At 33.8% G+C, this 142,364-nt stretch overlaps 14 protein-coding genes and 2 long non-coding RNA genes across 23 annotated transcripts; 7 read left to right on the top strand and 9 right to left on the bottom strand.

Annotated features, from left to right (window-relative positions):
- The first annotated feature begins 17,621 nt into the window (after positions 1-17,621).
- Positions 17,622-20,482, top strand: LOC109191729 (protein ABHD17B). Of its 2 annotated transcripts, XR_002055972.1 has the most exons (6): positions 17,622-18,220; positions 18,814-18,850; positions 19,093-19,329; positions 19,412-19,459; positions 19,764-20,079; positions 20,145-20,482. XR_002055972.1 is itself a non-coding variant. In XM_019342382.1 (5 exons), the coding sequence occupies exons 1-5, from the start codon at positions 17,922-17,924 to the stop codon at positions 20,022-20,024; spliced, it is 882 nt and encodes a 293-aa protein (XP_019197927.1). In that variant the 5' UTR covers positions 17,622-17,921; the 3' UTR covers positions 20,025-20,482. The 2 variants fall into 2 exon arrangements, 1 of the variants encoding a protein (XP_019197927.1); XM_019342382.1 differs by having other exon boundaries at positions 19,764-20,482.
- Positions 20,483-30,294: 9,812 nt separating this feature from the next.
- On the top strand, positions 30,295-34,251 carry LOC109191767 (two-component response regulator ARR12-like). The gene is made up of 6 exons (XM_019342420.1): positions 30,295-30,675; positions 31,453-31,605; positions 31,740-32,102; positions 32,191-32,267; positions 32,572-33,708; positions 33,927-34,251. Exons 1-6 carry the CDS (start codon positions 30,531-30,533, stop codon positions 33,972-33,974), a joined length of 1,923 nt encoding a protein of 640 aa, XP_019197965.1. The 5' UTR covers positions 30,295-30,530; the 3' UTR covers positions 33,975-34,251.
- A 3,118-nt stretch (positions 34,252-37,369) lies between these two features.
- Positions 37,370-39,994, bottom strand: LOC109191766 (pentatricopeptide repeat-containing protein At4g02750-like). The gene has a single exon (XM_019342419.1). The coding sequence runs from the start codon at positions 39,971-39,973 to the stop codon at positions 37,946-37,948; it is 2,028 nt and encodes a 675-aa protein (XP_019197964.1). The 5' UTR covers positions 39,974-39,994; the 3' UTR covers positions 37,370-37,945.
- Positions 39,995-40,679: 685 nt separating this feature from the next.
- Positions 40,680-43,020, bottom strand: LOC109191775. Its single transcript, XM_019342431.1, has 3 exons — positions 42,585-43,020; positions 41,290-41,313; positions 40,680-41,200 (listed from the first exon to the last, which is right to left on the bottom strand). Exons 1-3 carry the CDS (start codon positions 42,766-42,768, stop codon positions 40,893-40,895), a joined length of 516 nt encoding a protein of 171 aa, XP_019197976.1. The 5' UTR covers positions 42,769-43,020; the 3' UTR covers positions 40,680-40,892.
- Positions 43,021-44,764: 1,744 nt separating this feature from the next.
- Positions 44,765-45,283, top strand: LOC109191743. Its single transcript, XM_019342394.1, has one exon. The coding sequence runs from the start codon at positions 44,765-44,767 to the stop codon at positions 45,281-45,283; it is 519 nt and encodes a 172-aa protein (XP_019197939.1).
- Positions 45,284-55,047: 9,764 nt separating this feature from the next.
- LOC109191769 (lysosomal Pro-X carboxypeptidase) lies at positions 55,048-59,956 on the bottom strand. 2 transcript variants are annotated; one of them, XM_019342422.1, is made up of 10 exons: positions 59,501-59,955; positions 58,531-58,711; positions 57,407-57,540; positions 57,091-57,188; positions 56,848-56,971; positions 56,545-56,700; positions 56,311-56,463; positions 56,157-56,236; positions 55,677-55,726; positions 55,048-55,587 (listed from the first exon to the last, which is right to left on the bottom strand). In XM_019342422.1, the coding sequence occupies exons 1-10, from the start codon at positions 59,903-59,905 to the stop codon at positions 55,451-55,453; spliced, it is 1,518 nt and encodes a 505-aa protein (XP_019197967.1). In that variant the 5' UTR covers positions 59,906-59,955; the 3' UTR covers positions 55,048-55,450. The 2 variants fall into 2 exon arrangements, with proteins under 2 accessions (XP_019197967.1, XP_019197968.1); XM_019342423.1 differs by having other exon boundaries at positions 55,519-55,598; positions 59,501-59,956.
- Positions 59,957-63,255: 3,299 nt separating this feature from the next.
- On the top strand, positions 63,256-67,382 carry LOC109191773 (VAMP-like protein YKT61). Its single transcript, XM_019342429.1, has 6 exons — positions 63,256-63,662; positions 64,500-64,597; positions 64,695-64,799; positions 64,896-64,961; positions 65,904-65,990; positions 67,060-67,382. The coding sequence occupies exons 1-6, from the start codon at positions 63,470-63,472 to the stop codon at positions 67,108-67,110; spliced, it is 600 nt and encodes a 199-aa protein (XP_019197974.1). The 5' UTR covers positions 63,256-63,469; the 3' UTR covers positions 67,111-67,382.
- Positions 67,383-68,559: 1,177 nt separating this feature from the next.
- LOC109191774 (temperature-induced lipocalin-1) lies at positions 68,560-70,639 on the top strand. Its single transcript, XM_019342430.1, has 2 exons — positions 68,560-69,006; positions 70,238-70,639. Exons 1-2 carry the CDS (start codon positions 68,632-68,634, stop codon positions 70,415-70,417), a joined length of 555 nt encoding a protein of 184 aa, XP_019197975.1. The 5' UTR covers positions 68,560-68,631; the 3' UTR covers positions 70,418-70,639.
- On the bottom strand, positions 69,522-76,419 carry LOC109191776. Its single transcript, XR_002055974.1, has 4 exons — positions 76,409-76,419; positions 75,212-75,216; positions 72,129-72,131; positions 69,522-69,764 (listed from the first exon to the last, which is right to left on the bottom strand). It is a non-coding gene; the product is annotated as an uncharacterized LOC109191776 (long non-coding RNA).
- On the top strand, positions 72,757-76,655 carry LOC109191765 (glycerophosphodiester phosphodiesterase GDPDL7-like). The gene is made up of 10 exons (XM_019342418.1): positions 72,757-73,044; positions 73,256-73,364; positions 73,462-73,758; positions 73,861-73,982; positions 74,074-74,584; positions 74,701-74,751; positions 74,857-75,135; positions 75,254-75,390; positions 75,552-76,038; positions 76,148-76,655. Exons 2-10 carry the CDS (start codon positions 73,271-73,273, stop codon positions 76,504-76,506), a joined length of 2,337 nt encoding a protein of 778 aa, XP_019197963.1. The 5' UTR covers positions 72,757-73,044; positions 73,256-73,270; the 3' UTR covers positions 76,507-76,655.
- Positions 76,656-80,471: 3,816 nt separating this feature from the next.
- Positions 80,472-81,811, bottom strand: LOC109191777. The gene is made up of 2 exons (XR_002055975.1): positions 81,703-81,811; positions 80,472-80,628 (listed from the first exon to the last, which is right to left on the bottom strand). It is a non-coding gene; the product is annotated as an uncharacterized LOC109191777 (long non-coding RNA).
- A 1,974-nt stretch (positions 81,812-83,785) lies between these two features.
- LOC109191768 (pectinesterase-like) lies at positions 83,786-86,737 on the bottom strand. The gene is made up of 4 exons (XM_019342421.1): positions 86,258-86,737; positions 85,948-86,141; positions 85,108-85,459; positions 83,786-84,566 (listed from the first exon to the last, which is right to left on the bottom strand). The coding sequence occupies exons 1-4, from the start codon at positions 86,688-86,690 to the stop codon at positions 83,875-83,877; spliced, it is 1,671 nt and encodes a 556-aa protein (XP_019197966.1). The 5' UTR covers positions 86,691-86,737; the 3' UTR covers positions 83,786-83,874.
- A 12,977-nt stretch (positions 86,738-99,714) lies between these two features.
- LOC109191770 (probable enoyl-CoA hydratase 2, mitochondrial) lies at positions 99,715-103,393 on the bottom strand. The gene is made up of 8 exons (XM_019342424.1): positions 103,118-103,393; positions 102,772-102,941; positions 101,458-101,532; positions 101,172-101,262; positions 101,037-101,088; positions 100,467-100,570; positions 100,310-100,386; positions 99,715-100,087 (listed from the first exon to the last, which is right to left on the bottom strand). The coding sequence occupies exons 1-8, from the start codon at positions 103,332-103,334 to the stop codon at positions 99,911-99,913; spliced, it is 963 nt and encodes a 320-aa protein (XP_019197969.1). The 5' UTR covers positions 103,335-103,393; the 3' UTR covers positions 99,715-99,910.
- A 599-nt stretch (positions 103,394-103,992) lies between these two features.
- Positions 103,993-107,936, bottom strand: LOC109191771. 4 transcript variants are annotated; one of them, XM_019342426.1, is made up of 10 exons: positions 107,664-107,935; positions 106,745-106,828; positions 106,594-106,628; positions 106,315-106,426; positions 105,181-105,254; positions 104,970-105,081; positions 104,669-104,796; positions 104,522-104,570; positions 104,317-104,404; positions 103,993-104,098 (listed from the first exon to the last, which is right to left on the bottom strand). In XM_019342426.1, the coding sequence occupies exons 1-9, from the start codon at positions 107,856-107,858 to the stop codon at positions 104,324-104,326; spliced, it is 870 nt and encodes a 289-aa protein (XP_019197971.1). In that variant the 5' UTR covers positions 107,859-107,935; the 3' UTR covers positions 103,993-104,098; positions 104,317-104,323. The 4 variants fall into 4 exon arrangements, with proteins under 4 accessions (XP_019197971.1, XP_019197972.1, XP_019197970.1 ...); XM_019342427.1 differs by having other exon boundaries at positions 103,993-104,107; positions 104,323-104,404; XM_019342425.1 differs by having other exon boundaries at positions 103,993-104,404.
- A 13,665-nt stretch (positions 107,937-121,601) lies between these two features.
- On the top strand, positions 121,602-125,729 carry LOC109191806 (transcription factor bHLH66-like). 2 transcript variants are annotated; one of them, XM_019342482.1, is made up of 8 exons: positions 121,602-122,316; positions 122,410-122,502; positions 122,595-122,774; positions 122,887-122,952; positions 123,905-123,970; positions 124,176-124,244; positions 124,878-124,907; positions 124,947-125,729. In XM_019342482.1, the coding sequence occupies exons 1-8, from the start codon at positions 121,750-121,752 to the stop codon at positions 125,289-125,291; spliced, it is 1,416 nt and encodes a 471-aa protein (XP_019198027.1). In that variant the 5' UTR covers positions 121,602-121,749; the 3' UTR covers positions 125,292-125,729. The 2 variants fall into 2 exon arrangements, with proteins under 2 accessions (XP_019198027.1, XP_019198026.1); XM_019342481.1 differs by having other exon boundaries at positions 124,878-125,729.
- A 7,518-nt stretch (positions 125,730-133,247) lies between these two features.
- Positions 133,248-134,733, bottom strand: LOC109191807. 2 transcript variants are annotated; one of them, XM_019342484.1, is made up of 4 exons: positions 134,492-134,733; positions 134,213-134,350; positions 134,036-134,111; positions 133,248-133,628 (listed from the first exon to the last, which is right to left on the bottom strand). In XM_019342484.1, exons 1-4 carry the CDS (start codon positions 134,573-134,575, stop codon positions 133,621-133,623), a joined length of 306 nt encoding a protein of 101 aa, XP_019198029.1. In that variant the 5' UTR covers positions 134,576-134,733; the 3' UTR covers positions 133,248-133,620. The 2 variants fall into 2 exon arrangements, with proteins under 2 accessions (XP_019198029.1, XP_019198028.1); XM_019342483.1 differs by lacking the exon at positions 133,248-133,628 and having other exon boundaries at positions 133,819-134,111.
- Between the last annotated feature and the right edge of the window lie 7,631 nt (positions 134,734-142,364).

The raw sequence follows: 142,364 nt of genomic DNA, 5'->3' as shown, positions 1-142,364 counted from the left end.
TCTTTTTTGAAAGGATAATACACGTAATCTAACATAATACATAATAAAGATAAACTCTTAACATAATGCACATAAACTCTTAACTCTTAAAAAAAAAATCTCATGTTTCGAATGTACATAATTGTATAATAGAATATAAATAAACTTCTAACATAATACACATAATCTTTTTTGACAATTTAATAAAATGATGTCATTTTGGGTAGGGCAAAACGCACAATGGTGCACGATATAACGAAACTAGCTCCTTGTCTACTTCCTCGTGGCATGTGAGCCCAAATTTGATCTCCATCATGGGCCTATCGATCAGTAGTCTACATCGGAGTTATTAGCAAATTATGATGTGCAACCTTGTCATGAATGGTGCACACGAAATTGATTTCATAATTTTTATACTATAGATTCATAATTATTGAACTTTATATTCATAATTATAAAACTTTATGTTTATAATTTTCAATGTTTATATTTTCAATTGTTGAACTATGTATTCACAAATCATAGAACTATATATTCATACTTTGATAACTATACAGTTTAAAAATTATGAATCTATAGTATAGAAATTATGAATCTACAGTTTAGAAATTATGAATTTACAGTGTAGAAATTATGAATCTATAGTATAGAAATTATGAATCCAATTCCGTGTGCACCTTGCATAGTGCACACAGTTGCACAACATAATGCTCCGGGGTTATTGAAGAACTGAATTGATGTACTGTATTGTATAGTATCATGATTTTTTTAAATATATTTTTTTGGAGAGGGAGTGTATGGGAGGCCATCGATATACCGTGGATTAGGGTTCACAGTGGACTATAGACCCTAGTCCTAAACGACTACTGTGGATTCCGATCTTAAATGACGTAGTTTTGAATTTTAATTTTGATTGCAATCGTTTGTTGTTCAATTCACGTTGCAGGTTTGTTTTTTTTTTTTTTTTTTTTTTTTTTTTTTTTTTTTTTTTGTAAAGCATGTGTATGTATCTTGTGTTATGCGTTTCTACGTCTCATGTTATGCAATTCTGTACAAGTGTATGGATTTTTTACCTGAAATAAAGTAAATATAACATGCGCTTTTGTGTCTTGTGATATGCATTTTTGCGTATTGTGTTATATATGCATTTTTGTGTCTTATGTTATGCAATTATGTACCTGAACTAAAGTAAATATAAAACATGTGTATGTGTCTTGTGTTATGCTTTTATGTGTCTGATCTCATGTTATGCAATTCTGTACCTGAAATAGATTAATAGTTGTGTATGTAACACACAACATATTGTGTCTTATTTTACGATTTTATGTCTTGTATTATGAAATTATGTACCTATAAAACATATATTATCGACATAAATCATATTGAAGAATAAGTAAATATATAACATGTGTATGTGTCTTGTGTTGTGAGTTTTTGTCTTGTGTTATGAAATTTTGTACCTTTAGAGTATTGATTTCGTACATACAATAAATTAAATTTTGTGTTGAAACATGAAAAACGAAAAACTACAAAATTTGTTAAAGCTTAAATATCAAAACAATATCGTTTTGATTCAGGGTCTACAATGCTATGTGGACATGGTGCACGATATAAATTGCCTGGCCTATGGGTGGAGGTGAGACATGAGAGTTAATTGAGAATAAACATGGACCCATGGGCTGTGCAGCCTGCATGCATGTAAGACATTGTTGGTTCATCATATTGTACAATGCAAGATCAGAGATTCCAATAATAATAATAATAATTAATAAGCAAGTGAGGTACACAAAATTGATGATGAGCCATTGCCTAGATTACTTCGAAAGCCATACAATGATGTTCTCATTCTAAAGTAAAGCCTGCAACTAATCTAACAAATTAACAATTGTGTGTTTCTGTTGACTCATTTCTTTTGATAACATTATCTTATTATATCTATCTGCCCAAAGAGCCCTCCTTTTTAAAGCTCTAACTTCTCCCTTTTTCTTTCTTTAGACCCAACTTTAGTTAGTGCACCAAATTCCAAGCATTCCATCCCATTCCCTTTTTTGACCAATTCCCCCTTCCCTTTCAACCAAACCTTTCTCTCATAGTGGACTACAAATTAAAATCAAGTCATGGATACAATCATGAAAATTAAAATTATATCTATCATTAGTCTAATCAAAATATAATGTTCATCATGTTTAATTTGAATTATATATATATATATATATATATATATATATATATATATATATATATATATATATATATATATATATATATATATATATATATATATATATATATATATATTAGCGCGGAAAAACACACCACAAAAAAAAAATACCAAAAAATACACAATACACCAAAAAAAAAATACATCATATAACTCACCACCCCTAATGGTGTATTTCCGAACACTGTATGGTGCTTTTACTCACATCTAATGGTGTGTTTTTGGCGATACGTACCTAATTTGTGTGTATTTTTATGGTGTATTTCCTAACGTTGATGTTGTATAATCGCTATACTATTGGTGACGCCGCACCGTAAGCCCCCACCATACCTGAACTTAACTATATATATATATATATATATATATATATATATATATATATATATATATATATATATATATATATATATATATATATATATATATATATATAATCAAGTGAGAACCAACCTTAACATGCCAACTTGTGAAGGCTTGTACCACAACCACTGCATTATTGCACAACTATGACTCAGACATACCTAGAGGACATTGCAGTGCAATCGTATTTGAGTATGGTGTAATATTTCAGAAGTCCACACAAATTCGCATGTTGAGGTCAATTCGCATTTGATATTGTACTAAAAAAAATCATAATATGTCACATTGTAATTAAATATGAATGTGTGAATATTTACTATTATAATAAATCACATTTTACTCAAAAAAGAAAAAAAGAAAAAATCACATTATGTGAACTAAATATTTAAATATTTATAGAAACTTGTATAATTGCATTAGTTTAACTCATGATAATAATTATATATGGGGGCCATGCATGTTGTTGATTAGGTAGGCCAGGCATGCAGCACAAACCGTCAAAGTTAATCTGACCGTTTGAAACTAAGTTTGTCCAAAGGATAGCTGTTTTTGATGTGATAAGTCCCATGTAGTGTCGCACTGTCGCATGCATTTCCTTTCATCTTTAATTTCATGCCCATTGCCCATCCAACATCTACCACCTACTCTCCTAGATTACGTTTTGTTTTTCAATTCTACGTCAAGCCGCGTGCCCACTCTAAAAACAATCACAATAGTCATTTTTGCGATTTTAAGAACAAAAAATTCAATTTTGTACATATCACTATTGGGGCTTTGTTAATTTCATCATATGACTTTCAAAAGTGTCAATTTAGTACCTTGACTATACAATTTTTATCAATTTTGATCACTCTGGTAAAATTGTTGGCCAAATTTTTTCGAAAAATTTTAACAGTTAAAATAATAAGGGTATTTTAGTCATTTTACATCTCTTCCTTCTCCGACGAATTCATTTTTTTTTTTGACGAATCCGTCGTAGCAGCACGCCTTCGAAAACATACTTAAGCTCATTCTTCCAAGCCGTCGCCGACGATTTATTAGGGTTCAGATGGCCAAAATTTCGGTTGAAAACATCTAGTCGTTTGTGTAAGGGGAGCTTGAGATATCGTCGGACCTAGAAATCTCCGAACTGCACTTCTCTTTGTGAGCGTCCAGCGCACCTCCTGTCAAAATTCCGGTTGAAAGCTTTTTCGGCCAAAAAAAAAAGCTTGCTCGAAGAAGAAAGTGAAATGCTAAAACTGATGATGGTGCCTATTTATTCTAAAACTTCTCTATATCAACATTATGCTAAAATTGATGTTGAATAAATACTTCTCTTTTTGGATAATGTTGAAAGCATGGCAGTACACCTCATCCTCGGATTCGCCGGAAAAGATGAATTCGCCGGAGAAGAAGGAAAGATATGTGAAATGACTAAAATACCCTCATTATTTTAACTGTTAAAATTTTTCGACGAAATTTGACCGGTAATTTAACCGGAGTGACCAAAATTAATAAAAATTGCATAGTCAAGGTACTAAATTGACACTTTTGAAAGTCAGGTGCTGCAATTAAAGTCCCTATAGTCATAGGACCAAAATTGAAATTTTATCCAAACAAATTGGGTATTGATTTTTATCTAATGGAAATGTAGGTTTTGGATAGATTTTCTCCTGCAAATATGGTTTTTGGATGGGGTCCATTTTTTTAAGAAAAAGAAAAAACTTGTGCAGATTGATGCGCACGGCGCACCCCATGCATTGCGTAATGCCTTTAGTTCTTTTTTTTTTTTTTTTTTTTGTTAGAATTTATTGTTTCCCCCCTTTTTTTCTCGGTGTTGCTATTTGAACTACCATTTAACCAAAATAGGGTATAAAGTACATTGAAAATGTAAAAAGTAAAAAAAATTCAATAATTATATAGGTGGTGTAAATAGCCAAAGTTATCTTCAAATTGCTATTTGCACCATGGTCAAACCTCATTAAAACATTAATTAACTAAAATATTAAAAAAGAAAAAACATTAAAAAAAACGACGAAGAACCTGTCTTCTCCGGTGAGAAAACACTGCCTTCTCATTGGAGAAGGCAAATGGGTTGCCTTCTCCGGTGATGAGGCAGCCCATCTAGTGGGTTGCCTTCTCACCGGAGAAGGCAACCTGGGTCGCCTTCTCCAGTGAGAAGGCAATCCACTGGGTTGCCTTCTCCGGTGAGAAGGCAGCCCATCGCCTTCTCACCAGAGAAGTTTTTTTTTTTTTTTTTTGTAATTTGATTATTAAATAAAAATAAATAATAAAATTAATGATTGACTATATTTAATGAGGTGGTGCAAATAGCACTTTTGTATTTGCACCACTTATAAAGCTACTACACCTATTAAATAGGTGGTGTAAATAGTAAATAGGGTGGTGCAAATAGAATTTTTCTTTTTCTCTTATCACTTGCTTATCTCTCCTACATAGCCGACAAAAATCCACAAAAATCTACAACTCTTGAAGTTGCTCTAACCAACATCGATCTCTGCATTAAGATTTCAGATCGTTAAATACTATGATTAATTATTTTATTAATTAGGAATAAGGGTCAAATAGGTCATCCAACTATACACCAAAATGTAATTAGGGCACTGAACTCAAAAAACTTACAATTAGGTCCCTGAACTACACAAATTCATTCAATTTAACTTAAAATGACTTGTTTACTTGTTACTGTGGTGACATGTCTTTTTTTATTTAAAATTAATTTTAAAATTTTATTTTAATAATTATAAATAAAATAATTATTTTAAATTAAAAAAAAAAAAAAAAAAAAAAAAAAACAGCCCGCCGAAGACGAAGGGAACCCTTCGTCTGTCTCCGGCCGCCATGGAGACGAAGGGGATCGTCTCCATGGCCGGTTGGAGATGAAGGAGACTTCGTCTCCGGCTAGCCATGGAGACGGAACCCTTCGTCTCCGGGCAGCCAGGCCATGGAGACGAAAGGGACCGTCTCCATGGCTAGCTCTCCGGCGGGCTGTTTCTCTTTTTTTTTTTTTTAATTTTAAAATAATTATTTTATTTATTTTAGATTAAATATTTTAGATTAAATTGAATGAATTTGTGTAGTTCAAGGACTTAATTGTAGGTTTTTTGAGTTCAGTGGCTTAATTGCATTTTTGGTGTGTAGTTGGATGGCCTATTTGACCCTTATTCCTATTAATTATATGGTGATTATAAATAATTTGTTTATGATTTTTTATGGAGATATATATATGATAATTCTCGACTATTTTTATTTTGATGGTGCATGCACTTCCCAACCTACGAGACTGGGAAGTCAATTTTACCTGATGCGAGAAGCGTCTTTTTATGTGGCGTAACCGATTTGACTAACATGTAGGTAAGCGCTACGTACCCCTCATTAGAAAAAATTTTGACAAGTGTTTCTTAGTCCAATGCTATAAAAGCCAAGTTGCTCCTCAAAAAAGGGACGGGGGACCAAAAACTCTATTAGTATTACCGGACGTTAGAGCTTTTCGACCACAAAGGCTCTGTTTGGCAAACCTAGCTGAAAAGCTATAAGCTAGGAGCTAAAAGTTGAAAAGGAGTTGAAAGCTGAAAAGCTATAAGCTCGGAGCTGAAAACTGAAGAGCTGTTAAGCTAGCTGTTATGATTGAAAGTGTTTGGTAAAATTAGCTTTTTGATAAGCTGATAAATGTAAAAAGACTAAAAAGGACATCTTCATAAAATTTATATTAGTTGGTTTACATATTAAAATTTAACATTTTGTCTTTAAAAAAAATTAACATTGAAATAAAACTATTAGCATAATCATGATCTAGCATCTCATAATGAAGTAGCAATATTGTTGCAAATCTAATAATAATAATAATAATAATAATAATAATAATAATAATAATAATAATAATAATAATATTTGCGGTGAAAGTTGCGAATAAAGGAGGAGAAAAGGGTTTTAATTGGGAATGATAAATTATGTCATTTCTTTAAAATAATAAGGATAAAGATGGAAAAAAAGTTAGGAAGCTATGAGCTTATTTTGGAAACATTACCAAACAGAGCTTATAGCTTATTAATAGCTTAAAATAAGCTATAAACTCCTAAATAAGCTCTGCCAAACAGAGCCAAACTCTAATTACTTGCTATGTACTAATTAAGGCTCACATATATAAAATATTATTTTCCTATTTAAGAATACATCTCATTTATACCTCAACATAATATACTATAACTAGGTGATCGATAAACATTATCATTGGTATCATCCGGAAAACACAACACGAATTGGAGCCATCTATCCGTAGAGCACTTCATAGTGTTAAAGGAAAGACCGTATAGTAGGAATGGGGTGAATGGGAGAGCGAATGGAGCTTGCAGTCGAGATTAATGGCTATTTATATTGTAGGCTAAAAACGGATAATGACCTCTCTTGAGTGTATGGAGACTTTTTGAACTTTAAAATCTTGATTTTCTTATCTCTCTCTCGAAAATCCTTTTCTCTTTCTTGAAAAAATTCTGCCAAACACTTTGGTCTAAATTTATGAAGTGTTTATCATGTTTAAGTTTGGGTATTATATTGGAGCATATAATATTGTAATCCATTTTATCATGTGGAATAGACGCTACAATGCTCTTATATAGCACATCGAGAGGTAGCAAATCGGTTTTAAGGAGAGTGTCCGGTACACACGAGTTAAATCTGTGTTTGGGATTATTTTCTCATAAATTAAAATCCTTTTGTTTTTATTTAATTTTTGATTTTATCGACTTATTCTTCCGTCAATTCGAGTCACCTCAGCGCAAGCACGTGGCGTGACCGACCTACTCAATTGACCAATATGCAAGTCTCCCTCGTCATAAAAAATTTCGACATGTACCTTGATCCAATACTATAATGGCCAGGTCGTAATTGGGTAATAAACAAAGCTAACTGTCAACTGGGTAGCTAGCCAAATAATATGACACTTAGGTAAGATTTTACCCTAACTCCAAAATAAAAATTAACTCAAGAGTAAACATTTGATCCTAACTTAAATATCACTGTAGCTACAATTTCTTATAAAATCGATGTGGAAACATAGCATTTAATTTATTCATACCATCAATATACATATAAATTATATATGTTCATGATATAATAATTATTGTGAATGGCGCCAATTCCAGCAAAAGAACATGTAACAAAACAAAACAAAAGACCAAAATTAAAAAACGTGGTAGAAACTATAAAGCAAAAGAGAAAAAGCAGTGTAGTAGGGCTAACAATGTCTGAGATGATGAGTTGGTTGATGAAGATGTAATTGTGATGGAGTTTAGGTTGTTCTGATAGATCTAGATTATATTGAAGAGGACTTGACCAGCCAGCCGCATCCATACTGGCATGCATGCATGCTTGTTTTTTTGTTATTATGCTCCTACATACTGCCCATCATTCTTGATAGATTTAACACAAATTGTTTTTCTACTTCTCTTTTTCCTTACATATATTCATATATCCAAGAACTAAAAATGAAACTTTCTCGGTAAAATATTATAACTTTTGATCACTATCTTACAAAATCATAATGACTAGTTAATCTAATATGCTTCATGCATCTCATTTTATGTGTTTGATTCGATTAACAATGTTTAATTCAAGTTATTTACAATTCAATTTTTCATAACATTTAGTGTATAGTAGTATTAGTATATAAAATTTATATATTTAGAGGCTACATTAGAAATACTATTAAACTCAAAAAATCATATGAAAACAATCAAACATTAAAGAAAATAAACAAAAAAGATTAGTTGTTTTGATATGTGAATAGTAAGTAGTACTGGTAAAATGAAATATAGGGAGTAATAAAATTAACATATGTATGTACACATTAGAAAAGAGACAACGACCTTGTTTGACAATCAACGATTTGCGGTTAGTGGATTGGTATCAACGGGTTTGACCAGTATATTATATTAATTAGCGATTTATAAATAGATGTTTGGTAAAATTAGTTGTTTGTTTATAGCGATGGAGGTGTAAAAAGACCTATAAAAACATTACTAACAACAACAACAACAACAACAATAATAATAATAATAATAAAATAATACAAAGGCGAGCCATTTGTATTTCTGTTTAGTTCCCACATCGATGTGATATTACTGAGGAGCCTCAACGTCCCTCAGTATTCTAATTTCTAATTCCCATTCGATGGTTGTCCCACATTGAATGGGAAGTAGAATGGAGCCAAGTACATAAATTAGTTTGAAGGTTTGATGTTTGATGTTTGATGTTTGATATTTTTTATAATTATAAGGGAAAATTGCATTTTCCGTCCCTAAGTTATAGGGTAATTGTAGAATTTGTCCCTGAGTGTTGATCATGCTCAATTTTCGTCCCTAAGTTATCATTGGTGTTGCATTTTTCGTCCCTGGGTTATAGAGTAATTGTAGAATTTGTCCCCGAGTGTTGTTTATGCTCACTTTGCGTCCCTAAGTTATCATTTGACTTGCACTTTTCGTCCCTGAGTTATACTAAAATTGTAATTTTCGTCCCTAATCACTACTACATAATGGTATACTACGTCACTTAATAGACGGATGTTTTTTAAATAACCACCGCCTTATATATTTTGTTATACTACGTCATTTAATAGACAACGGGTTTTTAAATAACCGCCGTATATAACTTAATTAATTTTTTTTACGTCATACACTTTAAATAACCACCGACGGTTTTTTTACACATACACGACAGTTTTCGAAGTGTCGCGCGTGTAAGTGACTGCCGTTGTAAATATACACTTTCTACGACGGTTTTGGAAATCGTCGTGTATGTTAACTATATACGGTGGTTAAAAAACTGCCGTATATGTCGTCAACTATATAGGTAGTTATTTAAACAACCGTCGTCTATTAAGTGACGTAGTATAAGTGTATAACACAATATATTAGACAACAGTTATTTAAAAAGTGACGTAGTATACCATTTATGTAGTAGTGATTATGGGCAAAATTTGCAATTTTAGTATAACTCAGGGACGAAAAGTGCAACGTCAATGATAACTTAGGGACGGAAAGTGAACATGACCAACACTTAGGGATGAATCCTACAATTACCTTATAACTCAGGGCCGAAAAGTGCAACGCCAATGATAACTTAAGGACAAAAAGTGAGCATGACCAACACTTAGGGACGAATTCTACAATTACCATATAACTTAGGGATGAAAAGTGCAATTTTCCCTAATTATAATTATATTAGGGCGTTTTGAGGAAAGACATTTTTTTCTCAAAATGTCAAATTCTAAGCGCGGCTAATAGTAGTATTTGAGAAAAATGTTGTTACAAATTGCTGAATTACTAATGAGATTTTTATTGTTTTGACTAAGTCAAAATGTTAAAAATGACTGATTCATCAAAATTTTGATGAATTTGTCATTTTTTAAAGAACGTTAAAAGTGTAAATTCCGTATAAAAATCAAGCTGACAGATATACTTCATGCTAATTAATAATGAGACGTTCAGAATATAAATGTTTATAATTAAATAAGAAAACACTATTGAGTAATGAAAAATAATTTCTATATTTTGTTTTCACTATTTTATTTAATTGTCATTCTCCAAATAGAAGCCAAAGTTGGTGAATGGGAAGGATTAAGAAGGTCAAGCTCTGTGTTGTTTACCAAAACATTTTTACTTTCCACGCAACAATTAATCCAAATTGAAAACACAATTGTTTTTGAACTTTTTTTTTTTTTAATAGTACCTATTAACTCTATTACAATATAGTATTTGTTCAAACATACTTTCTCAACCTACTGAAGTACAAAGAGTCAATGTCCTGAAGTTCAAACCTGAGACCTCCCATATGAAGGTCCACAGTACAGTTATGCTACTCAACCACAAGGCCTCTGGCTTCAACTTTCTTAAAAAAGTTAAAAAAAATTAAAAATTTTGGTTTCATTCGAGTTGGGAGACTAAATCAATTTAAACACAAGCTTCATCTTCTTCTTTTTTGAGCAAATATCAATTTTGTCCCACGAGTATTAACAAAATGACAGTTTTGATGCACGTGGATGAAAATTGGTACTAAAACAGTAGTCATGGATTAAAACTGGTAGGAATTAAACATGTGAACCAAAACCACCATTTTACTAATACTCGTGGGACCAAAATTTGTATTTATTCCTTCTTTTCATTATTGTTTTCTACTTTTCTATAATTTTTTTTAAATCATTCATTGAACAATTTTTAAAAAAAAAATTGTTATGATTTTAAATTTATTTTTGGTACTCAATAAAAGATCCTGTGCGACATAAATATTTTAAATATTAATAAAAGGGAAAATGACACTTTTTCCCCCTGTGTTGTTTACATATAGCATATTTCCCCCCTGTGTTGTTTATGTAATCACTTTATTCCCCTTAATTGTTTTTGAAGTGGCTATTTCCCCCCCCCCCCCCCCCCCCTCCCCCCTCTCCGTTAAATAAGTGTTAGAGCTGTTAAATATGGGGGTAAAAATGACATTTCACTTATTATTATTATTATTATTATTATTATTATTATTATTATTATTATTATTATTATTATTATGTGCTTAAATCATATTTTATTTTTTTATGATAGTGCTTATTTTCTCTGTCTCATCTTACTTATCTTATTTATAATTTATTAATTAATTTAACTCTTTTTTAGTTACTTCGTTAATTTTTTAAATTCTTAAATTTTTTTTTTTGTGTTTAATAATATTTTAATAAATTAAAAATAAAAAAAGTTAAATTATACGGAGTATTAATTTAAAGAAATGTTAACATAGTTTATTATATTTTAATAATAATAATAATAATAATAATAATAATAATAATAATAATAATAAGAAGAAGAAGAAGAAGAAGAAGAAGAAGAAGAAGAAGAAGAAGAAGAAGAAGAAGAAGAAGAAGAAGAAGTGAAATATCATTTTTATCCTCATATTTAATGTTAACACTTATTTAACTGAGAGGGGAGAGAATAGCCACTTCAAAAATAATTGAGAGGGATAAAGTGGTTACATAAACAACACAGGAGAAAAATATGCTATATGTAAACAACACAGTGAGAAAAAGTGTCATTTTCCCTTAATAAAACTAAGAAATAATCAAAGTCCCCTTAGGCCCTGGGTTTAAAAGGGTACATCAGTACATGCACAACACAACTTATATTGAGGAATTCCAAGAAAATAAAAGAGTTATAATTTGTGAGATTGAGCCTAAAAATATGTGTAAATTTTGTTTGTTCCCATAATTCTAGTACGGATTAATAATATTAATAAAAAAAAATTGTGAATAAAAGTTGGTGCATTAACGGAACCACCAGCCCTTTTATGACAGATTAATAATTCAGAATTGGCAGATTAAGGAAATTGGAATGTCTGACCACTGACAATTCTTTCTGACAGACCAATCTCATAATTCTATACCTTATACCTAGTCCACTAGATCTCCTAGCAGCCTTTGACCGAATCTTAGCCGTCAATTATTATTCTTTTTTTTTTATCTAATATCTTTATAATTTCATTGTTTAATTCAATTCTATTTTTAAATTTATTTTTCCTCTTATATTTGATACTAATATTCGAGTGAAATTATTTATAAGATTTTTTTTTTAAAAAAAGTTGACTACTAGTAGTTTAATTGACTACATTATAAATTAATCAAATAAAATATTATAAAAAAATATATGTAATACATAAATACAAAAAAGTTAAAGTTCAATAAAATGATAACATGTTAGGAAAAAAATTAAAAATTAAGTAGTGACTCATTTAAATTAGAGTTTATTAAGGTGGTATATGCTGTATAATTTATTAAGTTCAATTTCAATTGTCAATATTTATTCTATAGGCTATCTATGTAATTCAATACAATGTATATTTTGAAAGTTGTGATACATCATATTCTTAGATTTTGATAATTTTTATTCACTTAAGTTTTTTTTTTTATTATTATTACAACAACTGCAATAAATATGCAATCCCCTACCGAGTAATATTAAAAAAAAATATCTTTTATATATTTAAATAATCCAAATCATGTATTTTCTTAGTAATTGTTGCTTTACTAGATTTTCCCATGAAATTGTGTTTTTTTTTTTTAAATACCAAAAAGAAAAAGCATAGAAAACATAGAAAGCTAGGGCAATAGAAAATTATACACATTTGTTTGTTTGTGCTTGTTTTTTTTTTTTTTTTTTTGTTTTTTTTTGTTTTTTGTTTTTTCTCTCTCTTTAAACAAAGATTTAGAAAGAGCCAACAACTTTTCAATTTTATATTCTTAAAATTTGTTGAAGTGAAATTATTTTATTGAGGAAGCTCCCTTAGCTTGGTTGTAGAATCATTTAAAAAACCTCAACAAGCAAGTAAGCATAGCGATAATAATTGAAGGCATATATATATATATATATATATATATATATATATATATATATATATATATATATATATATATATATATATATATATATAGAGAGAGAGAGAGAGAGAGTAAGGTTCAATTAAGTGCAGTGATGTCCTTAGGTGTGGCGGTGCGGCGTCACCAATAACTCAACAAATATACACCATCAACGTTAGGAAAATGCACCACAAAAACACGCACAAATTAGGTACGCATCACCAAAAACACACTATGAGGTGTGAGTAAAAACATCATATAGTGTTTAGAAATACACCATTGGGGTGTGGTGAGTTATATGGTGTATTTTTTTGGGTCTGTTGTGTATTTTTGCATTTCATTATGGTGTGTTTTCCTTACACTGTTGCTGTATGTTGTTAACACTGTTGGTGTATTCTGAAATTCCGCCGCACCTAAGGACATCGCCGCGTTTGAACTATATATATATATATATATATATATATATATATATATATATATATATATATATATATATATATATATATATATATATATATATATATATATATATATATATATATATATAGTCCGGTTCAGGTGAGAGCCATTGCTTGAGTGTGAACCTATGAACTCCTATGCACCGTTGAGATGTGAGATTGGACAGTCGAAATTTGAGGAATGGTGTAATGATGTATCCGGTGCAATTGTGTAGTGATATATATTTTCCAGTTAAAAGCATTATAAATTACAAAAATGAACAAAATCAACGGTGCATAATGATACATAGGTTCACATGTTAACATGGGTTTTCATTTGAACCTAATTCTATATATATATATATATATATATATATATATATATATATATATATATATATATATAAACAAAACATAAATTTATCTAGTCATCTTGCATTGCTAGCTACGTGGGATGCTTGTAAGTTATCACAATAGGAGAAATTGATAATAACATGCTTTGTTGACCCAAAAAATATCATAATGATGAGGATGCTTTCATGATTATTACACCTTGTTTTTACATTGCTTTTCTAGTTTTCTCATGATGGAGAATTTTACCCAAACTGCAGTTTTAACTATTTTCTAAAATAAAATCAATGATTTTATCATTTCTCTATCTAAAGTCATACACTGCACTATCAAAAATATACATATTATTGTTATGAAATTATAGAGATGATAAGAGTTATGTTGAAATATTTTATGATAAAATTGGGAGATTCATTAATTTTGAAGCTAACAAACAATATTGTCAAAGTATATTGTATTGTCGACGATAGTGAGTGTCATATTGATATGCTCTACTTCATATATCCCTATTGAAAAATATATATATTTTTTTTTTATAGTATCGGTTTCATATTGCAAAAATATAGTAAAAATTATTTATTTTCTTTTATCAATCTTTTGCCTATTTTAATTATGATAAAATTAGAAGTACAAATTAAATATACCCAAATAAGAAATTTCATTTTAGAATCTGAATTTGTAAATGTTGAAAGGAATATATATAATGTAGCTGTCATGTATTTAATTTTAATAACAGAAATGAAAGTTTTGTTACTAACAACCCTCATTAATGTAATGCTAAAACTTAACTAACTTTATCTAACACTCAAAACAAACTTCTTCTCTACCAAACTAATTCACCAAACCTTCCTCCAATGTTTCACTCAAAGCCACTTAATTTTGAGCAAAAGAACTCTAAAATCTGTTAGGTAAAGAGCGCACAACTAGCAAATCATAAAATCAAACAAAAGCATAGAGAAATTTGAGACCTGGAGATGTCATTGATGAATCGCCCTTCACCACAATTATCCAACTTGTGAGTCGCAATGAAAACATCGACAAGGACAACAACCCATCGCCACAACTAAGAGTGATTATCGGAGATGTCATCGCTTATCATAGTGTCTCAAGTCTCGTGGTTTCACCATCGCCACTCGCCAATCACTGAGCCCTTGCCTCCACGATTCGCTCCGTCAACCATAAAAAACTTTGGTGCCTAGGCGCTAGGTGATTGATGTGCGCCTAACGACTCTTAAAGCATTCCCAATAGGGGTTTTTTCGATCATGATTTTTGAAACAGTAAAAAAACTCAAGGGTTTGTTTTTAACAAATGTGGAGAGTGATTTTTTATTGATTTTTTGTCCTGCAAATTTTGGTTTTTTTGTGGGGCCTGCCAGGTGAGAGAGACAAGGGAAAATAAAGTCATTTAATCTGCGTGTGGAGCGCAAGAATCGCGCCCAGTAAGCACAAGAATAGCACGCGTTTACTGGCCGCGTATTTAGCTTGTTTTTCAATTTTTTTTAAATATGTTGTCAGCCCTTTTTTTCCTTTTTTCTTTTTCTCCATTTTTTCTTGCATTCCTCTCTCTTTCCCAATGACACTTCAAAAACTGTGAAAAATCAAGAGCTGATGAGGATGCTCTTACAACATTGGTCTTAGGTTATCCTTATCCCAGCAAATTCCTCTCACTTTCTAAAATAGGTCTCACTTCCACATCATCAAATTTACAAATTCTCCATTATTTGTTCTACATCCCTGTAATATTCTCAACACTTTCTAAAGTGGTCTCACTTTCATATTATATTATATAAATATAATAATAAAATAATATAATAAATAACTAATAAGAATTTTTTTTTTTTAAGTACACAAAGGCTACAATGCGACAACTTGGTCAGTTTTAGAAAGCTTGCTGCAGTAGCAAGCTTTCTATCCAACATGACAAAAAAAAAATGCTTTTGAAAATTCACATCATTTAGAAAGGGTGGGTATTGGTTGGGATGGGGTTAGCCTTATATGAGTTGTACTTACATTGTAGACGATGAGATTCAAACTTAGCTTATCTCTTTGATTTGAAATAAGTTAAATATAACTTTATGTTTATAAAAAGTGTCAAAACACTATGGATGCTATTTTGACCTTGTTTGGTAAAATAGTTAGTCTATAGGTTAATTTTGGCTTATTTGACCATTATTAGTTGTTTGACTTGGTTTAAAAATCAATATACGTGTTTAGTTAATTAGCTTTTTGTACTCTAAAATGCTAAAATTCAAAAAACTACTCAAAACAACTTTTTCAATTAGTTTTTTGAGAAAAGAAATTATACCAAACAGCTATCAGCTAACAGCTAATTTACCAAACACATTTCTACAATAAGCTAATATTATCAACTAATTATACGCTCTAATTAATCCAATCAGCTAACATCTAACAGCTATCAACTACCAACCATTTACCAAACAGTCATTTATCTTATAAGATATTAGAAGTGATGAGATTCAAATCAGATTTATCACTCTAAAAAAAATTAATAATTTAAATGCTAACTTATCATCGAAATACCTATTATATGCATGCTATTATACAAATCTAAAAACTTCACATAAAGTAAGTAATGATTTTTTTTTGGGTTTTGCAAGAGCTAAATAGGATTTTATGCCAGTCAAATTGGTAAAAGATGTTCAAATCTATTATTCAATATAGTACTACTGCAACCAGCAGCACAGTGCATTATTTTAAAGCAGAAGTCAACATATAGGGGCATGCAAGGTGTACGTTAGGTGTCGTATTTAAATAGTACTGTAATTTTTGGTATGTACAAACATGATAATTACGTACGTGTTAACGTGTTTACAGACATTATTCTAAATATTCATTATATTGATACTATATTAAACATGATTGTGTTACTGATAATCCTACAATATTAGTTGCATAGCTCTGTAATTCTAAATAAAAATATCGCCAATTTATCCATACCCCATACCCTCTCAGACGTACAAAAAGAAAAAAAAAATTACTAAATATAATCAACTATGAGTTGTTGAAATATATACCCAACAAAACTACAAGTTATTATTATTATTATTATTTTTGGTCCGAAGAAAGGTACACTAAGACTTATACACCCCAAGCTAGGATGTGTCTAGTGTCTAGTAAGACCTCAAGGATGCCTTACTCGAACACGAGAGATCTAATCAAGTTAAAAGATACCTGTAAGAGCATCTCCATCAGTGGAGTCTGCTCAGTTTTTGAAGAGATCTAAGCTTATGTGGAGGAGAGAAAGTTTTGAGGTCTTCCGATCCTGCTAAGAGCTGATTTTTATCTGCACAATGGGCCCCACCAAAGTTAAAAAGCTGCTCTATTTGTCGCGTGAAGCGAATTGAAGGCACCCAGCCGAGCGCATGCACTCCACGTGCTCGCTGGGCCCATAATTTCTTTAGTTTTTTTTCTTCTATCCATTTTTATCTCTCTCATGTTCTCTTTCCTAATTACACCTGCAAAAACTCCTTAAAATCTACAACGACTATTAGAGATCTCATTCACATCTCCATATGTACTCTAACTACAAGTTATTGAATATTCACTAGTAGTCATATTAAATATAAACTATTTTAAAGTAAAATTATTGCGAAACTTTATTTTTTAAAAAATTGAAATTAAATATATTTAATAGAGATCATTCAATTTACGGTTTCATTCATAAAATTTGACCCCAAAATCTTTAATTTGCACGAGTTGAGTCCAATAGATGCAACAATTGCAAATTGATTGATGATTACTGGTACGAGAAGGCAACATAGACGGATGCTAACTTAACTTCATCGAGCTGTCTGTAATAAATTAAATTAAATTAAATTAAATTAATAAAAGTAAAACAGTTGTTTGCTTCTTTTAATTCAATCTGGTGTCTTGGGCATTGAATTGCATTGTTTCCCAAAGCTCCTCATCTCCCCCGCCCGCCCGCCCACTTAGATCGGATCTTTCACTTCCCTATTCATTCTTATCAACCCCTCTAAAAGAGACCAAAAACCCAGAACAAAGAAGACGATCGGAGAAAGGGAAGGAAGCGCCACCCAGAAGATTCCTCTTCATCTCTTCCAGAAGAACAGTCGAGGTGGGGTGGGGGTGGGGGTGGGGGGGAGAGAATCTCTATGTTCCATTGCAGAGGAGAGGCGAGGTTTCATTTCAGGTGGGGGGTTTAAATTAAATGGGGAATGTGACGTCGAACGTGGCCGCAAAGTTCGCATTTTTTCCACCTGACCCGCCGACGTACGATGTTTTCAGAGACGAGGACGGGCGGCTGTGCTTCACCGGCGTGACGGCGGACAAGAACGTGGACGTGCATTTGCTGGACACCAAGGGCGGGAACAAGATTGTGGCCACCTTCTGGAAGCACCCTTTTGCCCGGTTTACGCTCTTGTATTCCCACGGTAATGCTGCGGATTTGGGGCAGATGCAGGGCCTCTTCCTTGAGCTCAGAGCTCATCTCCGTGTCAATATCATGAGGTTTCTTTCATTCATTTCTTTCCCCAAATGTCTAAATGTTTTGTGTTAACTTGAAAGTTATGAACTTCAAATTGTCCCTCTGTAATTCTGTGTTCTATGCAATTCTTGTTTTTCCGGGATGGGTGTGAATATGTATTTGCGTTTTTGTTTGCTGATCTAACTTGATCTTTGAGTTTAATGAAATGTGTGCTTGAAAGTTTTAATCTTTGCCTTGTATAGGTTCTACTGCTCCTCCTGGGATTTTCTGCTGATAATTTCAAAACCAAATTTGCATATTTTTCATTTCATTTCCCTTTATTGTTCCTGCAATTGGCTGTATAGCTGTTTCTGTTGATACTTTCACTTGCCAATTGCCTAATTGGTCAAATTTTTGTTTATTGAATTCCTATTTTCAAAATCTGTGTGTGCTTTCCCATTAGTTTGTTATTTCATCTGCTTAGTTGCATGTATTTGGCAGAAGCCTTTGGTAAAACTTTTAGTGTGATGTGAAATTTTGAAAAGATTCTTAAATTTTCTTTCTTTTTTACAGTGCTGTATGGTATGGTATGTTTCTTTTCTATCTGATACCATGAAATTTTCTTCTTTGTTTGCAGCTATGATTATTCAGGATATGGTGGATCTTCTGGTAAGGTAATGAATATATAAAGTGCTACTGGATAGATACTTTATCATAGTTCACCTTAGTTTCCATAAAGAAAAGCTCAGATCGAGAAATTGAATTTGACATTAAATTGTTAATTTCAAATATTTGAGATGGAAGAGGAAGAAAAACCGACTAGACCATTTTCCTTCTCTTCTTTGGAGCATTATTTCAATGTGTTTTTTTCATTCTCTTCGTTCTTGAGAAGTGTTTTTTTGCGTTTATTTAACAGCCATCTGAGTTCAACACATACTATGACATAGAAGCTGTCTACAATTGTTTGAAGAGCGAATATGGAATTAAGCAAGAGGAAGTGATTCTATATGGCCAATCTGTCGGTAGTGGGCCTACATTACACTTGGCAGCTCGTTTACAGCGGCTGAAAGCTGTTGTTCTTCATAGCGCTATACTTTCTGGAATACGAGTTTTATATCCCGTCAAGATGACATTCTGGTTCGACATATTTAAAGTAAGTAAATTTCCTAATATTCATCTCTTCTTGAAATTTGAAGCGTTATTTTGTTTTTGAAATGCTCGATTTTTCTTTTCAGAATATAGACAAAATACGGCAAGTCAGCTGCCCGGTTTTAGTTATCCATGTAAGAACATCTCTGATCTTACTCCTCCATATTGTGATGAATGTTTTTAATGCATCGAACTTCAAACACAAACATTCTTAATGAACCACCCATGTTGGCATATGTTTCGAGCATAGCTTTGAGACCTATATTTAGTAAACAATTATGGCATCGATGACTTATGATCGAAGTTCCATGTTATTTTTTTGGTTTGTCTTGATATTTCCTTAGAAAATCTTCAATGTCCTTATCATGAAAGCCATTTTTACGTTTCGGGTTATCTAGATCGATCATCCTTGTTGATTCTGAAAAGAGCGACTTGCAGGGTACAGCCGATGACATCGTTGACTTCTCCCATGGGAAGCGCTTGTGGGAGCTTTCGAAAGAGAAGTATGATCCGCTGTGGGTGCAGGGGGGCGGGCATTGTAACTTGGAGACATATCCGGAGTACATTAGGCACTTGCGCAAATTTGTAAATGCGATGGAAAAACACTCCTTCTCGAACCAAAGTAAACCACACCTTACTCATGCCCCGAGCATAACCGAATCCAAAAACAACAGATGCTTGAGATTTGGGAAAAGATGAATATATATATAAAGAAAGTCGCAATTCTTGTTGGATCGGACCATCACTTCAAAAGGTATCAAATCTCGAGTTGCCAATGAAGCTTGCTAAATGAGCTAACACGAGTTAGCTAGATATCAGCTTCACTCTGGATCTTGCTTGTGCAAATAGTTTGTGGTGAAGGGTGGCGTTTTACGACAGAAAACCTTCCGATTAGGCTTGAATCTAACTCGGTGTGGAACTAGGAATGCCAAGAGTTATGTCGAGATCTTTCGTCACTGACAGTAGGTATGCGAATGCGATGGTTTCTGTCAATAACTTCATTGATTTTTCTTTTTTCTTGGTCATGTATGTATTTTTCATTTCTCAACTCCCCTCAACCCCCCCTCTCTCTATCTGATTTGGAAGCACAATTTATTATATATATAAATTCATTGCATGCAAGTAGCCAGCAATCTGCTTGTTTCTTGATTCTGAAAGTTCTGAATTTTTGGTACTCAGATTGGGTTGATACTAATTACAATTGCTATTAAGCAGATGCTGCAGAACCCACTAGTTGCAGTTATAATCTGTTCAGGAAAAATAAATTAATTATCCATAACAAATATAATTATATAGTGAGTGAAGCATAAATTTCGTACCTAAAAGTCACGAGTTTGATTCTTACTAACACATTTTTGGTCAAGTTTGCTGCATAGAGTCTTTTTAGTATGATTTCCTTCTTGGTCGTTGCATAGAGGTTTTTTTAGTGCGATTTACCTTTTCTATATAGTTTACGAGTTATTACACAAAATGAGGTTAATGAGTACACATTTTTAAATAGTGATGGTGAGATTCTCTTGGCATAGAAAAAAAAAATTGGTGAAATTAGCTCTATAAGTATTTAGAGAAACATAATTAGTTCAAAATTTCGAAAAATGTAATTAGATTTGAACTGAAAAAGGTGTTATTACATTTGTAATGTTTTATTAGCTCTTCCTTCCGATCTTGCTCGTGCAAACAAGTAATTTATCTCTGTTATGGCTTTACAGAATTAAAATAGTACCTCACATCCTTATTTCGTGATCGATTTTGCAATTTATCTGGTCGAATTAATTTTATTTTATATGTTTCGTTTTTAAAGTTGAAATACAATCAAATAATCAATTAATATTTCAAAAAAAAAAATAATCAATTAATATTGAGTCTCAAAGCTAGATTAACTTGATTTATATTTTTATAGACGTGCAGGCATATTCATGGGATCTAAAATATAGTATGGCGAAACGAAAAAATCCCGAGTTATCAAAATAATAATAATGATAATAATAATAATAATAATAAAATTAATGATCAATTTTTACATTATCACCCTTAAAGTTAACAATCGTTATACCCTACACCACGGCGCACATAGCATTGTGCGCCGCGCGCCTCCCAAAACGACGTCGTTTTGAGGTCGTTTTGGGAGGCACGGTAGGAAGTTGCTGAGATTATGTGTATTTGTTCACACAGTTATGTGTATTTGTTCATACAATTATGTGTATTGGTTCATACAGTTATGTACATTTTGTATACAATTATGTACATTCTTTTTATACAATTATGTACATCCGAATCAGAAAATTTGTGTGTATTATGTTAATAGTTGATGTGTATTATGTTAAAAGTTTATGTTTATTATGTATTATGTTAGATTATGTGTATTATCTTTTAAAAAGAGTACGTATATTTTGTTATATAATTATGTACATTCATGTATACAATTATGTGTATTCTAGTATAACATTATGTACATTCTTGAACAGCAGGTTTTTTTTAAGAAAAAACTACTGCCATTCACTGGGGCGGGAAATTTCAAAAAAAAAAAAAAAAAAAAAAAATTAAAACGACGTCGTTTTGCATCTGGTCGCATATTGCAACGCGCGCCGTGGTGTAGGATATAAATTGCCTAAAGTTAATATTTACTTGATGGAGACATTGTAAACATCCCAAGAATAAGGACCCAAGGTATGGGAACGCATAGCCCGAGGCCCAAAAAGGGTCTAGGACTCGGAACCCACCATTCTGGGCACATAGGCGGGTTTCGGGTCCTAAATCCCAGTTGTTAATTTGTTATACCATGGACCGGGTACACCTTGCAAGGTGGATCCTGGTTCTAAATTGTGTATTTTTAATATTTTTAGGTGGACTTCATTTGTTAATTTGTTATTTTTTTGTAGTTTATAAAGTTATTTTGACTAATTATAATTTTAAATTATTACATGCCAATCTAACTACATCCCATTATTTTGTAATGTGATAAATTAATATTGTTGTTTTCATATATATATATATATATATAATTAACATGATTATATAACATTTTATTTAATAATAATTGTGAATTGAATGTCGCTCAGATACTAGCTAGTTTAACTATTAAAAAAAAAAAAAAAAAGTAATTAACCAAGCAGAATTAGTGGATTACATATCACACTAAACTAATGAACTCCAAGTTGGTTCTTCTACCCTTATTTTATTTTTTTTTGAAAGCCAATCAAGTCAGTATATTAGATCATTAAATGGTTCAAAAAAAAGATGGAGGAATATCCCTCCAAACAGAGCGAGCCGTAGAAGCACCCTCAGCTTTAGCTAAAGTATGGGCAGCCAAATTGGCCCCCCTTCTAACAAAACTAACAGAACAACCCGAAATAGAGCTAACTAACTAAATACAAGACTGAATAAAGTGACCAACATATGAACGAACTAAAACTCATTGGTGTAAATAGATGCAAGTCTGAGTAAATCGGGACATCTGAAAAACTATGATCCTTGAGCCAAGAGAGGACTTCACGAACCGCCATAGCTTCAGCAAGGAGATGATCTTGAGTGCATGTAAGAGGACCATTCACAACAGAAACAAAATTGCCATCACCACTACAAACCAAAAAACCATAAGTTGCTGCATTGCCCATATTGTGGAAGCCAGCATTCACGAAACAGAAATAGCTTGAACAGCTCTAAACATGACCTGCATATACACAAGAACACAGCACATGCATGACATCTTCATCATATAAACCACAAGCCGGGCACAAGGTAGATAAGTCCACCCTCCTCCGAATCAGATTTGGAGCCGTAGGAAGAATATAATAGACAAGGCTCTCCAAAGAAAAGATTTCCACTTCGGTGGGACTCGGAGGCTCCACATGGCATTCCAAACACCGTTAGCCGGGGCATGCAGTAATATCGAATAGCCTTCTATAACCGTTGTTAACCGAATAACATCCCCTTATATCCCCATGCTAGAACCAGATATCATCACAATCATAACATACTAGCATCCCTATGTTCAAACAGTTGGAGAACCAAATTCGTATCCCTTTCTTGCGCCCCTGGATCAATCAGATCACTCACCAAGAGGTGAGGGTTTTCCATATTTGGAACAGTTAATACAAAGGGCTCTTGGGGATCAGACAGCCACAGATGTAGCCAAATGTTAGTCTCACGTCCATTATCAATTCTGCGTCTAACACCACCTTTTAATAGGCTCTGACTAGCCATAATGCTCCTCCAAACATAGTTGGGGCAACCACCCAGGGTGGCCTCAAGAAAAGAGGTCTAAGATCAGGGACGGAGCCAAAGGGGGGCAGCTGCTCTCCCCTCACCCCACCCCTCACTCCCACCCCATATATAATAGTTGTATGTATATATGTATATATAGTATAGCTTTTAGTATTAGTATAAAAAAATTAGTAAATATCAACAAGTGAGGTGTTAGATTAGTTGGTAGAGCATATGCTTGGTAATAAAAAAGGTTTTGGGTTCAAATCTTTGCATTAACATAGTTTTACATAATTTTGAGTCCTTCCCCTATGGCTTCAACATAATCACTTTTTTAATATTTAATACACACACGCACACATATATATAACATTTGTGTTTTCTATTCGAATTATTTTATCAAATTAATTATGTTTCATATTTTGTTATGAATATTTTTATAAAGTTTTGATGTGTTTTATTTTTCGCACATATCCAACAATATTTACAACTATATTTCTTAGGTAATGGTTATAAAAAAAAAAAAAAATTCTTAGGTAATTTCCGGACGATATTCGTGCCCGCAGGTGCCGGCGCACAGGAGCTCAGGCTTGAATCAAGCCTTTTCGATCTCGTTTCTAGTTGGAATTAGATTTACTCCCAAATTTTAATACTATGTTGTTACTCCATGGGTTCGTGGGACAAAGTGCCAGCCAGATTGATTTTTTTATAGGAGAGAAAATTCAAACTCCCGACGTCTTTTAAAAGACAAGAGTGTATGACCACTCACGCCAACCAAATTGATTTCACCGGCACGATGTTGATTAGAAATATATGCAACTCCGATAGTTAGATCCTGACATTCGATGAATGTCTAGCTAGGAGTTGTCTCCTCTCAGCACACCGTTGATCGACGAAGATGACTGAACTTCTAACGAAAGAGAGGAACAAAAACAATAAAAGATTTTAAAAAATGTGATGAGATCAATTTATCCTTCTCTAAAATGGAGCCCTTCGCCAGAAAAGTTACTAGAAGGACCAAAAGTGTTCACAATTTAATAATATGAGTGTTTAAAGGCAAAAATGATAGTTGATGACTAAAAATAAAATTACAACAAAAGACAAGAGACTTTCGTTGAAATTAACTTTTATACTGATTCTTACAAAAGTATTTCCGGTGTCGATGTCTCGGTCGCTAAAAAATCTAAGGTTATAACTTATAACTCACGTGGAAACATCGGCTACCCACGATGAGTACAAACAAGCAGATTCCAAATGCCGCAGCAACGATCCACACCGACCGCGCCGACTGTCTTCTTTAGCTGTTGCTTATTCTCCACTGTCGGCGGTGACACGTCGGTTTGGCATGGCTTCTGAATCGCGTTGCCGCAGAGGCCTTCGTTTCCGATAAAGGACGAGGGATGAAGACTGGAAAACATTGGTCAGATATACGAATGTTACGTTGCCAATTTTACTGGTATAAACTATGGGGGAAGCAAAAAGAGACCATCGGGAAGCGGCTAGGGGTGATAGCCGAGGTCGATGTTTTAGGCAACGTAAGACATAGGAACATTAAGAGGTGAAGTGTCATTTTTACCTTCATTTTTAACAGCTCAAACATTTATTTAACGAAGAGCGGAAGAAATATATAATCACTTTAAAAACAATTGAGGAGATAAAGTCGTTACATAAATAATACAGTGGAAAAATGTGCTATAAGCAAACAACTTAGGAGGGAAAAGTGTCATTTTTCCTTTATTCTTTAGAACTAATAATTAATCAAAAATTAAAAATAAAATAAAAAATAAAAGATACATGCATATAATAAAATTCTTACTTCATAACTTTATATATTGTTTGCAATTACATATGTATTGTACTTTTTGCTTCATTTGAAAAAGCTACAATACTTACCAAATATGATGTACAAAACGCTCATGAGTGAGTATTTTTATGTTTTAAATATTTTTCACGAGTTAATTTTTAAAATGTCCTCCGACTATGACCTTTTCTCAAATTAGTTCATTGACTTTTAATTGCAAGTAGTTCTCCGACTATTGAATTTTAAGTTAAAATGTTCATCCGTTAGTTTTGGTGTTAAGTGGTGTTAAAATGAAGGGTAAAATTGTTAATTTAGATTTTGCACTCTAATTTAAAGCACATTGTCACCCCCTTTTCATGTGTTTGAGACATGTATGTTATTGGTATAAAATGTGGAGTAATCAAATTAGGATATATGAAGATGCAAAAAGCCTCAACAAAAGTATGCTTTCAACTTTAGATGGTAACTTGTTTTTGCCGTTTTAAGACTATTGTTTTATTTTATTTTATTTTATTTATTTATTTATTTATTTATTATTATTATTATTATTATTATTATTATTATTATTATTTGGTGGCCGGTTTAATGTATTCAAATACAATAATAACACATTAGAATATTATGTTTATATTTATTAAACCGATCAGATTATGAAATATTATCTTTTATGTAATCAATCATATATTAATTAATATTACTAGTACAATATCACGCATTACACACTTGGGTAAACACCCAATAAGAGAAAAAATTAATAAAATTATAAATAAAAGGGAAATAAAAAAATAATTAATACATCATATCATCAACAACAAAATCTGAATTACTAGTTTTACCCTTCATTTTAACACCCACTTAACACAAAAAATAACGGATGACCATTTTAACTTAAAATTCAATAGTCGTAAGACCACTTTGGGTGCAATTAAAAGTCAAGGAACTAATTTAAGAAAAGGTCATAGTCGGAGGACATTTTGGGAATTAACTCTGTTTTTCATCTATAAAATTTATTGAAATTTCCAAAAGTGCTTCAAGTTTTTTTAATAATTAAAAGCATTTGGAAACCTATTTTCGATAATATTTTAGAGGTTTAGTTGAAATGTTTTTCGATTTTCCTCAAAAAAAAAATGTTTTTCGATGGTTTAAATGAAAAAAAAAAATATTTGTAAAAAAGAAAACTTGTTTGTAAATTTTAAAACTATTATTATTGTTGTTGTTGGTGGTGGTGGTGGTGTTATTTTCCTTGTTGTTAATCTTATAATTATAAAGAATACATTTTAGAAATTTCTAGAGGTATATTAGATTATTGAAAATAAAATGCAATAGTTGTAGTTGGATATATAGGTGGGTGGTGTTGGCGATTATGAATCAAAATCGATTTAATATCGCAAAATAATATTTATATATACACACACAAGTATATAAAATATTATTTGATATATATCCGATATATATATATATATATATATATATATATATATATATATATATATATATATATATATATATCATATCACCATGGTTATATGCATGAATATTTACGGAAAAGATATATACATATCAACCAAATAGAACTTATAATTCACAGATTATAATTCCAACCAAACTATATCAAAAAGAGAGGATTTTTGCTTAGAAGCATAATCAAAACCGAAAGAAGGAAAGATGGCTCGTGTATGGGTATAGGGTTTTTAGCGCGAGTCAAGAGACCACTCTTTCCTTAAAACCTTATTTGCCACCTCCCAAAAGTGCTAGGAGCGCTATGGCCTAGGTTTCCCAGGATAAAACGTGCTACGGTTTGACATTTGAGCACCCAAACGAGCGAACCCGGCGAACTAGAGCAAAGCCTTGAACACAGTTAGGCTTAAGAAAGGAGTAGAAACAGAAGTGTTTTGAGGCTTGAAAACAAAATTTCGTGTGTGAGCTCTATACTTGTTGTTGTTATATATCTAAAACTTCTACTTTGTGGCATTCATCATTAATTACATGTTGTGTAACATCCGAAACAGCAACCCCATTAACAGAATTAAATTCAAAATTGGAGTTAATGGATTGTTGGTCTTCAGCTTTGCCAAGTTTCGGCCCAAGGCCGAAACAATAGTTCAGTTCAGCCTGGACCGAGCTCAGCCAATTTCCGACGACATTCGTGCCCGCAGGTGCCGGCGCACACGAGCTCGGACTTGAATCAAGCCTCTAGAAATTTCTAAAATGTATTCTTTATAATTATAAGATTAACAACAAGGAAAATAACAACAACACCACCAACAACAAACAATCGAACAAACAAGTTTTCTTTTTACAAATATTTTTTTTTCATTTAAACCATCGAAAAATATATATTTTTTTTTTGAGGAAAATCGAAAAACATTTCAACTAAACCTCTAAAATATTATCGAAAATAGGTTTCCAAATGCTTTTAATTATCAAAAAAACTTGAAGCACTTTTGGAAATTTAAATAAACTTTATAGATGAAAAACAGAGTTAATTCCCAAAATGGTCCTCCGACTATAACCTTTTCTTAAATTAGTTCCTTGACTTTTAATTGCACCCAAAGTGGTCTTACGACTATTGAATTTTAAGTTAAAATGGTCATCCGTTATTTTTTGTGTTAAGTGGGTGTTAAAATGAAGGGTAAAACTAGTAATTCATATTTTGTTGTTGATGATATGATGTATTAATTATTTTTTTTATTTCCTTTTTATTTATAATTTTATTAATTTTTTCTCTTATTGGGTGTTTACCCAAGTGTGTAATGCGTGATATTGTACTAGTAATATTAATTAATATATGATTGATTACATAAAAGATAATATTTCATAATCTGATCGGTTTAATAAATATAAACATAATATTCTAATGTGTTATTATTGTATTTGAATACATTAAACCGGCCACCAAATAATAATAATAATAATAATAATAATAATTAATAAATAAATAAATAAATAAATAAATAAATAAAATAAAAGAATCGTCTTAAAACGGCAAAAACAAGTTACCATCTAAAGTTGAAAGCATACTTTTGTTGAGGCTTTTTGCATCTCAATATATCATAATTTGATTACTCCACATTTTATACCAACAACATACATGTCTCAAACACATGAAAAGGGGGTGACAACTGACAATGTGCTTTAAATTAGAATGCAAAATCTAAATTACCAATTTTACCCTTCATTTTAATACCCACTTAATACCAAAACTAACGGATGACCATTTTGACTTAAATTTAATAATCGAAAAATTACTTTAGGTGCAATTAAAAGTCAATGAACTAATTTGAGAAAAAAGTCATAGTCGGAGGACATTTTAAAAATTAACTCATGAAAAATATTTAAAACATAAAAATACTCACTCATGAGCGTTTTGTACATCATATCTGGTAAGTATTCTAGCTTTTTCAAATGAAGCAAAAAGTACAATACATATGTAATTGCAAACAATATATAAAGTTTTGAAGTAAGAATTTTATTATATGCATGTATCTTTTATTTTTTATTTTATTTTTAACTTTTGATTAATTATTAGGTCTAAAGAATAAAGAGAAAATGACACTTTTTCCCCCTAAGTTGTTTGCTTATAGCACACTTTTCCCCTATATTATTTATGTAATGACTTTATCCCCTCAATTGTTTTTAAAGTGACTATATATTTCTTCCGCTCTCCGTTAAGTAAATGTTTGAGCTGTTAAAAATGAGGGTAAAAATGACATTTCACCTCTTAATGTTCCTATGTCTTAAGTTGCCTAAAACATCGACCTCGGCCATCACCCCTACCCGCTTCCCGATGGTCTCTTTTTGCTTTCCCCCATAATTTATACCAGTAAAATTGGCAACATTCGTATATCTGACCAATATTTTCCAGTCTTCATCCCTTGTCCTTTATTGGAAACGAAGGCCTCTGCGGCAACGCGATTCAGAAGCCATGCCGAACCGACGGGCCACCGCCGACGGTGGAGAATAAGCAGCAGCTAAAGAAGACAGTCGGCGCGGTCGGTGTGGATCGTTGCTGCAGCATCTGGAATTTGCTTGTTTGTACTCATCGTGGGTAGCCGGTGTGGATCGTTGCTGCGGCATTTGGAATCTGCTTGTTTGTACTCATCATGGGTAGCCGGTGTTTCCACGTCAGTTATAACCTTAGATTTTACGGCGACCGGGACATCGACCCCGGAAATACTTTTGTAAGAATAAGTATAAAAGTTAATTTCAGCGAAAGTCTCTTATCTTTTGTGGTAATTTTATTTTTAGTCATCAACTATCATTTTTGTCTTTAAACACTCATATTATTAAATTGTGAACACTTTTGGTCCTTCTAGTAACTTTTCTGGCGAAGGGCTCCATTTTAGAGAAGGATAAATTGATCTCATCACATTTTTTAAGATATTTTATTGTTTTTGTTCCTCTCTTTTGTTGGAAGTTCAGTCATCTTCGCCGATCAACAGTGTGCTGAGAGGAGACAACTCCTAGCTAGACATTCATCGACTGCCAGGACCTAACTATCGGAGTTACATATGTTTTTAATCAATATCGTGCTGGTGAAACCAATTTGGTTGGCGTGAGTGGCCATACACTCTTGTCTTTTAAAAGAGGTCGGATGTTCGAACTTTCTCTAGTATAAAAAAATCAATCTGGCTGACACTTTGCCCCAGGGACTCATGGAGTAACAGCATAGTATTAAAATTTTGGAGTATATATGGTAGAACTCTAAATTTATTTCCAACAATATTTCAATCCAAGTTTTGAAGTAAAATATAATTTCAAATGTAACGAGACCAATGTCTAAAATCAAGCTTTGTCGAAAAAAAGTGCCAGAAAAAGCAAAAGTTTTTTTTTTCCATTTTAATAGTTTGAATGTTTAAAGACAAAAACCATAATTTTGAAACTAAATTTGGAATTACCGTAAAAGATAAGGTAACACTATTGGAATAAACTCATAATTTTATCCGTACTCTCGTCTCTCTAAAGCAATATTTTCGTTCAGAGTTTTGGGAGGCCGAGGAGAGAGGGACCACGTTTAAATCTCTAGTTCGTCTTGCTTTGTTTCAATTCTTGAATTCATTCACAACATGATTGATTTATTGGCTTTCTTGATACCTGAAAAGTAAAGTTCCGGAGAAAGAAACCTTTTTTTTACGGTAAAGATTGAAACTTGGGCGCTGTGATTCTGTGTTTTTGGGAATCTGGGTTAGTGGTTTCCAGAAATGACTGTTGACGAAAGTAGAGAAATGGTTGAAAAGGAAAATTATTCTGACAATTTCCCAGTGGGTATGCGTGTTCTTGCTGTTGATGATGACCCAATTAGCTTGAAGTTGTTGGAATGTCTGCTTCGGAAATGCCAGTACCATGGTATATGTTTATTGCTCTCCCTTGTTAAATCTTCCCGGTTTCGTTTGTTTGGTTTCTCCTCAAGTGTTCTTGTTCAGTGAATTTTATGAATTAGTCTGTAACTTTCTTGATCGCCCAGGTTTTTGTTAAGAATTTTGTTTGTATCTATCGTGATGAATTCTCTTTTCCTTGTTGAGTTGTGGTGTCCAAATTCAAGGGAAATTAAGTATTATTAACAGATTGAGATTTTTACTTTCATATATCATAGTTCCAGAACTTCATTTATTTGCATGTTGCATGCATGTTTTTGGAGGAAGAAGAAGAAAAGAGATTAGCAGCTTCTCTTGTCTTATTAGTATTGGCCTTTTGGCTTTGTTTTTTGTCTGTTTATTTTTAGGGGGTGCTGGGGGTGATACTTTTTTACTTTTGTGACTAATTGTGTTTTTTTCCTTATTTACACTGCTTGCAGGATTAATCCAAATCCCAAAAATAGTGTTTTTTCTGTATAATTGGTCCCCCATTAGTCCAAATCAACCAAAAATTATGTTTGCTTCCTCTCATTTAATGTAGATAATTGGAGTTGTGTTTTCAAATTATATTGTTTTCTGCCAATGTTTATGTTCTGCTGGTTGGTGTTTGAATGTTGCCAAACACAACAAATGTTTTTGAAGGTTTTATCCTAGATTTTGTTCCTCATTCCTCGATTGAATGAATGCCCGTTGCAACTGTTTATTGTGATAATGGAAGATTCGATGAAGTTAATTTTTATCTTGAATATGATTTGGGATTCTTTTGCAGTAACCGTAACAAATCAAGCGAGAATGGCACTGGAGATGTTGAGAGAAAACAAAGACAGGTTTGATCTGGTGATCAGTGATGTCCATATGCCTGACATGGATGGTTTCAAACTGCTAGAGCTTGTTGGTCTCGAGATGGACCTTCCTGTAATCAGTAAGCATTCGAATTTTTATATTTTATTTGCATCAAATAATTTATCCCGAGGCATCTTTCTTTGATCGTTTTCTGAACGTTATCAGGGGCGTATATAGTTTTGCAACGTTTCTAACGTCTTTGAAATTCACTAGTGTTGTCGGCAAACAGTGATACCAGCCTTGTAATGAAGGGAGTTACTCACGGCGCTTGTGACTACTTGGTGAAGCCTGTGCGGATCGAGGAGCTTCGAAACGTTTGGCAACACGTAATCAGGAAAAAGAAGGTTGATCCCAAACTCCATAGCAAGTCCGGTGAAGAAGGTAGACCGGGGGACCAATTATCGGGTACTGTAGAGCAGAATGAGAAACTGAATAAGAGAAGAAAGGATGAGGAAGATGGGAGTGTCGACAGATGTGAGAACGAAGACCCGGGAACGCAGAAAAAGCCCCGTGTCGTTTGGTCTGTAGAACTTCACAGGAAGTTCGTTGATGTTGTTAACCAGTTGGGCATCGAAAGTGAGCTTTTTTCAGCATCAATAATGCCTATCGTTCCACTAGTCTTCTCCTTTTCACGTTATTCATCATCTCCGTTCTTTAAATGCAGAAGCTGTTCCCAAGAGGATTCTTGATCTGATGAACGTTGAAGGGCTTACTCGAGAAAATGTGGCAAGCCATCTCCAGGTACCAATTTGACTTAATAATACAACCCAAGATGATATTGTGTGACAGTACACATGAAGAATTTATATGTTGAAACACGCCCCCTCACGTGTGAGGTGAGTTCCAAGCAACACGTGGACCGTAGTCACATTCGAACCCATGACCTTTGGTCTGGCTCTGATACCAAATTGAAGCATGTGCTGCATCTCAACTAAAAGCTTAAGCTGATAGTTGGATTGCACATTAATGGCTATATGCTCACAGAAACTAACGAGGTGCTATTATTTGAACATTTTTGTAATAAATTTTAGTAACTTTGTTGCAGAAGTATAGGCTATACCTGAGAAGGATCAGTTTGGTTTCAACCCCACAGGACAACATGGCAACGCCATATATGCGGATGGGTTCACTCGATGGGTTTGGAGATTTGCCAACATTGGCTGGGCCCGAACAACTTAACCGTGCTACATTACCATCATATGCCCCGGGCAGCATGCTTGGTAGGCTAAATAGCTCTGCCGGTGTAAGCCTTCAAAACGTTAACCCATTGGGTTTGCTCCAACCGAGCCATGCCCAAGGTTCTCGTCACTCCCTTGATCCTCTCGGGAAGTTGAACTCGAATGCTCCACCCACAAGCCAGAACCCGAGTTTGTTTCTTGGAATTCCGTCGTTAGAGCTTGATCAGTTGCGACACGGTAAATTCACCAAAATCGAACCGGACCTCAATCCGTTGGACAACTCGAAGCTTCTCGCAGCTGCTAGTACATTCACGGGTTCTGGATCTGGTTTTGGTAACCCAATCAATGCTGCAATCCTTCAAGGGAACTCCGGGTTTGGGAATCCACATTCACTCAATATGACTTCTTTAAGGCCTGAGCCTTTGAACACCGGTGTTATTAGCAGCTCTTCAAACTTTCTTGGCCATGGAGGACTGAATGGGAATCTGCAGAATTCTATTTTGGCATCAAATGTTTATCCATTGATGGATCAGAATCATGTACGAGGGAATTATTCTTTCGTTGGCCCTCATTTGCAGAGCAGCCCTCTTGTTTATCCATTAATGGAAAACTCGAGGGGACAAACACAATACCAAGAAGGCTTCATCGGTGATGCTATTCAGACTGTGAATCAGGCACCTACCCAATTCTGGGGAGATCATGAACAGAATCATAACTCAAATAATGTTTTCAGCAACCCGAGCTCTCAGATTCTTGGTACTGGATTAATGCCTTCCTTAACCCAGATCGCTGACCAAAATAACGATGTGTTCAATATGAAAACGAACACATCTTTGATTGGTCAAGAAAATGGAGGCTCTGTGGTTCTCTTTCAGCCCAATGTGAACGAAAATTTCAGTCAAGACTCAAGGATGGGATCCAATGGAGACTACATGTTGAACTCCGCAAAGGCACAGGGCGCTTATGCTTCTCTGGATGATTTAATGAATGGAGTAATCAATGAGGTATGACATCCTTTCCTTCCAACCATGTCTCTTTAATTCGGTGACGTAGAGATTTGAACCCATGACCTTTGGTCTAGCTTTGATACCAAATTGAAGCATGTGCTCCAACTCAACTAAAAGCCTAAGCTGATAGTTGGATTGCACATTAATGGTTAATGGTTATATGCTCAACACTAATAATGCCCGCATTTCATTCTGATATCCCTCCCATGATGCAGGAACAAAATGGGCAATTCGGATTCAATGATTACTCATTTGGGCCATGAACCTGACAGGTTCTATGATGCATTCCGGGGGCGTGGTTGTTCTTGATCCAAGAAGCTGCAACGATTGGATAAAGTTTAGGTAGCTGGGAACTGTCAGATAGTTATTTAGCCAATTAATCATTCTTAGTCTTTGACTAGTACTGCCTGCCATATTATAAAAGTTTCAATCCCAAACTCAAGGAATTTCCTGCTTATCCAATGTACAAGCATTCTTAGACTTTGATTTCTCCTTTTGTTGCCTTCTTTCTCAATTTTATGTACTATTTTTCTTGCTTCATTAACTCTACACCTTTGATGCATACTTACCTGATTTTTCTCATTTCATTTTCCTCTCTGCAACCTTTTGCAATATGAAGCTAGCAAATATGCACATGGTTCCCATGTGTACATACATTCATCTTAGGATTCTTTTATTTGAGTACTACTAATCTATTACAATGTAGTATCTGTTCATCGCTATTTTCTTAATCTGCTGAAGCACAATGTAGTATCTTAGGATTCGTTTATGTTTTAGCAGATTCATTCATTTTATGAATACTTGTAACTGTTTCTTGGTCTGCTGACTAGTTTAAACCATAATACATAGCCCTTTCTCATCATAAGCCAAATTAATCTTAGCCTCCCGTTCCTACCCCAAGAGTCATTAGAAGATGTAAAGTCGAGTCCCATGAGCAGCCTTTCAAGCTTTCAGCCAGTCTTCTACCTTACTATACGCATAAGGAGCCTAACCGCCACCTTACTCCAACTGAGGAGTCATGTTACATCCCTAATTTATGTATGTATTTCTTGTACTTGTGACATTATATATTATGCTAAAAGGTTGTATTTTAATGTTTTTATACCAAAAGTACCCTTACACGATTAAATATTCGGTTAAAGTACCTATAAAGTCCTTGTACTATAGTGTTTTGTTCAATTTAGTCCCTATACTTTAAAAAGTGAAACAATTAAGGACAATAGCTTATGTGGTGCTGACATTATCTCTGTCAAATCATCATACTTACATGCCAACTCATATTTTATTTTATAAATATTTAAAATTAATTATTTTTACCACCATATATTACATTAATATGTCCGAAATAAATACATAAATATTTGTTCACATCAACTATTATCCTTAATTGTTTCAATTTTTAAAATATAGGGACTAATATGAACAAGATTAAAGTAGAAGGACTACATTGAACAAAGCACTATAATACAAGGGTACTTTGACCTAAATATTCTATTGATTAAGTATTAAATATTAAATCAATTTACCTAATTATACTCTGAATACATTAATTATCAAAATAATTTACCTAATTAAATATTATATATTAAACCAAATATATTTTACTATGAACTATTACTTATATATTTATCAATTATAATATATAACTAATCACTAAATACCAATTTTGGTTCCACGAGTATTAGCAAAATGACAGTTTTGGTCCACATGTTTAATTTCTACAAATTTTCATCCATGACTATTGTTTACTATTGTTTTAGTGCCAAAATTCATCATGTCAGTCAGCTCTTCGTTTAAGACATGTTGAAATATGAAATTATGAAGGGTATTTTCGTCCTTTTCCAATTAAGACCACAATTTGAGCATGAATAAATGAATTTAAGCCCTAAGATCGATCCAAATTCGCAGTTCTCCTCAAATTAAGGTAGGATGATGAAGAGAATTGCGAATTGGATCGATCTTAAGACTTAATTTCTTTATTTATGCTCAAATTGGGATCTTAAGTTGAAAATGATGAAAATACCCTTAAAATTTTAGATTTCGGCATGTCTTAAACGGATGGGTGACCGACGTGATAAATTTTGGCACTAAAACAATAGTCGTGGATGAAAATTGGTAGGAATTAAACATGTTGACCAAAATTGTCATTTTATTAATACTCGTGAGACCAAAATTGGTATTTGCTCTATAACTAATCAACACAACAAAAGTAAATATTTGTAATATTCTGGGTAAAAAAAAAAAAAAAAAGCATAAGTGTCAAATAGGCTCATCTACTACTGCGAAGTGATCAATTTACCCCACAAATTAAAATATAGTGTAATTAGCCATACTTACCAGCTAAATTTGTTCGATTAGCTTTTTTCGCACGTTACTACCTGGTTGCCCAATCCACCTGGTTGACCTGAAAAATAAATTTAATAAATTTAATGACATGGCAGTGCCTTCATCCCAGTCAACCTCCACCACCGCCTTCATCATCAGCACACCCACCAGAATCGTTCCGTTTTCACCTTCATCGGCGTCGCTCAAATTGGGCGATCGAAAGTTAGCAGAGACGTTGCGCGATCTGACTACGATTGCATCGTTCGAAGCTTTGCCGACGATCGTGCCTTTGCATGGACAATCAAAGCCCGGCGATGCCATTCCGCAACCCTCTCAAAGCTTCGTCACTCATCAGTGAGGTGATCGCAATCTTCAATCTCAAGATCGGCAACCTCCTGCGAAGTCTCACATCGCGATCCAAAATTTGTCTTTTGCGACTTCTCCGACGATCGGGCCTAACATATATTTTGCTTGTTTTCGATTTGTGATCCAAAATTCGACTTCTCCAACGATTTGCGATTTTCGTATAAATAATATTCTATTATTCATTTTCTATTATTCATTTAATTTCCCGTATACAACATATATTTTGCTTGCAAAAAGATTTTCTCGGTCAGTTAGCGGCCGCTAGGGCTGGCTACGAGAGGAGTCCGACGAGGCTTTCAATCGTCGATTTATCTCGATCCAAGACAGAATCGGCCACATGCAAGGCAGATTTTCCACGATCGACAATCAATTTTTGAAAATCAAGCGAGCGAGATAGGAAAATCGAGGATTATTGAAGGCGAATATGAGATGACGGGGAGGAAATTAGAAGGAATGCCGATTGTGTCAATCAAAAGTGAGGAATGGAGTAATCTAGTGCTCGAAGAAGGAAAACTAACCTTGATTTGGCGTTTTTAGTAGGAGAGACTGTCATCAATGGAGTCTGCACTTGCTCCGCCGACGCCGGTAGCTGAAATGCCGTCATCCATCGGTGGGTTTTGGTTCTTATTTGGGAAAATATGGAGGGAGGGGGGGGGGGGGGGGGGGTTAGCTTAGGGAGATTTTGGTAATATCCAACTATTATAAATAACAACACATTAAAATAATTTATCATGCCACATCATCTTAACCGGCTACCAAGTCATCACAATAGGGGGAAACCTAGAAAAAAAGCTAATTGAACCATTTTAAAAAGTTAATGTGGCTGATTACACTATATTTTTAATTTATGAGAAAATTAAACACTTCACAGTAGTAAATGGACCTATTTGACACTTCTACCTTGAAAAAATTATACCGTTCGTATTCTTTTTTTTTTTTTTCCTCCCTCACCTCTATCCTACATAGCTTCTAAAAACTTGTTAAAAAAATAGTACTGATGGGCTTGCTCATAACATAGTCTTCTGACAACAGCCTTGCTACTGACATAGGCTGCCTTCAAACCTATGCAATTTTTGTCTTGACCCTCATGTGGAACAATAAAAAGGCAAAAATACAATTAGAAGGATCAATAACAATCATCATTTCTGAAGGACCAGAGGCAGTAGACTTTACTGCAAGCAAGACTTGCAACATAGTTGTGATCTGTCTGAGGTGAAGCTCTTCTCTACCCTGCCTTCATAGCACATTGAAAGTCTTGGGATTCTGCTATCATATTCTACAACTTGATTCATCCTCAATATACCCTTCACCATAAAGTCCACAGAAATCTGTAAACAGTATTACAAGTTGGTTATCATGGCATTCTTTCAGTGATAAATATCAGAGAAGTACCTCAGGGTATGTTGTGTTGTAAAAAAGACAAGATCTCTGACAATTTCGGCTTTTATTATCCTGAAATACCAGTGAAGTGAGTGAACCACCTCTGCATTGATCTTTCAGTTAAACCGAACTTGAGTGTGATCAAGTGAATGAAAAGTACTCTTCAATCTGCTGTGAAAGTAACATCAGTAAAGAGAGGCTTTTGATCTCTTAAAACGGTTTCCTGCATCAAAGGCTGAAGCTTCTCTTGCAACACCTTATAAATCTCATTCATTTCAGGATGAGACCTGTCTCCCACACAGAATACATGATATTTACCATTAACTTCTATTTGACTGAACCCGGGTACTTTCTTCACTTCCCTCTGTTTCATCTTCTTAAGTACCTGTGCAAAGTCGTCCCATTTCCCAGAAGCGGCATATGCATTTGCCAAGAGCACATATCCTCCCGAACTAGTTGGCTCAAGCTCTATTAGTTCATTGCCAATCCGACTTGCCAGTGCAGTGTCCCCGTACAGCTTGCATGCACCTAGTAATGCCCCTAGGACCGCTCCATCGCGTTCCTCTGGTGGCATATGTGCCACCACCATCATAGCCTTGTCAAGAAGCCGAGCTCTCCCTAAAATGTCTACAAGGCAACAATAATGCTCGGCCCTCGGTTTTAGGTCATAGGCATGACCCATGGCATCAAAAAGCTTCTGACCTTTCATAACCAGACCAGCATGACTACAAGCTGACAAGACACCAACAAATGTGATCTCATCTGGCGTATTTCCTGATCTTAGCATCCGTGCAAATGTCTGTAATGCTTGATTAGCAAGGCCATGATAAGCATACGCCAGAATCATTGCAGTCCACGACACAACATCCTTTGTGTTAAGATTCTCGAAAGCCATGATTGAAGAGCTAAGATCTCCATGCCTAGAATACATGGTGACCAGAGCATTAGTGAGAGATGTCTCGTTTTCGAAACCCAGCAGTAAAGCAAGTGCATGAACCTGCAACAACTCAAGAACACCCATACATGAAGTCATGACACTGGTGATAGTAGTCTGGTTTGGCCTTATTCCAGACCTAAGCATGGATTGAAAAAACTTCAAGGCTTCACCCTCGGGTCCACTTTTGGCATATCCATCAATCATAGCATTCCAACTAACAAGATTCTTATTTGGGATTAAATCAAAAAGCTCAGAAGCTTTGCCCATCAGGCCTTCACCAGAATAAACAGTGATCATAGCATTCCATGCAGCCACATCTTTATATGGCATTTGATCAAAATACTTCCTTGCCAATTCAGTCAACCCATTGTGTGCAAGACCAGTTACCATTGTGGTCCAAGAAACCTCATTTTTCCTCGGCATTCTATTAAATAGTTCCAAAGCCTCGTCCACCCTATAATAATCCAAACAACCTTGAATCATAACATTCCATGAATATAAATTACGCCCTGGCATCAGATTAAAGAGTTCAAGGGCTGTATCAACTTGACGATTCTCAACATAAGCCCTGATCATTGCAGTCCAAGCTATAACATTTACACACGGCATTTCATCAAACACACTACGTGCTTCATCAATCAACCCATTTCTAGCAAAGCCCAGCAACGCTGCAGTCCTTGACACTGCATTTTTCTCAGGAATCTGCCGAAACAACCTGCGTGCCTCATCTACGTTTCCAATCTGAAAATATCCCGAAATCAAACTGGTCCAAGAGTACACATTCCTTGCAGGCATTTGATCAAAGATTCTCCGAGCCTCGCCTATTCTCCCAGCCTTGGCATAACCATGAAGCATTGCAGAATCGGACACGACATTCCTCTCCGGCATGGAACGGTAAAGTTCCTCAGCTTTCACGAGCTCCTTATTCTTAATATAAACACTAATCATTGATGCATACGAGACTACATCTCTCTGACGCATTTCATCAAACACCTTCCGGGCCTCATCTACTTTACCTTGACGGCCAAGACTACTGATTTTTTGGTTATGGTCATAAACGGTTAATCTAGGATCAGAATGGAATTGGGTTTGGGGTTTGTGTTCCAATTGAATTTGGGGAGGGAGCTTTGATTTTAAATAGGATCTAGAAAAGGCGGGAAGCCAGAATGGGCCATTTATGTAAATTTGATGATATTTTGAGCACCAATATATAATTTTGCGGCTTAGGGGATTTATTCTCTTTGTGATATACATTTGACGTTAGAAAGGGTTCGATGTTAGAGTGTGATGGTATGAATACACCATATGTAGGTTGTCTTGCTTATAAACTACTCCAAAATATTATGCTTTTTTGTGGTCAATTTGTTAATTGACAATACTTTTCTTTCTTAAATTTTAAAATTACTTTTACTTTGAGAGAGAATCAATTTTGTTGATTATATTATAATTTATAAAGTTGTTGTTTCCAAAAGGTTGAATCCTCAATCCCAAGGGTTCTCACATTCCGACCTGACAAAACATTTGGAAAGATGTAAATCATGATAATTCAGTTGAAGACAGAAGTTATACATTTACTTACTCTGTGCAAAGGAGTCCCCTCACTTTGAGAAGTTATTCATACACTACTGTTGGTAAGATTCGATCTCGAGTCATTATTCTCAGCCCTCACCTTTGTAACTTACTGAGCTGCCCATTCGGGTTATAATTTATAAAGTTAACCTCTTGGCATGTAGTTGAGAGTTGAGATAAGAGGATGCATGAGATACACTTAGGAGTTAAGAGCCTTGTGTCTTTGGTAACAGGATGTTATGGAAATTGAGTCCTTGTTAAACAAGTACATAGTTCTTTCACTATACTCATATAATAATGGTTTTGTTAAACAATGTTATAACCTTATAACTAGTTTTGATTTCTTTTCTTGTCGGCACGTTAAGAGATCAGCGAACCTGACTGCTCATACTTTAGCTAGGGTAATATGAATGTTATTAGACTACTACAAGTTGGTAAAGTTAATACATCACAAATTCGCAACTATGACAGACAAAATCTGATGATCTGCTAATATGAATGAAACAGGTAAACATAATTATACTAAAATGGCTTCTTTTTTTTTCCCCTCAAAACCATGAATTATAGAAGCAAATGAACACTCTTATGTGATCATACCTATAGGCTATAGCTCATTCCCTGACCAACCCATTTGGCGGGCTCGTTTCTCCCACAGATCTGTCAACTTCTTTTCCTTGCGGAGCAGAACTTCGGCCCGTTCTCTTCCCACCTCGCAAGTTTCTGTGGCGGTATTACACTTCTCCGACTCCTTCTGGTATTCGGAAGCTAACCTTCTGGCTTCCGAGACAGTAATGTTCATATGATGGGTGCGTTCTTTGTCCACCGTTTCCTGCAGCTTTAGCTCTTCTGATAATAAATCCACATACTGCTTCTCCATCTCTTCCTTCAGATCCGGGTCATCTTTCCCACAGTCTATTATTACAAACAACGAATTATATATATCATGAAATAAAGCGAAATTGAGATCTTCACCGAGACAAAAACGGGTAGAGAACATTTACCTCTAACTGTAAGATTGGCCAGACCTGCATGCCAAGAACAACACGAGAGCATTAGTTGAACTGGACTTTTTAGGTTCATTCGGGACAAATTTGAGATGATAGAATTGGAATCTTATAGAATGTAACAATTTTCTTCCTTTCTACGACACGTTATTTGATCAGAATCCTAAAAGCTCCTTCAATAGAGAGCTCGCTCACAGGAACCCTGTGACTACTTGTTTTGAAGTGCCCGACGAATAAAGTAGAAACAGGTTTACCATACTAAGTAAGCACTGCAGGAAGCTTTCGAACATAACTTTATCGAAAAAGCCAAGACTCCCCACTCTACCTATCTTGAGAGATCTTACAGAGTTACAGTATAAATACATCTAGCAAGCAGAGTCCTTCAAAACAAATGACTTGCAAGGACCTTTTTTAACTTGTTAACGTCACTAACAACAATAGCAACAACGAAAGCACACAAACACACAAGCAATGAGCCAATGACAACTTGACAAGTCCTAGGATTACTAGGGGACCAGGGGGACCAGATGGGCTAGATGGGAAAATACGTCGGTCCATAACCCTGTAATTTAAACAAAAATGACCCATAATATAGAAGGTAAGGTCAAGGCGTAAATTTGTCTGGTCATAATAAAGGCTCAATCCATGAATATAACACGTTATTAATATGAAATCCTGTATGAGCTAATAAAACGATTAAGGAGCATTTTATTTCACATTTATATACCAAAACGAATAGATCGATAGAAATGTGCCTTGCTTTGTGCATCAAAATGAAATACCTTAAAGGCAATAGCCATGGAATCAAAATGCAACACTTCCAGAACCAACATAAATAGGTAAATTAAATACCAAACCAAAGGAAATTTGCTTCGATCTTGTTCATGAAAGAACACATATGATAACTAATCAACAGCAATTTTTGGTATTTGTTTTACTTATTAACTTCAGTACTGTAACAGCTTATACTCAAAGAAATAAACAAAACAGTGCTCCACTCCATACCAACTAAGAGGCAGCAAAATCAGATAACAAATGCACAGAAATTGAATCTAGTAAATTACCCTAGACTTAAAAACACATGAAAGATGGAAAGATGGAATCTTTTTGATAATATTATTACCTAAATTCCAGTTACAGTTAAACAACTAACCAGATTCATTGAAGCTAGAGGCAGAAAAATCTAATCAAAATGCATAAAAGACTGAAACTTGGAAATCACCCAGAAACCAAATAACAATAATAATACTTTACTAATAAAGATTGGAAGAGAGAGAGTTGAGGAAGAATACCGGGAGCAACATCGAGAAGGGAAAGAGGTGGAGAGCAGTGACATTTGCAAGGAGGACAAGAGGCTTTGAGCTTTAGAGCCTTCTTGAATTTCCAGTAAAGGGCAGGCCCAGATACACACAGAGCTGAAACCACAGCAAAGATCACCAAGCAACATCTTAAGCAAGTCCAAGATCTACTTGACATCTCTCCCTCTACCACTCTCTCTCTCTCTCTCTCTCTCTCCAAGAAATTGAAAGGGGAATTTGGATCTGCTGTTATTAATGGGTAAGTGAGATTTGTTGAGGGAAGTGAGGTCACTATCAGATTCTTGATATTCACAGGCTGATAATAAGCAATTTATTACTAACTCCCTATGCTATATCAATCTACGATTCTAAGAGAAATGGTGTTAAGTATCCAAGCACTTTTTTGCTCATTAATACTTGTGATTTAAGTACCCAACCACTTGATTTTCCACTTGATTTTTACTAGTAGAATTTATTTATGAATCAGTAGCAGTAACAAAGTCAAAGCGTCTCCATTCTCTTCCGCGTTCCATAGCCGACACTTTACGGATCACCGCCACAAGAATCCAATTCAATCATTTTTTTGAAAAGCAAATCCAATTCAATGATAATAATAATACAATGGACATATTTCGAAACTGACCTCTTCTTCTTTATTATTAGACAAAATGACACTTTTTCTCCCTGGGTTGTTTACATATAGCATATTTTTTTCCTGTGTTGTTTATGTAACCACTTTATCCTCCTCAATTATTTTTGAAGTGACTATTTTTTCCTCTCTCCGTTAAATAAGTGTTAGGGCTGTTAAATATGAGGGTAAAAATGACATTTCACTTCTTATTATTATTATTATTATTATTATTATTATTATTATTAATAAAATATAATAAAATATGTTAACATTTCTTTAAATTAATACTCCGTATAATTTAACTTTTTTTTAATTTATTAAAAATATTATTAAACACAAAAAAAATTAATTTAACAATTTAAAAATTAACGAAGTAACTAAAAAAGAGTTAAATTAATTAATAAATTACAAATAAGATAAGTAAGATGAGACAGAGAAAATAAGCACTATCATAAAAAAACAAAGTATGATTTAAGCCCATAATAATAATAATAATAATAATAATAATAATAATAATAATAATAATAATAAGTGAAATGTCATTTTTACCCTCATATTTAACAGCCCAACACTTATTTAACGGAGAGGGGGGAAAATAGCCACTTCAAAAATAATTAAGGGGAATAAAGTGGTTACATAAACAACACAGGGGAGAAATATGCTATATGTAAATAACACAAGGGGAAAAAGTGTCATTTTCTCTTATTATTATTATTATTTTTTTTTGCATAATTTGTAATTCTTTGATAAATTTTATAATTATTTAATTGATTAAAAAGCTAATATAAGTTTTGTCAAAAAAAAAAAAAAACTAATATAATTTTTTTTAATTCTTTTTTTGTGAATGCTGTTGGCTCTATTACAATGTAGTATCTGTTCATATACTGTCTCAACCTACTGAAACGAACTTCCAAATGGAAGTCCAACTCGGATACCATTAGACCACATAGTCTTCTCTCATTTTTTTAAAAAAACTTCTTATGTTATTTTTTGGGATGTTTGATTGAAGATTTTTGCAAATAATTCATAATTTTTCTATATTTAGAATTTGTTTTAAATATTGAATGTGATATATAATAAATCGTGTAATTGATTTTTCCAAATATATAGCATGAAGAATTATGGAACCAAAGTTTGCTCATATTCATATATTGAATATGATATACAACAAATTTGTCCAATTGATTGCTAGAAGAGAAAATTTCAATTTTGGTCCACTGACTATTGGGGTTGTGTTAATTGCAACACTTGACTTTCAAAAATGTTTATTTAGTACCTTGACTATGCAATTTTTATCAATTTTGGTCACTCCGGTCAAATTGCCGGCCAAATCTCACCGGAAAAAATTAATAGGTCAATTTATGGGGGTATTTTAGTAATTTTACTCCTCTCTTTTCTTCTCCAATAATATTCCCATTTTTCCGGCAATGAGCGGTGTGGGATCACTTTCTACTTCCACGGCAAGAAAGACCGCGATTTCTGCATCGTCACCGATCCCAATCTCCACATCAACGCCCACTTCATCGGAAAACGGAACGCCGGCATGAAGCGGGACTTCACATGGGTGCAATCCCTCGGCATCCTCTTCGACCACCACCAACTCTTCATCGGCGCCAAGAACACCCCCACCTGGAACGACGCAGACGACCGCCTCGACCTGGCCTTCGACGGCCACCCAGTCTTCCTCGCCGACGGCGAAGACGCCAACGCCGTGGTGATTGCAGTGGAGGGGAACTTCCAGATCAAAGCCAGAGTGGTGCTCATCACGGAGGAGGATTCGCGGGTCCATAATTACGGGATCACCGGAGAAGACTGCTTCGCGCATTTGGATCTGAGCTTCAAGTTCAAGTCGCTGAGCGGGGAGGTGAACGATGTTCTGGGACAGACTTATGGGAGGAAGTACGAGAGCAGGGTGAAGATGGGAGTGGCGAAGACAGTCTTGGAAAAGACAGTAAATAACACATTTATAAGCTCATTGGAGAAGACAGTCTTGCACATCGGAGAAGAAAAAGTCATCGCCGGAAAATTGGGAATATTATTGGAGAAGAAAAAAGAGGAGTAAAATTACTAAAATACCCCCCTAAATTGACCTATTAAATTTTTCCGGTGAGATTTGGCCGGCAATTTGGCCGGCGTGACCAAAATTGATAGAAATTGCATAGTCAAGGTACTAAATAAACATTTTTTAAAATCAAGTGTTGCAATTAACACAACCCCAATAGTCAGTGGACCAAAATTGAAATTTTCTCTTGCTAGAAATGCATGTTCTATGTCTGTACATAATGAGTATATTTCTTCCCCTGATCTTTTATTATTCTTCCCAAAAGGTTGAATTCACAACCCTAAGGGCCTCACACTCCTGATCTTTTATTATAAGCAATCTGTACATTGACTTGAATTAATGAAAGTGTTTGTTTGTTTCCAAAAAAAAATATATAATAATAATAAAGTTCATTTCCAACAACTGATGAAGTAAAAGTTCATATTAGAATTAGGAATGACCTGCAAATTTTACCCAAATATTACGTCTTAAACCTAAGTATAGATATAGATTGTTTGAAATAGAAGATATAAATACAGGGTCAAATGGCGGTGAGCACAAGTGATTTGTCCACTTTAAGCATAATTAATCCTCACATTGTCGTTGTCAAATTTTAAATATTGATTTCTTCCTCCAAATACTGTCTACTGAACTAGTGAGCTAAGCTCGTGCGGGCTCTAATCTCTATCTCTAATGGTGGGGTTTGGTATATGGCTAATCAGCCCATGTTCAAATGATTTGATCAATTTTGACTAAGTGGCTTGGTCAGTCATCCAAACTAAGGGAGTGCTTGGCTCGATGGAAAACTTTTTTCAATGAAAAAGTTTTATTTAAATTTGAAGAAAATTAGATTTTCCTTTGTTTGATTCGTGAAAAAAAAATTTAACTGAAAAATGTTTTCCTCAAGAATGAAGAAAATTTTTTCCACTCCTCCGCTTAGTATTTTATTTTCCATGAAAAGTTAGTAGGACAATTTTGCCCTCTAGAACATTCTTAATTACAATTATTATTATTATTATTATTATTATTATTATTATTATTATTATTATTATTATTATTATTATGTAGGGAATATTGGTCTTTATATACATTATTCCTTATAATTTCAAGCCCAACCAAACAATGGAATCAATTTAATATTCACAGTAATTTCTTTTCCACCAACTAAACAATGTAATTAATCATCCTAATAATTTCTTTTCCATATATGAAATTTCAATTTCTTTCATCCTCAAATATTTTATGCAAACCAAACGAGCCGTAAGTGTTTGGTAATTAACCAACTAATCACATCAGCAGGTAACCACTATTTGCGAAGCACTCCCAATATCTAAGAGCCAATAATAGTAGTAATTGGAACAAAAATTGTGTTGTTAGTATAAATTGTATTAAATATTTATTTTTTTGTGTTATTTGTGTTGTACCTTTAAATTTTATTTACAGTTTATCCTATGTGAGATGGATCTATGTGTAATTTCTGTGGGCAATATACAAGTGTGCACTGTGGTCTCGGTAGGTGTGCATTTTCACTATCATTCATCGTTGTTGGATTTCGTCATATGTGTGCACCTCATCGTTGCCTAGTGCGTACTTTGTGTTCATGTGATATGTGTGTGCATTGTAAATTTGGCATGTGTGGACTATAGTACATATGCGTGCACCTTTGCTTGTAGTAGTACATGATGTTGTATGTGTGCATTTCAATGTGAACGTGTGCATAATGCAATTTTAGAGTGTGCACAATGTAATATATGAGTCTGGCGTGTGCACACACAATTATGGCGATATTCTACGGTGCACACGATTGCCTAGAGTACAGCACAACACTACGTGTTTGTCTCACCAAATTAAAGCACCAACATTAACATAATCAAATTTTCTTATAAACAACAACAACAACAATTTATTATTTAAATGAAAAGATTTTTTTGAGTACTATTGACTCTTTAAATGAAAGGATTTAACAATACAGAAACTCTCATTTTATCATTGACTTACCTATTTAGATTGAAGTTTAGAATTTTGCTTAGACTGATTTGCCCCTTAATTGATATTGATGGGGATTAGATTGCTGATTATGCGCATGTTTAAGGTGTTAACTTTTAATCGTAACTGTTTATCACTTAATTTCTATGACTAATTAGATTTATCCTTAGTTTTTTAGGGTGTTCTCATGTGAACGCAAACCATATATATATATATATATATATATATATATATATATATATATATATATATGGGGTAGGATTCAAGTGAACAGAACATACTTCTAGATTTTTCCTTTGGGGTATGTACCGTCGCCCTTGTCGCAAATGGTCAGAACTGGCTCTTTAAGAATCAAATTACAACTACATAGATAGCCGCGGGTCAATCCACCCATTTGACACCATTCAAATGTAGAGAGGGAGGATTGAACGTGAGATAGAAATTTAAAAAATGTATTCAGAATAATAATTTCAAAAGATACCTTTTTGTCAAAATGGTTCATTTTTCCTTTTAACTAGGATAAATATTTTCTTTTGACTTAATTTTTCAGGAAAAAAAAATAAACACTTTCAAAAGTAATATGCCAGATTTCCACGCTCATTTTGCATGACTTGAAAATGAAAATTGCATTTTTCAACTGCTTGATGCTGTTTCCTGTACCAAATTTCCCATCTACCCCTTGCATTCAAAGCTTTTACAACCAAGACCCGCACTTTGCCTCTATTATTAGGCCATTTCCCCCCTATATATTCTCCTGCCATTTTAACGATTCGCGACTAAAACTCTCATTATTTTTCTTTTTTGAAATTTGAATATTATAATTGATTTGATTGTACTTTTATATATATTTGTTTGTTTTTCTTTTAGGTTTATTAATTTGTTGCTTAGGTGTATTTTTAGGGCAGGGCTTGTTTGATTTGGGGAGGAGGAGGAGTTTGTTGTTTTTTTCTTAATCTTAGATATCCTTGTTTTGGCGCCAGGATATTGTCAGGTAAAGTGTTAATGATGGTCGGGTTTGTTTATCTCTAATCGTCATCATGTTACCTAGCAATATCCTGGCGACCAGAATAAGGATAGGGCTAAGCCCTGAAATCATTCCGATCGAGTTTTGTTGTCAAAATATAATAGGGTTTCAATCCTACATATATATGTTATAATTCCCCTGGAAGATTTTAATTATATGCATGCAGACTTATTAGTTAATCTTTTATTTCCAAATAAACTATCTTTTTAGATCTTACCATTTATATGCATGCAAAATTATCAATATGGTTTTGATTGAAAGGCATGGAAATCCAGAAGTGGATGGCATGCAGCCATGCAGGTAATTTTTTTTTTTGTTTTTCTATGTTATGAAATTAATGTACGTATATGTTGTTAATTTTCAGGTGTTGAATCCACATTTGTTGATTTTTTAGAGCAAATTACACTTTTGGTCCTGTGACTATAGGGGGCGTGTTAATTTCCGTACTTGACTTTCAAAACTAACAATTTAATCCTGTAACTATGCAATTTTTAACACATTTGGTCCTCCCGGCCAAATCACCGGTCAAAGTTGACCGGAAAAACGTAACCCATTTTTAATTAAATATAAGTGGGGGCAAAACGGTCCTTTCATGTTCTTCTTCTCCCTTCTCCTCCTTCTTCGTTCTTCTTCCTTTGCAACAATGTCAGGTGCTAGTTAACAAAAATGGGTCCAACAATTTGCAGCGATGTTGTATAGGACCGCCGGTGGTGCGAGCTTGCCAGAGGGCGAGGCCACGGCAGAGATGGCTTTGTTGGAAGCATAGTTAAGACCAAAAATCAGCATCCTCTGGCTTTCGGAGAAGCCATGAGTGGTGAACGGCGGTGGATACATGGTCACCTTCAACTCATCTTAGCAGAATCATTCCTCAGCATTTCCAAACATTTGGCAACATGAAATCATATATATGATTTCTATTCTAATCCCCAAATTTCTATCTTATTGGCAACAGAGATTGAAATCTCAATTTTAGGCTTTTTTTTTTTAAATGAACCAATTTTAGGCTTTAAAATATTGCAATATGTAATACTAAGAAGAGATTTGAATAACTACATGAAGTGAAGAGCAAAAATGCTAATTTTATTGTGATGCTGCCAATATATCTCCAGAGCAAAAATGTCCCAAATTTCTCTGGTTCTTGCTACCGTAGAGGAAGACGATGGAGTTAGTGGATGACTGCAAAGTTGTTTTGTCAATTAGTTAACAGAAACTTCATGCTGTTGCTTTGTGGTTGTGGATAAAATGTGCCGCCCAAGCCAACACTACATTTGGACGACAAAAATAAAAAAATCTGTATCAGTTCTTCCGTTTCCGGCCAGCGGTGCAAGGAAGAAGGAGGAAGTGACTCGAAAGGACCATTTTGCCCCCATGAATAAATAATTTTAAAAGGTTTACGTTTTTCCGGCCAAATTTGACCGGTGATTTGGCCGGAATGACCAAATGTGTTAGAAATTGTATAGTTAGAGGACTAAATTGTTAATTTTGAAAGTCAAGTACCGAAATTAACACGCCCCCTATAGTCATAGGACCAAAAGTGTAATTTGCTCGATTTTTTAGATCAAGACAGGAGGGGAGATCCGGAGGGAGACCCAATTTAGGCACTCTCCCTCGCTCTATGAGCACACATCACCCGCACAATATCATTAACCCCAAGGAAGCAAGAGCATCCGCCACTCTGTTTACTCTGTTTTGCTTGCGGTAGATTAATTGCACGGATCAAAATCGTCTTTCAATCCTTGTCCATCCAGTTGACAGCAACCTCAAAGATATCCCGGATTGTACCTCTTAATATAACACGCTCATTAATCCAGTTCACCACATTCATAACATCTGATTGTATTTCAACATCTCTAACACCCTTCCCCACGCCTATTCCACAACCTTTACAATAGCTATGACTTCAACCACGGTCGCGTCCCCATAATAATATCTACCCATAAAACCTCCCATCCATTCTCCATCGGGCATCCTAGGAACTCCACCGTAACCCGGCCTTCCTTACAAAATTCTTAGAACTTCCGTCCATATTAGCAGTCTAGGGATGAGTAGTCCAAACCCTTTTTTTTTTTCTTTTTTGTAAAGAGTTTGTATCAGTGTATCACCCCCTAAATTCAAATGCACTAATGTATTTTAGAAATAAATAATTTAAGAAACAAATTTGTCTTGCATAAATGTTTCATTGGAATGTATATAAACAACAATTACTCAATTGAATTAAGCATGAAAGCAGAAGCTTGATTGTGTTATTTGGTTTTGAATTGAATGCCCAATTGATTGGAATCATTTATATGTTTAAAAAAAAATAAAAAATAGATGTGGAAATATCAACTAAGGCCTCCATGGTATACCAGGTACTTTGATATATTTTGCAAGATTTTCCAAACCCTCACTGCTTCACAAAAAAGTGTTATGGGTTGTCTAAAAATAATTAGATTTATCTGTTTTATCATACTTGGGCAGGGCTAATTAATTTGTTGAATAATGAAGATATATGTATGGTGGATATCCTTATGTTGGCTGCCTAGTTATTGTAAGGTAGCTAAAAATTGCATGATAACTTTGTTCATCACCGACCATGCTACCTACCAATGAGGCTTTTTGTCCGCAGTGAGCAAAAATTTAGCCTCTATTGGTCTGTTAAATCACCATAATCAATCCTTCCACAAACTATCGGCCGAAGTGTGAAGGTGCCCTAAGGTGGACAATAGTTGTAGGATAGGAAGATTGAGTTTGGATATGCTCAAACTCTTTTTATATTATCTAACTAAACAAATTAAACAATATCAATATTATCTAAATGTATTAAAAAATATAATAATCTTTTGAAATAGGGAAAAGGGCCAAATAGGCCCTCAAATTTTAGCTTAAAAGTTAATTAGGCCCCTAAACTTTTTAAAGGTTCAATTACACTTATCAACAATTTATTTAGGTGCAATGACGCCCAAAAACAAGTTAATGACTTGCTATCACAGGTCATTAGGGTTCAGGCCACCTTTCGGCGAATTTTTTGACAAAAAAAAAAGGTGACCAGCAACCGAGCCAGATTTGCCGAAAATTTCGCCGGTCACTTCTTTTGTCGAAAATTTCGCCGGTCACTTTTTTTTTTTTGCCGAAAAATTCACCGAAAAGTGGCCAAAACCCTATTGACCTGTGATAGTAGGTCATTAATTTGTTTTTGGGCTTCATTGCACTTAAATAAATTGTTGATGGGTGAATTGCACCTTTTACAAATTTAAGGGCCTAATTGACTTTTAAGCTAAAGTTTGAGGGCCTATTTGACCCTTTTCCCTTTGAAATATTTAGTGTCTACAAACACATACCCCAGGATGGCAAATTATTAAGTGGACCATGGTCCACACAATGCTATGTAAATCATAACAAAAAGTACATTTTTAATATACTAAAAGTATATTATTTGTGTATTGAATTTACATTATACAAAATAATGTACTTTTAGTATTCAAATAATGTATTTTTTCATGAATATAATATACATTTTTAATATACTAAAAGTACATTATTTATATATTAAATGTACATTATTTGATAGTATGATTCACATGTACTTGCCTGACACCTGGTTTCACCCTCATTTTGCATGACTTGAAAATGAAAATTGTATTTTTCAACTGCTTGATGCTCTGGTCCCGAATTCCCATCTCATCTACCCCTTGCATTCAAAGCTTAGCTTTTACAACTAACACCCGCACTTTACTCCTATTAGGCCATTTCCCCCCTATATATTCTCCTGCAAATATCCCTCTCGTGCATCTTCCTCCTTCAATCTTTTAATTGCCTATTCCTCACTACCTCTAGTTATCATCGAAATTTTAATTTTATAATTGGTTTGATTGTACATTTTTTGTTTCTTTTTTAGGTTTATTAATTTGTTGCTTAGGTGATTTTTTGTTGCAAGGCTTGTTTGGTTTGGGGAGGAGGAGGATGAGATGTTGCTTAGCTTGCTCTAGTTTTTTGCTTTCTTGTTAATCTTAGATATCCTTGTTTTGGCACCTGGATATTGTGAGGTAGCTAAAGTGTTAATGATGGGTTATTTGTTAATCTCCGACCATGATACCTTACAGTATCCCGGTGACCAAAATAAGGATAGGATTAAACGCTATGGAGGTGAGGAGGACTGGAGCACTTGATTGAATTGGTTCACAACCTCACTAGTACAAAACTGTTCATTTGCGTCGATTGTAGAAATCAAATCAATCGGCCGGTCTATAACTGGTGCCTATGAATAACACGCTAATAGACTTTATGCCTATTGATAGTTTCTTTGGATGCATATGCACTTTGTTAATATGATAAACCAAATAAACATAATTATTTTGAGAACGAACTTTAACATTTTTTATAATGTTTTTACTTTGAAATTATGAACAAGGCTAGGGTATAGTTTCATTTGCAAAATATTTTGTTCATCCCCAACATGCTCTGTTAGTTGAAGATATTCAATGTGATATAGCATGATGAATCATGGAAACAACATTTATAACTCGATCCACCCCAAGTTAAAAAAATGAATCTTTTTTATTAATCAAATATAAATCATATACTACTACATCAATTCATAATGACCCCATCCCACATAAAAAAAAATGAATTATTTTTATTTTAAAAAATACAAATCATATACTGCCACATCATGTAGCATGATCTTTGAAAATATTATCGAAAATGCGATATATAACAAAATGTGTAATTCTTTTTTCCAAATATATAGCATCATATGATGAATCATGAAAATAAAGTTTATTCATATTGAAAATATTGATTGTGATATATAACAAATTGTGTAATTGATATATCGCATGATGAATTATGGAAAAAAATGTTTATCCATATTGAAAGTGATGTATAACAAATTGTACTATTTAATTGATTTTTAAAATTATATAGCATGACAAATCTTGGAAACAAAACATTTCACAAAATTGATTAAGGGTTTGTTTTTTGGGGGAAAAGGGAGGAGGATATCCTACTAAGGGTGTGTTTAGTTGGAAAATTTTGCACCCTACTATAGGTTTTGATATTCATTACCATGTTTGTTTGTTAACTTTCGTTATCATACTATTGGAATCAAATTATTTAGGGTGTGTGTGGTTCGCATATGGGAATGAGAATAAAATATTTGGTAATGATAATCAGTTTTGGTGAAATCATTTTGAATGTTTGGTAATAGGGTAGAATTGGAATGTATATTAATGTTTGGTTATGTATAACCCTATAATGGGAATAAATGTTTTAAAATACAAAAATAAAAAACGAAGGTAATTGATCTTTAATATAATGATATTCAAAGCATCAGTATGAAAAAAAAAAAATTAAGACAAAATTTTAAAAGCACTAATCTAAACTTAAAAATCATATTACCAACAATTTTTAATTAGTGAATGAGGTTTTTAATTGAAGGGGTAATTAAATCTTATAGTTGTGTTTTAAAAAATTGTCAACCAAACACTAACTATTATTTTGATTTTCATTCCTAGTGTGTAAACCCATGAACCAAATACGTCTTTGTAATTGCAAAACTCATTACCCTTTTACTCTACTTTTGAATAATAGAATTATGAAAAATGTCATTTATTTACCAAACAAAGTGAATACCAGTGGGATTTGAACCTATAATCATTCATTTGGAATAATAACTAAGACACCATCACACTACATAGTAATTAACATTAAATCCACATACTTAAACTCATTATTATTACTAAGCATTTGATTCTCATTATTGTTGCTAATATACATTATTGTTGCTAATATACATTATTGTTGCTTGAGCTCTATTTTTTGTTTCATTTTCCACACGCACTAGTTTAATTATAATAATGCTAAAGTATTATTTTAATTGCACTTCATGTCATTTGACAATATTTTTTATTGTATGGCTCTGTATTTTAGTTTCATTTTCCCGCACACTAGTTTCATTATAGCAATACTAAATTATCATTTTAATTATACTACAGTTCAATCATTTGACTATAATGTACTCTGTTTTTTAGTTTCATTTTCTACCCACAATTTCATTATAGTAATATTAAAATATCATTTTAATTCCACTATATTTTTATTCGACGATCGTGATTCACATAACTAGGCATGACCACGGTTCGGTTCGAACCGTGCACTGTAGAACCAGAACCGGAACCGAACTGTCCGTACGGTTTCGATTTCGGTTCCGGTTAAGGTTTGAGATGAAATGGAACCGGAACTGCCGGTTTCGGTTCCAAACCGAAAAAAAATTAAAAATTTATAGTTTTTTTAAATTTTTTTTAAATAAATCCGGTTAGAACCGACGGTTCCGGTTGGAACTGCCGATTCTGAACCGAAATCGAAATCGGAACCTTACTATAAGGTTCCGGTTCCAATTTGACCATTTGCGGAACCGGAACTGGAACCGCGGTCATCCCTACACATAACAATTCGTGAACCATGGTCCACTGTATAACAACTGTGCAACCTATACGCCCAGACTTGCCTGGTCCGGGTTAGTTTCATCTCCATTTTGCATGACTGAAAAATGAAAATAGCATTTTGCAACTGTACTGTTTACCAAATTTCCCATCTACCCCTTGCATTCAAAGCTTTTACAAATTACAACCAAAACCCGCACTTTGCCTCTATTAGGCCATTTGCCCATTTCCCGCCTATATATATTCTCCCAGGCGGATCCCTCTCCCACCTTCCATCTTTACACCCAACAGAGATGGTTGCTGTTTATGTGTTCTAATGATGCTCAGCTCTCACGAGCAGACCTCAAAATGCATTTTTTTTTTTTTTTTTGCAGGGAATTTTGGGTGCCTGCAGGATATTGTATGGTAGATATCATTGTTTTGGGTGCCTGGATATTGTAAGGTAGCTAAAACCGATCGAAATGATGGCTTTGTTCATCGTCGACCTTCATCATGCTACCTTGCAATATCCTGGTGGCCAAAATAAGGATAGGCCTACCCATGATGGAGGGGAGGATGATGAGCATTTGTCATTTAAAAGAAAAAAACAGAAATTAGAAGTAAATGTTTTTTCCATCAACCATTGTTTAATTTGGCCATTTATTTAAGAAGAGGAAATATGAGAGTTCGGTTTGGTTTAAAGTTGAAATTGTTGTTGAATTGGTAGTTTTAGTTTGTTTATGGGTTCATGTTTCCGAGGATTAAGATCGAGTTGGTTCAATTTTGATTCATATCCATATCCCTGTAATACTCCCCAATCCACTTCTGGAGAATGTCTACTTCTTTCTCCCTTTGTTGGATGAGCCAGTCTGGGTCATTCTTTGTAGCAGATCTAAAATCAGCATGGTGTGCTCCTAATCCAATGTTAATCATGATTAGAACACAATGCTAATTAAGCCTTTAATTGATCAATCAATATTTAATAGCCAGCATGCATGCTTACCTTTCTCAGTCACCAGTGCCACTATGCTATCTGATATATTTTTCAGCACACTGTCACACACACAAATCCAAAATCCCATTAATCATCCTTCTCTTGGTCTAATACTACTAAAAGTGTCATTTTTTAGTTCCCACTTTCGGCAGAAAGTTGTTGGGTGGAGGCTAGTGAAGGGAGTCCAGCACTATATGACTAGAGGATTGGTGGATAGAAGCCTGAAAGGCTAAGTCTAGCACCTGTTTTTCGAAAATGTGGTGGTATAAGAAAATAAAGTTGCGTCTTCGCTACTAGCTATAACTTTTGGCATAGTGGTAAACCCTTTATTTTAACCAGTAGTATCACGGGTTTGAGTAAAAACTGTGCAGTTAAGGTTGACAGGTGCTGGGAAGACTTGTTGGGCAGAGGCTGGTGAAGAGTCAAGTCGAACAATGTGACGGGGTAAGTGTTTGATAGAGTGATATGATGAATAGAAATAATACTCACCCTCCTCTACTCCATGGATCTTGCATTCCATTAGAGAAAATGATGTTGCTCCCAAATCTCTTCAAAACCTGCTCAATCCTCTGGTCCCAAAAACACATAGAATTAGCATATACTCTGGTTTTGTCTGGTAAAATGAAAGCAAAGCTTAGCTCACATTGCCACCAAAGTGAGTGGTGATCCAGTGTGGTCTGGGCTTCACTCCATACATCCTTTGGCAGCTCCTTTCGGTTTCTTCATAGCTATATGAAGATGGAGGAAACATGCTCTCCTTCGACACAACCATTGGCATAACCATTTCTGTACACGCCTAAACCGAACCAAACCGAACCCGAACCATCATTGATGTAAGTATGTATGTGTTGAAAGAATTGTTAGGTTTAAATCTAACCTGCCAGTCCCAACCATGGAGTCCATGATCATCAGATTCATCTTCTATGTGGAAACACTTTTCTGTTCCAGAGTAATTGTAATATAAACTTGCAGCAGCAAACGCCCTGCTAATCTTTGAAGCCCCTGCTGGAAATCCATCAATAATCTTGCACATCTAAACACCAAAACAATAAGTTAAAAAGTGTAATTGCACACATTTTAAAAGTTCAAATGCCTAATTGATTTATTGTATAAAGTTTAAGGACCTATTTCACATTTTTTTCCTTTTTTTTTATATAAATATTTGAGAAGGATGTATAACCTTTTCTACTGGGTACGCAGGCAATGGCTTCATAAAATTTGCCTCCGTAGCATAATTCACCATTGCTGTATACACAAAAGCTGACCATAGCCAATCCCTGGCTGAATATACAAATTTCAAATTCCTGGTTTTCAACAAATAAATATTTTAGTCAATCAACCATTTTATTTTGAGTAAAAAGACAAATAAAATTATATATACTGTTTGAAATATTTTAGCCCTTTTTCCATTCATGAAACTTACTTGCAAGCTCTGAAAATCTTTGTGGCCTCAGCTGTTGATAGATCATCTAATTCTGACCAACTCCCCTTTATCACTTCATAACAATTCAAGCTCACATCCTATTCAAAAAGTCAATTATCCCAACAAGTATGAGGTATTGTCAGAGATCGATTTAGTTGACATGACTAAATGTGAGAACAAAAGTATACTTGTGCACCAAACGTGACAATATTAATGGTTAGAAATCAAATGTGAAAAGTAAATAATAGTCGAATTGAAGGACAAAAAGTCACAATATCTCTTTAATGAAATTATAATGTTTGTTGGGCAAACTAACCTTGAAGTCCTGGGAAACAGCATCATAGAAGCTAGACCATGGAGTAATGTTATCAAATTGCAAGATTGGGGCTGAAGATGCCAATGCACCAATTGCCACGTGTGGGTATTTGAGTCTGAACCAAGCAGCAAGCACTGGCCAGGATCATCACATCAATATACACTTCAATCAATTCCACTAAATTCATAAAGTGCCCATTGTGGAAAATAAATTCACATCGAGAACCTAGCATTAAGTTTAACCATTTGAGAAATTTTTCATTCATATTTCACTTTATATATATATATATATATATATATTTTAGTACTATTGACTCTATTTTAATGTAGTATCTGTAAATAATTACTTTCTTAACCTACTGAAACACAAAGAGTCAACATCACCCCTACTAGGACTCGAACCTATAACAAATGACATAATATGTGTCAATGACGTAGAGTCTAAGTGCTTATTTTTTGTTCCAAAGTTGAAATTCTTCCTCATTGAAGTTTCAAACTCAGATAATTGTTACCCACACTTAACATTTCTACCACTAAACTACGTCCCGAAAGCTATTATATATTATAGGGAAAAGGGTCAAATAGGCCTTCGAACTTTACCTTAAAATCAATTAGGCCCCTAAACTTTTTAAAGGTGCAATTACACCCATCAACAATTCATTTAAGTGCAATGAAGTCCAAAAACAAATTAATGACCTGCTATCACAGGTCATTAGGGTTCAGGCCACATTCCGGCGAATTTTCAGGCAAAAAAAAAAAGTGACCAGCGAAATTTTCGACAAAAGAAGTGACCGGCGAAATTTTCGACAAATCTGGGTCAGTTGCTGGTCACATTTTTTTTTTTGTCAAAAAATTCGCCGGAAGGTAGCCTGAACCATTTTATATATACGTGTGTGTGGGGGGGGGGGGTGGGGGTGGGGGGTAGGGTCAAGGTAGAGTTTAGAGAGTGTTGTTGTGTCCCTTTCCTTGTCCTCCAAAAAAATCTCCCATCTCAGCCTCGTTGAGGATGGGAACGAATTTTCCTATCTAAATTCGTGGTTGAATTGTGGTCCTTATGTTTTTTTAATTTTGTTGAATTTCATTCTTTCAAAGGAGTGTTGGGTGTGGTTTATATATTATACTTACTTCCTCCATAGGAGCCACCAAACACCACAACAGGGGAAGCCTCAGAAGATAGATTTTTCTTCAAACTCCTTATAAGAATGGCATAATCAGCCAATGCCTGCTGTGAATTCAAGTACCCCAATGTCTTTGCAGACTTGTAGGATTGCTTCCCAAATGGCATTGATTCTCCATAAAACCTATGCTGCATATATATTATAACAAGTTATCAAGTCAGATCAATATCATTTTATAAGCTCGGGACACAACTAAAAAAAAATTTAGTCTTACATGAAGTTAACATATATTTTTATAACTAAAATTTAAATTTACTTGAAATAAGATTTATAAGCAACAAACACCTTATGTTCATATGGCATTTCTGTAGCTCTCATTGAGGGTTGGTCACATAATCAAACCCCAATGATGAGGTACATAAGTTTTTAATAATTTTGATGTCATTACACTACATGGTAGTTGGCAACCGGAAACATTAGTTTAATTCATTACAAAAATATTAATCTTTTGTGATTAGACTACAATGTTTAAGCCCATAAACACCATTTCCAAATAAGGTACTACTTGACAAAAATAGCCAGTTGTTTAGGCTAGGAACTCATAATTAAGATCCAATAGCACGTATAGAGATAATTAAAAACAGATTTTGTCAGTTAAAAATAAAATTAAAATAATAATAATAATGATTTTAAGTTACGAAGGAAACCCACAACCCCTATTGAGGGTGTGCACGGAATAAACCTCATCTTATGACTAGGTAAATTAAACTAACTTAAGTTGTCCAAAAGATAATGATTTTGAGTAACAAAAAAAAAAACCCACAACTATTATCTGAGAATGTGCACGGGTAAATTTCACCTTGTTACATACCCTGACTTAACCGGCAAAGGACCAGGTAAATTAAACTAGGCTAAGTTGCAGAATCAAAAGATAATGATTTTGAGTTGAGGCCATCCAAGGGAGTTGTGATACATACCTCAATGAAGAGTAGAAGAGCATGAAACTTTGGGGCAATATCAAGCATGAAGCCAGTATTTGCAGCAAACCAATCAATATCTCCTTCATTCCCAGTGTACACAAACATTGGGCCTCCCTTTTGCCAATGGTCCTTGTTGATGAGGTATTTCTGGTAGAAGATTTTGTAGCCACTGGGTATAAAACTGAAGTGGTCAACAACTTGTGGGAAATATTGAACTTCATATGGCAGCTTTGGCTTCTTCCCAATAATCTTGCCTTGTTTCTTCAGTGAAGCTTGCAGGTAGCTTCCACCTGGGAAATAACTTGTCTTTGATTCTCCCACTGCTGATGAGAAAATAGCAAAGATGATGATGAACAAGAGAGAGAAGAAAAATGAAGATGATGATGATGAGGCCATCCTCATCACTAGTTTTGTTTTTCCTATGCCTACTATTTCTTTTAACCACAAAACATATCATGACCTGTATCTCATATTTGTTAGTATATATTATTTTGGGTTGAGTTTTACTACATGTACTTTCAAATCTTACTCCTGATGTGGTAGACTCTAATAAATTACTTTTTTCATATGGGTCCAATAAAAGTATCTACATCAAAATTTTGTGTGTAAGAGTAAAAAATAAGAGCTCGTATAACATTTTTCTTTCTAATTTTGGTCCTTCCACTTATGTCTCTATCTTGAGGGTGATCATGGTTGAAAAAAGTAGCTAGATTTTTGGATGTTATGCAATGCCAGCTCATCTGGCAACAGTAGTCACTAGTCAGCTGCAGCAGCACTCAATTTAAATTGAAAAAATAACACTTTTTCAACTTAAATTATATACTTATAGCAGTTTTTCTTCATGAATTATTAAGTGGTACTTTTTTTTTTTCTTAATATGTTAAATGGACATATTTACCCTTAAAATAAATAACATTTATTTTTCTTCTCCAACAAATTATGAGCACGATTTGGTTCAAACCGAACAGAAACTATAACAACCAAACCGAAATATTATGATTACAAGTTAGAATTGGAACACGATATTTAGAGTTTATTAAAATCGCAAACTAGAATGGATAATTTAAATTTGTACCTTTCAATATTGTTTTTGAACGGCAAATTATACCGTGCATCAGGGTGCACATTGCATTGTGCAACTTAAAAGTTTATGTGTATTATGTTAAGAGTTTATGTATATTATGTTAAAAGTTAATGTGTATTATGTTAAGAGATTATGTGTATTATATTAGATTATATGTATTATGTTAGGAATTTATGTGTATTCTACTATATAATTATGTACATACGAAACAGAGAATTTTAAAACGCACAATGCATTGTGATCCCGGATGCACGATATAACAATTGTTTTTGTACTCATTCTTTAATATCGATATGATTTTATGATGAGTTTGATTCATTAAAAACCATCAATCATATAACTCATTTATAATCTATTAAATTCTATAAAATGTTACTCCGTATATTTTAGAAGTACAAAATGTACAAAAGTGTTCATTGAATACCCTCACCAAAGTGCATAGGAAATTCAAATCTCGTGTAAATTAAATAAATGAATAAATAAGTACATAGTCCTTTCACTTCTTTGCTAACTACATCAACCAAAACCAACTTTGGACTTAATAGCCTTGTTTGGATCAAAACATGTAACTTTTCAGATAAACTCAAAATAAGAAGAAGAATACTCCTAAAATGGACTTTCCGAAAATGCTGACTGATTATTAGACTACAAGTTGGTGAAGTTTTTTTTTTTTTTTTTGAATGCTGGTGAAGTTAATACATCACAAATTCGCAACTATGACAGACAAAATCTGATTATTATCTGCTAATATGAATGAAACAGGCAAACAAAATCTGATTATCTGCTACAATCCTTCAAGGGAACCCCCAGCAAGGACAAACCGGGGAAGGGTTTGGAAATCCACATTCACTCAATATGACTTCTTTTAAGGTCTGAGCCTTTGAACACTGGTGTTAGCAGTGCTACTTAGTATTTCGTTTGAAAAATAAAACTAAAATTCAGAGTCATATAATAACATATATTATCAAATGAATTTATAGTGTAAAATAGTACGTTAATATTACTATAATTAAACTAGTGTGTATGTAAAATGAAACTACAAAATAAAGCTTATGCAATAATGTATATTGTCAAATGAAACTCTAGTAGAATTAAAATGATACTTTGGTATTGTTATAATGAAACTAGTGTGTATTGAAAATTAATCTGAAAAAATAAAACAATATTATCAAATGAAACTAAGGTGTAATTAAAATGATACTTACTTCATGGCCCACACTGCTACATGCACCATAGTCCACAGTAAAATTTGTCAAAAAATGAGCATTGGGACTCGGCCGTTATCTATATGTATTCATTTTTTCTTGGCACAAGTGTCAAATAGACTCATCTACTACTGTTAAGGGCTCAATTCCCACCACAAATTACATTAAGTGTCAAATAGGCTCATCTAACAGCTAAATTTGTTCAATTGACATTTTTTACAGATTTCTAGCAGGTTACCTATTTAATTATTAAAAATAATAAATAAATAGAATAAATTTTAAAAAAAAAAAAAAAAAAAAAAGAATATTAGCTACCGACTGTCCTCGCCGGACAGCCGGTGGCTGAATTCTTTTTTTTTTTTTAAATTAATTTTTTAAATTTTTTATTCTATTTATTTATTTGTTTTTAATAATTTGATAGGCAACCTGCTAGGAACCTGTAAAAAATGTCAATCGAACAAATTTAGCTGGTAGATGGACTTATTTGACACTTAATTTAGTTCATGGTGAGAATTGAGCACTTCGCAGTAGTAGATGAGTCTATTTGACAGTTGTGCCTTTTTTCTTTTGAGGAGGTGATGCAAAATCCACATGCGAATAAACCAATCGTTATATCTTGGACCTTAGTTCTATACGATGTCGTTTTGAATTTTTATTTTGATAGTGACCATTTGTTGTTTAGTTCACGTTACAGGTCTAGCATGTAATCCATATATATGTGTCTTGTGTTTTGCGTTTCTGTGTCTTATGTTATGCAATTTTGTACCTTAAGCGTATGAATTATGTTCCCAGAAATAAAGTAAATATAACGTATGTTTTTGTGACTTGTGTTATATATATAGTCGCGTTCAGGTGCGAACGGCGTGCCCAGCAGCGAACTGCAAACTATCCAGTGCGCGCCATGTGTTTAGATCTAGGTGCACCTATAGTTATAAGTAGGTGCACCCAATGAATGAATGTTAACAAGTAGGGGTGACTAACAAGGCAAAATTACATGCATTTGTAGACTTGTAGGTAAAAATAGGTGCACATGTAAGTGATTTTACCCAACACTTTTACTTGCATAGGTGCACCAACTACATGGACTTGTAGGTGAAAGTAGGTGCACCCGATGAATGAATATTAACAAGGCAAAATTACATGCACTTGTAGGGAAAAATAAGTGCACTTGTAAGTGATTTTACCTGCATTTTTTACTTGCATAGGTGCATCAACTACTTGCACATATAACACATTTACATGCACGGGAAGACAGATGGCGCGCACTAGTTGGTTCGCAGTTCGCTCCTAAGTGGTTGTTCACACCTGAACGAGACCCTATATATATAGTCCTGGTCCGCGGGCTACGACCCTCAATGGATCAGGCTCATTTAGCCCGCATTTTTTGCATGTGAATATGAACCGACTCGCAAACTTCGGCCCACTTTGACACCCCTATATAAATATCGTGGTACTTTGACTTTTTTGTCTGCTGCTCCCAAGTCCCAACTACACAAACACTTTCCTCAAGAATCTCACTCTGTCGACACTTTTTTTTTTTCTTTCCCTAAAACAGAATTCAAAGATCTAATTGGAATACGAAAACTTGCATGCAAAGTGATACGATTCATTATTAGAGAGAGTTTTTATTTCGAATTTTTTTGTTTCTGATTCTATTTTAGAGATAGAGCGGTGGAAATGAAGATCACGGCGTTATTGGTACTGAAATGCGGACCTGACGGGTCGGATCCGGTGATCCTGGCGAACGCGTCGGACGTTAGCCACTTCGGCTACTTCCAGAGATCCAGCGTCAAGGAATTCATCGTCTTCGTAGGCCGGACTGTCGCCAAACGGACCTCTCCCGGCCAGCGTCAATCCGTTCAGCACGAAGGTTCCTAATCTTCATCTTCACAATCCTATAAGTGCTTCTTTATTTCACGGGAAAGAAAAACTATCCACTGGGTTGAATTTTGTGAACTTTCACCCGATTATAATGCTAGTTAGTTCTATGTTGAAATTGTTAAGTTGAGTTACTGCTAAAAAATATTTTCTTTTTGCAGCTTTGGTGAGCTATGTTTAAAATTAGGGTTTTGATTTTCTACAAGTTTGTATTTTTACTCGGTGTGGTTGTTTGGTAATTAATTGGAAACCATTACTTGTAAGTTATAGCGCCGTGCAACTTTTTAAGCTCCAACTATATTGGCCCAAAAGCTCCAACCAAGTCTATAAGTAGATTGTATAGCTTTGGTCCACAATTACCCAAGTGGCATTAATTATATTGTTTTCAAACAACTAAAATGTCTAAATAAATGTTAATATTGACTAATAGGTGTATATATAACAATTTGTCATTTGCATTAGAATCCATTGTCGTGGTATGTAATACTCACCTCTTCAAGATGATTATGAGTTATATTTTTGTAAGTGGATCTGTTAGGCTGTTAGCTAAAGTTATTTATGTTATAACTTTGGCCCCTTCAAAATGATTTTTGGCACCACCACGGCTTGTGAAGACATTTTGATGTCTAAATATATGATCATTCTTGTTCTTGTTATCCAAATATCCATACAAAAACTTGTATCAGATTCAAGTGTTTTTGAAATGTGATATCTCTTTGTTTGCAAAACATCATAACTCAAACTTGTATGATATCCAAGTGTTCCTGAAATTGTGATATATCATTGTTTGCTAAAGCTGACTTCTGTTTGAAATTCTTCCATACAATAGAGTACATGGTACATGCATATAACCAAAATGGCTTATGTACGTTGGGTTTTATGGACAATCACTATCCAGTTCGAAGTGCATTTTCAGTGCTCAACCAGGTAATACACTATATTTTTAATTTCCTTCAATTTGACAAGAGAAGGACATTGTTTGATGAAGCATTAATTTTTTTATGTGCGCATTTTACATTTTCAGGTCCTGGATGAGTACCAAAAGAATTTTGGTGAGACATGGAGGTCTGCACAATCTGACAGTACTCAACAATGGCCTTATCTAAATGAAGCTTTAACTAGGTTTCAGGTACCTATTTTATTTACCTATCTCAATAGATTTGCAGTTTATTTTAAATAACTTCCTGGGTTAGTAAAAGTGTTTTTCCTCCTTTTATTTTCTTAGGATCCTGCTGAAGCTGATAAGCTGTTGAAAATTCAGAGGGAGTTGGATGAAACAAAAATTATTCTTGTAAGTACTGTGTTGCTTTTTCATTTAGAATTTTCCCTTGTCTTTTCATGAAATGTTTCCCATTTTTATTTTTAATCTTAATTATAATTGATTGATTAAAAGGACAAGATGCATGTTAGGAAATTAATTTTTGGAGATTGCTGATTAAAGAGTGTCTGAGTGTGAGAACATGTATATAAAGAGAATCTTTCCCATTTACAAATAATGTGTTAGTTTTTCATTTAGAGTTTTCCCTTCTCTTCAAGAAATGTTAGTCATTTAATTTGTAATTGTAATGAATGAATACTCGAAGATTGCACTTTTTTTTTTTTTTTTTTTTTTTTTTTTTGTTGGGTACATGAAGATTGCATTATCAAGAAGTGTGAGAACATGTAAATGTAGAACATCTTCCCCATGCTCCATTTGTGATTGTAATTCTTCATGGGTTTCATTAAACGATTTTACATTAGTTTGTTCTGGTTCTAATTTATGCTTGAAGTTCTTTACTGAATAGTCTGAATGACACAGTTATTTCTATTTAAGATTTTGACCATGTGTGAAATATTAAGGGAAATTCGGGTGTGAAATGGTGTTATGGCTTTTTATTTTTTATTCTTGTAGTTTAGAAATAGAATCTTCTTTTTATTTTATTTTGACGGTTTCCAACACATCTATTTATTTTCTCAATGAACATCACCTTCCACAATTATAGAAGATTTTAACTTGTTTGTTATGACCAATTTGTAATTGGATTTGTCAGTTAGTATAGGCTTAGTGGTTGTTTTGAAACTATTGCTAGTGGCTGTTTCTTTTGCATTGGCTCAGCAATTCAGCATAAGGCAGTTTCTGGAACAGCTTTTATATAATGACCATTTTTTCATTGGATTCATTGTTTAAGTATTATTATGCTTAGTGGTTCCATTGGAACTACTGCTGATGATTATTTCTTTTGCATTGAAACAGCATAAGACAATTGACAGTGTTCTAGAACGAGGTGAGAAACTTGACAGTTTGGTTGATAAGAGTTCGGATCTCAGTGCTGCTTCCCAGGTACATATTTACTATTCAATTCCTTATAAGTTGCAAGTATGGAATACGTTGTGGTGTTGTGCAAATCTACTTAGGATGTGTGTACCGTTTTTATTCTGGATTTAAGGGATTAGAACTCTGTATTTTGCTGGAATGAGATGTAATGTTCAATTTGTTGGTGACATAAGTAGAAGCATCAATTCATTAAAATTGTTGAGCATAAGCATGTTGAGCAGGGATTGTCTTTATTTGTGTTTTTTGTTGATATTTTAATCATGATGCTGAAAAAATTTCTGTTAGAAGCCATGATGTCCTTGTGTTTTTTTGTCGATTTCTGTCTCTCCACATTGATTTTTGAATTTTCTGAGCAGTTGATAGTTTAGGGGTTTCTACAATTGTTATACTCATCAAATAGGTTTTGTAGATTGATTAGTGTGGTTTGGACTGGGCATAAATACTTGGGGCCCGTTTACTAATGGGAGAGTTTTCCAGTTTTCTAGAAAACTAGACAATGGAAAACAAAAAATATGTTTACTTGCACAATTTTCCATTTTAAAAACTAGAAAACACTCCAGCTTGAAGCTTTCACTCCAGCACTTAGTCTTTCCTTTGTAGTCTGATTGGGGAACAGCTCATATTCATTGAGAAGAGAGTTGAAAATGAAGAGTACATGTTAGATAAGTAGAATGAATAAATGCATCACACATTTGAAACTTGATCGTTTTAATTGAAAATGGTAGTTCACAAAGATGGGATATATGCCGTGTTTTGGGTAAGTTTATTTTTCTTCCTTTCAATGATGGTGCTACAATTACTTTTGGGGTGACAAGGGAAACCCGAAGCCACTACCCTGAGGGTGTGCACTAGGTAAACCTCGCTTTGTGACCTTAGCCAGCAAAGGATCACAAGGAGGTAAACCAGCTTAGGTTGTCCATAACTGACCAGCTCAAACAAAAAAGGCTGAGATTCGAACTCGTGACTTTGTGGTTACAAGTTTACAGTCTCTTTTAGAATATTCATGATTGAATAAATGTTTGTGGTCTCAGTAAACATCACCACTCAAGTGCTGCTTGTTTTTGTTTCCTAACAGATGTTCTACAAGCAGGCGAAGAAAACCAATCAATGCTGCACAATTTTATAAATGGTTGAGAGTCGTAGCCTCGTAGGGGACTGCTCTGCTCTTCTCATCCAAGGATTTCAAGCATTAATGTAATATAAAGTGCCACAAAAATTGGTGTTTATAGTTATTTATTCGTGTGAGCTTGAATCGTTCCATTCTCTTGTACTCTCTGGTGTCAGGACAAGGACTCACCATAGCATACTAAAAAGTGTTAACTGTTACAGTACATCAGTATACTCTGCTCATATTCTTGGATACTGCTATTTAAATTTGGAGACATCTTTGGTTTAGTATGGTGTTAGTCTAGGTCGCAATGTTGCAGGTGTGAGTTTAACTTGTTTACTAATTACTAGCACTAGCATTCAACAAACATATCAATTGGATAATGTGTAGTGAGTTTTATAAAGTTGCGAGTAACTAAAAAGGATTTTGATTTTGAAGTGATATTAATGAGTGTGTACTTGTGTAAATTGTTAGCATTTTCTTAGTAAAATTTAATAAAAATTACTATTTGCAAAACTTGTAATCATCGGAATACTAGAATGGTCTACCCTACCCAACCTCACATTTCAAAGGGACCATGTGAAATATTGTTACGCGGACTACTAACAAATGTTCATTTTTAAATATTGAAAGTTGAGCATGATTAATGATTGTTACTTCTCCCAAAGTTGAATTTTCAATCCGATCTGACAGAGCATTTATGAGAATGTAAATCACAGTAACTCAATGATTCGGCAGATAGATGCAAATGTCAATGCACAACATCTCCCAAAGTTGAATTTTCAACTCGACCTGACAGAACATTTGAGAGAATGTAAATCGCGGTGATTCAATGGCTCAACAAATAGAGGCAAATATTGGTGCACATAAGGACAAATAGGGGCAAATGTCAGTGCACATTAGGAATCTGTTCAATTTGAGTAAATCTCTATATTATCGCAACTGAAATTCAAATATTATCTAATCATTCCCAATGGTTCAACATATAGGGGCAAATATCAGTGCACACAAGGACATATAGAGGCAAATGTCAGTACACATTAAGAATCTGTTCAATTTGAGTATAATCTCTATATCACAACCAAAATTCAAACATTAATTTCTTCTATTAAAAATATCAAAATTTAAACATCGATCTCTTCTATCAAAAGCAGGCTACTGAATCACTGAGTTAAACTCAATTATCCTTAATGTTACTTGAAGATGTTGAGTACACGAGAAATAAACCTATCCTTAATCTTTTAGTTTCGTCAAGATTCAAGACCGGGAGAGTACTAAGAACTAGGAAGGTGGGGAACAATTTCCAGACAATTCTAGAAGGAACAACCCAGTCCTCAAATCCTCACACAATTACAAAACATAATGCGGTGTTACTTGTAAGGTCCTCAAACGCCCACGTCAATCTCATACACTAGTAACTAGTAAAACACTACACCTTCATATATATCCCAAGAATTTGCCCTTCCCAATTACCATATCCCATATAGAGAAACACTAAAACTCCAAACAAAACCCTTCCTTAAAATCAAAATCAAAGAAATGGGTAGCACAAAAGAGATGGAAGTAGTGAGAAATCTTGATGTGGAGAGGTACATGGGGAGGTGGTACGAGATAGCCTCATTCCCATCAAGATTTCAGCCCAAAGATGGGGTGGACACCAGGGCTACCTACACTCTAAACCCTGATGGCACAGTTCATGTGTTGAATGAGACTTGGAGTGGTGGGAAGAGAGGTTACATCGAGGGAACTGCATACAAGGCTGACCCTAAAAGCGATGAGGCTAAGCTCAAGGTCAGGTTTTATGTTCCCCCTTTCTTGCCCATATTCCCTGTCACTGGGGACTACTGGGTTTTGCACATTGACCCTGATTACCAGTATGCTTTGATTGGCCAGCCAAGCAGGAGTTATCTCTGGGTATGTATTGTATCTTCCTCAATTCTCTCCACTACAGTATTTGAATGGATTGGATTGGTTTTATTATCAGATTTAATTTGCTTGGTATCATTCTGAACATTGAGATACATTCTTGCTATATGGTTAGTTTTGATTTGTGAAGATATATAATTTGCTTTCTCTTTTTATCATTTGCTAAGCAAAAAGGGTCCCACTTCATTTAAAATTAGGTTAATTCTGACCTGCAAACATAAAAAAAGGCTTCAACTTTTTACAGGATGGTCCAAGAATTTGCTGGGCAATTGTCTAGTAATTAACCTTTTTAAAACCCAGGGTGTCTGTCTTTGATATCTCAGTGGTATTGATTTATCTAGGAATGGTGTTCCCCACACACTTGTATCATTTCATTTGGACTTTGATTCTTTATTATCATGTTAATGACTTTGGATTGATGATGTTTCTGATGCTTTTTGTTTATAATCTTTGCTTATATTGAATGGGGTTTTATGTTATTTTAGGTCTAGTTTTGTAATCTTTGCATATGTATATTGTATATATACACTGTTTTTGTATGAGGATCAATCTTGGACCTCTTATATAGAATCTTAGTTCCATGTTCAAATTTTATGTTACTTATATGCCACTGGACTATATATATATAAGATGTAGTTTCTGAATTATTGTTCAATTTTCTAAGAGGTTTTATTCAAAGAGTAACCAATCCATTCACCTTGTTATTTGCTGGCTTCAAGTGAAATTGGAAAAAAATCATTTCAGTGCTTTGTGAGAGTCCACATTGAAAATATATGGATTTATAAGCCCATGGTTAGACTAGCTAATTAATTGGATTTAATGTCATAGTGTGGTTTGACCCGGGTGCATTATAATTTAGTTGAGCCATGAGTTATCCTGGTCCAATCTTAGATTCTAACATGGTATCAGAGCTGGTTCGGTCCACGGTTACAACAAGGATATAATGTTATAATATTGTTTCACAATCCTTGGTTATATATACAATGAAAGCATTGGAGTTGGTATTTCTTGTTTGTGATCTTGATATGTTCTTGCTTGGAGTTGAGGATAACGAGGTTAAGTTCCTCGGTGTTGTTTGGAGCTCATGAAAAAGTAAACGGCTCACTGAGTATAATGCTAGTTCAATGTAGATTTAGGCTTGTTTTGGTTTAGGTAGGATAACGAGCCTGGTTTTCCATCAAATTTATACCAATTAACTTTGGGCATTGGTTGGTTTTAGATATTGTGTAGGCAGCCTCGGCTTGATGATGAGACCTACAACGAGCTGGTTGAGAAGGCGAAAGAGGTGGGGTACGATGTAAGCAAGCTTCACAAGACACCGCATTCTGAGACTCCACCGGAGGGGGAAGTCGCGAGCGACAAAGGGATTTGGTGGATCAAGTCCATCTTTGGAAAGTAGGACATACTACACTACTAGCTGCAGCAACCAAGTCTTATATTGAAAAAATAAGGAGCTTTATGTTGTAGGATGTAAATGTGAACTGAGAAGAAGGATGGATGAGGGCAGTGTTTTTTTTTGGCATATATATGTTTTTTATGGATTGATTGTGTAATCTTGAAAAGATTGTATGTATGTAGTATGTGTATGTTGTTTTGTATGAAGTTTCTTGAATTTGTCTCCTTGTGAAGTTCTCGGTTATACACGGCAGCTATTTCTTATCAATGTTTGGTAGCTTAGGGCTTAAGGATAATGGTTTTTCCGTCCTGTCCTGTTATCGGGAGATAAGCATTCCGTCCCAAACCGCATCATTCTTTGCTCTCCAGATATGATAAAGAATTGCAACTGCGTATATAACGTCATTAGTGTCTAGAATATTCAAGACTTCACTAAACCAATCATGAAAAACATTTGTTACAATATTGGGGATTGAAAGGTTGGATTAATTCCAAATGGAACTTGCATAGTCACACATAACCAATGAGTGCATAGTGTCTTCATGAAGAATTCCACACATGGCACAAACATGATTAACCTCTACCCTCTTTATAAGCAAATTTTTTATAGTGGGAAGCAAGTTTAACTAAGTTCTTTAATTGAAGAAAAAAAAAGTTATAATCAACTCCTTTAAACCGACATAAATGTAAAATTGAGCATTATTGATGCCTATTCAATAGATTATCATTGATTGATATGCTAACTAAGCTACCACATATACTTCTTACATATTTGACCTCCCTTAGGATTTAGACTCTGACAGTGGCCATTGGCCACCTCCGTCCACCCTAAGAGTCTATATTTGGACTCAAATAACAGGCGTGTTGCGTTTGTTGTCGAATAGAGACACTCAAAAATTTTTATTTTATTTTTCAATATTGTCAAAACTTTTGCCCCATCTAAAAAAAAATCTTGATGTGCATGCCAAATCAATAGTAACGTACATGTTGAATAGGGGTTATTTACCACTTATTAATAACATAACATGTTGAATAGGGGTTAATTACCACTTATTAGTAACATAACATGTTGAATAGGGGTTAATTACCATTTATATGCCCATTCAAGGGGTTGATTTAAGCTTTTTCTCAATTGAGGAATTCAATTGTAATGCTTGCTCAGCTTAGGGTGAATATGACACCTTTTCTTCATTAATAATTATAAGAATTAATTTTATTTTAGATCTTAAATTTATATGTGATAATAAGTTGTTTTTAATTTTGTTTTCAAAACATTCTCATTTGATCTTAGTATTATTGTGAAATGATCATTATTTGTTATCCGTCAATAAAATCATTGAAGTGTCGTTAAATGCAATGACATTTTGATCTTTTTTATACAAAGCTGATTGACCCGTTATATTTTTATTTTTTCAAAAAAAATTATAATTGACGACTTAAATGCACCTGTATTTAATGAAATTTAAACAGTTTTTTTTTTATGAAAAATTAAAAATGGAACCGCTTTCTTTTCCATTTTCGTTGCTCCCATGAAGTAAAGGTCCGACGACTTGGTGCTGCCGGCTGACGCTCTGATCGAGGATTGAGCCGGCGGTGCCATTAGTAGATTCCATCCTCTGGCTGTTTTATGAATAAGTGTTAGATCTCAAATCATCTGCGATCGTTTTTCAGAGAAGAAAAAGTCAGAGACTCTACAGATCTCACAGGTTTTCTACCATCTTTTCCATTTATTTTGTTTTCTTTTGGTTCTATGTTATCCCTTTGTTCCTTTGACTAGTTTGTTTTCTCTCGTCTCTCTAGCGAGTGTTTCCCTCTCGTTTCTTTGCGAGTTCTCCTCATAAGCGTGGAATGATAAAATGGTCACACCAGAGTCAGGTTTGGCTATGTTTGACTAGATTTGTGATGAAGCACCGAGTTCATATAACAACTTCGGCTTCAAATTTGTAAAACAGTCTGCGGTCCAAGTTTTCTATAACATTGCTAGGAAATTTGTTTCTATGTCTGATTGTAAAGAATGTATTACAATTCTAACGATCTGTATTGTAAACATTCTTGCTTATGATTAATGATTAGCCGTTTATTTTCAAAAAAAAAAACATAATAATACTATAACCAAAAAGGATCTTCTAAAAAAAATTAAAAAAATATGGACGGTCACCTATAAATTTATGACGAAAAATAGAATTAACTCTTTGGGAGGGGAGGGGAGGGGGATTCATTCATTCATTTAAATTAAAAAGTAGAAACGTAAAGTTATGCGAAGTTGGGTTAAGGAGGAAGGATGATGAGCTCCCGCCAAATGGATAATCACAGGCAGACAGACACAATGGATGTATATATGGGTAGGAGAGAGAAAAAGCGGCAAAGCAATTAGCAATTAGGAATTAGGATGGAGGGAGAGCATGCAGCTATTAATCCGATGGATGTGTGGGAGACATTAAATTTGGGTCAACAATTCCTCCTCCGATCCTCTCTCTCAATATTTCTTTGTTTATTCTCCCCATTTCTCCTTCCTCGATCTCCATTCCCTTGAGACTTTCCACCTTACATCATATCAATCTATTTTCTCGTGTGAATTTCTTGAGGGAATGTTTCTCTCTTCCTCCTGAGGCGCTCGCTCTTCATTTTCAAGTTTAGTCATTTCATTTTCATTTCCCCCCTTCCCGCCCTTTAATTCAATGAATGATCGAATTGTTGTTGTATATATGTTGTAGGGAAGAGCTATATTGTTTAATTTATGATAATGTATGTATGTATGTGTGCAAAATTTTGTATTTTGTTAGTTGGAAAGAGATAATGAGTTGTTTTGCTTGCCATTATATTGATTGAAAGTTAGTTGCAGGATTGGAAGAAAATAATGATCAAGCATCTGCTGCTCTTTTGCTTGCTGATCCATGGAGCAATGGGAGCTTCTCCTCCTCGATTAAAGAGGAAATGGCTGACACTGCACGGTATGCGTATATATATTGAATTCAAATTCAAATGTTTTCCTAATTTGGTTATAGGTTAGGTTAGGGTTGGTAATTGAATGGAATTGAGAACTTACAGGTGGTGAGCCTGTGATAGTTGCAAATGGAGGGATGTCTGGTGTTTTTCCTGAGAGCAGTTGGGCGTCATATACTTATGGCGTGGCACAGAATTTAGAGGGCTCTCCAGTCCTGTGTGATCTGAAGCTTACCAAGGATAATTATGGTTATTGTCTCGACAAAATGTTGCTTCAAAACACAACAAGCATTGCTGAAATCTACCCTAATAAACGAAATACCTATGATGTCAATGGCAGAAAGCTTACAGGATGGTTTGGACTGGATTTTGATTCTTCGGTGCTGTTTGCAAATGTAACATGTAAGTTTCTTTTTTTTGAAGCATGTTTGGTGGGCATGTCTCATAACAGGAATGCTTCAAAAACTCACCCTCTCTTTTTGTCTTCCCCTGCCTGCCATGTAGTGATACAGAGCCTTTACACTCGACCTTCAAGTTATGATAACTTCTTTGGAATAACTCCATTGGAGACATTGCAACATCTAGGGACAGATACTCAATTGACCAAAGTATGGATAAACGTGGAGGTATGTATGATTTAATCTATCCATCGATGACATAACTTTAATTTGATTAGAAAATGTTTTCATACATGCACTGTTTGAATGTGTGTTGCAGTACGACGTGTTCTATAAACAACACAAGCTGGATGTAGAATCATTTCTTAATGAAATGCTGCCTCAGTTAAAAATAGAAATTCCTTATCTTTCATCCACAGAAATCGGTTTCTTGAAAAGTATTGGACCAAAAGTTCGTGCAACAAAAACAAAGCTTTTTTTTAAGTTCCCATTAGATGTAAATGCTATTGAGCCCTCAACAAAAGAGAAGTATGGATCAGTGTTGAAGAAGCTGAACATGATCAAGACCTTTGCAGTAGGAATCCTTGTGCCGAAAGAATATATATGGCCAGTCAATGAAAATCGGTATCTAAAGCCTGCTACCACTCTTGTCACTGATGCCCACAGATTAGGTCTTGAAGTGTTTGCTTATGGCTTTGCAAATGATTTCTATCTTCCTTACAACTATAGCCTTGATCCAACAAATGAGTACCTACAATTTGTTGACAATTCTCACTTCTCTGTTGATGGAGTGGTCACAGATTTTTGCTCAACTGCATCAAATGCCATAGGTGAGAGATGATGATTCTTCAAATTCTATTCCTGTACTACTTACTAGTACTAGTAGTAGTAGTAGTAATGTGGAGCTGATGAAAATTAATTACTCCCTCCTTTGGTTTGGTTGCAGGATGCTTGGTGGGCATGTCTCATAACAGGAATGCTTCAAAAGCAGTGGAATGTAAGTAAGAAAGATGGAATCAGATTTTTTGGTGTGGGAAGTTGTTGTTGTTGTATATGATATGATTTGATTCGAGGTTTGTATGGATATGATTATTGCATGCAGTCTTGGTGATTTCTCATAATGGAGCTAGTGGTGACTATGCTGGAGCCTCGGATCTTGCTTATCAGAAAGCTGTAGATGATGGTGTTGACATAATTGATTGTAATGTCCAGTTCTCAAAAGATGGAGTTGCATTCTGCCAAGAATCACCTGACCTTAAGTTCACAACCTCAGCAGGATCGGACTTAATGGATAGAGTGAACCAAATTCCAGAGGTTAATCAGGGGCAACCGGGCATTTTCTCCTTTGAGCTTACCTGGGAGGAAATCAAGTCCCTAAAGCGTAAAAGCTCAATCTCAATCTTCTGCTTTCTTGAATGAATATGAATTGTTATTATTATATCCGCAGTTTGCTCAACTTCTTCTTCTTCTTCTTGTTTCTTGCATTGCATTGCATGCAGCTAAAATCAACTCTCCATACGATGCGCCATTGGACAGGAATCACGGATACCTGTTTGCCGGAAAGTTTGTGACTCTGACGGAATTCTTGGAATTTGCCAAGGCAAAAGCAGTAAATGGAATTATGATTGGAATAGAAGTAAGTTGAGTTACTTAGTTTGGTATATATATATATATATATATATATATATATATATATATATATATATATATATATATACATCATCACTGCTGCAGTTTTCCATATATGAGAAGAGAGAATTAATACACCATTATTTTGGATATACTCCTCCTTGCTAGAATGCTGCTTACCTTGCAACAAAGGGATATGACATTATTGGCACTGTCAACTCTGCATTAACCAATGCTTCATTCACTAATCAAACCAAATATAAGGTGATGATCAAGTCAGACCAAAGCGCGGTTCTCGAAAAGTACAAGAACGACTCCCATTACGAAACAGTATTCGACTTCAAAAAGGACTTCAGCAGAGTGCCCGAGGCATTGGCGAAAGAAATCAACAAGTATGCTGATGCAGTAGCCATACGCAGAAATTCGCTGGTGCTCGAATATGGTGACCCGTTTTTCATGACCCGAGGCTTTACAAACGCTGTTTCCGCAATGCATAAAGCTAATCTCAGTGTCTACGCTTCAAATCTCAAGAACGAGTTCCAGACCTTCCTGTTCGATTACAACAGTGATCCTTACCAAGAGATCGCTACCCTTCTTTCTGATGGCGTGGATGGATTCATAACTGATTTCCCAGCCACTGCAGTTTCATTCATGAGTAAGTATATATACCACCTACCTAGCTACTAGCTACTAGCCTGTTAAACATATAACATAAATGTGTAATCCAACTATCAGCTTAGTCTGGCTTATATGCATGCATGCAGGATCACAATGTGCTAAACCAAAAACAAAACACTCCTTAGCCTTCACTGCAATTGCACCTGGAGAACTGTTCAACACTTCAATATTATCAGTGATGGAAGCTGAAATGACAAACGCGGCCGCGGACGTAAACGCCACCAACTATCCTCCCGTGACTCCTAAAGACATCGACAATGAAGCTATACCGCCTGTGGCCTCGGGCGGCGCCAATGCGCCCTCCCCGGATACACCCACCGACAACGCACCTGGCTCTCCACCTAAACACTCTTCAAGAACAACAAGAGTTGCACCCACTGCCACTGTGGTCTTCCTTGTGGCCTGGGCAGCAGGAATCCTATTTTATTCTTTCTTACTAGAATAAGTAATTAAATGCTGCCTTCTGATTCTTCTTGTACTTATCATGGCATCCTTTAAGTTAATTGCTCTATCTCACACTGTGAAGTGTAAAAACACACTTTGTGATTTAAGAAAGTTTAATGGAAATGATAGCCAAAAAGAGCTTGTCCTCAACTCATTACTCAGTTCAATTGCTAGCTAGTACCTGTATTACTTGTATTCTATTGCATTGCATTGTTGTAGCTGGCTGCTCATCACTCAACTCGCAATCACTACACAAGAGTGTGTATTGGGAAAACCGTCAACTCAAATCAAGAAGATTAATGGGTCACTCTTAATGGGAGTTAGACTCGTAACCTTGTAGTTATATATTACTTATAAAAGTGAATGAGTCACTCTTAATGGGAGTTAGACTCGTAACCTTGTAGTTATATACTACTTATAAAGGTGAATGGGTCACTATTAATGGGATCGAACTCGTAATCTTGTAGTTACTACTTATAAACGTGCCCAATGCACAATAAATACAAATGAAGGTCAAATTATTTGATTGAAAAGATAAAATTGCAGAGACTTTATAAAGTATATTATATGATACAACAACATTATATTATATCTACATATAAAGTATAAACCTTCAAAAAATACATCAAACTTGATTGACCATTAGATGGAGAATTGTATGTTTGTAAGACAGCAGAACAAGAATTATCGAAGCTTGCCATGCCAAAATCCAAGAAATCCAAGTCAACTCAATCATCACACAATAAAAACAGAGCAATAAAAACAACCATCAAATTTGATTCACATGAGCATCAGAGTGGTAACAATCAACCAATCATTTTTACCATAATCTTTAACATCATTGCCATAAAAAATTAAAAAAAAAAAATTAAAAAGGATTGTTGATCCTTTTGTATACATCTTTTTTTTTTTTTTTTTGCTTCCAGAAAATTTAAAATCTCTTTTTTTTTTTCGAGTTGCAACAAACCTCATCTTCAACAGGCAAGAGTCCAATTCCTGTCACACCTCATCTTCAACAGGCAAGAGTCCAATTCCTGTCACAGACATTGAAAATGCTCATAACTCACAAGTATACAATTTGATATTAAATTTTAAAACTAGATTGACTTCAGGTGTGTTTAGTTCACACATGGAAATCAAAATCAGAATGAGAATTAAATAGTTGGCAATGGTAATGAGTTTTGGTGAAAGTAGTTTGCAAGAAAGTAGAATTGAAATAATTATCAATATTAGTCATTGGTTATTTATGACCCTATAATGGAAATAAAGGTTTTAAAAATACAAAACTAAAAAATCAAGGCAATTGATCCTAATATTAACTTCAATGGCTGCTTACTATACCTTGTGTGGTTTGAAGAAAATGGGAAAATGGAAGAAATACATACCAAAATTCCCCTTGAATCATTATGATCTCCCATGTGCAATCTCCCCTGCTAAAAAGCAAGTTAATGGAATAGCTAAGCCACAAAAAAGAAAAAACACATTTCAATTGTTATAACGGTCTCTTCAGTTGTGTTACAATTTGTGGTTCTCGAGATAAACAGAGAACCAGTCTTTTGAGGGCTTGCTTGGTTCTAATGAATCCCAAATATCCAATATCCTTAAAACCACAATGTAAGGCTCAGATTTGCCTTTTATCAATCAGTACAAGAAACTAAGACCGCCATGGCTGCAAGAAAAACACTGCCACGCCAAGATAAGGAGTAGTCTCAAAACTGAGTTTCAATTATTAATGAAAAGAATCATTGCAGGATCATAATAAAATAAAATGGGATAGAGGGAGTGAATTGTGTAGGGACACGGAGATTTACTAATGGAAAAATAGGCTCAGATTCGCCTTTTATCAATCAGTACAAGAGACCAAGACCGCTATGGCTGCAAGAAAAACAGCTGCCACGCCAAAATACGGTGTAGGCTCAAAACTCTGAGTTTCAATTAATAATGAAAAGAATCATCACGGCCTCAAGAGTAGTGCAAGAAATCAATGCAACCATAAATAAAATGGGACAGAGGAAGTGAAGTCACTGAATTGTAGTAACAGTACATTGTAAAATAGGAAATGGATATTAACCTCTTCTCTATCGGTATAACAAGGTGTCAAGCCTAGTTTAAGGGCTTCACACAAATCTCTCGTACCAACCATAATAATAAGGCTCCATTTGGGAGAAGGGTGACGTTGGAGTGATACCAACCATAATAAGGTTCCCATGTGTTGAGATATAACCATTAATGTGTAATCCAACTATCAACTTAGGCTTTTAGTTGAGAGGGTGCCAAGAATGAAACAAAAAACCTTGTGGTTTCCAAAACACACCCTAAACGAGGCTCAAAATCACCTTTTATCTATCAGGAGAATCAGATGCCAAACCTGCCATGGCTGCAACAAAAACAACTACCATGCCATGATACAGGTAGGCTCAAAACTCTGATTTACAATACATAGAACAAAACTCGTCACAGCCTCCAGAGCTAAAATTGGAAGGCGGGAGTATAATTAATCACAGCAACTGTTATAAAAGATGCAAACTTTAGGGACCAAAAATGGCATTTCCCCAATCATGGGTAAGATTTATTGATGCTTAGATATTTATCAAAATGCATTATTCTTGAAATTAGGCATAACAGACAAGAACCGAAGCTACAGAGTTTGCAGCTATACTGCCTGCATTACAAAAGAAACCCCAACACGAAATCTTTCAAACCAAAAATTTATAGGCTCAGAGCTTCCATCCTTTCAAGGACTAAGATGTGAATCCCTTGATGGCTGCTAAAATCAGTATCCTTACGAATGGGATTTCAAGAAGAAACATTCCCGCAGAATCACTGAGATGCCTTGCCAAGATCATGGGTTCACATCAAAATCTTGAAATTTTTAATCTTCATAGCCAAAGGAACTGGGAAACAATGAGGTGTAGTGTGTAATTAACGAAAATGATGGGTTGTTTGATAGTGGAAGCTTTGGATGATCATTGGCTGAGAAACACGGCATAGAGGAGGCAACCACCCATGGAAATCCCTCTACCTCTCCGCGTGTATCCAGCCTCAGACTTAAACTAATGAGAGATTCTTGAAAGATTTCTTCTCTTGCTGTAGTGTCTAATTGTGCCCTAGTTTTACTTATGGGCCGGGTTTCTATTTGAATGTTACTATAATTTTGGGATACGAAGCAAAGACCAATTCTTTGGAGCTTATTGGGCCCCAGTTTGTTCAGTTTTTTTTTTTTACCCAGGGTATCCTCAGTAAACCGGTAAGGAACTGGTCAAATGATTTGCTCTGTTCACGTGGGTGGAGATCGAACCCCTCACCTCATGCTTATTAGGCCCTCGTTTAGTCGGTTAATACTATAATAAATACTCTGTATTTACCATAAATTATTGGACCAAGAACAATGTGACTGATCACCTCGCCAAGATTACTTTGCGAAGAAATTGCGATTGGATCGAGTTTATGAATCCCCCGGTTGAGATCATTGGATAGAGTTTTGATAGATGGCCCAACATGAGAGTTAGGTGTTAGTCTAGCTAGGTCTACCCCTCCCTTCCTTCCAAAATAATGCGTTTCAATCTAGTTAGGTGTTATTTGTCTTTCTTACCATTGCTTGCTATAGACATTAAACCCATCAAGCACTTCCTCAACAAACTTTTTTTTAGGGGACAGATAAAGTTTACCAACTTGACCACCCATGTGTATCTCTAAATATATAGTGTAGTGTGTAGCAATAGAGAAACTAAAGTCTCTGTCTCTCAAAAACACAATGTTCACAAATTTGTACTTAAACCCCACAGATTTTAGGGTGCCTAAGGATGCCAAGTTCCATTTCAAATAAACAATATGCCAAACATTAGTAAGAATCCTAACATTATCATGAATTTTAATTTGCATACTTCCAATTCCATTCAAGTATCGAGCACAAAGTATCATTACCCATCAAGAAAATTAAAGAAAACCAGAAAGGTGATTTTCGAGAAAAAAAAAAAAAAAAAAAAAAAAAAACACCAGTCCAAATCCCCTAAGAATCTTTGACACTCAGATCTGTGTTTGCGGGGCAAGAGAGAGAAGTCAGCACCACCATAGCTGCAAAGAACCAAGTCCTTTCTGTGTCACCACCCCTTCAAGGTTGCCTCTTGAAATATGCAAAGCAAATCACAAGTTCAAATCATATGGACGCATTCAAGATCATTCATAAATATACTTGTCAATCACAGAAGGTATCATTACATGTATATACATTTTTTGGGTTCAATAGATGATTATAACGATTGAATACGAACCAACATATACAACCTACTACATGTTGAACAATAAATATCATCAGCTCAAACTAGGACCTGATTATGTTTGGCATCAATAGCATTGAGTTACCTTAGTGGTTGATTCAAAAAGCTTCTTACCTCATTGATGTGGGTTTTCTACTTCTGTACTGAGAACTTGTTGATTGAATGCAAGAATAAATTTCTTTCAGACCATATTTTGCAAGATTTACATAAAAGAAAAGGCAACACCTTAAGAAACTCTTAATTTTGTCATAAAAGCCTGTAATGTAGCTAAAATTTAAACAAACCCAGAAAGGAAAGATAAAATTTTTATACATCTTCCTAAATTCTCTTCTCAAAACAAGTTAAAGGGTTTGACACCTTCGCAACTCTGAGGCTCAGATCTAGTTTTAAGAGGAGAGTGGGCAAAAGAGAAGCCCAGACCGCCATGGCTGCAAAGAACCGGGTATTGCCATGCCAAGATACGGGCCGGTCGTCTCAATGCCCAATTAAGGAAGATATCATCATAGCCTCTTTAAACATATTATTCCATAGTTCCATTTCAAGATCCCGGAAACAAAATGAAAGGGCTGTTAATGGCGAAATCCCTTTCAAGAAAATCGCATCTCTCTCTCTCTGTAAAAGTCTTGATTGAATACAATCCCAATATAACACCAGAAATATAGGTCGCTGGTTCGAAGCCCTTAGGGCGTATTTGAGGCTCAGATCTGTATGTATTCTTGGGGCAAGAGAGAAGCCAGCGCCGCCATGGCTGCAAAGAACCGGAGTTTCCGGGTCGCCCCGCCAAGATACGGCTCGGACGTCTCAATGCCCGGAAGCCCAGAGAGTCGGGAAAGAAGGTGAAGAGTGAAGACATCATCACAGCCTCAAGAAATACGCAAATTAATTAAAGCATAAACCATAGCTCTGGCATATAAACGTACGTAGAAACTACAGACCAGAAAGAGATCAAGGAAAATACTACGAAGTACTATACAGGTTTCTTTGGTCTCTGAAAAGGCTGTTTTCTTGTTCCAATTCAGGAATGGAAGTGGAAAAATCATCGGCACAACAGAGAGGGGAAACCACCCTTTCAAGAAAAAACCCTACTCTGTTGCCTCGGTTCTTTCTCCATCTCTGGGCTATGGAGCTCAATAGTGGGGTTAAAGATCTTATTTATCTCGTCTTCTACTGTTTGACCGTTTCACTGTAAATTGTGGGGTGGTGGCGCAGTGGTTAGCGATGATTCGCCTGGTCTTTTAACTTTAGTAAAATTGATGTTTAGCTCAATAGTGGGGTTAAAGATCTTATTTATCTCTAGCTATACAATTTTCTCTCACTTTCAAAATATCACTATTCACTTTATGGCGGTAAATGACTGTTAGCTGATTATGTTAATTAGAGAATATAAGTAGTTGATAATATTAGCGGATTGTAGAAAGGTGTTTAGTAAGTTAACTGATAGTTATTTGGTATATTTCTTTATTCAAAAAACTAATTGAAAAAAATTGTTTCGAGTCATTTTTTGAATTTTAGCATTTTGGAATACAAAAAGTTTTTTGAAAGCTACTGGCCCTATTACATTGTAGTATCTGTTCATATACTTGAGGCTCAAACTCATAATCTTCCAAATGAAAGTCCGGGTTCTTCCAAATGGAAGTCCAACCCGGGTACCATTAGACCACATAGTCCTGGTGGAATACAAAAAGTTAATTAACTAAATACTTATATTGATTTTTAAACCAAGTCAAACAAATAATAGTGGTCAAATAAGTCAAAATTAGCCTATAGACTAACTATTTTGCCATGGGCCTATATCTATGCAATTCTCTTTCTTCTTTTAAAAATGACTCGCTATCACATTAACTTATAAAAAATTTATTTATTTTATTAAGAGTTAATTCCACCAGAGGTCACATTAGACTATCATTTTCGTCATTTAGTGTCTCAGACTATTATTTTTTAGACACTTTTAGTCATTCTCATAACTTTTCTTATTTTTAATAAGGGCATTTTTGTCTCTTCGTATTTTTCTTTTGTTATTTTTCCGGTTTCAACCGGTTTAATTGGTTTAAGACTTTACTAAAAATCAGTTGAAAAATATAATTACTAAAATTCAGATGTTACTTAAAGTTCTAACACTACATCTGTGTAGCCTGTCGGAAGCGTGCCGGAACTGTCACTGGGGAATTTACGCTTTTAAGGTAGTGTTTTCATAAACACGGCACAGAGTTCTATTTCCTATCTGTTTCGAATTCCTATTCGTGCTCGTTTTGCGGAGGCGGCGACCGTGAGGAGGAACGAGCGGCGACGCCTGAAGATGAAAACCCTAGCGTAGAGAGAGAGAGAACTGTTACGCTTTTAGTGTAGCATTTACATGCTAGTTTACTTATAGTAATGTTTAAAGTATTATTTGAATTACACTTTAAGTTCATTTCATAATATATGTTATTGTATAAGCTCTGAATTTTAATTCTAGTTTCCACACAATAATTTCATTATGACAACACTAGCTCTGAATTATTACAATTTCACACACACCATTTCATTATAGTAGTATTAAATTATCATTTTAATTCTACTACATTTTCATTTGACGATGATGCTCCACACAGAGCTGTGCGAACCATGGTCCACTGTATAATTGCTACCTAAAATGTGTTAATTGCTTCAATTGTTATGCCATGGATCATGGTACATATTGTATTTGTGAACCTTAATCCAAACATTATGAGTCTACAGTTGACATGTATATTCTATATTTGTTAAAAATTTATGTATTCGTACATAAATTGAAGTTACATAACATAATTGTATACACACATAATATATAGGAAAATGATATATACACCCTAAGTTTACTCGCGTCACGTGTCTTGATTTTATTGGAGGAAGATTAAAAGAAAGTAATACATTTACTTTTTGAATGAATCAAAGAGTGACATGTAAGCAGGGAGTAGAAAATGAAATAGAATGTGGGAGTTCATATTGTTATTACTCTCAAATGTTGTTAAAATAGTGTGGGACTTGATGGTGTGTCCCCAAACTCCATTAAAATGAAGAATGTGTAGAATTCATTATTCAATTATTTTGAGAAGTAGTGAAAGAAAAAGTGATTACAAACCAAGTGAAAAGGGAAAACCAGTGGATCCCAACCAATTGGAACCAGAGATGAACCGGCCAGCAGTATAGCTTTGAGCCTCGGTAGCACTAGCAATCACTTTAAAGCCTTTCCACTTCACCCTCTGCGAGGTGGCAGCGCCGGCGCCGGTGTTGGAATGCTCTCCGTAGAACAAAGTGTTCACCGCAAAGCTCCCACTCCACTCGTGCCACCCGGCAATATGAACGACGTCGCTTATCGACGACTGCATCACCACGGTCCTCGAGTACTCCTTCCACGGCCGCCCAAGATACGTCGGGAAGTTCTTCTGTACCGGCTTCAGGTCAGAGGCGGCGGCGATGCGGCACTTCTGGAGCACTATCCCCGTGTTCTGGTTGGGGTCGGTTCGGCCTTGGGCGGTGAGCATGTTCTTTTGGCCGGAGTTGGGGCGGCGGGGCTGGATGTCGCAGTCTTGGAAGACCGCGGCGGCGTTGCCGAAGATGAAGTCCACGGTGCCGGAGATTAGGCATTTGACGTAGAATTGGCGGTTGGAGTGGACGTAGAGGGTGTCTTGGTATGCTTTCATTTCGCAATTGTAGAATGCGGAGAGATCTGAGCCGACACGAAGGGCCACCGCTTGTTCCTTGGATGCTCCCGCCGTGTTCTGGAAGGTTATGTCCCGAGCCAAGAATCGTTCTCCCACTACCGCTGCAACAACAAAATTATTGTTACATTTTTCGGGCAGACATATCGATCCTGATCATTGTTTTCAAACTTTTACCCCTATATAGTGTAATTTGATTATTAAAGTAATAATAATAATTTCCCCATGATAATAACTAAGAACAATAAGGCAATTTGGTGGGGTAACCCCGCCAAGATGACTAAGAATATAAATTTATAATCAGAAAGTTAGAAGTTTAAATCCTAGTCCTTTTGGTTTGAGCTGTCGGTCAGGTCAGTATCCTGTGTACATCCTTGAATAGTGGTTACGAGTGGACTAAGAATCGGACAACTATAAGGAAAAGGTGAAAATGATAAGTTACATCTACTTTTGGTTATGCTATAAGATTAGATATTTTGTAATTTGTTCTTAAATAGTATTTATGTATATAATATTGTAAGCCAAACTACTTATGTACTATTTAGTGTCTCATTTTATTAGGTTTTTTGTTTTTTTTTTTCTTAAAAAAAAATCTTAAATGGTAAAATGAGATGAATGAAGCAAAGAAGAATTGAAAGAGCTCACCAACAGTGGCAGAATTGAAAGTTGTGCTACCATCTATGACGTTTCTGTTTCCTGTAATGACCGTTTTGCCCCTCCCATCACCAATGAACATTATGTTGGTCTTGGACTTGGGAACGTCTACATTTTCTTTGTAAGTTCCTGCCTTAATCCTAATTACATATCTCTTGCTACTCTTTGAAGGTGCGTTCTTCACCGCCTCCGACACCGTCCGGTAGTTCCCGCTGCCGTCCGCCGCCACCACCACATTCGGGGTCGCCGCCGTTGATTGCAACAGCCTCCTGTCTCCGGCCGACAACCACTCCGGCCACTCGCAGCCGCCCTCCACTTCCTTCAACTTCCTATTTCCACTCGCCTGCAGGTAGAATATAATACACACCGTATTAATTAAACCATTTAAAATGCAAAACATATATATAACTAATCCAACTAGATCAATTTTGACTTATTTAGCCATTATTAACTTTTTGATTTTGTTAAAAATCAATATAAATATTTGGTTAATTAACTTTTTGTCATTTCAAAATGCTAAAATTCAAAAAGCTGTCCAAAACAATTTTTTCAATTAGCTTTTTGAGAAAGAAAATTATACCAAACAGCTATCAGCTAATTTACCAAACACATTTCTACAATCAGCTAATGTTATCAACTAGTTATATCCTTTAATTAACTCAATCAGCTAACATCTATTAGTTAACAGTCATTCACCAAAAAGTATTATTTGGTAAATAACTATTAACTAATTGAGTTAGTGACTTTGACTAGTTGATAGCTGATAGCTGATAATTAAGCTAACGATGTTACCAAATAGGGCGTATATATTATTATATTGCGTATGTATACCTTAATCTCATTTTGTGCATCGGTATCAGTCATGTTCCTGATCAACGACAGACAATTGCTACACAGTTTTTCGACGTGAACTTGTCCGTTGAAGATAGGTTTACGGGCATTGTGGTCGGCTTTACAGTGGGAGAATCCGTCGAGGCAAGTTTCTTGATTCGTCATCGCCGCACTCATTAAGGTTTTAAGGTCATCTGCAGGTACAGAAAATTCTTAGTTAGTTAGGATCAAACGCTTACCAGTTACCGTACACTAAAAAGTTATAATAACCAGCAAAGAGGGTATGGGAAAAGTGAAATATAAGGTCTACCTGCATGGGCGACAATGGATTTCTTGCTAGGATAAACACGAAGATCTTGAAGAGCTGTGTTTAGCTGGAAGAGGGCTTGATCTATGGTCTCTAAACAATCACCAAACGCTATCTTTTCACGTTTCGTGTAGTTGGTTGTCGAGACCACGAGCTTTTGGACGTTGGCCCTGTTTGTTTCAGCAATTTTAATGGTGTTCTTCAACGACAGCTCTATCACATCCTTCTGGCTTCTCACTTTCTTGCTCACTTCTGGGGTGCTGGCCAGCGAAGAATAGCATAAATCTGGGTAGCGAGTGCTGCCGCAGGAGGACTTGATAATGGAGGAGGAGACATCGAGGCTGTTTGCTTCGCCGGCTGCAACTCCGGCGACCATGTCGCCGGAAATTAGCACCAGTGAAGCCAAAAGAGTTAAGAACTCTTGGGTGCGGGCCATTTTCTTTCAGATAGCTAGGGTTGGTGTGTAGATTACCAGAAACAACGTGGATATATATAGATGGGCAGATAGGATAAAGGGGCTGAAGAGTGTGATTGACTGAAAGTGACTCATCCATGTTTCATGGCCCGCATAGGTAGTTCAATTGGTAATAGATGTGAAAGTTTGGAAGAATAATCAGAGATCGAGTCTCACCAGCTGCAGTGTGGTAGCAACCTACTTCATATTTAATTCAGTTACCATAATTTGCATTCTTCTAAATATGCTGTCGGACCAGGGTGTGAAGAGCCCTCAGGATTGTGATAACTTGAAAGAGAAAAGGAACAACCTTAAATCCTCAGCTGGTTACACAAAAAAAAAAAAAAGATAGGACAAAGGGAAAGACAACTCCATAAAAATTTCTAGGGAGTAATAATTTGCTGATATTAAACTAAAAAGATATATTATTTTAATTTAGAATCAAATCATACCGGCAAAACCTTTATAATTTAGTAATGATAAATTAAAGTAATATAACAGAGAAAAAATTACTTAAATTTAGAATCAAATCAGCACACTATCACCTTTCATTCTTTCAAAAGATCGATTTAATTAATATAAACTGGCTCACATGGTTTACAAACATGTGATAAAATGAAAAGTAGTGCACAGTACGTGTGGATATTTACTTTAGAAATAGTATAGAATCAAAGTTAAATGATTATTATTATTATTATTATTATTATTATTATTATTATTATTATTATTATTATTATTATTATTATATATATTAAAAATTATAATTAGTAGCGAAATCATAATTTTATTTCTTTATCATGTGTTGTACATAACATATCATTCAGTCACGAATGCTCAACTTGTCCTACCATGCCATAAATACAGAATTGTGTAATAACAAATACTTTTGTGTTTTTATAGATTGTGTAATATAATTTCAATTAACACTTTTAGAATATGTTCCTTTAAATTTTTGGTTTATAATATTTGATGTGCAATTTCTTAATATTTAATTTATGAAAAAGTTTGTACTGCATTTTGTTTGCAAATTGTATTGTGAACCAGAGTTCACCATGTGTATTGTGATTTCTAGTCCAAATTATATACATGTAGTTATTAGCATATTATTTTCTTGTAAATAATTTGTAATAAAACACAATAATATTATGTATCTATAAATAAACTGAAAGTACATAATTTGTTAAGTGCAACAAGTACATAATCTATTAACATATAGTATATATTATATGTTAATTGTAGGTACTATATATACATAATTTGAACATATATGGTCCACCAGAGAAAATGTAATACTTCAATTTTGATAAAAATATAATATTTTTAAATTAAAATGTAATATTAAACATTGAAATGTATCATAAATATAGTACGGAGTAATACTTATAAATAAATCCGACAATATAATTTGCACTGTTTTTGTTATGTTTACTTTTTAAACAAAATGAGATATAGAATTTGATGTGACCCGATGGCTTAAGGTATCAGGATATGTGCACATTTGAAATTTCCACGGGTTGATGTGACCCGATGGCTTTAGGGTATGTGCAATTGGCAAATTATTGTGTGGAATATGGTGCACATAGCTATGTGGATCGTGAAAGTAATATACATTATTAATATATTAAAAATACATTACTTATATACTAAATGTATATTGTTTGATAATATATCAAAAATCAGGTACTTTTAAATAATGTATTTTATGTATACAAATAATGTACTTTTTAGTATATTAAAAATATAATTTTATTTTATGGTTCACACAAATGTGTGAACCATGGTCCATAGAATAATGATTGATGTGCAATTGTGCACCTTTGAAATTTCCATGGATTGCAACCCAGTTGGAATTTTTTTCAAAGTCCACGTAAGCTTTGGGTCGTTATATCTTGGACTGCGGTGCACATGCACCGCGGTCAAAACGGTGACGTTTCTTTAAGTAAAGAAATAGCGCGTTGTTAATGTTAACAGAGCGCGCATTTTTTTGTATGTTAATTACCAACTGACACTACAGTGTATTTAAACCGACACTGCCTCACGTATTATTTTTATATTATCAAATGAAACTGCAGTTATATCAAAATGATACTGTAGTTGTGGTGAAATGAAACTGCAGTGTATATAAAATGAAAACGAATAACATTTCACATATATATATATATCTACTATCTACTATACTAATAAGAGCCCAAGAGAGTTAGGCCTATAATGGGTAGAAAAAATGGCGGTCACAGATTTTAATCAAATGAATGGCTCAGATTGATTAAAAGATTGATCAGATTTAAATTTTACACTAAAATTTCCTAAAATACCCACACACCGTTACTAATTCCGTTAAAATTTTAAGAATTGCCGTTAGTTCACCGTTAACTTACTCATTGATTTCAATAAAAAAAAAAAGGTCTTAGGTTCGAACCTCATCCTAATCAAAGTTGGCATAATTAGTACTCTATTTTACTCTTATTAAATTATATAAATAATAATTTAGTAGTTACAACAAAAAATAATACATATGCATTTCTTTAATTTAGAATTATGTGTCCACAATGTCTTTATTCAAAACAAAAAATTATTCATTATCAATAAATTAAATAAGAGAAATAATTTTAGTAGTTATATTGTCTTTATTTTTCTTCAATATAAAAATTCTTTATATTCAAATTTATTAATTGATTATATTCGCTACATTATCCTTACAATGTCTTTATTCAGTGAAAAAAAATTATTAATTATCAATAAATTAATTAAAAGAAATATTTTCATTAGTTATATTGTCTTTATTTTTCTCAAATGTAAAAATTTTTACATTCAATTTCATCAATTGATTATATTCACTACATTATCTATTATCTTTTTTGTGCACTATTTTTCTAATTAAATATCAAAGTTATAATACAAAATAATGCTATATATTTATTTACCAAAGTATTTTATTAATACCATGAAAAAATTAAAAAAATATAATTAATAAAGCCAACCATATTAACTACTTGAGAGATTTTGTGACAAAGAGAGTATTCAAATCACACAACAAATTGAAGTGAGAACTACCTCGCAATGTCCTGGTTTGACAATCAGCAGTTGGCGGTTAGCGTTAGCGGATTATACTAACGGATTTGACCAGCGAATTTATTTAATTATTAACATTGGGTAGAAAAAATGACCGCCAAATTATTAAATAAAATGAATGGTTCATATTGTTCAGGGTTTAATTTTTTTCTTTTAAGATTTTCTAATTTATCCTTAATTATATGATTATCCATTTAACTTTTCCGTTAATTCACCGTTAGTCTAATTCTAATATTAAAGTCTAATATAGAATTATAACTACACCATTAATCTAATTCTAATATTAAAGTCTTAATAGAACTTAACCACAAATCCTAATGTCGGAATCTCCTCAAACAATATTAGTATATATTTAATATTTTATGCCCTAATTTTTATTTGTTCTTCCTTATGTCCCATATTTGGTTTCAACCATACCTATACAATTATTTTATTGACAATTATAATCAATCTTGACTATATTATCTTGCATTTGTAAACTTAGAATTACCTATTTAACCCGCACGGGCTTAGCTCAATGGTTTAGTGGGTAGTATTTGGGAGAAGAGACCAAGGTTTAAACCTCGGCAGCGGCAGTGCGGGAATTATGTCCAAAGTGGGCAGATTCCTTGTGCGTATCAGCATTTGGCCCTGTCTGCTGAACCATTGAGTCACCGTGATTTACAACTTTCCACAATGCTCTGTCGGGTCGGAGTGTGGGGAGCCCTTGGGGTTGGGGACTCAACCTTTGGGAGAAGAATTACCTATTTAAATACGCAAATTCAACCTTCAATTATTTATGCATGAACAATTTCAATATAATCCTGCCTTAATATACTTTAAAGTACTTATGAAAAAAAAAAACATTGGGCATTATCCCAATCGCGCAATGCGCGTAAAAAACTAGTATATATATAAAGTTAGTGTCCAGGCGTGACTGAATTATAATATAATTTGTGCTTTTCAAGCACTGAACTAGAATTTATCGGTGTCTCGATTAACGTTTGTTTAATTATTTTAAATAAAGATGTTTTTTTTTTTTTTTTTTGGATTTAATTAATAGCAACTTGTTCGACCATATTGGCCATGCACATGCATGCCAGGTTGGTATTGTTTTTTCAAAATTTGGGGTCACATTGGCAATAAAGAAGCTTTAGAGTTTTTAATTAAATTAGCTTTAATTCCAAGTTGGGCGTCTAAAGTGTTACATTCCACTTGGGATGATCAAATTATATGAACCGGATAATATCAATCCTTATACTATGAACTAGGGTTTACAGCGCAGTGTAAACCTTGATATACGTGTATGTGTCTTTATGTTGTGGATTTTTGTGTCTTATATTATGAAATTTTGTACGTTAAGAGTATATATGAATTCTGCACCTGAAATAAATTAGTAATTGTGTCTTGTGTTGTAAAATTCCCTGCGTATGAACACAAATTATGTACCTAAATCAGATTTAAAAAATAAGTAAAAAAAATAAGTAAATATATAACATGCATATGTGTCTTGTGTTGTGATATTTTATTTTTTGTTATGAAATTTTGTACCTCATCATTTTGATCTAAGTTCATAATATTATGTGGACCCTGGTCCATGATATAAATTGCCGTATAAGATCACAATCTATTTTTTTTAAAACGTGATTCCTCTATTCTAATTCTTGCATTGGGCCAAACATGCTCATTAATCAATTATATTAATTTTCTAACTTTGTATACTGTGTTTGATTGGTATTCATGCAATTAATAATGCACAAGACCCATCTGCCATGTTGTCTATAAATTATTATTATTATTATTATTATTATTTATTATTATTATTATTATTATATCTATAAAAATTTAGGTGCAAAAAAAAAAAAAAAAAATCAAAACTAGAACATCTGAACATGTCACTGATTTTTATTTTTATTTTTATTTTTTAGATCTTGTAATGACATATAAAAATTGTATATACTTGAACTCAATTCGATTTTTATTTTTTTTAACAAAACAAATGATTCTTAGTAATTCAATCAATTATATTCCCTGTTCAGAATTATCAATTATTTATTTTTCGGGTGTCTATTTATTATAAAAATGTTTTAAAATTCATTTTTCTTGCAGTTCCAGTTTTCAATCAGACAATAATTTTCCTCTCAACAAGTTTTGGCATTTAATTAGGCGTGGCTAGCCTGTTTGTAGCTCATACGTCTGCTTTCGTTTGAGCGGAAATGAAAAGTTACGTTCATGCACATACCAAAATGTATGGTTATTATAATACTACAATTATTATTTTGTATTAATTAAAATTAATGACATAAAATATTTTTGTATTAATGACAATTAACATTAATACATATAAATACTTTTAATCTTCCAAAAAAAAAATGAAATAAATAAAGATGGGAAAATGACACTTTTTTCCCCTGTGTTGTTTACTAATAGCACATTTTCCCCCCTGTGTTGTTTATGTAACCACTTTATCCCCCTCAATTGTTTTTGAAGTGGCTATTTCCCCCCCTCTCCGTTAAGTAAGTGTTAGGGTTGTTAAATATTAGGGTAAAAATGATATTTCACTTCTTCTTCTTCTTCTTCTTCTTCTTCTTCTTCTTATTATTATTATTATTATTATTATTATTATTATTATTATTATTATTATTATTATTATTATTATTAGGCTAAAGTGTCATCCCGCATCATGAACTATAACCGATTCTTCATGCCGCACCCTGATCTTTAATAACATCCATTTCAATCCACAAACTAATTATTTTTTTTCATCTAGAACTTTTCACAGGTTTCTCAGGTAACAAGATGACATGGCACCGGTTATTAGCTGATGTGGAACTTCTTTCTTGTTGACGTCATTAATTTTAATGTTGACTTAGCTTCTTGACATGTCACCTTCGAATTTCTTTTTTCTTCCCGCAAGAGTCTCATTCCTTCTAGCTGATGTGGAGCTTCTTTCTTTCTTCTCCTCTCATATTCGACACGCACTCAAACCGATATCTTCTCCGGTGAATAGTTGTACGCCACAACCGACAAGGCCGTGCTCACCAGTCCAGCGGCGACGCCATAATCGTACTCCATTACCAACCATCGCCTGAAAGTGGTACGCCATAACCGACCATCGCCAGATTTTCCAGCGGCAACGTACATAGTCCTTCTTTCAACGCCTTCTCGAGATTTTCCAGGAACTCCGGTCCATTCTCGTCACCTGCCGCATGTGGTAGTTGCCTGCGTCGTCGACCAGTCCTTAATATCTATTCCTTACAGTTTTTTAGTCATCTAGTCCTTAGTGAACTTTTGATTTGAAGAGGACCAAAAGGTATTAATTCACTGCAGAATGGTGACTGTTTTTAAGTCATCCAATCCTTGCATATTTTCTTACTTCTTGATGTAGAGTCCAGTATTAAGAGTTAAATTTTTAATGGTGACTGTTTATCTGCGTTTTCTTGACAATGAATTAGAACTGAAAATCATTGTGTATTCTTTTTTTCTTCATTTGTGGAACTTCTGTATCTAAAATTGTCATGTCATCCTTCTATATTTAAAATATCAAATAATAGAAGCAAATGATACGATTTTAGTTTTTTTTTTTAATTGCTTTTTCGCCTTCTCAAAGCGAAAAAGCTAGGCCCATGTGGTGGCGGTGCCGTATCCGGACCGATGCCAGTCAACCCAATGATGAATCTCTGCAAGCTCATCGCCGTCAGCGCCGCGCAGCTCCTTCGGCGTACCAGTGCAGCGGTGAAGCAGCAGCGGTAGTAACCAATGACCTTGGACATCTCTTTCTCTCTCTTCCTCTGTCTCCCTCCCACTCTCGTCGACGGCAGCACCGCGCCGAGAACAGCAGCAGCATCCACCATCTACACACATCTTCTCTCGCCGGCGTTGACAGCAAGTTCTGGATATCGGCGGTGAATTTGGCGACTCTGGTTCTCCTCTGGCGTACCAGTGCATCGGCGAATTAGAAGCGGCAGTGACGGACGGTTGGAGAAGAAGATGAAATGCTAGAAGATTAGGTCATTAGGGAGAAGAGAGTTGACTATGTTGATGAAAAAAAAAAAAGGAAAAAATTCATGTCATCAAATTATCACTTGCAACCTGTAAGTAACCTGTGAAATGTTCTAAATGGAAAATAATAATTGGTTTGTGAATTGAAATGGATGTTATGAAAGTTCAGGGTGCAGCATGAAGAATCAGTTATAGTTTATGGTGCGGGATGACACTTTAGCCTTCTTCTTCTTCTTCTTCTTCTTCTTCTTCTTCTTCTTCTTCTTCTTCTTCTTCTTCTTCTTCTTCTTCTTCTTATTATTATTATTATTATTATTATTATTATTATTATTATTATTATTATTATTCGTGAAATGTCATTTTTACTCTCATATTTAACATCCCTAACACTTATTTAACGGAGAGGGAGGAAAATAGCCACTTCAAAAATAATTGAGGGGATAAAGTGGTTACATAAACAACATAGGGGGAAAATGTGCTATTAATAAGTAATACGTACAGGGGAAAAAAGTGTCATTTTCCCAATAAAGATTATACAACCAAACTTGTTAGGTGAAATTCGAGTCTTGACTTTAAAGTTTAGGATGCCTCCCAAAGATTATGCATATTTACACGTAAAATGGTCTTACCTCGCTTATTCTAATCATTAATCAATTAATTAATTATTAATTATATATCTATCTAAAATAAATAATTAATTCAATGCTTATCATAAATATTTTTTACTATAGTATATGAAATAGAATAGACCGATAATCAATGCCTATGAGTGAGGCTCAATTATGCCAAATAATAAATAATTAATTCAGTGGTTATCATGAATATTTTTTTACTATAGCATATGATCTGAAATAGATCGAATAGACCATAATCAATGCCTATTAGTGGGGCTCGCTTTTGCCAAATTGAAAACATCCTTACCCAAAAGTAAACACGTCTTTAATTTGACGCTAATAACCAGGTAGCGTATGTGTGTCTCATCATGGGATCACGCTACAATTTTATTTTACTAAAATTATTTTTCAACATTCACTCTAAAGTATTATTTCTTAAAATGTAAATTGAAGAATGATATGATATGTAAAATGGGAATAGAAATCAAGGATCTTGTAGTCTAATGGTATCATATTGCTCTTTTATGTGGGAGGTGATATGTTCGCGCTTTAGTGGATTCATAATATGAGTTGTTATATTATGGTCAACTTAGGTTTGTTCACTTCCTTGTGGTCATTTGTCGGCTAGTCTTTATAAGACGGGTTAGAAAAAAAAACATAATTTAAATGAATTGATATATAATTTTTAATATTTTTTCTATTTTTATTTTTATTTTTCGGACTTTAAACCGGGCCGGACTTTAATTTTCATTTTTTGGACCGAGCCGGTCCAATTCAAAAAAATAAACGGATCAATAATGAGCTAGACCAGTCTGGTGCAAACCCGCCTGTTCGAGACCTCTACGGTAATGTAAAAGTGTAAAATTAGTGAACTGAAATAATAATACAGTGTTCATATACTTTCTTAACCTACTGAAACACAAATAACCAATAATACCTCCACTGAGACTCTAACTCACAACCTTCCAAATGGAAGTCCAACCCAGATACCATTAGACTACATAGTCTTGGTAATACAGTATTTTATACATTTCCTTACACTCTATCTTTATATTCTCTTTCATAAATTTTTTTATTGGAGCTAACACTCGCTTAGAGTAGTGCCTATCTATTTAATATGAGATCGTATTAATTTGTAAAATTAATTGAAACAAAGAAACATAATAATAATAATAATAATAACAATAATAATAATAATAATAATAATAATAATACTTGCAAAGTTGTATTAAGGGTTTGATGTAACCCAATGTGTTTAAAGATATCATATTAGATAATATAATAAGTTGCTGGTCCAGCACTTTTGAATTGGATAATAATAATATAATAAAAGCGCAGCCCCTGTAATAATGGTGTCATTGGTGTGTGGATAATGTGCAAAAAAAAAAAAAAAAAAAAAAAAAAAAAACTAATAAACTATGTTTATTATTTACATAGAAAACAAATGTAAAGCAGTCAAACACGGCATGCTAAGAATGTTTTAAAAATTATTTAATCTGTCATATTATATAATATATACTAATACAATAAGTTGCTGGTCCAGCACATTTGTATAATACGGAGTAATAAAAGCCCCTGAAATATTGGTGTGGATTATGTGGAAAAAATTAAAATACAAGTACAAATCAGCAATTTTTTATTTTATTTTATGTGTCCCGAGATCTTATTCTCAATTTGTTTAAGACTTGTAAATACAGTATTTTAGTGATAATATGGAATTTAGTTCATTACTCCGTAATATTTACAAAAATTAAAATAGACCAGTTGATCTCTTAATTAATGACGTCTTTTAATACCCATAAGGGGTGACGAGTGCTCAAGATAGCTCCTATACAGGGACGGAGCCAAAGAGGACAGGGGGCGGCTGCCCCCCTCACCCTACCCCCATCCCCACTCCATATATAATCTTTGTATGTATATATGTATATATAGTACAAGTTTTAGTATTAGTATAAAAAAACTATCAAATGTCAACAAGAATGAGTTAGATTAGTTGGTTGAGTACATGTTTAACAATTGTAAAGATTATAATTAAGAGTTCAAATCATCTTAGCATCAACATATTTTTATAGCGTTTTTAGTTCAATTTAATTATGTTTCATAGTTCGAATCCTTTAGCATCAACATATTTTTATAGTGTTTTTAAATCAAATTAATTATTTTTAATATTTTGTTATGAATATTTTTATAAAATTTCGATGTGTTTTATTTTTCGCCCATATCCAACAATATTTACAATTATATTTCTTAGGTAATTTATTTATTTTTTTAAATTATCTCTTTTGTTTTAATGTTTCGCCTTTGAATTTTTATTTTTTTTTGAATTGTCCCTACTTCTTCGCCCCCCCTCAACCTAATTTCTGGCTCCGTCCCTGCTCCTATATACACATTTCAAGAAAGATTTCATAAAAATGAGATGCAAGAAGAATGTTACCAAGGAAAAATGAGTTCTGATCTATGTACACGTCTTAAGAGCATCTACATCAGTAGATAATATGGGGAGATTGCAGTATTAATTCACCACACCCAAGATAATAGCTAATGTGGGGGAGAATTATTTGAGAAATAATTCTCCTGCAAATGAAGAAAGATTTCAGAAATGGTGGGACCCACCACAAAAATAAAAATAAAGAACCACAGGTGACAGCCACGCGTGGCTGTCACCATAGCGCACTGCGGGCGCGTGCAGTGCACGCGCCTAACAGTCTCAATTTTTTTTTTTTAATTTAATTTTCTTTTTTTTTTTCCTTTTTTTCTCTCCCCTCCCATCTTCTCTTTCCTAATCACTCTTACATTATCTCCCTATTCTCCCCAACAAATGTGGATGCTCTAAGGAAGATTTCTTAAAAAGGCAAAAACAAAAGGTGCAGTGCAGAAAGCAAGGAAGCAAACACAATAAGTAGAAGCAACAATTAGGGCATCCCCAAAAGGGAATTTTGGAGAGATTTTGGAACAGTATAATTTTCTTTGTCAAGCTTTTCACAAATGGGAAGAGAAGATTTTGATGAATTCTTCTTCGTGCAAAATGAAAAATGTGGGGTAAAATCACCAACTATTGTGGATGCCCTTAGAAATCTAAGCAAAAAGCAACCTACCAATTACCCATTGGTCAATACATGAAGGTTAATAAACGTTTGAATTTGTTTTCTTCCAACAGACAAATTCAAATGGGTCTATAACTACCTCCATTCAAACTTAAAAATGATGTGTTGGTCATTTTGTGAAAGAAAGTATACAAGTGCAAACAATTAAGATTTTTTTTTTTTAAATTATAAAATCGATCTAACGGAGGACCAAGCCCGAGCCCTACATATGACACCCTATGCTGATCTCTCGGTCGTTGCATGACATCCGAACCTTATCATCTAAGATTCCCGTCATGATGTCGATCGCTTGGAGCTAGGATGGTCCTATTAAATCCACTTGGTCGTCTTGTGACTAACTTTTTTAGTCAAAATATCAGCGACTCTATTCTGCTTCCGGTAAATGCTCTGAAAAGAGATCTACCAACTCATATTTTTCCATATCTTGCATCTATCAACAATGTTCCTCATTCGGCCATTATGTTTGTCATTCCCTTCTATCCACTCTACCACCTTTTTTGAATCACATTGAACACATATATTTCGAACCCCCTTTCTCCAAGCCCACTCTAATCCCTTCATGATCGCCCATCACTCCGCCATTGTAGCGTTGGAGATATTGAACTTCTTTGTGTTCAATCAACTATCCTCTATTGTTGAGTAGAAATAGACGGAGTAACAAGTAGTTGAGACTTGAGGCCAATTTTGTGATCAAGGCTTAAATAATCTATAAGTGTACTACTATATCATAGTGCAATCCTCCTAGGAGTGTTAGGAGAATAATGGAGTAGGCTGGATTTTGATCCAATCACTATAAAAATCTTTTGTCTCTCTTCTACTTTATGCATTACCAAACTTAAACTTTTAAAGATACAAAGAATTTTTGCTATGTTACTCTTTATATATAAAAATTTACTTATAGTTAACTTCTTGTTAAAGGAAACTTGAACTAGGGTTTTTGAAAAATAATATTTTCAAAAATTATATAAGTCTATTCACTCCTCTCTAGATTGTACTTGTAACCCAAATCCATCGGGACTAACAAAAATCTCAAAATAAAAAACATGACAAAGCAAGGAGAGATGGGGAGAATATGTCGTCCAAAAATGAAAAATAAAAGTAGCATATATATAATTTATTTAGAAAATTTATCCCCATAGCATTCTTTCAAATAAACTTTGAATTTTAATTAATTTATTTCCACTACTAACCCTATTAATTTACAAAAGTGGCACTCTTTAATCTTTGTCGTCCCTTAATTAATATTTCAAAAAGAATTAAAAAGAGCATTACTTTTTCAAATAGTAAAATACATAAAACACACACATTATACCTTCATTTTTAAATTATACATTATTAATTAAAATTTTAAAAAATTCTTTTTTCTTTTTTTGAGTACTACAAGTATTACTTAGATAAATATATTTTCTTCAAATGGTATGATAAAACATGACCGTTAACATATGCAAAGGTGTCTCTTTGGGTGTTACGTTGTTGTTTAGATGACAAGGAAAACCTGCAACCACTAGTTAAGAGTAGGCATTGATAAATTCAGAAAACAACATATGACAAGTAAATTGCACTAAAAAAACCCTAAGTATGAGAATCATGCTCAACATACTCGTCATCCCGCAAAATTATTAGTATTACTATTCCTACATGTGCGTCTACGATGCAATTAAATGATAATGATATGGGGTAAATAAGTTCTAAATTTACATTATATGTGTGTAATTTATTATTAAACAGTAGGTGAAGTAATCTTTTAAACTAAGGATGTGTTTGGTTGATAGGATTTTGCCCATAGGAATGTGTATGAAAGTGATTGTTATTGTTTGGTTGATAGGTTTTTAGAACACTACTATGGATTTCGAATACCCCATCAATTGAAAAACTCATACCCAAATAAAATAAGGGTTTCATTCCTTTATTCATTCTCAAGCACTACTATTAGTAACCATTCGCATTCCACCCTACTACCAAACATGTTAAATACTTTCACCAAAATCCATTACCAGTACCAAGTATTTGATACCCATTCCGATTCCGATTCCCATGTGCAAACCAAACACACCCTAATATGTGTAACTAATCTTCAACCTAAACTATTTTCACCGTAACGAATTTTAGCAAATTGAATGGTAATCTGCCATTTACTAAGCATCTCCTAGAGTAAAGTCCAATGGAAGGCACGGCCTTCCTGGAAATCAAAAGAATGCAATAAATTAAATAATCAAGATGTAAGGAACAAGGACATGATTTTGAAATAAACATTACTTTATTCAGATGGAACTCTAATCTAACTAAAAAAAAAAGCTATAGTAATATCCTGTTTACAAGGGGATTAAATAGCATAGAAGATGGAATGTTAAATAATAATGAATCCAGGCAATACAAGAAATAGTTTAATGTCAATGGTAGTAAGGGCTGGGTTTTGCTAAATCTGGTGTGTGGTTTATTCACCTGTATATCTGGGTTTTCGTCTCTCAGCAAACGCTGCAAGGCCTTCTAACCGATCTTTTGTGTTCAGAAGTTGGTCGTAGCAATCCTCCTCCAATCCCAAACCCGATTCCAAATCCACCTCAAATCCTTTGTCAATAGCGCGCTTTGCCATCTTTATTGCAAGCGGTCCCTGAAACGTACAGGAGATATTAGCGTGCATGTACACCAATCCTTTGTATATATGGTTGTTGCTATCTATCACGGTCTCTATTTTAACACTACAGCATAGAAATAGTATGGTAACTTCGATGTACAAGATCGAGTTGGTTAAATGGAAGGGAGCATTTTTTTTTTTTTTGGAAGGGAGCATTTATTCCTTTAACAAATTAAAACCATGCAGCTTAGCTTGTACCTTCTGATTTATTTCCTGAGCAATTTCAAGTGCCTTTAGACGGGCTTCACCAGCAGGAACACAATAATTGACCAGCCCTGCATGAAAAATGGTCTTGTAAGTACTGGGAACTTAGGAACAAGGCAAAAGTACAACCAAATCCCGAAATATGACAAACCCATCAGTAAGGCTTCTTTTCCATCAATTTTTCGAGCAGTAAAAATGAGATCCTTTGCTACTGATTTTCCAACCAATCTAGGAAGCCGTTGTGACCCACCGGCTCTGGAAAAAGGCCAAATTATACGACAGAATCAGCAACAAGTCTTTCAACTATAAGCATATTGTGTTTTAAAGATTTAAACCTCTAGAGAAAGCATATCATAAGATCCTTTGAATCACAACTGAATAATGGAAAGCTCCACTTGTCCAATGCAAGTCAGAACACAATCAATGCATATAGTCACATGGTCATATACAAAACACATTACAGATGTTGCATGTTTGGTTTAATACTGTTGAGTATATAATATATAAACATAAATGTGCAATCCAACTATAACTTAGGCTTTTAGTTGAGATAGACCACATGCTTCAATTTGGTATCAGAGCCAATCCCATACCAAAGGTCATGGGTTCGAATCTCCACGTTACCCGATAAAAAAGAGACTATGGTCCAACTGTTGCTTGGAGCCTATCAAAAAGTAACCGGTCCACGTGAGGGGGCTTCAATTGATACAAAGAGACATACCCAGGTATGATGGCAAGTCCTGTTTCTGGCAAGCCAAAAACTGCAGCCTCCCCTGTGTAACATTTAAGATAACAACTTCATAGACGAAGCAGAAACAAGTACAATAACTTTGGAGTCACAGATAGAGTAATTTACCACAAACCCTGAGATCACAACATAATGCCATTTCCAGTCCTCCACCCAAGGCTGCACCATCAATAGCAGCAATTGTAGGAATACAAAGTGCCTAAATACAGAGATGAAATTGTCAACAAATCATAGAAGTTATAAAGAAGTAAAATTTTAGGTCCCTTCATTTATGTTCCAAAGAACAAGAAATGAACAGAAACAGAGCAAAATATGACATGAAAAAAACTTCAGATGCTAAATTATAAAGAATCACATATAATTAGTAAAAATATTGCTATCATAAAAAACAGACCTCCAGCATGGAGAATGTTGACCGAAGAGTGTTCACAAATTCCTGGACTTCCAATGAAGTCATTGTCTTTCTCTCCTACAGACACAATTAGAATATCAAAAAGTCCATCAAACTAGTGAACTAGCCATCCATAGGTACAAATAAAATAGGAAAAATAATCAGCAGAAAGTTATTTGCTTAATTATATGAACATTGAACAGCAAGTGTGACTGGATCAATATGCAGTGACATGACTATCTAATCTGCTAGCTAACATGGGATAAGAGGCTGAGGATAAGGTCACCATCGTCAAGAAGCATTTGATGGAGCTTCAAACGTTGCTTCAAGATGGTGCCATGGAATCATTTGAGAAGCTAAGCTTCTTTTGCTATGTAACATACCGACAGGAAATTAAAAGAGGTAGCATGATGAGCAATTGGCAGAAAGAATTCTATAAAACTTGGCAGAAAAGTTTTCTATAAATGAACACCATTGACTCAGGTTTTCTAAAATGGCAGAAAGAATTCTATCAACTCCATGAGCTCAGGTTATAGAAAAAGGTAGCTGCACCAATGAAATACCCAAAAAAAGAGGTGAGAAATCTGCACTTAGCAGATTACCTAAGTCTAATTGCAAATAAGTGAATAACCAACATTGCCTGAAAAGGCCCAAAATTTACTGCTTCTGTAGTCTGAAACTTCTAGTAGCAATGAAATATTAGTTTCTAAAAATTACCCTCAATCTCTCACTATAAAGACATAATAAAGTGTTAGGCAGTGATGGACAATTTTAATATGTCCTCGCAAGTGCACGGATCACTGTAGTAATATTGTGCAAAAGCAAGGGTCAAACCCACAGGGAATTGATACAATGCAATTACCCTCAATCTCTTACTATAAAGACATAAAGTGTTAGGCAGTAGGACTCAACTGATGGCAGTTACTGGCAAGTAACATGTCATAGAAAATAGAAAGTATACAGAGTGGAAAAGGACTTTCTCCCGGAAAAGATAGGTTCTGCTATGCCATTGCTACTAGAAAGTACACAGAAAAAAAAAAAAAAGAAGCTTTCCTATTGAAAAAAGGGACACCATTAGTGTTAAACTAAAGCTATGCAACTAATCCTCAATACACTGTTATGCCACTTGCAGTTATTCAAATCCACTATGAAAGAATATTTAGCCATTTACCACTATTTTAAGTCAATTTTTATTTTTGTTTTTTTGTTTATTTGTTGAAAGTAATTAAATATCATCATTATATGTCATCAAGGCCTCTGTTTACACAAAAATCATAACTAAAAAACGAAAAAAATAAAAAGATGTCAACAATTTACCTTCAAATCAGCACCAGCACAAAATGCTGTCGGAACGGAGCTGCTGATCATTAAAACATTAGCCAAACGCTCATTGTTTATTCTATCAAACACATGCCTTAACTCTCTTAGCATAGCCTTCCCGATCGCATTCTTTCTGTCCGGCCTATCCAACTTAAGCTCCAAAATCCCTATCCATTAACAACTTTAAATTAATATTAATAACTTAAGCGTAAATCACAGTTCACTGGTTCTTTTCCACATTGACATAGCAAATTTGTAGACTCCACTAACTTCTACGAATAATCAGTACTACAAATATCGAAGAAAATGGAAATTAACTTCCACAGTTCCAATGAGTATTTACCAGAATCAGAGTCGGAGAGCTGCTCTAACTTTATGGATTGAGACGTCACTGGCTCTAAGATGAGAGTGCGCCTGTTCTGAAATTGCCATCGTTGAACTTGGGAATTGGAATTCAAAGAATTGAGGTGAGTGATTAGCTGAGAAGAAATGTAGGGTTTTGATTGTTTCAAGAATTTTTGCTCAAACGATTTCGCTATGGATCGTAAAACGACAACCATCTTGAACTCTGGGAGTAATCGCACTAAGCAGTGTAAATTTTTATTTAAAATTATATAGAGTAACGTGTTTCCATTTTCGAATATACTACAGACTACAGACTACAGACTAAGGAGTAATATCTTTTCATCTATATTCTATAGTGCCATAAAGGCTCATTCACTTTAGAAAATTATTCTTTATTATAATTTTTTGTTTTTAAAATTTTTAAAATTATAGATTTTAATAAACTTTGAATGATTTTTATAAAATCGTTCAAATTTTTTTTAAATTTATAATAATACTTTATAAAAATTCATAAACTTTTATTAATTACCGTATTTTATTTTTAACGGTTAATTTGGGCCATTCAATAATGGGTAGGGGGAAAAAAATTGACCCTGCTGCATTGGAGATTTAAGGCTATTTCATTTCCAAAGCGGGATCGAACCCTTGACCTTTGGTTAAGAATGAATAAGTCCATTCCACTAAATCACCCCCTCATGGTTATTAGTATAGTAGATATAAGTGTAAGCTAGAATTACTTATAGTTAATTCATCATTTTCCTAAGTATAAATGTACTATTCCATATTTGATTTATTTTCTTCATGAAAATTATTATTTATTATTCATGAACATAATTCTAAATCCACAAAACCAAATGTGACAACTAAAAGATGGAATAAAATGGCCTCAATTGACAAGAAGGGAAACTGTGGATATAAATGAGCACAGTATAAATGGCAAAAGCATTAAAGAATAGAATGATAGACAATGAGTCACTTCCTGAACAATGAACACTACATATTCCCTTCTCCCAGAAGGCCCTCCACACTCCACTTCACAGAGCATTTGAGAGTATAAATCACGGTGACTTAATAGCTCAGCAGACAAGGCCAAATGCCTGTGCGCACAAGGGAGGCATAATCCCCACACTGCCGCCGAACTTTAGTCTCTTCTCCCAAATACTGCCGACTAGACTATTGAGCTAAGCCAGTACGAGCATGAACACTACATATTTGCTTTACCCCTTGGTGGTTGAAGAGCAACCTTTCGCACGAAATCCCCTTCAGATGTAACGAAGTAGGTTACCTGTGGCACAGAAGGGAGAGAATAGAATAGATTATGCTTCTTCCTTCATCCACCATATCAGAGATACATACAGAGTTGGTAATTCATTCGTAAAAAACCCAACTTTCTAGTACTCACAATTTCAAAATCAGTGACTTTATGGAGAAGGAAACCATTTGTTATTTCCCTGACAGAACCACAAACATGAAAAAGATAGTTATGGCACAATGGATATGCAAATTAGTCTCAGGTAGAGTTTCCAGAATGGTGGGAAGGAAAACTTACATGCTGTAAAGGAATTCTTGATTTGCTGATATCATGTCTGGTCCATAGACACGACTTACATTGCTCGAATCATCAAGACCACCTTTATCGACAGAGTTATTACAAGCTTTCCTGCTAAGATACGCATTCTAAAATGGTAAACAACAAGTATTCAGTCTCTGCGGATGGATCCGTGATATGCTGATATCTAATAGTATGACAGGATTATCAAAATTTCTTGCATTCTCATGGTTTTTAAGCAACTTCGATTTTTGTTTTGTTTTAATCTGAAAGTAAATGGTTCACTTTGAACTTGTCTTACCACTCCATATTTGAGAAATGTATGAATTAAAGGCTCAAAGCTTTTCTCTATTTTCCTGTCCTTAACATCTTCACCACAGGCTACCAATGGATGAAAACCCACAACAATGTGCCTGCATGCAATAAAGCAAGAACAAAAGAACAGGCAAGCTATAGTTATTGTGACCAATTTGCTCTCGTTTATTGTTAAAAATGATGATATCTAAATGTACCAATAACTTTGGCTGTCTTCAAGTATGTTTATGAGCCATTTTAGTTGGTCATCTTTCTTACTGCTTGAAACATCCTGAAAATTTCAAGAAGCTCGTGTAATTTCAGCAAGTGCAATCCGATCAAGAAAATAAAATGGGAAGCATAATTAGGCAACTAGCGGTCATTTTATTCTTTCCAAAGGATTGAACCCAACCCTAAGAGCCCCCCACACCCCGACCTGACAGAGCATCTGGGAGGATGTAAATCATGGTAACTCAACTGAACATGAACCACAGAGACTAGACCTATGAACCACAGAGACTAGACCTTTGCTTACTGCGCATAAGGAGCCTCCCTCACTTTGAGAGGTTGCTCCTACACTGCCGCTGGTGAGACTCGATCCCTGGTCATTTTATTCTTTCCAAAGGATTGAACCCAACCCTAAGAGCCCCCCACACCCCGGCCTGACAGAGCATTTGGGAGGATGTAAATCATGGTAACTCAACTGAACATGAACCACAGAGACTAGACATTTGCTTACTGCGCATAAGGAGCCCCCCTCACTTTGAGAGGTTACTCCTACACTGCCGCTGGTGAGACTCGATCCCTGGTCATTCTTTCCAACTTAGGAAAATAAAAAAGGTGAGACTCGATCCCTGGTCATTCTTTCCAACTTAGGAAAATAAAAAATAAAATGGGAAACATAATTAGACAACTAGCGGCCAGAGCATTTGGGAGGATGTAAATCATGGCGACTCAATTGAACATGAACCACGTGCTCACTGCGCACAAGGAGCCCCCCTCACTTTGAAAGGTTGCTCCCACACTGCCGTTGGTGAGACTCGATCCCTGGTCATTCTTTAAAAGTTTCACCTCTATGACCAGTTGAGCTACCCATGCAGGCACTAGAGGCCATTTCATAAATGTATATTATATGATGCTAAGGGTCCATAGAACTCAAGACTATTATGAAAGATGTATCTGCAATTAAGTTTTTACATTTCATGCCATACAAGTTAACTAATTGCACTAATTGAAGACGATTTCTCGAAATCACTTTGTGATTCACACCCTATTTAATACTTATAACCTGCGAGCCACTAAAGAAAAGCAATTTAGCCGATGTATAATAATATAGAGAACAAGAACAAAACCTGATATAATGTAGTATCTATAGCAATAAGGTCTAAGGTACGTCCATGAGTGACTTCAATGTGTTTAAGGTAGTAATTTCCACTTTTTCCTTTCAAAGCTTGAACTGTATACCTACAAGCTAAGGACAGCTGATGCGAAGTAGGAAAGATGATTTCTTAAACACAACAAAATCAAGAATCTACTTGTAGAATGTAAATATAAAGGAGCCATGTCAGCTGGAGAATCTACAAGAGAGGTGAAGGGAGAAAAAAAAGGATTTTGCCAAAAGGATAGCTTACCATGGAACTTCTAGTGACTGGTAATACTGGGTTGCCTGTTTAAGAAATATAAACAAAAGAATCTATGTCAGATTCTAACGGTAATAATAGGGTCAGCTCAGCATACAAGTGTTAGAATCTTTTGGTTTTGATTAATCATCAATCGCCTTACATTTTGCATGAGCGGATCACCTTCTCCAAGTTCACTAATGTTGATCACATATTTAGCTCTGTTCTTCTTTGCAACCATCTCCATCTTCATGCAACATCATAATTTCCAGTCAAAACAGGTAATCCATAAATATAGAAAGATAAGTTGTAAGCAATATTTCTAATTAAATGCATGTTAGTTTCAAACAGGGCCAGGAAGATAGGGTGCAAACTCAAATCTTTTCATAATCTAGAAAATGCCCCTACCTGGTTATGGACTTATGGGCAATGCTGTTGGCCTATCAGCCAATTTTGACCTTTTTGATCACTATTAGTTGTTTGACTTGGTTAAACAACCAATATGAGTGTTTGATTGATTAGCTTTTTGTAATAGCTTATTGCTCCAAAACACAAAAATTCAAAAAGTTGCTCAAAATAGTTTTTTCAATCAACTTTTTGAGAAAGTCATTTTGTATGTAATCAGCTATCAGTTAATAGCTAATTTACCAAACATCTTTCTACAATCAGCTAATACTATCAAACTAGTCAAGCTCACTAACCAAATCAGGCAGCTAACAGTTATTTACCAAACACCACCATTCTCTTCAAGGTGTACTGTTTGATTAGAGATTAAAAGTCAATGTGCCATTTAAAGAAATAATTTTTTTTTTTAAAAAGTACAATTTAAGAAGCAGAAACTATGAATGAATTACATAGTGTATCTAATCAGCTTCCAGCTCCCTCTTATAATGCAAATTGATTTGATATAAGCTTTAAAATCAAATCTACCGGGAAATCAACTTCCTCACTTCTTGCCACAAATACAGATCCAATCGGCAACACCCACTAAACAAATTCAACTTACTAGCAAACATCATCACAAGCCGACGCATTTCGTCAAACAGTTAAAAGGGATTACACAAAGCAAGTGCGAAACTGACCTGCTTGAGAAGATGGATCTGTTCTTGAAGAGGCCTAAAACCCCCTGAAACACTGATGAAATACGTGCCCACAGAATCAATGTCGCCATAGAGAGACCTCTGGAACTGTCCCGTGTTGAGAACAAGGTAAAGAGCAAAGCAGAGAGCCACCTGAGTGGATAAAGTACAAACCCATGATCCTCTTCCCATTCTCATCAAAAGCTAAATCACCATTCCCTCCCAGGCTCCCACCAAGAAAGATCTCCAACTGGCAATTATATATATATATCAAATTTCCTAGCCCCGGGCTTCATATCATAATCTATTAATGGTATTCAAGAACCAGATAAGTTGCTTAGGTAGACAGTCACCAATCATTCTTTCGTAGATTATAATCTAAGTGGCTTTCATAGATTATAGTCTAAGTGGCTGGACCATGAATAAAATATACTCCGTTATATTTTTAATATATAAAAAGTATATTATTTGAAAGAATAGTATTGTTTTCGTTTCATTTGTATCATTTTATTTGTTTGGTTCAATTATTCTAAGTGACGCATTTGCTATTAATTTTCGAAACAGTTTATTCTAAATGTATACCTCAATTATAACAATATTTCATTTTTGGTATTCAATTTTAAAATATTATAAGGATAATTTATTGTGGACGTTATGGGCATTGATTATGTAACTGTTGTAGCTTTTTTTTTTAAGGCCACTGTTGTAGCTTTATGTTTATTATTATTGTATTCCCTTACAAATGTATATTATATATACTTTTATCATATGTCCATTGAAATGATGAATAAGAATCTCTTTCTTTTCTCCATCTCCTTTTATTGTTGCTTATAATTCTCGCTTATTTTATAACACGTTATTAGCACGAGTGCTCTGTATATTATCAATGAATAATGAAAACCTGAGCTCTGGCTTCGTCCGCTGCTCTCTCCCCGCTATCGATGTTGTCGAACTCGTTGTGCGAGAATTGGAGATTGACCCGGTCATTCTCCATCCCCGGTCATGGATTTGCACTGACCGAGAAAGGCTTGGTGAAGATGGAAGCCAACATCATGGATGGGTATGGTTGCCGACAAAGGGGTTTGCTAGCGAGCCACGTCTCAGATGAAGGATACGAATCCTTCCTTGATGACGATGACGAAGACAATGAGCCGATCATCTATAAACTTTGATTTGCAATAGTTAGAGTTTGCATCGCATCTCGTAACTGTAGATTGCTATTTGATTGAGTTTTTAAAAGTTGTTTCTCAAGCAATGGTTCATATTAAAAGTGAAGGATTGATCGACTTGCAGCAACAAAAATTATCAAAACAACTCACTGAGAAAGTTAAAGGATTTTTTCTTTATTTTTTTTTTTTTGAAGGAAGAAAGTTAAGGATTTTAGTTTCCAAACAAAATATTTATACATGTATATATTTATATGATAGATGATTCTTATGTGTAATTAAGTGATTATATCATCCTGAAGATTGTCAAAAAAATAATTTGGCAGATTTAATTTTTGGGATTAAAATCATTAAAAGACCATATTGTCTTGTGTTAAGCCAAACTCATTATAAAATTCTTATAAAATTTAACAATGAAGATAATCAATTGGCTAAGACATCATTAGATACAAACATACATCGATCCAAAAATCATAGAGAGTGTATTTCTCAAGTAGAAAACGATAGTATTATTAATAGTTTAATGTATCTAATGAGTTGTACGTACTAGGCTGAATATTACATTTGCGGTTAGCAAACTTAGTAGATATACGAGTAACCTTGGTGATATTCACTAAAAGGCAATAGTGAGGGTTATAAGATACTTAAGGTATACTCGTAACATTGTAATGCAATATACAAGATATCCTGTTGTACTAAAAGGATATAACAATGTTAATTCGATATAAGATATTAAGGACTTCAAGTCCACGAGTGACTATGTGTTTATGTTAGTTGGTGCAGTCGTATCTTGGAAATCCTTGAAACAAACTAGGATAAAATTTGACATGATAGCTTTAGATAAATGTTTCTAAGGGGATGAATGACTACGTCATTTTCTCGAGAATATTCCTAGTTGGAAAAAAGGTGTACCTCCAAATTGTGTGAATTGCGATAGTCAAGCTACAATTAGAAGTATACATTGTAACATGTATAATAGTAAGTCTAGACATATACATTGTAGACATAATACCATTAAACAATTTCCCACAACATGCATTATCTCGCTTGACTATGTAAAGTCAGAAGATAACATAGCGGATCAATTAACCACAGGGTTAAATAGAGAGTTGATTGAGAAGTTGTAATGATGAATGGACTAATTAAAGCCCTTGAACTAAAAGTTCTAATGTGGATACCCAACCTAGCTAGCAACTAAGTTCAATGGGACTACTACATTTTAGAACGAAGCATATCACTACGAGGGTCTCGAACTCCTAACCACTCGTTGAAATAGCTACTCGCGCATGAGGCTAGCATGCTTATATGCTTTAATGATTCGAAGTGTCGGTTGACATAAGTGGGATTTGTCAAATCTTTAGAAAAGAATCACATATGTGGGGGAAAAAGTGATGTCGTTTCAAAGGAAAATTAATTGGGCTTGATTATTTACAAACCCTTGCAGAACTAATAAGCTGAACATGAAAAAGCTACTTTGAGTAGCTTATTGATATCAATTTATAGCATTTCAGTTTAAAAAGTCATATTTACTCTTAATAGTTATTTATTATTATAATGTTTATATTTATTTAATTTTTAATATCATCTGAACTCGCCCAGAGCCCGATCGCACCAGGTGGCCTAAATAACTAATTTATCAAATATCTTTCTATAACTAGGTAATACTATCAGTTGATCAAAATAGTTAACACAATCAATTATAAGTTGACTGCCAATATCGATCCCCAATCTTTTTTCATTCTTTCCAAAAGGTTGAATATCCAACATCTGCCTTGCGATGAGACTCAATCCTTGATCATTTTTTTTTAAATTTCACATATGTGATATGTGACCACCTAAGCTGCTCACGTGGGCGTGTGCAATACTCATGTTAATCAGAGTCGTTACGTATAGTGAAACATGAAAAAAAAAAAAAAATGGCGTTAAGCAACGGGGATATTATTTTTTTATAAGAAAATAGTGAAATGTACGGTTTATAAAGCGTAAGGTACAAAACCTCGTTCCATTTAATTCTTTGTACTACACACACACACACACACACACAAAAAAAAAGAGCAATTATTTGTGGGTGTTTAATGTATTGGTTTAGGCATTCGGTGAGTAAATAATATATTACAATTAATTGAATTTTATAAAATGCAGAACCATCGTTACCCATTGGGCCATTTCTCCTTACAATCCAATAACATTTGCAAATTATACCATGGATCAGGTTCCACTTAGCTATGTTAAGCTTGGTCCAAAACAATATTCATATTATTTATATACATTTTATATATTATGTACATTTACTTAACAAATTATGTATTTCTAAATAAATGGAGTGTATATACTATGCTAATTGTAGATATATAATCTGGACGGCATCTACCATACGGCAAATTATGCTATGGGCCCAGGTCTACTTTGCAAGGTGGACATAGGTCCAAAACGGCGTCGTTTTGTTTCAAAACGACGTCGTCTGAATTTTAAAAAAAAAATTGCTTCCTTCATTGCCGTTTGTCTTCAGAATTCGTTCTTCTATATTCAGAGTTTTTGAACTCTATATTCATAATTTTAGAATTGAATATTCACAATTTTAGGTCTAAATATACAAAATTAAAGAACTAAATATTCACAATTTTAGAACTGAATATTCACTCGTTGAGTTGTTTTTATTAATTTTTTTTAAAAAAATAATTGGTTGAGGAAACGGTACCGTTATTTTCACACGTGCAAATTGCGTCGTTTTGGACCTGAGCCCACCTTGCAAGGTGGACTCAGTCGATGGCATAACAATTATACCATATGCATAGTAAACCCAATACATAATACAACAATTTATATTCCAATATTAGCCTATACACCTTCGAAATAGGCCTAAAGTTTTTTATAACAACAAGAAAATTCTTTCCAAACTTCCAATTTTCATAGGCCCATTTCTATTAATGAGACCCATTTTATATTCAAATGTTTTCTTTTTCCAATTTTGAAGTTAAAATTTTATTTTAAAAGTTTGCATTTTAATCTTGAGAGCCTTATCCTGAAATTTTGATGATGAGAGATACTTGAGCATACCATACCATCAATGATTCGATGTTTATATTACAAAAGTAGTTTACTGACAATTTTTTTTTAGTATTACTGACTCTGTTACAACTTATTGAAGCACAAAAAGTCAATACAGACTCCACTGGGATCAAACCCATGGTCTCATATTTGGAAGAGTCACTTCGTGCCACTAGACCACAATGTCATTCGCAGTTTATGACAATTTAAACATAGGGGATTTTTTTTTTTTTTTAAATCTTCTAATTATATGCCATTAACTATTTTGATATCTCATTTTCATAAGATGCAAATGTCACTCCTTAATTTTACAAAAAAAATTGTAATTTCAATTCTTGATGAACAACGTTTTCTAATGTAATGAATTTTACAGTATATATGGACATTTAAGTAATTTCACTTCTTTTATACCAACGACAAAGCCTTAACAACGTTAAAGAGTTCTATTCATGAAGCTAAGGGATCAAATTTTCAATATTCCTATAAAATTGGGTGACATTTATAATCTTTTAAAGTATATGACAAAAATGACATATATAATTAAAAGACTAAAAAGTTATTTTCTAAAAGATTAGCATATTACAAACCAAGGATAAATATTTAATGCACGGTATAGGTGTTATATATCGACAACAAATCACAATGCAACACTTCATTAAAAATAAAGACCAACATTGATCAAATTAAATTTCTTTTTTTACAAAATTTAATTAATTTCTTAATTAGTTATTTCATTAAAATTAAATATTTAATATATTTCCTTGTTGGATGTCTTTCCGATGATTTAATGCATTGATTTCTTCTTCTCAAAAAAAAAAAGAAAACTAATTATATTATTTAATCAAACTCAAACTTCTCCTAACAATTTGTCTCTCTTCTATCAAATTTGAAGAAGTACCGAAGATTAAACCAAACTTTTACCCTTTCCAAAAAAAAAAAAAAACCAAACTTTTACGAAGGCATTATTGTTCTGGGACAGCTCCAATTTGAACAGGCAAAGCCCCTTTTTTCATTATGCAATTAGCACTGACATATCTTTTAATATTTATACAGTATATATACTGTACCAATTTGAACAGGCAAAACCCTTTCTTGGCATTATGCAATTAGCACTGACACATATCTTTATACAGTATACTGTAACCTGCTGGAGATCGATTATGGCATCTCTAACTATGGCATGCAGTGAGGTTGTCATTTTCTTCTCGCAACAATGCTGGTATATAGCACCTATATACATCAATAGTGCATTAAATATTTATGGACCCTTAAAATTATATGTGATCATATATAATACGATTTTAATTCTGAGCTGGCAGTTTATGGTTTCGGAAAATGAAAAATTGAAACTTGAACATTTTAGGAAGGTCGTTTAGGTTTCTGTTTGGGTTTGAACCGCTAGTTCAAATACGTTGGGCTTGCATTTAACTTTACTAATATTAAGTTGCATATGTATCTAATTGAAATTTCAATAAGAATCAAAACCACATAATTCTCTTACCTTTTTTTTTTTAAATGTTATATTTTTAAGAGTCATTAGCTTCCACTTTAGTAACATATTGTTCTTCTTCTTCTTCTTCTTCTTCTTTTCGGTTTGAAACCGAAACTGACGGTTCTGATTCTCAAATTTATCAAATTGAAACCGGAACCAGAATCGGACGGTACGGTTCTAATTACGGTTCGATTCGGTCATCCCTACTTAAAACCACTAATGTAAAACTCACTGACCGATTGCAAGCACAACTTACCTTATCCATGTGACAATTGTGAACTAATATCGACCATAGATTTTACAAGATCAATGGCCAGATGTGGATCCCAAATTTATGGCTGAATCTCAAAATTTGAGGCCGCATGCACAACTTAATAACTAACTATGGGCACATCAGCAAATGAGGAGTCCAATACCTAATAACGAAAATACGTTGCACAACCTACAATAACGGGTTGGACAATCAACACAGACAAACACAGGCTCCCCAGCGAGTTCAATAGACCCGTTGAGTAGTACCGTTGGACCAACGAGTCTATTGGACCTGTTGATATGTCCAATGATGCTTCAAGCAACGGGACATGGAATAAATAAAATTGAAATATGTTGCACTAGCAACCTACACCATGGGTTGCAAATTCCACAATAACAACTTAAACACCGCACCAGAACGGGTTGCACAACCAACACAAGCGATGACAAGCTCCCATCGGGTTCAATATACCCGCTGAGTAGTAACTCTCTAGTTAACCGTTTGGTTAGCAGATTCGCTATATTATCTTTTGACCTCATGTAGTCAAGTGAGATAACACCTGTTGTGAGAAGCTATTTATTGGTTTTATTTCTACAGCGTATATCTCTACACTTACCATTATACATGTTACTCTATACCCTTCCACTTGTAGCTTGACTATCGCAATTTGCAAATTGGAGGTACATGTTTTTCCCAACTAGGAATATTGTCAAGAAAATGGTGTATCCATTTAGCATATTCACTATACTTGTCCAAGGTTATCAACTTAGATTTCATCGTGGATCTAGTTATCACAGTTTGTTTCGAGGATTTCTATGAAACCACTGCACAATGCAAGCTAATGTGAACACGTAGCTACTCATGAACTTAGAGCCCTTAATATCTGATATCTAATTAGCGTCGATATACATCTCTATTATAGTTGGATATCTCGTATAGTGTAGCCAAAATCACGATTATAACTTGTGTATCTCATCATTGGGATACTAGTATGCCTACTAAGTTTATAAATTACAAAGGCATTATCCGACCCAGTACAACTTATTAGATACATCAAACTTTCAATGATCCTAGAATATTCTACTTGATAAATACACTCTCCTTGACTTTTGGATAGATGTGCGTTAGTATCTAACGGTGTCTTAGACAATTGATTATTATTCTTGTTAAATCTCCCAAGAATTTTATCAATATAATGAGAGTGACTCAACACAAGACCAAATTGATACGTTTCATGTCTTCTAATGATTTAATCCCAAAGATCAAATCCACCAAATTGATATGTTTCATGTCAAATCTCAAATTGAATATGTTTTTGGTTGATTTGATCATTTGATCGTTTCTACCAATGATAAGTATATCATCCACGTATAAATATAGAATGACATAACCGCCTATCATATCATTTACGTAGACACACTTGTCGTTCTAGTTTATCTTGAACCCATTGGTTATTATTGTATGATCTAACTTCTCGTGTCATTGCTTAATCATTTGTTTTTAACCATACAATGATTTTAATAATTTACAAACTTTCTTCTCTTGGCCCAGAATGATACACTTTGTCGTTCTATATAAGATATCTTCATCTAACTCGTCATTTAAGAAAGTTATTTTCACATCCATATATATGATGAACTTCCAAGTTTTGTAATACAACAATGACAAGTATCATCTTAATGAAATTTATTCTTTTCTTGAGAGAATAAGAGAGTGTATGTGTATATGACCTTGTGGTCTAGTGGCACGAAGTGGCTCACTCATATGGGAGGTCTTGGATTTGAGCCTTGTTTTTTTTTTTTTTTTTTTTTTCCTGAGCATCTCACAAGTAAATAGTAGTAAAATAATCCCATTATGTCATTTGCCCTATTTTCTTTTTACTTAATTAATTCCAAAATAGTATCTATATTTTAATTTGAACACTAGTAACTTTTTAATTATGTTTTTCTATTTTGCTCTTATTATTGTTATTATAAACTTCTTAAATTTATTTGACTGGGTGAGTGAATTTGGAACTTGGAAGAAAAAAAAATCTAAAAATAATATCACATTTTACTTATTTCTTTAAAAATCATGTCAAACAATTACTCTCATAAAATAGCTAGGACAAACATGACGATGAAGTGAAAAGAATGGCAAGATACTATCCACATAGAATGAGAAGCTAGGATGCCATGATCAGTTAATCACATGCATGGCAATATATAGATAGATAACATGAGAAACCATTGGAAAGGAAAGTTTTAGAATTGGAAATTGGAAGCTGAAAAAGAATTGGTAAAGGACAGGGAATGGATTAGTTTAATTAGGAGCTTTGATGATTCCAAGACAATAAATGTGCATGATATATATAATTGATACCGAGAAGTCATAAACATATTGGCCATATATTATTTACACTAAATATAAATATGAAACCAAGTATATAAATATATATCACCTTGATTATTTATAAAGATAAATTTATTTTTTGATCAATAAATTAACATTTAACTTTGAACCTAAAAATAAGTAGATACATACTTATAAATCTTAGAAAACTAACAATTTTTCATTACAAATGAAGAGAATCGGTATATATGAAGGTTTAGTTGAACGAATTTGAGAATATGAAGTGCAATGTTAATTTTTAGCTACATTTCAATGACAAAAAAAAAAAAAAAAAAAAAAAAAGTGTATCAAACTCAAAAATTGATTAATTATTTAATACTGACGTGGTCAATACGATGGTACCCACAAATATGTACAAGTAATGAAGTGGGATCGTAGGTGGATCCTTTACTAGTTTGCTTGTTGGTTAAGTTATGGGCTCTAGTAATGACGTTTTGTCAGAGAGTCCGAGCTATACTGAGGTAGGTGTGAATGCCAAAAATTCCCCCCCCCCCCCCCCCCCCCCCTCTAGCATTAAATGAGGTATTTATAAGGGAGGAGAAGAGACACATGTCGGGCTCTCGGCATACCTGACACGTGTCGCGCATGCAACATCACGATGTCCACGTGTTACAATATTTTTTACCATCCACAAAGTGATGTGCTTGGTTCGAAGTTAGGAACCTAGATCTCGGTCTTTTAAGTAGTCTTGCTCAGGATGAATGTCCCGACCCTAACAGGTCGGGGTCAATCCTAGGGCGAGCGAAGTCTAACGTTGACCAAGTATTCGTTCGGTCGTCGCATTTAGTTCGGGCATGGCAAGCCCGTGGTCGATCAGTTAAAGTCGGAAAAATTTCTCTCGGTGACCTGACCAAATACCAAGCAGGTATACAGTATGTAGAGAGATGTACACTCGGGGTATATTCCCTATCAAATACAAAATGAAATAAATAAAAAATTATTAAGGTGTCCCTCAATAATTTGAAAATTTAAAATGCATTATCTATCTACAATTCTAATAAGAGCCAATAATGTTAGGCCCTTAACTGGAACAAAAAAAATGTCGGTACCATTGTTTCTTAAAATGAATGGTTAATATTATTTTGATTTTAGTATATTTTTTAATGGTTTTCCTTATTTACCCTCTATTATATTATTTCATTCCCTTAAATAACCCTAAACTCTGTTAGAATAAACTTTAATAAGGGAATATTTCGTTAACTATTTATTATTCTTAACTTACTTATTAATTTCTATAAGAAAGGTCTTAGGTTCTAACATCACCCCAATCAGAGTTGGCATAATTCTAAAACATATACTACGCATATGTTAAAAAATACAATATAAAATTTAACATAAACTTTGGTCAAATAATTAGCCCAACTAAATAAATAACATTCAAAGTTGCATCAAAGATTATAAATTAGTAACCTTGCAGTCATTTTCTTGCATTAAAAAAAAAAACGAATTTAGGTTAAGTTTTTTTTTGTCTTCATTTAATTAATTTATAACTAGATGTCTATATTGCCTTTATTCAAAAACAAAATTCATTATAAAACATAAAAAAAAAAAAAACATATACAATTTCATTAATTATATTATCTTTATTTTTTACAATTAAGGTTCCATACCTTCAAATTCATTAATCAATTTTATTAACTATATTCTCATTGTCTTGTTTTTACAATATATTGTAATCAAATATCGAAGTTATAATACAAAATATGTTATATATTTATTTATCAAGTATTTTATACAAATATAACAAATATTAATATATTTTTTTCAATACTTTCACATGATAATCTACGGCACACATCTCACAACACATGAAACATATGTAGGGAAAAATACTACAACTGCCAAATATCAACAGACACTTGCAAGATAATAAATAGATCATAGTGCAACTAAGACCTCAATCATATACATAGCAAGACAAATCTAAAACTTATTACATCATAATCTCATTGCATGACGCTGCCCTTTAAGCTACCACCAGTAACCCAATTGCACATGACACACTACAAATAAAAAAAATGAGGACAAGTACTGAAGATGAAGACAATAACAATGCTATCCAGAAGAGAATAAAGAAGACTTAGAGAAATTTAAATCGAAAGTAGTATTTATTTAGACTATCATTTTTAGAGTAAGTATTTAGACTAGCGTTATTACAAAATTGCAAACATTTATTATAGTGACAATTATAATCAATCTCTTATATATTATCTTGCATTTATATATACATTGAATTACTGATTTAAATAAACAAAATCAACATTCAATTACCTATGCATTAACATCTTCTATATATAATCTTGCATTGATATATTCCGAATTACTTATTTAAAAATAATCATTGGGCATTATCTCATTCGCGCAATGCGCGTGAAAAAACTAGTTAATATTAACATAATTTGATAATGTTGGACTAAAATTGCCACTTTACACATAATTAAAGAAAAAAATTTATGTATAATAATAATTCATTGACCGAGTCTACAATATAGTTATATATAATTAATGAATCAAAATCGTCATTTTTCCTTATAAAAAAAAAAAAATGCTTGTTGTGTTTTGCTAATTTAACGAATGGTAGAATAAATAAAGTGCATTCCAATAAATTGTAAAAGAGCAATTTAAAAAATGCATGAACTTTAAAATTAAAAGTACACCATTCAAAATAACAAAGCACATCAATCCTTTAGTTGTAACTTTATATACCATGCAATTATATTAGTCAGGTAGTTAATTTAGTAACCCTAAAGTTCAAATTTAATTTCATGTGATGTACCTATTACCTTTTTTTTTTATTTGAATAGGTCCCTCTCGATCTATATTTCGGATCAAATTATGTATATGATAACGACTACAAATTTTCGCATAAATTAAAATAGTGATTGTGTGTGTTTTTTCATATATCAAAGAATGTACATGGCAGCTAGTGTGGTGCACATTCATATGTTTACACTTGATCGCGTAATTTTATTTGAGAGTTTTTTGCATTTTTAGTCCCACGACTATAGTGGCACGGGTAGAATTGATTCACGACTTTTGAACCTTGCAATTTAGTCCACGACTATTGATTTTTTTGCAAAAAAGGTCCATCCGGCCACTTTTCCGTCAAAATTTCACCGGAAAAAAAAATCTCAATTTTTAGTCGGGTTAAAATTGACATTTTATTTATCTCAAAAAATTAAAAGAAAAAAATTGATATTTGACTACATACAATATTACTGGGCTACATACTACTGCCCCAAGCAGCGGAGTACATGTACCACTCCAATGCTGCTGCCGGATAACCTAACTAGCCCGTGGAACGCCACGGCCGCTCCACCGCTTACTGACAGCCCTGCCTGCTCCAGGAACTCCGCCGCCTGGGGCAGTAGTATGTAGCCCAGTAATATTGTATGTAGTCAAATATCAATTTTTTTCTTTTAATTTTTTGAGATAAGTAAAATGTCAATTTTAACCCGGCTAAAAATGGAGAATTTTTTTTCCCGATGAAATTTTGACGGAAAAGTAACCGGAAGAACTATTTTTGCAAAAAAATCAATAATCGTGGACTAAAATTGCAAGGTTCAAAAGTCGTGGATCAATTCTGCCAGTGCCACTATAGTCGTGGAACTAAAAGTGCAAAAAACTCTTTTATTTGATATACCTCTTCTATTAGGGTGTACAAAAAAAAAAAAAAAAAAAAAACAAACAAAACAAAACAAAAAAAAAAAAAAAACTAAAAACTAAAAACAAAATTTTTTTATTTAAGATTTTTATTTTTCTCTTTTGATTTTATGAAAAGAAATGACTGGCGCATAATTCCACCTTAGTTAATTAGTTTAAGGAGTAAGAAATGAGGAAATTATTCACAAAGGGGCATATCAAGTAATCAAACAGTGATTACTGATTAGAATAGAATATTAATAAAACGGAATTAGAGATCCATAGGTTTTGGTGACCTTGTGAAGTAGCAATAGTTCTTGTCAACTCTTCCATGTCAGAGCTAGTGGGCCCCAAATTCCGAATATTTCAATTTTTCTTTTTCCAAAAGGTTGAATTCTCAACTCTAAAAGTCCTTACACCCCAACTCAACAAAATATTTGAATGTAAATCACGGTGATTCAATGACTTAGTAAACATGGCCAAATACCGGTGCAGACGGCAGACACAAAAGATCTGTCCACTTTAGAAATAATCCCACCCTGCCACTGTTAAGATTCAAACCTTGATCTCTTTTCTCAAATACTGTTTAGTGAATCATTGAAGTAAGCCCGTATAGAAAATATTTCAACTTTTGTAGGGGCTGAGGTGAGAGCCGAAACCTTAATCTTCCAAGGCGCGCGTGTGTGAAATTACAATGGACTAAGCTTGTATTAAGATGTCTGCTTATATATTCACTATTAAATTAATCTGATTGGACCTATCACCTATCTCACTAGTTCTGGTAGCATTGTTTAGGCCATAGTTCTAAAAATTGAAATTAGAACCAGAACTTGAATTAGAAAGAAGGTTTCAGAACTTGGAATTTAAATTTTAAGGTTAGTTTAACTAGAGGTCCATTATATTCTCAATTCAACATGATTTTCTTTATTTTTTGAATCGCTAAATTCGATCCTAAAGTAATAACCTGAAATTTCAGTAGAGTTCAATATAACATTAATATTGCTCAAAGCAGTAGATTAAATTAATAGAGTAATAATGTTTCATATCATATTACAAGATTGAATAAATAGATTGAGCAGAAGAGTCGTAAAATAGTAAAGTAAAAGACACTGCATAGGGTAGTAAGGCTATGAAGTATTGAAGTTGCGAAGCAATAAAGTTAAGAGGACCAATGAACTAACTTATAAGTTATTGTCACACTATGTTAAATTTTGATAATGTTAACATTTGTAAGGTTAAGGAATTTAGAATTTCAAAATGTATGTTATATGTGTTAAGTTTAATAGAGCAACTTGTAAAGGTTAAAATAGGACTAACCGACTAAGCTTATTAGTTTTAAGTTGTATCTAGCATATCTTATCCGGAGGATCCCACTAGTAGCATATTGTTGTGCAATATTAGATCTTTAATTCGACAGGTCTTTTTGTATTTAATTGAGTTTCACACACCGGAAGATAGTGCTTAATTGAGTTTCACACACCTACAGATACACCTGAAGACAGTGATAAAGTATTCTCTTGATTGTATAGGCCATGGGGTCTTAAGTTCCTAACGTTGGGGACCAAACACACTACTTCACTCATAACTAAGAGATAAAAAAAAAAAAATACGGTTATAACTGATGGACTGAGTCATCAATATGGGTATAAATAACTTAGAGACCAAATATACTACCTTTTGCTTTTAACTATCTTTTCATATTTAAGTGCGCCAAATAGAGCTATGTATCGTATACTTCCAAATTCTACTCCTTCAATTTTATTTTCTGATTAGTAATCAAGGATAAATTATTTTTTTTTAATATGAATCTTAAAAAAGTGTTTACATACCAAATTTGAGAAAGAGTTTGTATAATGTTTTTTTTGGTAGTACGGTGTGGAATTAAGCTTCGCAGGTTCCCCTTTACATTTGACTATTTGAGTACAAATCGATACATCAAGCCATATTGTTCATTTCCATATCATGATAAATTCATCTCATATTAGTTGAAACCAAACGCTCCTCTAGTCTTCCTAGTCCACCTCTATCCTCAACCCTATAAATTCTCAGGTAAGCCAAACCCTTATTCTCATATATTCTCTCTCTTAACATATAGATATGAAGCAATCAACGAACTCACTCATATACCAGCAACAATACCAACACACATCCGAACAATCTCAGATGAACTCCGTACAGGATTTCCAAGTCGTCGCCGGCGCCGGCGGCGGAGCAACTCAACACCACATTTCTTCCTCCCTCTTCGACTCCACGGCCGCGTCTAGCACCGATTTCCTCGAACACTTTCTCTCTTCCGTCCCTTCCTCGTCTCCTTGGCCTGACCTAACAAAATCTCATTCCCCCTGGGACTCCCATCACCTCACCTCTCCGCCGCTGCTACCTAACCCTAACTCCGCCGTCGATGATCACGCTTACCACTTCGACGACCAGTCAACAGCTCTCTTGGCCTCCAAGCTCCGCCAACACCAGATCAACGGCGACGACGGCGGCGGCTGTAGCTCCTCAGCAGCCAAGGCACTGCTGCTTCAACAGCATCTCTTGCTGTCGAGAGGATTTTCAGGCACCGGACTGAGGTCCCCGACGGGACGGGTTGGAGACAACGGCCTTCTCGGGATGCCGTTGAGCTTACGGAACGGGGACCAAAACGAAGCCATTGAAAATCCAGTAAGATCGATATTTCATATTTACTCCGATCCACGCATACTAATTGAATGGTGATTAGAGTGAATTTAGCGGTTCATCGACGATTAATTGCAGGTAAGCGACTGCTCCGTTCAGCCTGTCTATAATGGCTTCACTGGATCTCTCGGTCAAACTTCCTCTCATCCTCACCATTTCAACCATCCTCAGGTGAACAATGTACAAAAATCATTACAAAAATGATAGAAAATGACGTTATTGTAATTTCAACTGAGTGAATATTTCCGTTCAATTAAATACAGGGCGGATCGATGCAAGCTCACAATTTCGGTGCTCCAGCACCATCGCCGATGAACCAACCACCGGCGGCCACCGCTAGCGGCTCAACTGGCGGTGCAGGAACGGCCCCAGTTCAGCCGAAGCAGCAGAGAGTCAGGGCCCGTAGAGGACAAGCCACTGATCCTCACAGTATCGCAGAGCGAGTGCGGACAATTCGCAGTAGCAATAATATTTTAAATAATTTTTATTTTTTTTGTTTTTGGATTTTTCTGGTATTCTGATCCCATTATTTTCGGAATTATTGTTTCTGTGCAGTTACGGAGAGAGAGAATTGCAGAGAGAATGAAGGCTCTGCAGGAGCTTGTACCCAATGCCAATAAGGTAATTTCATTACTCCCCGGGCAATTAATTGATTTTTCATCATACTAATTGATTTTTCATCATACTAATTGATTTTTCATCATACATAATATGTCCGTAATTAGAATCTAATTAATCATAATTAGTTCCATTAAAGTTAAAACTGATGATTAATGGCAATTGTAATCCGTAACTGCTCATAATTTGCGCTATAATTGCTCTCCCCCACCTTTTCCAAACGATATATTCCATGTGCTTGTTTTATTGGTAGAAATAGATCAGTTTCTCTGACACGTGTCTGCATTTAGCGAGTATACATAGGACTTATGTACACCTGCGAGTATGGTTTCATTTGTACTCTCGTCCTTCGTCCTTTAATGTGAAGCTGGAGAGCACACCCGAGAGAGCATGATAACAATTCTCAAATCATATCATAGAGTCATAGACCCGATTAATTTTTATGTGTAAATTTAATGAAATTGCGTTACATAGTCTAATATTTTTACCCATTTATTTTGTTAATTAATGTTATTCTCTTTTCGTAATATATTTAACAAATTAATGGTAGGAAAATTTTTATTTTATAGAATTATTACATTATTTTATGTTTATTGAATTTAAATAAAGTATTTGATACAGAAAAATTTATTATGCCTTAATTGTGTATATATTAGTTGGTAGGTTCTAAATTTGACTCTCTATGAGAGTAAACATTTTTTGTTGGATTTGTCTATTGATCAATTAATTATGAACCAGGTTGATTTATTTATAATGGCTTTCTTAAAATCAAAGTAGTAGGAGAGAAGTCGAAAATATCTAAAACAGCATGGTGCTCGCTGGCATGCTAGAACTTCCTGATAATAAAATTTAAATATTTATTTTATAATCTTTGTTATTAATTATTAATTATTAATGATGGAGATGAATGAAAGTAGATATTTTATGTGTGAGCTAACGTGGGGTGGAATGACAGACTGACAAGGCTTCAATGCTGGATGAGATCATCGACTATCTCAAATTCCTCCAGCTCCAAGTCAAGGTATTAATTATTTTTTAAAAAAATAGTTTGATTTAAATAATGAAAGAGGATGTTTCCTTTTGACATATAAACATATTGTAATGTGAGAAATCATATTCAATTAGTTGGTGAATATGGATTTTAATTATTTTTGAAAGAAATACTTTTAGTCATTGTTTATATGCATTATTCTAAAATCTTACGATTTTTTCTCTACGTGTTTCAGGTTCTGAGCATGAGCAGACTGGGCGGGGCTGCAACTGTTTCTCCCCTAGTTACTGATATGTCCTCTGAGGTACGTTCCCACTTACACTTTACTGTTTTTTTTTTTTTTTTTTTTTTTTTTTGGAAATCCTTTACTGTTTTTTTTTAGTTTCAAGAACATCATCAATTATGTTGATTAAGATTTTTACTTGATATAACACTTTTACAAGGAACACGTAAAATTTTCATTTATTTATGTTTTTAAAAATTTTTACTATTTCTATTAGCTGTGATTGAAGTTATTTTAATTTAGGCATAATTTACAGTATTATTATTAATAATATTGGTTTGAATCTGTGAAGTAAAATAGAGTCAAGAAAGGTATTGCACGTGGAACTATAGTTGAGGAACAAACCATCCCTAACCTCCATGTTTGTCCCTCGTAAAACATCGCAAAACGACAAATAGATAAAGTTTCACGCATGCCCAGTTGGTCTCCCTTCTTATTTTTGTTTTTGTTTTTTTTTTTTTTTTTTTGTTATTTGGTGTTGTACTGTTGTTGTTATTATTATTCTTTAGACTTTGGTATAGAGTAGTGTTAAATCTTGAAATTAATTACTTTATTTTTAAAGTAATATAAATTAGTTACTGTATTTGATTGTAGAAACTTTACATCCAAAAAAAATATTATTATTGAAAAGTAGGAATTGTTGTTTTTGTATAGGGAGGAGGTGATTGTTTACAAGGGAATGGAGGAGGGAGGAGCAGCAAACTTAACCGGGGGGCGGAAGCGGCATCATCATCATCTAACAACGAGGGCATGGCGATGACGATGACGGAGCAGCAGGTGGCAAAGCTGATGGAGGAGGACATGGGCTCCGCCATGCAATACCTCCAAGGGAAAGGCCTTTGCCTCATGCCCATCTCCTTGGCCACCGCTATTTCTACCGCCACTTGTCACTCCAGGAACACACTCTTCGGCGGCGGCTCAACCACCAACGCCGCTGAAGCCGCCGGTGTGCCATCTTCTCCTAGCTTTTCAGCTTTGACCGTCCAGTCAGCTACCACGATGGGTAACGGCGCCATTGATCTCTCCGTCAAAGACGCTGCTTCCGTTTCTAAACCTTCATCTTCTTAACGGCGTTGACTGTTTCCTTTGATTTTTCCGGAGAAAATGCGGTAGAAAACGTGGGACAACTAGAGGGAATCTCTTCACTCTTCAGTTTTAGAGTTATTAACGGCCGTCAACTCTACGCGTATTCTGGTAGACTCTAACTACACAGATGCCACTCACCTCTCGTCTTTAAAATACATGTTTTTAAGTAATTTAACCAGAATCATCCTCTTTTTATTTCTTTAATCCGAATATTCCTTATATTTCAATACATGGACTTGAAAATAGTATTTTGTAAGTCTTTGTTTAAGGGCATCATACATTATTATGTGACTCTTTGCTTTAGTATCAGAAATGAAAGACAAAAAAAAAAAAAAAAAAAAAAGAAATTGTAAACAAGACTCTGATTCTATGTAATGATGAGCTATAGTGATGTTATTTACGAGTAAAAATGATGGAATGACTTTTAATTATAAGCAGTATTGTCACAAATTATTAATCCTTTTATTTTAATAATTAGTCATTTACAAAGTACAAATTAATACTTTCCATGTGTCATTATTTTAACCCATAATATAATTAACTAATTTATGAGAGTTAAATAATATAATAAAAATTAATGCTGAGTCAAAAGTGAATAAAGAAATACTAATTATTAAAAAAAATGAAAGTATCATATCTGTTTATATAAACTACTTATAATATTAATTACTCATTTGTTATTATTATTTTGTTTATTTGAAAAATCCTGGATGGCTATTGCACATAATTTGTGATTCTCACAGTTGACTAAGGAGGATTGATAAGATCGCAATATAATCATTACGGTGAAAAAAAAAAAAAAGTAAAACCATTTAAGAATGGTTGTATTGATATCCATTTTGTATTACATTGTGCATATATACATATCCTTACTTTGATTAGGTTACGTTAATTTTACTAGCTCTTGCGACAATCAAAATTGACTTAAATCAATAACCTTATCGTTTAGGACAAATACAAATTAACTTCGTAACTTGTTTTTTTTCTTTAATTTGGGCACATCGCTTTAGTGTTACCAAAACAAAAGTTTGTGATTCCAAAGCTTTCTAATTGCCCCCAAGTTAGAAAAGAGATCATTGTCATTACTAACTTATTTAGGTTTGATATTCTGTAAGAATTACTCTCAACTTTTATCATTTTATGTTTTTATTTCGACACATTATTAACTCACAATAGATTACCCACAACTTAATTTTAAACTTTATAAACGGAGTCACATATCCAAGGGTCCAAAAAATTTCTTATCGCACATGTATCTTTCAACTACCCCACTTAGTTATCTTCTTACACGACTGAATATCAATATTTCATTAATTAAAAGAAAATAAGTTTATCCTCTTCTAAAAAATACTTGATGTGTTTCCTTTTTTCTTTTACTATAATTTTTTTTTCATATTCATTTACAAATTACAATCCAATAACAGACTCATTTTGAACTTCTTCAAAGCAAATATTGTCTTTTAGATTTTAAAGTTTCTCTAGACTTAATATTTAAATTGTTCGAGATTGATTGATTGAATAATAATCAAATTAAATTCAAAATTTCATTGAAACAAATTTATATAATTTGGATCGTTTACCATCCTAATATCATGTATATTGAAATTTTAAATATATATATATATTTTTTTGAAACAGAAATTTAAATATGTTTAATTATTTTTAGTAAACTAATTATTTACCTACATCATAAATTGAATGATTATGGGAGAATGCTCAAAGTTAATATAGTAAATATTGTCTTTTTTGTTGCGGCCGTCAAAATTGAAGTATTCAAATTCCAATGTGTTGTTGTGTTGGAGTGCAATCCCCAAAAACACGTTTTGTTAATTACTTGATTAAGATAGCCTAATCCCCAGGCCACTATTTTCACTTTAATTTCAAAGCTCGATGCGAATGTCTTTCAGAATTTCATAATTTTTATATATATATATTCCGTTAACTTCTCCGTCGTTGCTTATGTCGGCAGCCAAACCCCACCACCCCCATGCTATTGGAAAAGTCTTATCACTATTAATTTCACAACAATGTCATGTATATATGTTAGGTTTTTTTTTTTTTTTTTTTTTTTTTTTTTTTTTTTTTTTTTAATTTTTACGTCAATTATTAAAGTGACGTAAAAAATACCGCGTATGTCAGATCAAATTATATATGTAGGTTCAACAATCAACATTTATATTATCATATATACATTCTTCCAAAAGGCTGAACCCCAACCCTAAGGGCCCCCCACATCCCGGCCCGACAGAGCATTTGGGAGGATGTAAATATTATCATATATACATTGGTTATACATAAAATTGACGTACAACCAATTAGAAATATGCATATCGTAATTCATATTTTGAAAACATTAAAAATGTTGTAAAATTAAGGAATGTGATATTGTACTCATAGAAATATGAGTTACATACGATATGGATATCACTGTGTTTCAATATCGTAACTCATATTTCGAACACATTAAAAGTATCGTAAATATCAAAGGATGTAAACTCATAGAAACTCATAGTAGTATCTTTGTAAAAATGATAAATATGGTGTTGTAGTTTGACATCTTTATAATACTCAATCTTTTCTTTTAAAAAAAAAATTAACATAATATAAACTTGTGAATGTATGTGTAAAAATGTTTTTTTTTTTTTAATTTTAAAATAAAAGGTAGTGACATTTTAAAAATAAAATGGTAATTATTTATATTACGGAGTAATATATAAGATAACTTTTTGACGTTGTACGATTGTTCTCTATATACCTAATTAAGTAATTAATTAAAATTGAAAAAAAAAAAGAAGAAGAAGCAATTGAAATAATTTTAAAGTAGAAATTATGTGCAAATCATATAGTTAGTATTGAAGAAGTGAATTTATTAGCCTTTGACTAACCTCTATGAAATGACTACATCTGTCCATCTAAATGGAATGGTATGGACAACTGGACAAGTACATAATTCCAAATTTAATCAGATGGGAAAAATGTGTTGCAGTATAGTGGTATAGTCAAAGCCAATTACTCTAAAACTTCTATCTAACGTCAACTAATTAATGATTACTAATCCAAACGAGTAACTGAAGTGGCAAATGAACTTCTTTGTGAGGATGATTCTAAGGATAATTTGAGTTCGATTTCAATAAGTGAAAATTCTTTTAGACCAACTCCCATGCCTTCTGGAGCAAACGATGATTAGTTGGGTAGACCCGGACCGTAAAACAGATAGAGAGAGAACACTTTAGACCAGCTCTCATGTATCCTGGAGCAAACGCAAATTAATTGGATAGACCCGGATCGTAAAACAGACAGAGAGAGAACACTGAACACCTCTGAATGGTTTACAAAAAAAAAAAAAAAACTAATTAATGATGATTAAAATAACTTTTTTTTTTTTAAATGATGACTAAATGACATTTCTTTAGGTCTTTGACCTATGTTATATGTCTGTTTATGGTTGTCATTTCAACCATTCTTATTTTACTAGTTAAATATCACTCATTGCACAATTTAATAAATATTCGTTAAGAAAAAATAATTAGTTATTTAACAAAAATCTATCTCTAAATCTATAATAAGAGTCAATTATGTTAGTTTTTAATTGTATTCAAAAAAAAATGTTAGTCTTTAATTGAAATGAACATTGTGTTGATAGTATAAGTTGTATTAAGTGTTTGTTCTTTGTGTTATTTGTGTTGTGCCTTTGCATTTTGTTTTTCAATTTTACTCTTTACATTTTTTTGACCTTTATTATAACATTAGTCCTTAACTGAAAATAAAAAATATGTTAGTGATATAAGTGATATTAAATATTTTTATTTGGATTTTAAAAAAAAAAAATTATTTGGTACTTTTTGCGTTATACATTTATAATTTCTTACCAATAATATCACTAATATTTTTTTTTTCCTTTTGTTAGTTCTACACTTACTGTATAAAATACAAACACATGCATACGTGTGTATATTTGTTTTCTATAAATATAGTTTAATTTAATAATAATAATTTTTAATTAATGAATAATATGTATCTATTGTCATATAATTTTCTTATTTGAAAATTTAACTCCTTTTTAAAAAAAAACAAACTCCTATTTATTTTTAACTTTTTTTTTTAATTTAAATTTTTACTCTTTAAAAAAAATTTAGTTTTTCATTTGTACCTTTGTATCTTATTTGATGTGAAATATGTGTATCATTGACTTATTGTCAACAAGACATTTCAATTTAATTTATTATGATATCAATATTAAAATATAACTATAATAGAACATATTATAAGAAAAAGCTAATTGCATTTGCTAAAAGATAAATCCTTTTTTTTTTTTGAAATACAATACATACTATGTAGTTCAACACAATTTTTTTTTTTTAAATATGCTAGATAATAATACTCCGGAATAATACTCCGGAGTATTTCTTATAATCAAAAATTAAAATTCTATATTCTAATATTTATAAGATTTATGTGTTTCTATACTTATTTATTTTGGTCGTTTAATTTTACTAGTTTTACTAATTTTTTGTTGTTCACAACGTATAATTATAAACAATAATCCTAAAAATCTTGTATGAAATTTTCATTAAACGAATCCCTTTTTATTTCATAAATAAATACATATTTTTGACTGAGGTCCTTAAGGATTCAGGACCATTGACAGGTACATCATATAATATAAAATGGTTTGTTACATTTTTCTACTATACAGAATTTTTAAATAATAATTTTGCCTAATAATGATATTCCATATATTTTTTTAAAGTAAATCTTTAATGTAACTTTTTCTGATTAATTTTTGTAAATTGGTCTGTCGATCATTAAGATTTAATAAATATGAAATTAAAATATGTAAAATGTAATATAATAAAATAATAATTTAAGAAAATTTGGTAAAGCACGACAAAGTCGATACATTATAGTAAGTATTTTAACAACTGGACCGAAAGGGAAATCACCAAACAACAAGCTTTGATTTTATTTATTTGTCTAGCATTTAATTAAAGAGTTGACTTTAATACTTATCACAACTTTATTTAAAGTGGACTGACTAATATAATCCATAAATAAGATTATTAAATACTAAAGCTTTTGTTAGGTGAAGGAACAAAATGCCCGAAGCTGAGTAGGCTATTTTATCTTACGCAATTTTATAAGCTTTACAAAATTAAAATATAACGGGGCGTTTGGTTGGAAGGAAGGAATTAGGGGGGAAAAGAATTGTAATTCGGTGAGAAAAGAATAAAGTAGGAATTTAAATTACATTGTTTGGTATGAAGAAATAGGGTGATGAGGAATTGAGAGGAAAGAAGTAAATAAATACTAAAATGTCCTTATATAATATTAATATAATAATACTAATGAGGGTAAATTGGTAATTTATAATGAAATTGCAATTCCACAAAGCATGGAATTACAATTCCTAGGGTGGAGGCATGAATTGTAATTCAGCAAAAGGAGGGAATTGCAATTCCCTCCAACCAAACAATGTAATTTCAGATTTCATTGAATTTCAATTCTTTTACAACCAAACTACATTGTACCAAACAGGCCATAAGGTTTCTTTGCCCTTAGGAAAGGAACACACAGATTAATATATGTGTGTGTTTGTGTTAAAATAATAATCAAGGTGATTATACTTTTTAGAAGAAAAAAAAAATCACTTTTGCTTCCTTAACTATGGTACATGTACCAAATTTAGTTATTGACTATTACTGTAATATTTTCAAATTAAGTGCATAACTATACTTGTGCACAAAGTGATTGTTCCCACATTGTGGCTGGTGAGACTCGACACCGAGTCATTGTTTCTAAACTTTATCTATGTGACCAATTAAGCTGTCCTGCCTGTCCATATGGAGGCTTCTACTTTTTATTCTTGAGTTATATAGTTATACAAGTTCAATTTTTTGTGTTTACAGATTAGCGCACCCAGTTGACCAGCTTTGCCTCTCACCTCTTCACTATCAACCTACTCCTAACTCTATGAGGAATTCAAATGGCGTCAAGCAACTCGATGTTCAAGAAGACTTACACCAAAGTCAATAGTTCCAAGTCGGAATCTACAACCAGTTCTAACGCTAGACGTGAGACGCAAGGACCGATAACTAGAAGCCGCACAAGGAGCTTAAGGGTGCTATTGCCCGAACCTCAATCGAACCTCAATCGATCGTCCAGATAATGGCTCGAAGGTTCGAAATAGTCCTACCGTCGCGAGAACAGATACAGTTACTTATGATAATTTTTTTTTTTTTTTTAAAAAAAATTATACTCCGTAATACTTAGGTGAAAAAATGTAATACTCATCCAAGATACGATCTCATAAGAGGGCGTTTGGTTCACGGAATCTTGGATTACCCTAGGTAATAGGATTACCTCCAGGAAGGTAATGTGAGATGTTGGGAATGTAAGATTACCTTTTGTGTTTGGTTTGGATAGTGTAATATAATATTACCTTGTTTGGTTCAAGGTTATATTTTAGGTTATATGGATCAATTTACAATAATGTCCTCAATAATATATATATATATATATATATATATATATATATATATATATATATATATATATATATATATATATATATATATATATATATATATATATATATAATGTGTGTATTTATTTATATGTATGAATGTATATCGATGCTTAAATATTAAAAAAATTAAATATATAAATATACACATATATATTTGATTATATAAACATATATTATTATTATTATTATTATTATTATTATTATTATTATTATTATTATTATTATTATTATTATATAAGGATTAGTTAACAAGGGCAAAGTTGGAATAATTCAAGGTAATCTAAGATTACCTAAAAAATTGGGGGTAATCACATTACCTTGAAACATTACCGCCACATCAGCTTTCAGGTAACATTACCAGGTAATCTTATAACTTGAACCAAACAAGGTAATATAACATTACCAGACTCAGATTACCTAGGTAATCTAAGATGACCTGAACCAAACGCCCCCTAAGAGAATTTGCTACATTACCGCCACATCAGCTTTGAAATAATATAACATTACTAGGTAATCTCATAACTTGAACCGACCTAGGTAATCTCAAATGCCCCATAAGGAAAAGATTTTCAACCTTTGGACAACAACACATTATTGATAGCCATAATCCGACTATGTGAACCTTAATTTCTCTGAATTCCCCACTAATTGTAAGAGAGATCATAAGAGAGATCAAAGAAGTATGAAACAGTGGGCACTTAATGGTGAAGTACAAATCTTGGTCAACCTACCTGAACTCTTCCAATTCCAGTCAGCAATGTGTGTTTCTACCTGTTCAGAGCTTAGAACTATTGAAAAAGGGACATTGAAATGCTTCAAGTAAACACTTCAAAAGGAAAAAAAATAACAAAAGTAGCAAAAATTAAAAATAATTGACAAATTTATGTGGATGATGTTTGATGAAAGCATACTAACAAAAATAAATGTGACTAATTTAGATGGTTTTGGTTGAGTTATTCAGTTTCTGGTTCCTTTCCAGCTCACATTGCACACAACGAGTAATCAAGAAAGTATAAATCCACTACTAAAACACATAAATACATAAGGTAAAATTTTCCTCCCAGCTTATTAGCAAAACCAAGAATTCGTTCAACCTAAGAATATGAAAGCATTTCAGGACCCAAGGAAGCTAATATATAACTGTTTTCGCAATCGAATAGATAAGCCGGACATAAGATATAGCCCTAGAAAGTTGAAACTTAGACATCATTCCATGTATGGCTTTCATTTCGCCTTTACCTTGTTAGTAATTCCATCTTTGCCTTAAAAGTAAATCAAGTAATGAGCTCAGCAATCAATCACATTTCCTGTCCCACACAATGAAACGTATGATTTCATAAACAAGGACAGAGACAGGGGAGGGTAGCAACCAATGTAAATCATATGATTTCTAACAAGTGTATGATTAGAAGTGGCATCTAAAAAATCTGTTGAATTCTCAACTACATAGAAATATGGAATGGAATGAATTTAAATCAGTACACAGTTAAACAACGCAAATGCCATTTCTCAAGAAGCTTATGTTTCATAAGGAAACATAACTGGTCTCAAAATTACATCTACTTTTATTCTTTAATGGAATAAATTATAAATCTCACCTAGCACTGAGACAATTGAGTTCAACTATCCACCAACGTCAAGAGAAGTAGATTCCCCTCATAAGAACTTCCATAGCAATAAAGCAATCTACAACTCCTTGATCTTACTCGAAAGTTTAATGTTGTTCAAAGCAAGGACACCCCACAAATTAACATTTTCACTTGCTTCTTCCTGAAGGGTCATGCTCTAAGCCCCTGCCAAATAGTTCACCCAAGCCAATGAGGCCACCTTTACTTAAGACTCTTTCAAACAATAGTTTACCTAAAAAGAACTACTTTGTATACACAAAGAAAAAAAATGAATGCTCCATAACCAATTAAAAGACAGTCTCATCAACTAAGAATAAAGAATTCAAGCGGTAAACTGGAAAGAACAATAAGATCATAGCAATGCAACAGTAATAACTAATAAGCAACACTTTATTGCATAATAGATCATAAATGTTTTCATTAACCGTAATAATTGTCTATTCTATCACAATGCTATACAAACTTACTAAAGTCCCCCAGTAAAAGCAATATAAAAAGTCAAGCATACTAATATGCATATTAGTATGAACAAGGGGGTTTGAATGTATAAGGCTGTGGGAGTAACAACGGACCTCTCCTTGACTCATTGTCATCCAACAGCCTTTGAACCCTCTTCTTAGCACAGTACTGCCTATCAAAATGTTTCACCTGCACACATAGAGACCAATATAAGTCCTACATCAATGCTAAATAATTTTATTTTTATTTTTGAAAAAAGTTCATAAATTTCTTAAATTTAAAGAACTAACCCAAGTGGGTCGGCATTGCTTCACAAATTCCTCCCTGGATTTCTTGCATTCTACTGGGTACAGCAGGCCGACCGTTGCGATTTCAGTAGCTTTCTTGCCAGATTCTTTCTCCAAGCATGAATAGAACGCATCACGCGCCTTCCGGGTACCCAAGATTTCGTTTACATCAGATTCTTATTCATGGTTTCTTGATTAACGACATAAAAATATACCCACGAGCGCAAAGATAAAAAAGATTTATACTTGAAAATTGGTAAAGCGAGAACAAAGGGTGGGTACCTTGTAGCAAGATAATCGAGCTGCAGAGAGAACATCGGTTTGGATTTTGTCAGAGCCTTGTTGGGCGTAAGCTTCCAACGCCATTGAATTTGAAACGGTGAAGAGAAGAGGAGGGGAACGGAATTGCTTTCAACGAGGTTTTGTGTAATTGTTACTTGTTAGGGCTTAGGCAATTTTGATCCAATCCGCTTCCATCCACGTGGTTTAGTGTAAATTTCAGTGTGGTTAATGGGATATTTGGTTGCAAGAAGAGATTAGGAATAATAGTTAATTCTATTTTTTGTTCTATTTTGTAGTGTATTAGTCCTTTTTTTTTTTTTTAAACATCCATCTTTGATACTAGTATTATTGTATCAGGATCATTTTTTATCGTCCGTCAACAAAATCGTTTAAATAACCTTAAAATTTTTTATCGTCCGTCAACAAAGTCGTTTAAATGACCTTAAATATAAAGACATTTCAATCAACTCAGTTCTAAATGTTAATTTTTTTTTTTCTTTTTTGGCCCTAAATTTATATGTATTTTTTTTTATCAGAATGAGGGGGGTAACCCCGAGAAGCTAAACATTTCTAACACCCATGTTCGCCTGAGTTCTTCTCATGAAAGTCACACCGAGTTTATCTTGATGAATGAGGTCCCACACAGCCGGTGGAGGCGTCGTAAGTATCCGAACACCAAACTGGTGTGTCAAAGCGGTCGTCGCCAACTGATCCGCTACTCTATTTTGCTCACGATACGTATGCTTGAACACCACTTCCTCCAGATTGTTTGCTTCACTCATGCATCTCCGAATGATGTTGTTACATCGAGCAGGCTCATGACGGCTCTTGTTGAGAATCTCCATGACTATCCTCTAATCACCCTCAACCATCAGCTTCTTTGCGCCCAGGTGTGCTGCCAAACGGATGCCTTGCAACACCCCCCACGCTTCTGCTTCCTCTACTTGGCAACGCCCAATGTTGTGGGTGAAACCACCGCGCCAGTCACCATCTGAATTCCTGATAACACCACCACACCCCGCCGCTCCATTTCCTTTGAGGCATCCATCGGTGTTTAGTTTATACCACCCATCCGGATTGTTTTTCCCAAGCAACTGCAGTATCGACCATCTGAGTAACAGCCTTCCCTTGGAACTTACACCTAGCAAAAGCTTCCCGCACTTCCGAGTCATTGCACTTTTGGTCCTTTTTTTTTTTCATAATATCTCTGTTTGTTCTACCATTATTGTGGTATGACCATTTTTTATATTATCATTCGTCAATAAATATGTTTAAATGACATTTTTAAGTATTAATTACTCAAAATTCTTCTCCTTTTTCGGTAATAATTTTGAGTGGTTAATAACGTCATTTTTAATGTCATTTAAATATAGTATTTATTTACGAATGACAAAAAATGGTCATGTCACAATAATGTTAGGACCAATGATAATGTTCTTAAAAAATATATAATTAAACTGGAATAACACATAAATCTAGGACCAAGAAAAGAAAAAAGAAAAAACTTAACTCTTAAAACTGAATATACCAAAAATTTCATTGTATAACTACATTTAAATATTTTTGTTAACGGATGACCAAAAATGGTAATTCCTTAATAATATTAGAGCATCATTATCAGTGAACCATGTGAGGTTTTTTGAACAGTAACATCTGACAAATTGGAGAGAGAAAAAATTGATTCATCTGCAAATGAGGGATTTTGGAATAGTGCACGCGGGCATAGGAAAATGTGTAAGCCTTGAGGCTGTGCGCGTTTCGCACACAGCAATTGGCACGCACCCGACGGCGCGTCATGCTCGCTGACACAGCGCGCCTGACAATGTTTTTTTTTTTTTCCTTTTTTCTCCCCCCTCCCATATTCTCTTTCCTCATCACCCTTACAAAAACTCCTCAAAAACCACACAAAAAAATCCACTATTATGGATACTCTTAGAGCATCGTTATCAGTTGGGGATATTAGGGGGATAATGTAAGAGTGAGTAGGAAAGCGAATAATGTGGGAGGGGAAGAACAAAATCAAAACTGATTTTTTTAAAAATATATATATATAAAATAAACATGTCAGAGTAATTCCTTTTTTCTATCGATTCTCTCTCTTCCATCATTAATTCCTTTTTCTTGGGCAGAGTAATATCCCAACCTCTGCAGATGCTCCCCACTCCTTCTCTCTTGGTTCTCTCTCTGCCACCATGACGTTTTGGCCTTAAAAGTATTGAATTCTCTCCCATTTCTCCTCTGATGTAGATGCTCTTAGGACCAAAGATGGATGTTTTTTTTTTTTAAACAAGGGGAAACTAAAAGTGAACTAACATCTATAAACTAGGACCGAAAATAGAATTAACTCTTAGAAATAATATAAGGAATAGAGGAATAGTGTAAGAATGATAAGAATATGTTTTGTGTAACTTGTTATTTCATTACGGTTTATGAGAAGAATTGTAATTTTATGCTTGAGAAGTAATGTAAGAGTAAAGTACTCCGTAGTAATTTAAATTTTAGAAAAAAGCTTAAACTAAATTATCAAATTTGTATGATTCGTGCAATTAGATCATTAAAAAAATGTGTAATTAAATATGTGCAATTAGCATTATTTATAGGTAAGAAAAAAAAATTGGTAACTTTTTTATTTAGCATGCCACATAAACATTAAAATAACTTTTTCTTTAATTGTCAAGCACCTTGTGCACAGATGACACCCGGATTGGACTCTCATATGGGAGGTTGTAAGTTCGAGCTTCGGGCGTTATTGACTCTTTGTGTTTCAGTAGGTTGAGAAAAGTAGTTATGAACAAGTACTACATTGTAATAGAGGCAGTAGCATTCAAAAAAATTCTTTAATTATTTAATAAATATAATATAATATTATTATTATTACTTTCAAAAAAAAAATAAAAAAAATAATATAATATTATTAAAAAAAATCGACAGATGAGGCGTCTACATAGAAGGAGTCATTGCTTCGTCCGTCCATCCGTCAATAGAAGAGGGCAGTTTGAAATTTAAAGAGAAAAGAAAAAAAAAAATAGGGGTCAAAAGCTTTGATTTTTTTAAAAATGTGATTCTATAATTTTTAAAATTTTATCTTGATAATTTTTTTTTTTTTTTTAAAAAGAAGTTAACATGCCAATAATGTTTATGGATGCACCAACTTTTTAAATATGTCACATTATATGTCAACTCTACAAGTTAACATGTTTTACCTTGAAGAAACCTACAAGTAATGTCAATTGTACACATTTTTTATGTTAAATGTTTTAATTGCACAACTTTTCTGTTTGATGGTCTAATTGCATGAACGGTAAAAGTTCAATGGTCTATTTAACATTTTTTTTTCTTAAATTTTATTGTTTGGTTGATGAAATATAATTAATAAGAATTTTTATTCCAATGTTTTATTTACATGGAATTATAATGAAATAAGAAGTATAAATATAAAAAAAAAAATGTATAAAAGTATCAATAATGGGTAAATTGGTCATCACCACTTACATATTTTCAACGTATCAAGAAATTGGAAATCCTAGGGAAGGTAGGATTTGTAATTCTTATTGGTAAATTGTAGAATTTTTCAATTTTTATTTTTTATTTTTATTTTATTTTATTTTTTTGAATTAAGAAGGCATTTGGTAGCTAAGAAACTTCAAATTTTTTGGCAAATTAATAAGTGGGAAATTATTTAGAACAATCTTTGACTTAGAAAAATTTAAATCAATGAGAATCTAATTTCATGATATCAAGTAAATCTCACATGAGGTGGTAGGATTATTTTCTTATTGATTGAGAATTTACCATTTATTCAATTAGGTCATATTTATTTCTTTTGACACAAGGCTAAAAGTCTCTTAAAAATATAAGAAATTTATCTCTCTCACTATTACAAATGAGCAGGGTTGTAAAAATCCCGCCTAGGCACCGAGTAATCGGCGCCTAGGCGCTAGGCGCCCCTAGGCCGTGGCGATTTCCCCCCTAGGCTCCCGCCTAGGAAATCGGCCGTCTAGCGCCTAATTCGGCCGCCTAGCGCCTAACTCGGCCGATTATGCCGAGTTAACTCGTAAATTTCTGTTGAGTTAGCCGAGTTAACCTAGCCGACTCAACCTTACTAATTTTTTTCATTTATATGACATGTATGTATGTATGTATGTATGACATATATGCACATACACACGTGCACTGTTTTTTCTTTTTTCAGTTAGCCGCCTAGGCTGCTTAGGCCCCGACTAGGCGATAGGCGCTACTCTACCGCCCGACTAGCGCCTAACGCCTATTGCAACCATGCAAATGAGAACAACAATGTTTATAAAAAAAAAAGTCGTGTCTCTCAACACTTTTTTTATATACTCTAATTTTTCTTTCTATAATATGACATGCTTTGTTTGCTTAATATAATAAGGGTTCATGATTTTTATTAATTTATTTTTTTCTCTAATCTATATCTATATATATATAAAAGTAAAATCCTCCTAACAAATTTTCCCCCCAAAACTTTTGTAGTAAAACTTATTTGGTAAGTAAATGTGAAATGGAAAATAAATAATAATAATAATAATAATAATAATAATAATAATAATAATAATAATAATAATAATAATAATAATGTTATTACCTTAAATAAATAAAATATTATACTTTCCCTTAAATAAATAAATTATTATACCTTCCTTTTGAATTAGTATTTTCTACCTATAAATACAATGGCTTCTTCAATCAAAGAATCTCAGACTCATCTCTTGCTTTCTTTTTGTATGAATTTTCTACATTTTTCTAACTATATTCTCACATACTTCAATATGTTTTGCAGTTTATATCATCTGGTATGAGTTTGAAGATACTTAAGGAGGCTCTGCTTCAACAAAAGAAAATTGAGGAGGAAGAGCATTTGTAACAGAACCCTATTGGTTTAGTTTTTATGGAAGATTGTAGAGATGCGATCGAGGATGATAAAGACGGTAATTTTGATAATTTTGTAAGATTTTCTGAAACTTAGAGTTAGTATGTTGACTTCGAGATTTGTACATGTCATTCAAGTTTCTATGTTTTCTTTTTTACCAAGTAGAGTTCATTTTACAGCATTTCACAGCATTTTTATATATATCATTTGAGTAGAGTGTTTGCTTAACCTATTAAAAATTTGGCTATATTTGATTTTTTTCTAAATTTTTGTAAAACACAAAAATAATGATTATTTAAAAAGAAGAAATAAATAACAAATACAATTTCAGATTTTGTGTTACTCCATTCACATATTAGTATAAATAAATAATAAAATAATAAAATAAAATACAAAGGAAATATAAATTTTTAACCAAAAATTTAATTAGAGAAACCTCCCAAAAAAATCCACGTTGTACTGAACCCAAATAAAAAAAATACTGGCAATGGCACAATCATAAGGATCAAAGGGAACAATGGAAGACCCAGAAATCTAGACATCATTGATGTACCGAACGGTGATGAGAGACTCAGAAATAGGAATATCATTATGAATGAAAACGGAGATTTTCTTGACACCCGAATTTAGTTTAAGGAGAAGTTTACTCTTCAGTACAAATGTCTCCTCAATGGATTTTGTATGGTCATATAGAGTGTATTTATACACCATGGATGAGTTCAAAATAGCATAATATTAAAATTATAAAATGGTAAGAGATCTCAAAAAAGGTAAAACTTTCAAATTTTCAGTTAATACAAAAAATGTTATAATCGCCGAAAATATATATCTTTAACTTTAGACAAAAATTAAAAACGAAATCATAAACAATTTTAATAATTGACCATTTCATTTCTATGATTCTTGAAAAATGATGGGCATAAACAGGCTGACTCATCGTGAAATATAGTAATTAATGAATTACCATTAAAATTAGTATTTTTTTGAAAATATATGTGGTGCTTTATTAAAAATATGTCGAAATAATGTCTGGTGGGAGAAGATCCCAGTACATAGCAGCCGATTGCTGATATGCTGAAGTAGCTAAGGCATGAGCTATAAAATTGTCTAGTCTAGAAATAAAATGGAAAGAACAAGACTGAAAATAAGCTGTAGCTGCTCTGCAGGCGTCAATGGCATAGCCGACGTAAGTGCGAAACGTAGTAGACGGTGTAGTAAGATAACGCTGTAGCATTAAACAATCTGTATATATTTCGATGTTCTGTTCCCCTCGATCCTTTAACCATGACAAAGCCTCCTTGCATGCCAATGCCTCGGCCATAAGTGGTGAGAAACAATCCGGGAGGGGTGCACTGAAGGCCGCGACATACCCTCCATTCATGTCTACGAGGATTGCCCCAACCGTAGCCTTACCCGTATTGTGTATAAACCCCGCGTCGATGCGACATAGCCTCCGAGGTGGCTCTTCCTGTACAATACCGTGAGGTCCGAGTGGCGCATGAGAGCCAAGATGTTGAGATTGCGTTGCAGGCAGTGGTACGTGGTTTTGGACTGCTGGCGGGTTTGCCCTTCTCCATGCATGCAATGCCGAATTCGCTGCTGCCAACAAAGATTGTGGCCGTGGTAATAGAGCATTCCAAACCGCCCCGTTCCGTGCTCTCCAAATATTGTAGAGGATTGATGCTGCATATAACATCCCATCAAAATCTAAAACATTTAGGAGCTCACCAAACCAAATATGAAAAATATTCGTTATAATATTGGGGATTGGAAGGTTGGATCGGTCCCAAATGTTCTTTGCAAATTCACATAACACTAAAGCATGCATAGTGTCCTCTTGAGATGATCCACACATGGCACAATATGGGTTTACTTCTACCCTCTTTATAAGCAAGTTAGAAGTGGTAGGCAGTATATCACAAATGGCTCTCCATAGGAACATTCTCCATTTTGGGGGTATTTTGAGTTTCCACAAGGTTAACCACTTTGTAAAGGTCCCATTCTCATTCCCATAATTACCAACTATTAATCTGTATCCGCCCTTTACAGAATAAACTCCTCTCGGGTCCCCAGGCCAATACCAAGTATCATCATAATCCGGAGAAACTGGTATTTTAAGAATATTTTTCACATCACTAGGATGAAAAAGATCAGTTAAAATTGAAAGATCCCAAGTCCGTGTTTGTTGATCAATCAATCCCACCACCTTAGCATCCTGTAACTGTACTGGCATCTCTGTTTGTATCATGGGGTCTTGGTCGTCCTGTAACCAAGGATGGGTCCATATGAGTGTAGATTCCCCATTTCCAATCCTCCGTCTTACCCCACTACAAATGATACTCTTGGCTGCCATAATACTCCGCCAGCAGAAACTAGGATTATTTCCCACTTGTGCATCAAAAAATGAGCCTTTGGCATAATACCCCCAAGTCCGTGTTTGGCTCTCCATTAAAATTAGTATAGTAATGAAAGAATTATCATTTGTATGTTGACATTTTCCCCCGTTTATTACCATTCAAATGTTTGATACCAAAAATTATACTATAGAAACACAAAATATGCATATATGGTACATATGCAATTTATATATATATATATATATATATATATATATATATATATATATATATATATATATATATATATATATATATATATATATATATATATATATATATATATATATATGCCCCTAAGTTTTGGGGATAAACTTGGTTATGAGGATTTTACTTTTAATTATATATAGATATAGATTATTCTCATAATTTTTCTTTCCTTCTTTTGTGTTATTATTATGGTAATTTTATGGTAATGTATTTAAATATTAGAAGAAAACAAATGTTATAATTAATGAAATTATTGTGGTAATTGCCACAATATTTGGTAATTATAATTAATATAATTAATGAAATTGAGAAAATATATGATTTCTTCCGTAGACATATTTGTGACACTTTCATAAAATTATAATTAATAAAATAT

The sequence above is a fragment of the Ipomoea nil genome, unplaced genomic scaffold (genome assembly GCF_001879475.1).
Source record: "Ipomoea nil cultivar Tokyo-kokei standard unplaced genomic scaffold, Asagao_1.1 scaffold1720, whole genome shotgun sequence".
NCBI lineage: Eukaryota > Viridiplantae > Streptophyta > Magnoliopsida > Solanales > Convolvulaceae > Ipomoea > Ipomoea nil.
Note: the sequence above shows the minus strand (reverse complement) of the source record. Positions and strands in the feature narration are given on the sequence as shown.

Excerpts from the sequence above, each read along its gene's own strand:
- LOC109191729 (XM_019342382.1), top strand. The coding sequence starts at position 17,922 with ATGGGGAATGTGACGTCGAACGTGGCCGCAAAGTTCGCATTTTTTCCA. Across the intron at positions 18,851-19,092 it reads ATGGTGGATCTTCTGGTAAG|CCATCTGAGTTCAACACATA; the intron begins GTAATGAATATA and ends TTTATTTAACAG. Across the intron at positions 19,330-19,411 it reads TCTGGTTCGACATATTTAAA|AATATAGACAAAATACGGCA; the intron begins GTAAGTAAATTT and ends TTTTCTTTTCAG.
- LOC109191767 (XM_019342420.1), top strand. The coding sequence starts at position 30,531 with ATGACTGTTGACGAAAGTAGAGAAATGGTTGAAAAGGAAAATTATTCT. Across the intron at positions 32,268-32,571 it reads ATGTGGCAAGCCATCTCCAG|AAGTATAGGCTATACCTGAG; the intron begins GTACCAATTTGA and ends ACTTTGTTGCAG. Across the intron at positions 33,709-33,926 it reads TGAATGGAGTAATCAATGAG|GAACAAAATGGGCAATTCGG; the intron begins GTATGACATCCT and ends CCCATGATGCAG.
- LOC109191766 (XM_019342419.1), bottom strand. The coding sequence starts at position 39,973 with ATGTATATCACAAAGAGAATAAATCCCCTAAGCCGCAAAATTATATAT.
- LOC109191775 (XM_019342431.1), bottom strand. The coding sequence starts at position 42,768 with ATGTCAAGTAGATCTTGGACTTGCTTAAGATGTTGCTTGGTGATCTTT. Across the intron at positions 41,314-42,584 it reads CCTTCTCGATGTTGCTCCCG|GTCTGGCCAATCTTACAGTT; the intron begins GTATTCTTCCTC and ends CTTGGCATGCAG. Across the intron at positions 41,201-41,289 it reads GGCCAATCTTACAGTTAGAG|ACTGTGGGAAAGATGACCCG; the intron begins GTAAATGTTCTC and ends TTGTAATAATAG.
- LOC109191743 (XM_019342394.1), top strand. The coding sequence starts at position 44,765 with ATGAAGCGGGACTTCACATGGGTGCAATCCCTCGGCATCCTCTTCGAC.
- LOC109191769 (XM_019342422.1), bottom strand. The coding sequence starts at position 59,905 with ATGAGGATGGCCTCATCATCATCATCTTCATTTTTCTTCTCTCTCTTG. Across the intron at positions 58,712-59,500 it reads CTCTTCTACTCTTCATTGAG|CATAGGTTTTATGGAGAATC; the intron begins GTATGTATCACA and ends ATATATATGCAG. Across the intron at positions 56,972-57,090 it reads AAGATTTTCAGAGCTTGCAA|GAATTTGAAATTTGTATATT; the intron begins GTAAGTTTCATG and ends GTTGAAAACCAG.
- LOC109191773 (XM_019342429.1), top strand. The coding sequence starts at position 63,470 with ATGAAGATCACGGCGTTATTGGTACTGAAATGCGGACCTGACGGGTCG. Across the intron at positions 63,663-64,499 it reads TCAATCCGTTCAGCACGAAG|AGTACATGGTACATGCATAT; the intron begins GTTCCTAATCTT and ends TCCATACAATAG. Across the intron at positions 64,800-64,895 it reads AAGCTTTAACTAGGTTTCAG|GATCCTGCTGAAGCTGATAA; the intron begins GTACCTATTTTA and ends TTATTTTCTTAG.
- LOC109191774 (XM_019342430.1), top strand. The coding sequence starts at position 68,632 with ATGGGTAGCACAAAAGAGATGGAAGTAGTGAGAAATCTTGATGTGGAG. Across the intron at positions 69,007-70,237 it reads CAAGCAGGAGTTATCTCTGG|ATATTGTGTAGGCAGCCTCG; the intron begins GTATGTATTGTA and ends GGTTGGTTTTAG.
- LOC109191765 (XM_019342418.1), top strand. The coding sequence starts at position 73,271 with ATGATCAAGCATCTGCTGCTCTTTTGCTTGCTGATCCATGGAGCAATG. Across the intron at positions 73,365-73,461 it reads GAAATGGCTGACACTGCACG|GTGGTGAGCCTGTGATAGTT; the intron begins GTATGCGTATAT and ends GAGAACTTACAG. Across the intron at positions 76,039-76,147 it reads CACTGCAGTTTCATTCATGA|GATCACAATGTGCTAAACCA; the intron begins GTAAGTATATAT and ends GCATGCATGCAG.
- LOC109191768 (XM_019342421.1), bottom strand. The coding sequence starts at position 86,690 with ATGGCCCGCACCCAAGAGTTCTTAACTCTTTTGGCTTCACTGGTGCTA. Across the intron at positions 86,142-86,257 it reads ATCCATTGTCGCCCATGCAG|ATGACCTTAAAACCTTAATG; the intron begins GTAGACCTTATA and ends CTGTACCTGCAG. Across the intron at positions 84,567-85,107 it reads TTTCAATTCTGCCACTGTTG|CGGTAGTGGGAGAACGATTC; the intron begins GTGAGCTCTTTC and ends TTGTTGTTGCAG.
- LOC109191770 (XM_019342424.1), bottom strand. The coding sequence starts at position 103,334 with ATGGTTGTCGTTTTACGATCCATAGCGAAATCGTTTGAGCAAAAATTC. Across the intron at positions 101,089-101,171 it reads TTGTGATCTCAGGGTTTGTG|GGGAGGCTGCAGTTTTTGGC; the intron begins GTAAATTACTCT and ends AATGTTACACAG. Across the intron at positions 100,387-100,466 it reads AAAAGAAGCCTTACTGATGG|GGCTGGTCAATTATTGTGTT; the intron begins GTTTGTCATATT and ends TTTTTCATGCAG.
- LOC109191771 (XM_019342425.1), bottom strand. The coding sequence starts at position 107,858 with ATGAGAATGGGAAGAGGATCATGGGTTTGTACTTTATCCACTCAGGTG. Across the intron at positions 106,829-107,663 it reads AGATCCATCTTCTCAAGCAG|ATGGAGATGGTTGCAAAGAA; the intron begins GTCAGTTTCGCA and ends TGTTGCATGAAG. Across the intron at positions 104,797-104,969 it reads CATTTCTCAAATATGGAGTG|AATGCGTATCTTAGCAGGAA; the intron begins GTAAGACAAGTT and ends TTACCATTTTAG.
- LOC109191806 (XM_019342481.1), top strand. The coding sequence starts at position 121,750 with ATGAAGCAATCAACGAACTCACTCATATACCAGCAACAATACCAACAC. Across the intron at positions 122,317-122,409 it reads ACGAAGCCATTGAAAATCCA|GTAAGCGACTGCTCCGTTCA; the intron begins GTAAGATCGATA and ends GATTAATTGCAG. Across the intron at positions 124,245-124,877 it reads TTACTGATATGTCCTCTGAG|GGAGGAGGTGATTGTTTACA; the intron begins GTACGTTCCCAC and ends GTTTTTGTATAG.
- LOC109191807 (XM_019342483.1), bottom strand. The coding sequence starts at position 134,575 with ATGGCGTTGGAAGCTTACGCCCAACAAGGCTCTGACAAAATCCAAACC. Across the intron at positions 134,351-134,491 it reads CTCGATTATCTTGCTACAAG|GCGCGTGATGCGTTCTATTC; the intron begins GTACCCACCCTT and ends GGTACCCGGAAG. Across the intron at positions 134,112-134,212 it reads AGCAATGCCGACCCACTTGG|GTGAAACATTTTGATAGGCA; the intron begins GTTAGTTCTTTA and ends CTATGTGTGCAG.